We start from the raw sequence: 144,179 nt of genomic DNA on the forward strand, positions 1-144,179 counted from the left end.
TTTGCTTTACTCAGTTGCAGTCACGTGCTAGTCGGACAAAAGCGCTGTCTTTATTAGTAATTAGAATCTATATATAAACAATCGAAAAGGAAGATATTAAATCACGGACTTGATATGAAAGTCTTTGCTTAAATACAGATAGACAGAAAGAGAGATAAGAGATAACTTTTAGAATTCGATCAGCGAAAAAAACCGCACACGAATAAGGCGGCAACAATCTGGATTGCTAATAACATATTTTTGATTTGCTTTAGAATATCTTATTTTGGGGGCGTTTCTTTATGCTCCTCTTTTTGTAATGTCATGTATACATGCACATACATGCACATAACTCATAGCCGGGCGATCATTGATTGTTTTGATCATTTTAACAATCTTCAACTCTATATATATACAGAGACGTATATATATACAAGTCTCTGATATAACAGAGACATACATATTTGTCTCTGGATATATATACATGTATATAAAAAAAAAACACCTAAATTTCTTGTTTCCGTGTCATTCAACCATGGAATTTCTACCAGAGGACGTTTTATCGGCTCCATCAATCAACACCTTCAAAGAGAAACTAATAAATTCTGGAAAGACCAAAAGAAAAATATCCAACCACCATGTATACATATGTATATTTCTTCTGTTACTGGACTGTGTCTTTTCACCAAATGCAAGGCGCGCTGTACGCAGTAACAAAGGCTACCTATATAAGGCTATCGAGCAGTTATATTCAAAGAGCTACTAAAAAGGTTTTGGAAGTTTAGTTAGATGTTATATTTCAACCTTTTTATTCTTGTTAATTGTACACTGTAACTAAATTAAGACTTTACTTTGTATAAATCCTTTAACTAAGTTAAATTGTTCAAGCCAAGTTTCATTTATCGTTTGGTACTTTATATTTTGTATTGATTTATTAGTTATATATTTCACATGTTTAATTCCAGTAATTTTGTTTTCATCACATGAAAGTATATAATAAAACATTTGAAAACAATTATCATTACTTGAACATTTTTAATTTGATACATTTAATCTAAATTGAAGTTTAATTTCAGATTAGATTAAGCAGCGTATTCATAATTTCATTTTTGATGTGATATCATGCTTATTAAAACCTAATTCAGTCCATAATATATGTTGTACATATGATGCTTAAAGTCAGAAACCTGAACACATACATAATTAAACGTTGATTTATCATGTAAAGAAAGAGATTCTTTGAATGTACTGGTAACTAAGTGATCATAACAGTTCTACATTTCAAAATTTGAAGTTTATAAAAGGTATATGTTACTTGTAATATACCTTCCATCTTCCTTTACTGAAATAGTTGAAATTTCTGTACATGTACCTGTGTGCAGGTATCTAATACTTTGAATATCTAACATATAAATGGATCTGATTCCAGTACATATGTATCAGTTACAGGTAACACAGAATGAGATAACGACCTGAGGGAACAATTAATGTCATTTTTGTTATGAAATACATATACTGACAAACTTGGGGAGGGGGAGGGCAACAGTTTTAAGCTTATATAACACACTTACAAGTTCATGTATCTGGAGCTGTACTTGTCATACAACACTTGAATTATATAACACTTGTATTTGTAATTTCATAATTTTCTTCTATAAAGTTACCTGCTAACAAATATATTATATACACATGTGGATCATTTGGACCTTTAGCCAACGTTTTTTTTTGTTTTTTTTTTTTACAGTTTACGCTAACATGATTTTTGAAATATTGTTTAAAAACAAAATTTTGGGATACATTTTGATCAGCATTTAAGTGTTTCCCTAATATTGCATTAAGGAAATGATAAATTGGTCTTTACCTTAAAATGTATAAATGATAGGGATTTTACCTCTTCTTGTAATTAAAGAAAATCAGCATATAAACTATATTTATTGAATATCTTTGTGAAGAAAAACTTATATAAAAATTAGTTATTTTTTGATGATTCGCAAAACAATCCCTATAATTTTTGAAAAAAACCCATCCACAGGTAGATATGATATAAGGGTAGTGTTAGATGCGAATTACAGGTAGGTAAGGCAGAGGAGCCTGGCACAGCATGCTATAAATGGACCCCTGGGGGTAATTGGGGATTTGACAAAACTATAGCCAGGTGTTAAAACAGGCACACCTTAAGACTGATTCTCATCTGATACGCATGTATGGGTAAGGTGTTATGGAGGTCCATAAGGTGGTGGTGAGGTGGGGTTTGGGCCTAGATGGCCATGACAACAGGCATGTCCTGAGAGTACCAATTATACATACAGGTACATGTACATACATGTATAACGTGTTGTGTAGATATTATATGTCTCTTACAGAACATATAGGAGAATATACGAAACTTCTGATTCTTGATTATTTACTATGGAATGATTTCATGGTTGAATTAACAGATATTAGTGAAGTTACAATACATTGAATTTAAAAACATTTTGTCTGATAAAATAATAAATATTAGAATATATGTACATATACAGTGTACTTGAGAATTTTTTTTACAAACAGTCATTAATTAATTAACAACATATTCTGGGTGTCCGATTCCCTGTTAACTATATATAGCACAGGGACCAGCAGATCAAATGCTCATACTGGCATCATAATAAAAATGATGTCAATCATCATACATCGTATATAACACTAAATGTACTGGATTCTGGACAGCAACTCTTCCGAGAATTATAGCAAAAGTTCAATAACTTAAAGTGCTTCAAATAATACTTAAAGTGTATCAGAGAACTTGAAGTGTACCAGAGAGCTTGAAAAATACATTAAATAGCTCAAAACATACTTAAAGTAACTTGAACCACAAAATATGCCATATGCGGATAAGGTTGTGATTAAAACTCAATTTGATGAAGTTTTTGTTGTTTTAAACCCACCATCTACTTGGGGCATCTTTTGCATATATGTTGCCACAAAGGTTTCGATGGCACCTTGCAGAACATTAGCAAATGAACCTTGTCATCCACATTGGTGAACCCTTCCTCTAGCGTTATATCGGTTACTGGGTAAATATCTTTCCCCCGTTTTATCATCAATGCTGAAATGGATCATTTACGTCTTTTCCTATCGTTTCTAGTTAATAGACCCATTCCATTCCAATCGAGGCAACACGTGAGACCATGGAATAAAGTTAGTAGGAAATCATTTCTACAACTAAACCATGGCCTCTTTAATAGCCGCTCTAAGTTGGCTTACCCTGTCTCGATAATATTATTTCCTCCAAGATTCACCAATAGCAATCAAAGAGGAAACTTAACCAGTGGCCAATTAATGATTGGAGGTGTTTAATCTCCATTTCGCCTTTACACGTACCTTCATACCACAGGGACATCCGTATGCTCCCTAGGTTTAACTGTATGACCTAAGGCCTACCCGGATGTTCTTCACATAAACCGACCAACCAGACCTTTCAAAGCGTACCTAGAACATACTTGAAAGCAATATTCAGCAATTTTGTGATGAATGTTTGTGCTGAAATTCTAATAATTTTTATGTGTTTGTGACTTGCAACCGCCCATTTCCATCATCCTTCTCAGGCATTTTCTTTCTTTTCCTAGTTACCAGTCCAGTATACATTGTATATGTTGAATTTATTTTTTTAAATAACTAAAAAATGATATGAAAAAAGCATACAAATAACTGATACAAGATGCTTTTTTTTTTTTTTTTTGTAATTTATATTTTATTCAGTTAAACATATATTATCAACAAACACAAGACATCTACATTTTATGGTCATTCACACCTTTCAGCACTGATGTGTATTTCTATTATAATTTACTACGCACAAGCTTACACACACACATACACACACACACACACCCACACCCATTCTCGCCCCCCAGAGTCTGCTAAGCTACGCTATATATACCACCGTACTGACCGAGTGACATAGGAAACGAAGGGAAGTAACTCTGATGAATGAGAATGACACACCCCACGCAAACACCTTTCCCACACACATGAATGTTCTAGTACATATACATACATGTACACAATACTATACACATATACATGTTCATACGTACTACATATAGTCATATACTAACTATTGCATATGACAATGAGCACACATGCTTTACTACACATACATGTACTATTTTGATATCCATCCATTGGCATGTACACACAGCACTTACATGAAAACATATCCACATACCGCACCTACTACAACTCAAATACACCCATACAAGTGCACACATACTACACATGTTGTATATATTATTGTATACATACATATATAAGAAGATGCATATTAAACGCACATTCTGTTTCTATTATCCTGCTATTCATCCATGTACAGACAGACATACACACAGACAGACAGATACATAAACCAACACCAACTTACTTAGACAGAAAGATACAGACAGACTAAACAGAGACACAGACATATACAGAAAGACTGACAGACATACTCACAGACAGACAGATACATAGACTAACAACACCAACCTACTTAGACAAAAAGACACAGACTGACTAAACAGAGACACAGACATATACAGAAAGACTGACAGACATATACAGACAAACAGATACATAGACTAACACCAACCTACTTAGACCGAAAGACACAGACAGACTAAACAGAGACACAGACATACAGACAGTATTGACATACATAAATAGAAAGATAAATAGACAAAAAAGGGAGAGAAAGGGGATGGAAAAATCACAATATATTATCAGAGCAACAAAGCAAAATTATTGACCAGTTTAGTGTTTTAGAGCCTAGGAGACATGTCAGTTAAATATATTATGAAATGAAAGCTATAACCTAATTAATTTTTCCCATTTTAGCCATTCGTTTCTAAATCTCTCCTTATACATACCTCCTTTGCTATAAGCTACACATCTTTGTATATTAAAATAGTCCTGTATAGTACAATGTGTATTTATTAAAGCATTTAAATTTAAATCTTGATACAAGATGCTTTACCTGTTCTTAAACCGATCAAATATTATATAACATATTTTCTGAGAATTCTTTCTTGAAGAATTCAAAATCTTGGCACTCCTGTTCTGAACTATAGGTAAACCAGCTGAAAAATCAGAAAAAAATAGCTATAGAACAAAATCGTCAAATAACATATTTGCATTTTTCTCATTATTTGTAATAATTTCATTCAATAAATGAACTTACGTCTCAAATAAGATTTTTATCCATAAAAGTATAATATTGATCAATGAGACTACAGATAATTGTGTTAAAAAAGTGTTAGAAATTAACAGGCTTCGTCAAAGGTAGCACAATTTGTAAATTTATTTTCCCAACCATATTCTAAAATGATGCATTGGGACTTATTAAAGCCTGTAGCACAGGGGCTTGGCACGATTTTCCAAATGATGGTCCATATATATATGTATTATAGTAATGGACCATCATTTGGAAAATCGTGTCAAGCCCCTGTGGCCCTGTAGTTAAATAAAGCTAGACATTTCTTTTAACTTACAACAATATTACCTTCAACACTAGTAACAGTTTCAGTTAATGAGTCGTGTTCCATACCTATTCGGAGTTTCTATATCCACCATTTATTACATTATACCTAGCAATGAAATTTGTTTAGACAATTCAAGCCACTGTAAACGCTCATGTATGGCGTAACTATGGGAACTAGTGTTTGTTTTTGTTTTGTTCATACAATATCTTTTAACTAATTTAATTTTATATTATTTCTCTCCTCTATTTTTAACATGTAACCATTCGGTACTAATATTATATTAAGGAACCATGGAACCAAATGATTTCCCATAGACGATAATGTTAACGTGTACCACTGTCCTGCTTAAATGGAGTTTTCAACATTAGTCCACTAGCCATAATTTTGAAGAATGTCATCTCGGAAACCTGTAAATAGAATGATTAAAAATACTACCAATTTGAATTTTTTTTATATGGGGGCAACCATCTTGTATTGAATTTAGCACCAAAAACTCACCTAAATTTACAACAAAGGAAAAACAAACTTTTTTTCTATATATTTTACATCTACATGTATTGCCCAGCCCACACATAAAACTTTGGAAACTTCTCTCACCTAAATATTCAATCAGTAGGCCCCGGCGCATTCACCTTCCTATAATAATCTATTTTTGATTTGGTTCTGTGGTCCCTTAACGTCGTCAAGTTTATTATCCCTACACATAGAAATATTATATAAAGACAGCAAATCAGTAAATCGCTTGTGAATTTAATTACAAATTTTCAAAAACAACTCTTAAGATGCTAAATATTTGTATGGTCAATCTGTAAGGTCATCTACGCGACTACTTTACACAACTTCTCGAGGTCGACTTCTGTTTTGGTCGAGTCCATTCCATCAGGCCTTCCCATTTTGTCGATTAGTGGATCACGCGTTTGCATAAGGAGACGCCGTATACATGGTGTTATTTGCATATGATATGCCGTACATCAGATTCACACGATCCCTGTCTTAGGCCCATTTGGAATTTCCCTTTCAGACTTCTTGACATTTACCGAATTTTGGTACTGGCATTGCTGAGGGCTCTCAGAAGGGTTCCTAGAAGACAACAAATCTGGTGTTATAGTAATTGTATGATGTTGAAATAATAGTATTAACCCGTAATAGCTGGTAAAATTATGTTATTATGATATTATTATATACAAAATAATTACCTGTGTTGATTGACTACTGGGCATCACTTGCCAGTGGACTTTATGTGGTCATGATTCATAAGGTATATACGTATACATGTAGTATGAAATAACTAATTTAAAAGTTATGACATAATATATTTAAGTATTGTATTAATTGTGTAACACCAATATAACACTAGTACTCTTAGTATCTGTTGTTTTTGAACCACAGTGTAAGTATATGGTATATGTTAATGGCCACCAGCTCAAAGTATCTTCTAAATATCTAAAATTAGTTTTAATAACAATTATATAACTAGATTTGATCAAGATCAAAACACGGGATTTCCAACTAGAAAATGATCACAGACATGTTCTCATTCTGACGAACGCTTTTGTACGTTTTACCTACGAGTTCTCTTCGTTTTCTCTTCGCTTTCCTTCTTTAACCAATCTTTAAAATAACATTTTCTTTCACATACGAAGAAAATAAACCGTTTAAAATAATTTGAATTTTTCGATTTTGTATCATTTGACCTCCGTGAATCGTGTATCTCATACCTTGTATCGTGTTTACTGTACTGTGAATCGTGTATCCCGTACCTTGTATCGTGTTTACTGTACTGTGAATCGTGTATCTCGTACCTTGTTTCGTGTTTACTGTATTGTGAATCGTGTATCTCGTACCTTGTATCGTGTTTACTGTACTGTGAATCGTGTATCTCGTACCTTGTTTCGTGTTTACTGTACTGTGAATCGTGTATCTCGTACCTTGTTTCGTGTTTACTGTACTGTGAATCGTGTATCTCGTACCTTGTTTCGTGTTTACTGTACTGTGAATCGTGTATCTCGTACCTTGTATCGTGTTTACTGTACTGTGAATCCCGTCCATGTATCATGTTTCCCGTATTGTATCATGTATCCAGTAACATGTATCGTGTATCACATACCGTGTATCCTGTTGTGTGTATACCGTACATTGTACCTTGTATCGTGTTTACTGAACCGTAAATCGTGTATCTCGTACCTTGTATCGTGATCATGTTTGTCATACCGTGTATCGTGTTTACTGAACCGTATATCGTGTATCCCGTAACGTGTATTGTGTATACTGTACCGTGTATCTCGTACTAAGTACCGTGTATCTCGTATCAAGTATCGTGTATACCGTACAGTGTATCGTGTATCTAATACCATGTATCATGCATACCGTACCTTGTATCTCGTACCAAGTATTGTGTATACCGTTGATATAGGAGTAAACGGAAATTAAGTGCATTTTTGGGACAAATTTGAATTTTGGCGGGAAAACAAACATTTTTCAAAGTGCCATTTCTACGTCATTTTTTATCGCACGACCATAAAACTTGCACCGTTCGTCTTCATTAATCGTGCACTTTGTAATGCAGTCAAAAAATTAACTCATTTTGGATTTTGAATTTTTGACCTTGATTTGACCTCGCGCTAAGCCCTTGACCTTGACATATTTTCTGATAACATATCGCAGAGAAAAGTGAGCCCCGCCAATGAACTACAAGATGCATTGATTGTTTAAGGAAAAACACGAACGGACAAAGAACCTGATTCAAAAGACTTTTTTTTTTATTTAATTTTTTTGATTATTTGACCTTGAATGAAGTTCAAGGTCATTGAAAAATAACTTCTTTTGTAGCCACTAATACGCTCTATGGTTGTGCCAATTATCAGGTCTGTATGTGTTTAAATGAAGGAGCTGAAAAATTTTTAGGCATTTTTGCTCGATTTTTGAATTTTGGCGGGGAAAACTTAGAAATTTTCAAAGTGCCATATCTCCGACATTTTTTATCCGATGATCAAAAAAATTTCACATTCCGTCTCAGTGCATCATGCTCTTTCATTTACAGTGACGAAAGTTCTCAGATCGAGAAATTTTTTTTCGACATTTTCTTTAATCCATAGCGAGGTCATGACCTTGACATATTCTCTGATAAGATGGCATGGAGAAAAGTTAGCACTGTCCCTGATCTATCTTGCACACTGAACTTGAACGCAATAGAACGATTTGTTACGAAGTTATGATCGTTCAAAAAACATCCAAAAATGTTCTATTTATAGATCTGTGACCTTGACCATTGAAGTAAGTCCTGACCATGACCTACAAGATGCACTGATCGTTCAAGGAAAAAAAATGATCGGACAAAGATCCTGATTCAAAAGATTTTTTTTTAAATTTTATTTTTTGGATAATTTGACCTCGAATGAAGTTCAAGGTCAATGAAAAGTAACTTCTTTTGCAGCCACTGTTACATGCTATAATTGTGCCAAATATAAAGTCTGTACGTGTATAAATAAAGGAGCTGAATTAATTTATGGCATTTTTGACCGATTTTTGAATTTTGGCGGGAAAAACTTCGAAATTTTCAAAGTGCCATATCTCCATCATTTTTCATCCGATGTTCAAAAGATTATCACATTCCGTCTCAGTGCTTCAAACTCTTTCGTACCGTAGCGTGTATCTCGTACCAAGTATTGTGTATACCGTTCCGTGTTTCGTGTGTACTGTACCGTATAAAGTGTAGCCCACACCATGTATCGTGTTTACTGTATCGTATGTCGTGTATCCCGCAAAAATATCGTGAATCCTGTACCGTGTTTTGTGTATACCATACCGTCATCTTCGGGTTTTTTTGTTTGTTTTTTTGTTAGGTTTTTTTTTTTTTTTTGATGATTTGACCTTGGAACGTTGCATAAATCTTCATAAAAGCGTTTTCTTCTATAGATGATCAAAATAAACAGATTTTAAAAGAATTTGAAATTTTTGATTTTTTGTCATTTGACCTCGGTGACCTTGAACGAAGGTCAAGGTCAATAAAAAGTAAAAAGAATTTTTAGGCATCCGTACATGCGGAGCACACGAGTGATATTTTTCCTCCGCGCAAGAAACGTTTTATCATCTTTTATCACATACCTTTATTAATTACAACTTTCCTTAATTATGGAATCCATTTGCGGTTTCAAGTGGCGTCACATCACTATGTATTATTTTCGTTTTCAATGAAGAAAAAAAATCGTCATATCGTCATCTCGTCATCTCGTCATCATTATAGTTCGTCAACTGATTAAAAGTGTAGGCCTAGTTGACAGATCTAGGCAGTTTACACTTGATCAATATTTTTGTACTGATTAACTCCCTTCTGTTTTCAAACTGAAAATGTAAGGAAAATCACAGCACTAATTGATGCGAAATCATTTATTTTCAATCGGATATATGTTAATAAATTCTCCCAGCTGTCAGTGAAAGTGTTAGGCATTTATTATGATTTAAAATACAACATCGTTTACTTCAAGCAGCAAACTTTACAAATACTGTTTAATTTAATTTGATTTAGCATTAGTTAAGCATGGATATAGGTAAAAAAATCAAATTAAACCTATATATCGATGGCATCAAACACATTCTCCATACCTAGACTATAGCTGATGGGCTGTCGTTGAGCGACTACGTCACAGCGCGTGCAATTCATTCACAAAAACAAGTGACATGTCACACCGAGTCATCGTCATCGTCAGTGATTCGTAGGATTCTACGATATTTCCTAGGAGGAGATATAACTTGAGAGGAAGATTGGGAACATATTTGATAGGAAATGTTAAATGTGCCGCCAGTAATATTTGCCCCAGAAAACATTCCCGTGGCAAGATTTTGACAATCTTCAGATGACCTTGGCATTGGATTTTTAACTGGTTCGACCGCGTTTTCATTACTGGATATTTCTCTTTGCCACTTCACTACGAGAAATTGTCGATCGGACAGACTTTGTTGACAAAGATGTTTCGCGGACATTTTGTAGAAGTTCGCACATTTCTCGTTGCTGCTGCATGGATGCCACTGCATAATATTATTCACACTGTTGACATTTTTATATTTACCATTGTATGGCACTGCCACTATATAACCCTACCAATTCAGTTGCGAGTTCACCAGCCTATGAACTGCCAACAGGAAGTGATCTCTGCTACTGGTAAGCGCGGGAAATTTGAATTTGAAAATTTCAAAACAAAAATCGCATGACAAATAAAAAATCGCAGATGGTAAATATAAGAATTGAACGGCTTTCAGTTGGAATTCATAGTCAATATGAATTCCAACTGGACAGAGGCAAATTCAACATGAAACGCTAGCGCGCTTCATGGAATTTGCCTCTGTCCAGTTGGCATTCATATTGGCTATGAATGCCAACTGAAAGCCGTTCAATGCTTAAATGACCACTCAACTGCATGATTGTTGTCGGTGCTACGCCAGAATGCAAAAGTTTTGTGCACAGAGTTTTTCGGAGGGATTGGTTGGTCTTTTTTCCAACAAGGCCGGCATTGTTTGCCATGGTTTTCATCATATCAGAAAGCTTATTTTTCCCCATTGGCTGATTTTTAAACCAACGTTTACCGTTCTCGTTGTGATTGACAGCAAGATAAAAGGGAGATTCTGCAGTGTTCATTTCGTGTGGCCTGTGTTTCGCGTAAAGTTTAAATGATTTGATTGGACATCTGGATGAATTCTCGGGATTTACAAAAAGTTTTGGATTAAATGATCTCTGGTGAGTTGAATTGCCTCCACGAGTTTTTGTTGATCTTTCATTAAATTCCAAATATTCTTGGCCGTTTTCGTCAGTTTTCAGTTCAAGATCCCCCCATTTTAATTGCCTGTTTTCGTCGCACCCCCTGAACCCCAACAATTTTGTGTTATGATACCACACAGTGTTGAGTAGAGACTGCGGATTTTCTTTTACTCATTATGTAATCACGCAAGTCTGTTATCCCTGATGTGAATGAACGCTCGGGAGCAGTTGTAGATACATGATCAGACGGTGTTGTCATTGTTTGGGGGACGGGCGTTGGTGGGGGGACAGGTATAACTTGGAAGGAAGACGCAGGTAATGAGGGGTTAGATGTTTGTACGGGCTGCTGTGAAGGAACAATGTGATTTTCTTCGTCATTTACAAACCTAGCCCGAGTTTCCTCTGGCCCTGTCACCATGTCTAGCCCGAGTTTCCTCTGGCCCTGTCACCATGTCTGGTGTAGGGCCCCTACACCAGACATGGTGACAGGGCCAGAGGAAACTCAGACATGGTGACAGGGCCAGAGGAAACTCGGGCTATTACAAACCCTTCCTCGTTATCCACTTCATCAAATATAATATCATGAAGAATTTCAAAGTTAACGTCCGAAAGTTCCATGTTATGATGATAGACTATGAGCTGTCAAACAGACTCTAGCAGACGACAGATAATGTCGGGAGGACAATATTTATTTAAGAGAAATAAACGTACATTTAAAATATTCAAGTAATTGATTTTATTTGTAATTAAATGCATTTATTTAAAAAAAAAAAAGTTTTTATAATTTTTAATCAATGTTGCAAGATACAGCTTCACTTTATTTCTTCCAATGAACTTTCTATTTTTAGTTTCATGGAAAAGGGAATTCCCCTTAAAAGTAGTTCCGGCTAGTATGGTGATACAACATCTTGTATCACACATGTGTGATACAAACCGACAGAAAACATCCACCGAAATTTGTTGTATCACTATTGTAAGATTACATAGGTATGTGATAAATGTAAAGACCATGAAATTAAAACACGATCAACCAATGTGATACGTAAAGTCCTATAATACCACGACAGTATTGTACAAATGTAAAAATTTATGAATTAAATTGTATTTTAGTCGAACGCAACCTTAACTAGCTGCTCCTAAGGCACTTAGAGTTATCTGCCCTTGGCACCGGTTTCTAGCATGGCTGGCTAGCAAGTTCTCGGCGAGGACTTTTTAAATTTAAAAATCGGCAAACATCGACGAATGATGGCTACAGCAGGCGACTACAATTTGAGAGAACGATCCAACAAACTCTTAACGTTTATGCAGACGTGTGATAGAGACGATTCAGAAGGGGAAAAGGATGATGAAGTGGTTTTGAATCGAGTGACACCAATTGTTGAAAGTGTTGAAACAGTGCGTGAACAGCAGTGTGTGGGGAATTCTCAAGACGACAATTCTGAAGCGGAATTAGAAAATGAACTATCTACACTTCAGTCACAAGTCCGTAAAATGTCATTGCGACGAAAAATCGAGTCGTGTAGGCAAGAAATACACAAAGAACAATTACGTAATGAAACGGAAGGGGCGACAGCGGCAGTCGGACCACGTGGTGATGGCGTGTTCGTGAATGGAACCGGAGGACTACCACGTGGTGGTGGCGGCATGGTCTTGAATGGTGTCGGGGATCTACACGATGTCATCGGTCAACAACGACATGAACCCCGTGCAGGTACGGACCCTAATAACTTTTTACTACAAACTTTCAATCCCCCCAAAACGTGCAAACTTCGCCTCGTACATCAATATCTTTGGCAAGACCCCTTACTGTTAGCAAACGAGGAGGACATTGTCACTTTCACAAATACAGGTGTCAAAGTCAGTAAGAGATCAGAGAAAGACTACTATAAAATTAGCGTTGAGCAGTGGGGCTATGGCAACAGCAAGATACTACAGGAAATGATTGAACAAAGAGAAATAGACACAAAAGGTATTAATGACTACCTCGAGTACACAAAAACTGTAAACCGTCTTTTCTCCAAATATGTGCGAGGGAGTGTACTGCTTTTTGATCGTGAGTATCGAGAGGCACAACATAAGGAGCAGTTTCGATGGGGTACACCACAGACGAGGATCCAAGACTTCCAGCTCATTCTCAAGCCTAACAACACGACGACCCAGGTCCTACAGGGAACGGCGACAAAACGCGAGAACTCGTCACACGTACCAAGGAAACGTGGTCCATTTACTCCGGACAATCGTGAGATATGTCGTAAATTTAATGCCGGCACATGTGACTACAAAATGTGTAAACTGGCTCATGTGTGCTCAATGTGTTACGCTACACACAGTGCATCATCTCATGATCAATCAAAAAAGTGACATGTACCCCCACCCGGGGGGTTGGTACTATTACTGATAGTGGCGATAAAAAATGTACCAGCGTAAATAGTGTAAATCTTGGCAAGCCCTCCTCCCCAAAGACGATGTTGATAGAGACTTCATATTGGAGGGGGTAGCCAACGGTTTCCACATAATAGATTCTAATATGGTGGATCAGGTTCAACCAGCAGAAGTAGAAAATTATAATTCGTGTAAACAACACTCAAAATTAGTTCAAAAACAGATCAAGTGTGAAATAACAAATGGTAATTATGTAATTACTGATGAAAAGCCGGTCATTATTAGTGCTCTAGGGGCTATACCAAAATCCAAGACTAAAGTTAGACTAATTCACGATGCTAGTCGTCCCATAGACAAATGTGTAAATAGTTATGTTACCAGTGACTGTTCATGCTCTTATATGGACTTGCGCGAAGCAGCCAAGCACATAACACCTGGGTGTTATCTTGCAAAAATTGATTTGAGCTCAGCTTATAGATCAGTTAAAATCCATCCGTCTAATTATAAAGCTACTGGTTTAAAATATATTTTTGATGGCGATACGTCCCCCACTTTTATGTATGATACTAAGCTCCCTTTTGGAGCATCAAAAAGTCCTCAGATTTTTCAAACCCTGACAAGTGCCGTTTGTAGAATGCTGAAATGTAAATATGGTTTTTTAGCAATAGCATATTTAGATGATTTTTTGGTGTTTGGTAAAACATACGATGAATGTTTTAAGGCAATGGTTAAACTTGTACAGTTACTTCGTATTCTTGGTTTTGCTATTAATTGGTCAAAGTTAGAAGGCCCTACCCAAGAAATTGTTTTTTTGGGCGTATTGATCAATACTGTCTCTATGACTTTTTCGTTATCACGTGATAAACTTGTATCCTTTTACGAAATACTTATGAACTTTTCTTCGCGAAAGCGAGCAAGTCGTAAACAACTTGAGGTATTAATCGGAAAGTTAAATTGGGCTTCACAAGTGATAAATGGAGGCCGTACCTTTTTGCGTAGAATCATTAATATGAAAGACAATTTGTGCGACAACTCGCATAAAATGATTCTATCGGAGGAGTTCTTTGCAGACTTGCATTGGTGGATCGCGTTCATGTCGGTATTTAATGGAACATGTGCAATTCTAGACAATAAAACGATTACTTCGATACAGACTGACGCGTCCTCCGAGGGAGGTGGCGGTTATTATAATGGGGATTATTTCTATGTGAACTGGCAACTAGATTTACCTCCCTTGGCACAGGAACATATAAATGTGAAAGAATTCCTTGCAATCTATTTTGCATTTTGTCGTTGGGGGCCTACCCTCTGTAATAAACATGTTATTGTGTACAGTGACAATAAGTCGGCAGTTTCATGGATCAACAAAGGGACATCGAGGAACACTCTAGTTATGTACATACTACGTCTCATGTTTTGGATGTGTGCAATTAACAATGTTTCACTAAAAGCTAAATATCTTCCAGGAGTCTGTAACAATATAGCGGATGCATGCTCACGTCTCCACGAACCAGATAAACTATGCCTTTTATATTCATGGATTCCCTCGCTTAGCCTCTGTGATTTCAGTGTGTACGAACTTTCTCAGCATATGTCATTACACTTTATATCTCACAGGTGGCTCCACAGTTCGAGACTTAGAGGCAGCAGCGACACTCTACAAAGAAAAGGCGTGGGCTAAGTCGACACATTCTACATACGACACACAGTCAAGGTGCTTTCTGAACTTTTGTGATAATATCCGCCAACCCACGATTCCAGTTTCGTCCTCGGTACTGCAGATGTATGCGACATATCTTGCGAACAATCGTGGTTTCCGGTATGGTACTATTCTACAATATCTCAATATCATTGTCCATATGCACAAGATATCTGGTTTTGACGATCCTGTGGCTACTGACTATCAACTTAAACTGGTCCTTCGTGGTATTAAGCGCGATTTGGGTACCGCTCAATCCCCAGTGGCCGCCATCTCGCCGCATCAACTATTAAAAATCAAGGCGGTTTTGAACTTGAATGATTTGTCTGACCTAGTATTCTGGTGTGCTTGTTTAATCGCTTTTTACGGACTTCTACGCCCTGGGAATGTTACAGTTAAGGGATCCACATTCAACAAAGATACTGATGTTCGACGTATTGATTTGCTTCCACATGAATGGGGATTCCTATTGTGTTTGAGTAAGACAAAAACTATACAGTTCAGAGAGAAAGCAGTAGAGGTTGTATTACCAATGACAGGGAACGCTCTATGTCCCGCGTCCGCTTTGCATGCTCTGTTACGCCGTACAGGGCCTATTGACCCGCTTGGACCTCTTCTAATTCAAGAAGATGGTTCTCCATTGAGCTATAAGGCTTTTTGTGCAAAACTACAGCTTAGCTTAAAATTAGCAGGGGAGGAGAACTCTCAGATTCGTGCCCACTCTTTTCGCCGAGGTGGGGCCTCGTGGCTCGCAAAGTTAGGTTTTTCAATCGAAACCATTAAATCGATTGGCTATTGGTCAAGTGATGCTGTGTTGAGATATATCGAGTCAGACTTTTCGACAAAATTGAATGTAGCAAAACAGTTTGGTTCTTCGCTATGTTAACTTGTTAAGTCTCTATATTGACTGGTAAGGTGTTCTGAACTTTAAAAGTCTTGCGTTCAAAATGAACTATAACATTGATTTCATTATTATTATTATTATCTTTTTCCCATTCACCAACTACCTGGGCTGGGGTAAAGTTATTTTTATTTTTCTCCAATTATATCACTATTACTATCAGGTTGTATTATATACTTCTTGGTGGTTTTGTGGATTTGTATGTATCTTTTGTTTCTTTGGTTGAGATAACCTAATAAATGTATCCGCCCAGTTGGTTTGGTATTTTGTTGCTTATTACTATACATTGGTGAAGTGATGATTAAAGTAAAAATTTATGAATTAAATTGTATTTTAGTCGATAAGAGTGGTGTGTACATGCATATCTGCATTGAATAACAATTTCCCCTGACATATGATCACCCGACAGTGTTATTATCTCATTCATTCAGCAAGTATTGTCAATAATTACGGTAGTTCGATTTACACAGACCAATTGTGTGCTTTCTTCGTATGTTTGTTTACCTTTCCACCACTAAATTATTTCCATGATATGCTAATGTTTATTTCTAGCTTTTGTTCAGATAATTAAGACATGCAGAGTAATGGTTTTTATCTTCAAATGATTAGTATTTTCGCTATATCCGAAAATAGAATAAGCTCGCAAAACTCCATACCATATAAAATAATATAGGGACATTTCCAAATCATATCATAATGAATAAAACAAATTGATCCTACTAATTTTAACAACCACGCGATAATTTAAACATTGAAAACAACGATTGAAGTGCTAGTAAATTTTGATAACATACAGGTGTGGGTTTTTATTTTGGTAAAGATATGGTTTGTGCGTTAAATACACAAATGTTTATGACACATGTTTGCTATAACATCATATTTGGTTGCCAAAAAAAACCCAACAAAAAACGAAAACAAAAACAAACAAAAAAACAAACGTCTGGTGTATAGATCAAAAACAAAACCTTATGTTTGTATCAGAAGTGTATGCACGCATACATAACACACAGGTATACATAGAATGAACCGTCACGGATGAATCGCCAAGCATAAAAGTGTCGACCCACATATGAATGTAGCGTATGCGGTTTGAATGACGTTCAGTGTATATTTATAAACCAGGTGTTCCCATTCAAAACAAAACCAGGAAGTTCAAAATCGGTTATGGGTTATAATTCAGACAAGAGCGAGAGGGAGTATTTGGAATACCCACACCAGGAAGCACTTGACTGGACGGGATGCTGTAACCATGAATGGGAGCGGTTCTGGCACCTTGGGGATAACTTTGATAACAATGTACACATTATTACTAGTTTTTATTTCAACAGCAGGTAAGTTACCTTTATTTCTTTTTTTCTTATAGTGTCAATTAATGTTCAATTATAACCCATTAATTAATGTTCATACTAACGTAAATATTATTACTATCACTGTTTTAATCTTGATAATGATATTTACACGTAAAGAATATGCCTACTGTAGCTCACCTCAGTCGTAAGTGGCGACTTATTGTGCGCCCACCCCACCCTTCCGCCCCTGCAGTGTCGGGGGTGGTTTCTCCTTTATCTTCAAATCAAAGGGAATTGGACGGCCCAAGATTAAGTGTATCCCGCTGCATTTTGATCGTAGAAGGCCACTTAAAGTTGGCCCCTGACGAATCGTGGATTTTCTTCCGTTCTATTGTGAGATATTGAAGAGATCAAAATAGATCTGCTGTCCCTATTGCAACGCCCTTTAAAAGATTTTCTTTTCTTCACTGTTCTGTCTTGCTGTGCTTTGTTTTCTTACTCTGTGTCTCCTTGTCAACCGTCCTCGTATGAGAATGGCTGTTGGTGTCTCCTTGTCACCCGTCCTCGTATGACACTGGCTGTTGGTGTCTCCTTGTCACCCGTCCTCGTATGACACTGGCTGTTGGTGTCTCCATGTAACCCGTCCTCGTATGACACTGGCTGTTGGTGTCTCATTGGCGCCCGTTTTCGTATGACATCGGCTGTTATTGTCTCCTTGACACCCGTTTTCGTATGACACTGGGTGTTGCGATGAAGTTAAACCCCTAAAAACAAACAAACAAACAAACACATCTCTTTTTTTCTGAATTTTGTCACACCATTCGCATTTTCCTGTAGCAATGCTGATTCAGTACTTCACTAAATTATAACAAATATTATATTTCTTATATAACATATCTATTATATATGATATCACAGAAAGTCTATATAATAATATAACATAATAAGTGAGACATATCGTATGATAAATAAGATATTTAGTATAAATTGCTTCAGTCCTGGATCAACATTGCTCAATCACTAAATGACAACTAAGTTTGTCATATGTGTTTACTACATTATATAAATGTATGGACAAATGGAACTGTACAATTTTCGAGGCGATTCATCCTTTGTCAAGGCACTGAATGTTCAAAAATAATCCATAGACATAGAAAATGTAGTACAGTATATAATACTCGTATGTATAATCACCATAGATTGGGAACTTGATACAATGATACCATCATATCTGGTCGGTATTCGAGTAAATTGTCTTCAAGAGCATATCATATTTTTACACGGCATAATAGGTTTAAATACTGGGCTTTTAAACTTTAGCTTTTCCGTCTGTAAAATTCGATAACAATTATCAAGTTGTAATTAATCGTCTTAAACTAATTACTAAAAACTAATTATTGTAGTTCTGAAAAGACATATCATTTTAGTGAATGTGCAGACACGAAGTTTACAAAAAAATTGAAATGGATTTCTCCTCTAAACAGCTACAATATCAAAGGTTATATCACCGCTAGAGTATTCACCTGTATAACCGGGATGCTCAATATGTCCTTATATTTAATTAATGTATACATGAGTTAGCACGAATGCAATTCTTATGACAAATATCCGCATTAGCTTGCACACACCTAATGAGAAAGTTAGAAGCCTTTTATATACAAAAAAAAAAAAAAAAAAATACCTTTCAAAATAACAGGATGTATTCATTTTTCTATAGACGGAATCATGTAGGCGATAAAGCATATTCACACAGGCGTCTGAATCTAATAAGTATTTATAGAAATATTAGCCACTTCTCCTAGTATGTTGGAGTAAGGACTATTTTTTTTACAAATACTAACCAGATACAGACGAATGTGTGAATAACTTCTAATTCTTAAATCCAAATTTAAATGCTTCTTAAAACCAGAACAACAGAGAACATCGCCATTGAAACTAATATTTACAAGCATCGTATCACACAAGGAAATATAAAATTTCCCAATGAGGTCAAGATGTCGCCCATAAAACGTTCCCATGGTTTTCATCAACCATTTAATTTGAGCATGGACAGCTTCCTGCATTACGAAGAGCTATGACAAAATTTGATATATTGCTCCCATGCAACTTTACCGAAATAAAATGCTTCTCCTTAGTATATTTTAATATGTTTTCTCCGTGTATCGCCATCCCCAAGTACGATAATAAGATGTTTGCGATGTTAGAGTTGATCTATTATGACCATCATAAAACTTATTACACCTATTTCCGTTTGAGTACATATAGCTTAATTTTTTACACCAGACAATCAATAACTTCATACAGCCATGGATATTGGCCATGATAAAATATACACGAAACCTCTTTTTCTGAATATAGTTTATTCTCTGTTCCTCCATTATAGGGTCGTGGTAAAATGAAATTTCCTGCTAAATGTGAGGTTGAGACACACAGTTGGTTTGAACACCATTTAAATATATTAGATACATGTATTTTTGAAACTGCTGATGTTGCAGAAAATATTTTCAATTACGTAGATAATAACAAGTAGATCTGTTCTAACCACAGGCGCTTGCATAGAAAATATGATTTTCATTTTTTTTTTATTTGACAGCGGTATGTGTAATCTGTTAAGCTCAAGGCCGGAAACTCCGCCACGAGCGAAACGGCACCCCATCTCACTTCAATCGACTAAAAAACACATTTATTCAAACTGACACGGTGCACACTATATGCCACCGTCATCAGGAAACATTCATCTTTAACCTACCGTGTCACTCAATACGAATTGTTACATCCAAAACACAATAATCCGTGAAAACATCGCCGAATTCCTCACTCAGAACGCCACTTTTTAAACGGCTCCCTCAGCCTGTCCAGATTCTTCATTTACATACGGGGTTGAACGGTCATGTGATTATATAATCGACTGTCACCAGGTGCACTTTTTGGGGTCATCTCAGCATACTTTATTTTACAGGTGCATGCACAGGACGTCGTTTGCGATATCACGGACTAATAAGATAAACTGTTTTAATGCCATGCAGTGATGAGATCGTCCTTTCCTTTTCTTCAACTGCATCATTTCGGTAGTTGTTGAACTTCGTTTTGAAAACGAAAGATTGCATTTAACGGTGCTCAGTAACTTGTTCAAGACAGGGCCGGGGCATTATACGTATACCATGAACTACAAAGTGTAGCAGTATCAGTTGAACTTTTTCGAAGTTAAAATTTGGATGGGGGTAATAGCTGATAATGTTTGATATTTTGTTTTTTATTGAACTTGCCATCTATTTAGGGTTATGTCTATCTTCAATTAAAAAAATGGACCACTACATGACTAGTTAAAAATATATAGACACACACACAATATCGGTAAGAATAAGAGGTTATTCTGGGTATTCTGGCGTTAGCCCTTAATAATATAAAATTCTGGCGTTGACACAAAATAACTACTACTACCCCTCAACTATTCTCTTTTCTTTTTCATTTAAATCCAGTTTCTTTATTCTGTAAACACTTCAGCCAGCTTGATCATTTTCAGAGTAACGTTGGATGTTTACACCTGACTCAATTAATCAGATAATTCATCAATAACTTAAATATTATATATGCGATGTAAAGTGGAATTGCATAGATAATCAGTATTACGAAGAATACTTTACAATGCGTTAAACTCTTTGACATTGTCACTGGCGGATTTAAAGAACTTTATAAAGACCTAAATAGTTACCATATTCCAATAATCTCAATCAATCATTGTTTAGCTTTACCGGATAAACAGAGCATTGTCCACAACATACTTCTCAATTTCCTTAGAACAATAGATTTGTACAACAGAATATAACAACACAAATTGTTTCACATAAACATAATGTATATAGGTAACATCCCCAGGATACCCAGGGAGACTGTACCAGGGGGGATTACTACTTATCCCTCCATTGATTGGTACATACTGAGACTCCAGGAGGTCTGGGGTCTCCTCCTCTGTGCCCCAACCCCAGACTGTCGGACATCACGTACTCAGTCCTATGTGTATTTTACAGTCGCGTCCTCATTGCTGGGGCACTTAACTAACATCCTAAGTGAGCACTGTTCTATCGCATGAACCTAGTATACAACAAACACCATACACCACACAAGTATGTAAAGTCCTATGTGTATTTTACAGTCGCGTCCTCATTGCTGGGGCACTTAACTAACATCCTAAGTGAGCACTGTTCTATCGCATGAACCCAACATACAACAAACACCATACACCACACATGTATGTAAAGTCCTATGTGTATTTTACAGTCGCGTCCTAATTGCTGGGGCACTTAACTAACATCCTAAGTGAGCACTGTCTTATCACATAAACCTAGCATACAACAAACATTCGCAATAGGAAAACACTCTAGGAACAGAAACCCATCACCACCCACAAACACAATACACATACACGTCCCAACCAAACCCCCCAGGGATATAGGACCCCGCCCCAGCCCTCATCCTTGTTCTTCTTACTACCCTCCGACTAACTAGACCCTCCAAACACCTACCCAAAACCAGAGACCTATATACTAGGGACTCGCAACAACCGCTTTTCTCGCATAGTCACGACCTCACCTATTGTTCTCATAACCGGAGGTATATTTAGCACGAGATCTAGCGAGACCAAGCGCTGCGGCTGCGCAATAGGTGGATATCGGAGTTGTTTATATTAGTGACATGTGCCGTGCCAAGAGATGGCGACGACTGTCTGTGCATATGTGTCACCGCGTTTGGCCGAGATAACTTCATACTGGCGATAGTTATACCTATGCACTGTAATGTATATCGGCAGATATGAACAACGATATTTAAGTAGTGTCTAACCGAAAAAAGCACCATTTTTCCGTTAAAGATTTATATAGAAACGTATGGAAAATGTCGTCCGATTTTCTGCCATTAGACGATGATCTAAATTTAGATGTATAGAGAAATATACTGACGACGATTCTTATATTTTCGATAGTGATACTGACTTCAGTCAGTGCTTCCCTAATTATACCGGACTCTTATAAGGGGAAATATAATCACCTGTGTTATTTTCTTTGTATCTAAATACACTTTATTAATGACAACTGTCCAAGTATTGAATTACAGATGCTTGATCTTTTCTTGCTAATGTATACCGACGAAATGGCTTTATTTGTTAACTGCCCAGAAGATTTACAAATTGTGTTGGATTCTTTATATGCATATACCATAAAATGGAATCTGGAGGTCAATGTTGATATAACTCAAATCATGGTGTTTAGAAATTGTGGACAAATAAGAAATAATGAGCCATGGAAATAAAATAATGAATAATAATGACAATATAGAAATTGTTGACAGTTTTAAATACTTGGGTATGCTGTTCAACTACAATGGGAAGTTTTACAAAACACAAAAACATTTTGCAGAACAAGGCAGAAAAGCTTTATTTTCTCTGACAACTTCTCTTAGAAATCATTGCTTGAATGTAGAAACTTATTGTTCTATTTTTGATTCGTATGTAAATAGTATTTTACGTTATGCATCGGAAATAAGGGGATTTCATAAAGCACCGGATGTCGAAAGCGTACATTAGAAATTCTGTAAAAAAAATACTTAACTTAATAAGGTGCCTAAATCAACTTGCAATGACTTCGTTTACTGTGAATTGGGTAGATTACCATAAACTATTATGAGAAAATTAAGAGTGTTCAAATATTGGTGAAACAGTCGGATAATCTGGTATTGAAAACATGTCTTGATGAAATGGTAAATGAGAATGACGTGTGGATATGTGACATTAAGAATGAATAAGCCGCTTTAGGTATTGAGTACATGTTTTATTCTAATTCACCAGTAGACTATGCTTTTAAAAGCATTGAGCAGAGATTGACCGATGTTACAAAACAAAACATGTTAACAGATATCTAGTTCGTCGAAAGGTAGATTATATATCGATATCTGATAGATAGCCACTGTGTACAGTTTTAAACCTATAGAAACTAAATATAAATGTATGTTTAGCATCCTCACACAAATTAAATATAGAAATAGGTAGACATAATAATATTACCCAAAGAAATAGAACCTGTAACAATTGTGATTTGTGTGACATCGAGGATGAGTTTCATTTTATTTTGATATGTCCATTATATACAGGTCTGAGGGTAAAATGTATAAAACAATATTACCACAAAAGACATTCTGTTTTTAAATTAATCCAACTATTATCTGTTAATAATGTTAGAGTTGTCAAATTTAGGTTAATATCTATACTTGGCTTGCAAAAGACAAAATTTATTAGTGTAGATAATTTTATATTGAACAGTTTTCATGTAACACTCTCCTGTACACATCTGTAGTTGTTTAATGTTATATATTGAGTATCTTATATACCTATAGGCCTTAGAGCTCATCTGCACCCACCACTAGACCAGTGATTCGTTGATTTATTTCACCAGCAGTTTTACAGTATAAAAACCACCATTAAAACTATGCCTTTTATCTTTTTTTGGAGATATTTCTTGTTTATTAGACAAATGCTATAGCAAAAGTCTTAAGTAAAATGAAACAAAAAAACACTGTCATGTTTGATGATTGATAATATTTTATTATTTAGTATTGAAAACTTTGATAGTGCTTAGGTCATGTACCCATGGTAGATCTTTTCTTCTTTGGCCTTTTAAAAAAAAAAGTTTAATAAGTATTGATACATTATGGTATAGAATAGGCAGAGAAGCTTCTATAAGATTTAAATTTGAAACATTCAAATTTCAAATACCCTGCAGTAAATTCATATACCCCAAATGTTGATTAAACAGATTCGTAAATTCAAAATTAACCTAAAAACATATATATCTAAATATGAATGGACCCATTTAAGTTTAATTAGGGAATGAGGACACACCTGAGGGATTTTTGTCTTCCAGAGTACAGGTAAATATTTAGATTGTATACTGCACAGCATGCCTTTAGTGAACTCTAGTATTTTGGGGAGATGGACATGGCCAGCCTCAGGACAGGTGTTGACAATGAGACACACCTGTTGATTCATGTATATCTCAAAGGTAATAAAGGTGTGGTCAATGTCCCTATGGTTTGGATGGAGTGGGGGAGCCCAGGTGATCACCATGACAATATTTTTTTCTGTAGACCCAGAAGTACAGGTACATACAGGTATATACTCTACATATATTCTGAATGGAGTTTATTAGGAGATGCCCCATGACCAGGTGTTAATGTTTTTTATCAAAGGTGAGGTGTGATCAATGCCCCAAAGGTTGGGGGGGGGGGGGGGGGGGGGGTATATATATCGGTCATAATGGTGAAAAAATATATATATAACCTTTTGATTTTATTAATTTCCCACACAATACAATAAAATATATACCGCAGTATTTAATGTTTTGCTATGTGCAAAAGATATCATAGCTATTATATTCCAACACACTCATTCCTCGATCAATCCCTGCAATTCTGTATCAAATATCTGTTTTGAAACACTAAATAATTTACAAAAAGTATGATATTTAATTTAATTTACATTAGACTGATTTATGCTTTTTTCAATTAGTTTCAATTAATGCATTTCTTTCAATAATGGCTTTATTATTCATGAGATCAATGTTAACAGAAGTCATGATTATACTATATAAAATTCTACAGATTATAGCTATCAAATCACTAATCTAATTATAAATATGATATTTAAGACAATGAATTACACAACAAATTTGACTAAACGCGATACAGTAACTATCGAGCAACAATTATTTGAAAACCATTTTGAAATTGGTCAATAAATAAAAAAGGAGTTAATTATATAAACTGAAACCATGTAGCACTGTCCTTAACACCAGCCATTCACAGTATAACCATAATTTGTTTTGTTTACTTATTTTCACTGGGCAATAACTAAATATTCACAATGAATTACACAACAAATTTGACTAAACGCGATACAGTAACTATTGAGCAACAATTATTTGAAAACCATTTTGAAATTGGTCAATAAATAAAAAAGGAGTTAATTAGATAAACTGAAACCATGTAGCAGTGTCCTTAACACCAGCCATTCACAGTATAACCATAATTTGTTTTGTTTACTTATTTTCACTGGGCAATAACTAAATATTCACAGTGAATTACACAACAAATTTGACTAAACGCGATACAGTAACTATCGAGCAACAATTATTTGAAAACCATTTTGAAATTGGTCAATAAATAAAAAAGGAGTTAATTAGATAAACTGAAACCATGTAGCAGTGTCCTTAACACCAGCCATTCACAGTATAACCATAATTTGTTTTGTTTACCTATTTTCACTGGGCAATAACTAAATATTCACAATGAATTACACAACAAATTTGACTAAACGCGATACAGTAACTATCGAGCAACAATTATTTGAAAACCATTTTGAAATTGGTCAATAAATAAAAAAGGTGTTTAACAAGTAAACTAAAACCATGTAGCATCGTCTTTAACACCAGACATAAGCTAACCAGCGTGGTAATCGCCGTGAAAAGAACGGTCACATGTGCAGTCTTCCGAACATAAAGTACGACGGAATACGTTTGAAACACCAGTTTACATAAAAATAATTGCACTTACGTTTGATTCCCGTGATTTGTTATCGGACAATAGTCTTCTATGAGCTGTCATAAAGCTGACCGTGTTTCAGGCGTACCTTCAATATGGCGTCTAAACAGTAGGAGCAGCAATGCACTATGGGATAAATTACCCGAACTTCCGCTCGGCGGTGACGTTTGGTAAGCCAAAGAGCTTGTTGCGAATCCCTAGTATATAGGTCTCTGCCAAAACACATATACCAAATTGTTCCCAGCACCATTCGGCCTGCAACAAGCCCTGCTAACATGTTTTGTATCATAATCACCCCGCATCCATCACTACTTCTTCCCCACCACAGTACTAAATCCACACTCTACGTATCACAACTATATAGTAAAACGTCGGAATGTGTACAGACTAGTAATGTCGGAACTGTGTGGCTCTAAAGAAAGTATGGACATTTGGCAAAGAGGACAGTGCATATTATGGCAGACATCGAAGGAAGCTTACAAGCGAGGACACCAAAAATAAGTCACCAGCACTTAAAACTAACCACTAACCACTAACCATTAACACCTAGTCCGTCGGATGGGACTTAAAACGATGCCCCGTGTAAGAATGTCCAACTTGCACGATAAAGATCCCTCTGCGGTCTTTCGTTGAAGAGTAGGTGTGATAACGCCGGCCCAGAGGATAGTTTTTTTTTAGGCCAATATTTTATTTTTCATATCATTTAATAGGTATTAATTAGACGGACGTCAAAAACTTCGATAAACAAAATTTATATATAGGGTAGGGTCGTCTCTCTTCTCCAATCTTCTTCGATAGGGTAGGCGTAACTGCTACTAAACAGTGCCAGGTTAGGATTCATTCGGACTCAGGGAGTCGTCTCAAAAATTACCCATAAGTTCTCCAACCGACTCCCTTCTCTTCTTTCCCAATCTCTCCTTTTACTCCATACTGTACCCAATCTACTCAATTTCCTATCTGTTCTCGTCAGCTGAAAGGCCGTAAGGCCGTAATAGCAGACGTAAAACCCATAAATAAATAAATAAAATGTAAGCTCACATACGCAGGTACAAGTTTTAAATGTATAATGATATAAATTGAATAAGTACTAATCAATGTCGGATACAAGAAGATTTATTGAAGTCGTATATGTTAAAAACAAAGAACAACAGCTATGTAGAGCTATTTCTACGACTAAACATAAGTAAAAGGGTTGAATATATGTCTCATGGAAAAAAAGCGAAAATGTTTTTTTTTTCTTTAATTAAAGCAACGCTTCTTGTTGTTAACTTGTTTGTTTTAACAGTACTAGTCTTACAAATTCGCTAATTATCGTAGGCTTAACTCGTATAACGAATTTTTTATCAACTTTTATTCCCGTTCGTTTTATTTATATAACGAACTACTTGTATAACGAATTCAATTTCAAGGTCCCTTGGAGTTCGTTATAAACAAGTTTTACTGTAGTCTAAGAAGTAGACAACAGTACCTTTCATCGATTGAGTGTTTGAAAGGAGAAAGAAAATGAAAAAAAAAATGTCACCATCTGTTCCGCTTTGTACGATAACATAATGTAACACTCGTGCCAAATTGGGGGAAAATCGTATAATTTGATATGGAATATCATACGAATATTGTCGTATCCTATGAATTTAAAAACTCGTTAAAACTATTTACAATGTATACTAAATATTAAGATATCTCCATACCTACCATTCAATTTGGGACAAAGCTGGTAAGTAAACTAAATGATATACACTTCACTTTCTACATGATAAAGGAAAATCTTAATTTTTTTTTTTTTTATTTCCCACGGAATTTTAGAAACAAACATTTTTTTTTTTTTTATTTGCATGCGTCTTCTTAATATTACATACCCTGTATGTATTGTAAATATAAACTAATTATGATATATTATAATGTGCATGTTCAAGTATACATAGTAGTTACTAAATTATATCACATTGCAGGAATGTTATATTGGTTCACATGCAACACTTTGTTGTATTATTTTACAATATAAGAGCTGATTCGATTTTCCTCAGTAGTTATTGGCTAAAACATGTTCAAGTGAAGTTTAACATTTTCATACATTAACCTGATGTTTCTATTTTTAGAGACACCGAGTTGATAGTGGGTTTATAACGTCATAATTATTGTGACGCCACAATGCCCATAATTCAAATTTCCTGATATCAAGATAAACACATGCAAAATGCAATTTACCCTTACCCCAAAATAAGTTTCATATCTAATATAAAAATTACGAACACTTGATTCGGTCATTATGATATCATATCGACCTCACCAAATGTCCATTATCAATAACGATAGGATATAAAATTGATCTACATTGTATTTGAATATCCTAAATATTACTTGATTCTCTTTGGTATGATCTAAAAAAGATTAGCTGCACAATTAGGTTTTTCTCTAATATGCTATACATTATATAACTAAGGGAACTCATGTCATATCATTTCAAAGCAAAGCACATGCGTGTGGATTTGGCAATGCTAAACTGATATGGCTTCATAACTAAAATGTATCTTGGACAAACAATAGCAAATCCAGTGACATTCTAAATCGTCATTCCTCTGATGCAATTAAATAGAAGATCAATTTTTGTATGTATATTTTATGGCTAACCATGGACATTGCTGTTACCGTCTATCTTATTAAGCTGTTTGTAAATTTCAACAAAAACATGCGGAAAATGCAGGCGGTAAGAATTAGCTAATTTATTTTACTTATATTGTAACAGGAGTTACCATGTGTCTATAGCACACAATAGCAGCATTTCTTTGTCTGAATTTGATTTTATGTTTATATGAACATTGATTTTATTAACCATAAATAAACATCGCGGTTGTGAATAATATCACACGAATTTGATATGGGAAATTATTTTCAAACATCAAAAATGCTCTTATTATTAGAAACTATTTTGAACTCTGATCATAAGGAAGACTTTTTTTCTTTTGTGTGTGTGTTGAGGGGGGGGGGGGGGGGGGGGGGGGGGGGGGGGGGGGGTTTTCAATCGCTGTGTTCAAAGTAAAATATGCATATTTCTGAAAAAGGCCAATAGTTTAACTATTTGCATTCAAAACATCCTTCTTATTACGGATATATGTCTTCATAGTACGAAATAGGAACATTTAGATTTAAATGCCCCCTTCTGTCATATTTGTGTGATATGATTCACAGCCGTCATTTGTATTGGAGGTCAAAACAAAACAAGTCTTTATACCTACTTAATGTTAGATATGGCCAAAAATGTGTTATGTAGACACTAGTGAGATATATGTTTAGGTTTGGTCATTAATGTGACTTTTACTTATTTCCTGCTTCATCCTACCACTCAGTAACTCTACAGAAGAAACTGATAGCATCCACAGCAAATTATTGATGCTTGACAAACACTTCGGCTAACCACAAATGTATATGAATAGCTTTCTTTTTGTAGATGGTTGTTCATTTTTGAAATTCAACATTATATTCACATATATACATGACCCTTAATGTATGCAAATATGCTTCCTTGTCGAGGAATATAAAATGTATTGTATAAATAGACATTTAAGGTACTCTATAATATCATATCAATGCATGTTCAACCAATTTCAGGAGCGATAACATTGAACGGATCGTCTGAATACGCTACTCCGGGGAATAGATTTGACTTAATATGTAATGTTCCAGAAGAGGCAACAACTGTCACCTTTTACAAAGACCCTAGTCAGAATGTAGGGAGTGTAGTCGTATCAAATGCTACCTGCTATTTTCGAAATGATACTACAAATACGACCACTTTATGTTCCGAGAATACATGCTCATGTCGACCATGGAATGGTACAAGCCTTGGAACTAGGTTCGAGTTGGTAATATTGCCAACGGCGGAGGATCGGAACTCATCTTGGTCCTGTAGTCGATATCTTCCAGGGTCGAACAACTTGACATCTGAAATATACATTCTTCCTGTAGCAAGTAAGTATAGTCTAAGCTATTATACACATATAGGATCAAATGCATATCGGTTTTTTTTCTCCAACATCATTAATATATGATAGTCTTCGGCATGACAGAATAAATGCTCCAAATAATGTGTTAATGCATTAACTGACTTGACTCGGCAGTTAAGAGGTACATGTAACAGACATTTAATGCTGACCGAAATTGTAGACTGATGATTTTGTCATATCCTACGAAATAAGGTTAAGATTTTCTCCAAATGTTCTTTGCAAATGTATAAGCTCTATTCCCTAGTAATAGACATCTGAAAATAGTATAATTTTAAATATATTGACTGCACAACAGGATGATATCAAAAGATATTACCTCGACACACACTGCATGTAATGCTACAAACAACCGTACAGTATATGATTAGCTGTTGAGATCTTGATCTCGATTTTAGTGAGTAAACTAGCTTCCAAAACTGCAGCAAAAATTAATTTCAATGCATAATCACAGAGCATCACCATGCAATGATGTTGGATAACAAAACACTTTAATTACTTCTAAGGAAACTATTAACCATTATAAGTATGCTTGAACATTTAAATATGAACTGTTTACAATAAAGAAACAATAAAAAACAAAAAAACAAAAAAAAATAACAAAAAAAACTTGCCGTTTTGTTTTATCGCAACATTCGATCAGGAAGTTATTCCCTATATACTGCTAGTAGTAAACTCTCAATATCAATTTTCAAGATTTATCGTTGAATTTCATTTTATGATTTAGTTATAAAGAATACCTTTAGTTGATCTATTATGACCACCATGAAACGTTTCCTCATATGTGTTTGAATATAAACAGGTCAAATGCTATTACACCAGACAATTTGAAATTTCATATTCTACAGTCATGGACATTGGCCATCATAAAATCTACACGAAACCCCTCTTCGTGAATATAGTTTCTCTATGTACCTCAATTATAGGTCGTTGTTAAATAACAAACGGTGATAACTTTCGGTTATTTCCTGCTAAATTTAGGGTTTCCTCATTGTATTCACATGAGACACTTTGAAAGGAGTTATCAAGGTAGCTAATGATAACGCACAAATACTAAAACAAATCTAAACAAGAAAACAAAGACAAAACAAAAAACAAAATTGGAAAATTTACAAAATGTACAAATAATGTACCAGGTCGAAAATGAAAGACAGTTAAAAAAAAAACAGACAAAAAATAGAAAATATTGATAAATGTCTGTTTTTTGAAATATAAATCAAACTGTCATTGTGACATTATGTCATATCATGATGTCGGTCACTGTTGGATTATGGAATACATCCTTCGAATCAAATGTATTTTACAGAAGGTCCCGTTGCGCCTTTATCCCTGAGCCCCTCAGATATCAGTTACACAAGGACTGAGGACGAAGCGTTACCGACCATCACCTGTATTGCCGACTGTACACCTACGTGTTCATTTGTCTGGACAAAGCCGGATAATACCAACTTTACCGAGTCCCCTATTCTATCACTGGGACAACTGGACAGGTCCGAAACTGGGATTTATACGTGTACATCACGTAATATATATGGCACTGTCTCAATATCAATCATCATCACTGTTCAATGTAAGTATGCAATTGGAACGGGCATCGTCGGAGACCCACGGTTGATTGCAGTACGCTATGTTAACCTTATCATAATGATGTGATAAGTGTACCATATTGTAGTGCAATCAACCATGGGTCTCCGACGATCTAGGACGATTAGATGTAATGAAATTCCCATGAAAGATCCTACACTCCAGCAAAGCATAGTTATCAATTGAAAAAAATATTTGGTTGTTTTAATAAAATGATTAAACCTATTCAATCTGTTAACGTAGATAAATAAGCAATTGCGCCAAGAAGCAACTCTAACATGCCCTGCCTGTATTTCATGCATTTAACAATCTGTCTTTATAAGTGATTATCTCATTAGGACGCTGTTTAATGAATTTTTATTTGTTAATGTTTATTTTATGCATTTCTATAGTACAGTGGTCTTCATTCGAGTCGATATAGGTTTTGTCCCGATTACCAATATTCATCAATTTTGAAATAGAAATAAGTTTTTGTTATGATGTCGGTATTCTTTTAATGAAAACCCCCCCCCCCCAAAAAAAAACCAACCACTCAAGCCCTGTCTAGCTATTTGCCAACTTGAATAATCTTACAAAATATAAAATAAATTGTCAAGTTATACAGAAATGCAATGTAATTTAACTACATGTAATATTGACTGGTAATTTGCATCCTGTTTATTGTAGATGGTCCGGGTTCTTCTATTTCACTAAATCCTCCAAATGTTGTCTACGAGAAGAATGAGGGAGACATATTACAGTCTATCACTTGTTCAGCCAACTGTTCACCTAGCTGTTCTTTTGTCTGGACAAAGCCGGACAGATCAAACTTCACTGTTTCACCTGTTTTGTCCCTGGGAGAACTGAACCGGTCAGAACACGGACATTACACATGCTATGCAAGGAATGACATCGGATTTGCCTCAGCGATGGCAAACGTTAAAGTACAATGTAAGAATACTTTAACCACCCACCAAGACGACAAGGGAATAGTAAATACTAATAAAATACAATGTGTTCAAACGTATATTTATATCATATTTCTCAAAATAGAAAATTACAACTTGAAAAAGATGTATAATGTTACTTGAACTTACACGTGTACAGTAAAAGTTCATTATTTACCTTATTAATTGATGTAATATTTTATTCTTCTACACTTTTCGTTTAATCTGTTTAGATGGACCAAGCAACAGCGTAGCAACCTCGACCTCTAACATCGACAAGATTGAGAACCAGACAATTCCGGATATCACATGCACTGCCGATTGCAGACCGCCATGTGTATTTTCTTGGTCCAGAGATAGAGATAGAGATCCGTATTCCAACCCACTGTCGCTGTTATTAGCCAAGAGAGAAGATAGTGGAAATTACACGTGTACAGCCTCAAACATTGTTCATCAGTCAACTAAAGGGTGGTCACTGACCGTTAGATGTGAGTTGTGGTACAAAGGTGTATTACCATGTGAAATTACTTATCTGATGTTTTTGTATAACGTCACATGGATAGGCCAATGAAATGAGCTTCAGAAAAAATATTTCATCGTGCCATTTTATATTTAAATTACGATGCCGCGAATGATGTTTAAGAAACTTACATTACAAGAACACCTCGTTCTATTTCATTTTTCATTTATCTTTGTGTAAAATTTTCCTTTGTATTTATGCTATCAATGTTTCGTCGATTTTAAATTACTCTGACGGTATTCTGATGTATTTTTATATCATAGTGTATGATAAGAATTTCTGCTTATTACAAAATGAATTAAAAACCTTGTTTAGCTCATTCTTATATATTTTAAATCCCAACAGTAAATTTCCATTATAACGACCTATATGTATATTCCTCTGGATCCTTGGGATTCGTTGTAAAAAGTTTTACTGTAGTAATGATAATATCCCAATTCACCTTTGAAATACTAAATACTAAAAAAACTTTTGTCTCAAGCATTTCAATTCCGAGTTGCACAATGTTACCGTTTCAATGTGAGACGCATATCGTATTTTCCAGATAATCCGCGGATTGTGAATCTGAAGTATACACAAGGTAATGCTGATATCATCGAGAATTCATCAAAATCAATGACATGCGCAGTAGAGAGTTTTCCGCACTCGAGTATTACGTGGTACTATAAACGTAATAATACACAGCTAAAAACCAACTCAAACGTTCTGGAGAGCACATATAACCTAGTGTCTGCCAACTGTCTGGATACAGGATTATACACTTGTTCCGCAAGCAACAGCGTCTCAAACACACCAACTACAATGGATTTACCCATAAATGTTTTGTGTAAGTTACTTGCAACATGTAGAAACACAGATTCTCTAATATGCATGTACAGTTAATGTTGATTTGACGTTTCAAACAACTCTTGTGAACTCTTACAGTATGATTGATTGTATTATACAATGGGTCCAATGCAAATACGTGTACCTTGTTTACTGTTTCACAGTCACTTGATTGAATGTCAATCATTTTAATCAGTGTTTTTCCATAAGTTCATGAGTAATCAATGAACTCTTATCGAAACTAAAGAAAAGTGTGGTTGTAAAAACACTTTGTTGCATAGAAAATAGAATTATGACGAGAAGCGTAATGATCACAATTTTTCTATTTGTCTCCAACCTATAATTCTTAAACATAAACTCGGCCACATTATCACGATACCTGGTTATCGAGAGATACAGTTCGAGGAAAGCATTATCTCATAATGGAATATTCTATTTCCCCCCGATCTATACGGCGGTTGTAGAAGTAAAACATTGCGTCCACGGTATACCTACTCCGCTTATCCAGGATATACAGATACCATTGTTTAAATGATTTTAAAGTATATTTGTCATTTCCGTAATACGTATTTATTCTTTCATTAACTTATAAACTCTGTCAAATTAATTAATGCTATCATATTCTTTTTTCAGGTAAACCTAGGATGGATACAAGGGTTACCAATATTGTTAAAATAGGAGTTAGTCTATCAAAAGACTTAATAATAACTGCATCATTCATGTCCAATCCGGAGCCAACCTTTTCCTGGCTATTTCACCAAAACGTTGCTACGGACGTTGTACATGGGAAAGATAGAGTTTCCATACGTAATTCATTCAATTCAACTAGTCTTTCTGCAGTTTCCACGCTAACAAGATCTAGAATGGAGGAGAGATGGCTCGGAAGTTATATAGTTACGGTTTTCAATAGCCAGGGGTCTGTAACACAGGTATACACGATTGTAGCGCAAGGTTTGTATTTATTCGTATTTACATATATATTGTATATACCCCTTATTCCAGCTATTCCATACATTTACACAGAGAGACACAAAGTCCGACCACAAAGTCATGAATGGTAGAACGTATATAACACAGCCACTATGACATTTAAGAGCGTGACTTTTCAATGACTTCACTGTCACATTCTTCAGCCTAATGACCAATGTAAAGCGCACTAGCACAGGTTGTGTCTGAGATAATAATACACTCGACTGTTTAGCGTGTTTCATCTCTATCATGGTATTACTAACACTAATTGTGTTATATAACTTCTATCATATTTAGATTACTACTATGAAGAAAATATTCCAGAATACAAGCCTTAATTGTTATATACAATGCATACCAATGGAAATATATCTATGTATATATACTGTGGAATAAATAAAACAAACTTACTGCTAGGTTACATTGTTAAATTCTTGTCAAAATGTTGAAATGAAAACATGATTGTCTAAGACCATTATGACTTAATGAGGAAAGATATTTTAAATCGTAACAAAGGAGAGCGGACAAGCTTGATATATTTTCTACATGAGAAAATATCCACTACTTAACCGTATAATTGATGTACTTTTTGTTTGTTCTAGATAACTGTTATGTTTAACATTAATTTCATTTTCTCGTATTATTTGTGATGCTGTTGGAAATCTACATCTTATCGTATTTCCAGGTAAACCAGATCCTCCTTATCAAGGCAAAGTTGAATGTTCTGACTCCTATAGAGCCATGTTAAGTTGGACGTCAAGCTTTAATGGTGGTTCAGAGCAGAAATTTGTTGTAGGAATGAAAGGCATTCAGCAGGATAGTTTTATTATCAACATGAATGAAAAATATGATGACCCTGGTCGAAATGAAACTGCCAACGCAGAAATTTCTGGTCTCTCGCCCGATCGACTATATATTTTCAATGTCGTTGCGATTAACGAATATGGCAATTCAACTCTTCTGGAAGAAGTTAATTGTACGACTATTAGTGAGTATATTCATTGGCCGACTATGTAATGCAATTAGAGTTGACAGATAAATCCACCAGAATCCTTTAATCTGTTCGGATAGAACCCCATGTATCTTATATCCCATATCAGAACTAAGACTACAACTTTCACAGCAATGGTCATCGCATTCAATAGTTTTACAATAAATGACTTTTTTCATGAACTCACACTGCGCTGTTTGCAGATAACCCTCGACACTGCAGGTGTAACGTTTGTTTTCGCTCTCTGCACCCCTTGAGTATATCATTACAGCATCGCAAGCTTAGTCACTTCAACAGTTTTATCGTTTGACAGTAAAAACATCGAGGTCAACATATACCATAAATAGTATGGCTTAGAACTTGGTTGTGCCTCCTCTGCAGTCTTGAACTGAAATACACCAGCTTAGTGATTAATCATATTTGTTCCCTTTAACACGCTTCATCCGGGACCATAAGAGTAAATGACATAAGATTGTTTTTCCTTTTTTTTAATTAATTTCTGACAGATATCACATCACACGATTTCACAGCGATATGCCTTCGATTTTGCAAGGATATATTCCAAGGGAGCAGCGAGCACCGAATTATTTGTATATTCTGGGCCAATCTACAAAAAAACTGTTTAGAAAACATACATGGTTATCAAATGATATGACGTTTAATGAAGATGCAGAGAAATCTATATGCATATATATATACTGTGAACGTTGTTAATATTCCAGGGATTCATGGTTATCACAGTCATAGCAAGCAATTACACTTTGTAGCTACCACTTTGTAATACACTTTGTGTAATTATGCCTTATAAAGATATTTTGCAGGAAAAATTTCTAAACATTTATTAATTATTTATTTTCGCGCCAGATATAATGGCTGCGAATGTAGCAATATTGAATCCTCCCCCGTTAAAAGAATAAGTGTAAATATACACCATTTCAAATGAACTTATATATACAAAGATTAGTATAGAATGTGATATAGATATATATAAAAGTTTTTTTTTCTTACTTTGCCTCTTCTATTCAAAGGGTTTTCGTTCAGTTTTTTTCCTCAATTTTTAATTTTATTATTTTTGTACATCTTTGAAAGGTTTCTGTTTCCCGTGAAATACATATCGATCCGAATGAAAGTTATGTTGTTCCGAAACATTTCTTTTTATTATGAAACATATCCTAAGGGTGGTGATATACAAAAGTCTATACATTACTCATAATACGTATGTGTTGATTTTATTATCCCTAGGAGTTCCCGTCAGCGATGTTTCTATTAATGGAGGAATTATTGCAGCTGTCGTTGTTTCTCTCCTTGTCATCATCGCTTTAGGCGCGATCGCTTTTTTCATATTCAGGGGGAAGATTTTTGCATTGTTCAACAAAGGTAAATCAAATATTTGAAACTGTTATTTCTTAACATTGTCTTGTTTGAGCATGTTCTGTTAGGTGCACCATAATTTTCATCGCATGATGAACCTTTGTGACTTACATTGTACTATCTTTACTAAGTTTACATCATAGCAACATAATCAAGTTGGGCTGTCAGAGGTTACCAGTCAATGACTCATCCCGCTATTAATCGAATATTGATCATGTTGACCTATTATAGACAAATAAACAGATAAACAAATAATGAATAAATAAATAAATTAAATTAAAATTAATTTTTGCTATAGTGATGCATATGATATAAAGGAACGAAAAACAATTGATTAGCTAGTCATAATTATTCACTCATTTCTATCTTGCAGGGCGTGATACGGAGTTGCCAAGCTCTGGAAGTAGGTACGTCTGTAATCTGTTTTGTGCTTGAGAATTGAATTCTGGTTATGACCAATTATCAGACGAAGTATTGAAAAAAAAATCCATTATCCTGAGTGATTGTTTCTGTATGGTGGTCGTATGTCGCCATGGATAGTGCACACATCATATAGCACTATGACCGGGTTTCGATTTCCGTATGGGCGTGAATGGTATGGACTTTATTTCCGATAAATTGGGTTTTCTTCCTGTATTACCTTTATCATCTCCTTCACTACCCCATCAAGACTACACGTGCTTTTCCATACGGGCCCATGTAGGCATATCATAGCCGATAATAATAATTAAAAACAATAAGTTATCTCGGACATGTTTTTAAAATATATTTTCAAAACTAAATTCCCGAAAAATGTGTTATGACGAAAAACTGAATTAAGCAGAAAAAATATATTGGATTTTCCGATGAATGTACAACAAATACAAGATATCAACACCTTTCGAAAAAAGAGAGAGTTATATATAGTTCATCCAGTACTTTTCTGTAATGCTAAGGCCTAAAGTGATTATAGGAAGATAAATAAGACAAAAGGAAATATATATACATGTATATAACATAATTTTCTTAATATAATTATCATCTTTTAATGAATGAGGTGTAGCAAAAGATCAATACATTAAATAAGTTTCATATTTTCAATATTGGAAAAAGTACATGAATGATAAATCTTATTGGTTGACATGGAATTCTGATATGCATGTAATGATTCACTCTGCGCATACGATTAAACATGCAGGCCGCTTTTTTCAGGGTTAATGGATGTTCCGATATAAATGCAGACATAGAAACGGATACAAAGACGTACGATCAAGTGAACTTTGGTACACGAGGTAAATGTGCTGTTGAAATAAAATCAATTATACCGAGCAAATGTAGATTATTTAAAAAAACTTTCTCTAAATATATTTATGCAAACAGGGAAACTTCCTTCACGTGAAATTTACGTTTTCACAAAATACATTTCCTGTGAATTAAGCTTTTTGCCCTTTTCATGTGAAATTCACGTGAAAATTTTCATGTAAATTCACGTTAATTTCACGTAAATTTCACGTGAAGAATTTCGCCTATATCACCTATCATCATATACAAAATATGACTACAAAATCAATCAGCAATCTCCTGATACTGTGATTTGCATGAATAGGAACGATGATTTAATGAGATCACATTATTCAAAGATACGGTATTCAAAACTAAATTAATTGTGTATTGATGGATATGACCATTTGCATGTTATGTTAATTCAATAACGTTGATATTGGATCAACAATCATTATAATTCGTTGAAATGAAGTCGAGTGAATTTCCTTTCAAATGTATTTTATTTATTATGTTTAAACAGAAAATCCGCCAAACGAGGCAGCTCAGGACAAGTGAGTGATAATTCAATAAAATGAGTAATTCATTTCCTCAGTATAGTCATAGCATGATAATATCCTAATGACGTGTACAGTGTGCATAAGCAATTAATTATATAATTGTCATGTTAGTATTACTGTAAAGCACTTATATTTCGCGTGGGATTTATTTTTGCGCAAAACGCGATGAGATTCAAACACGAATTCAACTCCTGAAGATGACGACCAAGCTACCGGTTACCGATATACGAATATTGCACAGTCCCTGGCTGTAAAAGCTCATCAACCGCAAATTAAAAACTAATTTCTAGATCAGCGTTCGCGAAAGCATATACGAATTCTAAGTGATTTACAGTATAGTTCACGACCAACAACATTTTCACGGTTATGAGCTAGATTTAAGTCCCCAGTGTTACAACTACAAGCGTATGTGTTTAGTCTTGTATAGGTGCGGTTTTAAGTTGTCATATTGTGCTACTCTAGGTGTATGTTGCGTGAGGATTAGTATCATACTTTTCCATTGCACATCTACTGAGACTATATCGACAGGGGTATGATAATGATAAAACAAATGATAACACATATGCATAATTTAAAATGTTTACGGTAGTTCCTCCTTAAATTCTGATTGTCGAGTATTTATTTAAATTAAGTATAAAACATGTTTCAAAAGAAGCTCCGTCGTAAAATCTGATGGTCAAATATTTATCTAAACTGAGTTTAAAACATGTTTCAAAAGAACTATGCCTATTTGCCAACAGTACTTACGTCGCATTAACACAGGATCGAGATAAGCCGAACCTCTACGATGATTTACAGCGCAGAAAAGGTAGGATTGCTGGTTTATTGTTAAATACACAGACACATGCAGATGCACAGAGTTTATTCTGACTGTATTTCCTCTGCTATCATCGTAATTGCAAAGTAAAAGTTACTATTGTACATGAAGTTGGTTTAAAATGATCAATTTCTGAAAATGCGATTACGGATAGTTATACAGTTACATAGAGAACATATATCCACATTGTGAATTGAATGTTTAAGTGATAAGTTTGATTATATCAACATTGTGAATTGAATGTGTTAGGGATAATTTTGATTATATCCTCATTGTGAATTTGTTAGGGATAATTTTGACTATATTCACATTGTGAATTGAATTTGTTAGAGACAGGTTTGATTATATCGACATTTTGAATGGAGTGTGTTATGGATAGGTTTGATTATCAACATTGTGATTTGAATGTGTTTGGATAGGTTTGATTATATTCGCATTATGGATTTAATTTGTTAGGAATAAGATTTCACCGATACATATACAAATTAACAAAAATAGTTTCATCGTTTGCTTATTTACAGACAATCATTGTATTTTCTAAATAAATATATATATACTTATCAAACTATTAATGGTTAAATGTCTATCATCGGTGTATTATACGACTCATTACTGGATTTAGGGTTTCACCAATTTTAACAATATAAATACAATGTCAATCTGTATGAGTTCTTTGCTATTGTTTAGATATAATATTAACCGATCTTGAAAGAAAGGCGACAGGGTTTGCTCTATGTAATATAACATTACCTTCTTTGATATTTCTTTATTTCTAATATTATAACTTTTGTCATAACTTTTTAACATTAATTCCCGATAATATACTTTTAAACTATCTGTGACGTATCAATACAAGTTTCATATTAAATGATATCTAGAATATCAGTTTATTATGAGTTTGATAATTAAATGTAAAATATATATTCCATACATCTTTGAATTTTCGGATTGTTATGCAAATATATTCGCAATTTAATTATGAAATTGATATTGGTACAATGGACATTTCGGATATTTATCTTATTTTTTGCATTATTGCATTACTTTTAAAGTACCTCACGTTTGAAATAATGTGAAAGCCGAATGTTCAGCTATAATATAAAGCTTATAAGGATACATTTGTATTTGTTTATGAATTCATTTAGCTCCATGTGCGCAGGCGGAATATGCTAGCGTAAAACGGTAAGTATACCAGACCCTTACAAGCAATACTATGATATATTTGTAGAGCGGTTGATGACGACTTGTTTTATTCCATCCTGCTTTTGCTATTCTAACGTATATTATTTATTCAGCGGAAATACTTTCTAACTCTTATCTACCAAACTTACCTCTCAAAACTACGAATAACGCGAAATGACATCAGGTGTGATGAAGAAGCCCAAATCTTGCAAATTGGGACAATTTGTAAATTACAATAACTCAATTTTCTTCCGTTGATTGATATGTTGTGGGCCTCGTATCGAAGAAGGTACTCAATGATGTTCTTTTTAAGTCTTACTATTCTCTGACTGTACAGGGCCGTGTACCGAATGACTGGTCTTATTTGGTTAGTTTATATCGACGAGGTAGCACTATAAGATAAACAAGACAAGTGGCTTTTGCAAAATAAACAAAATCGGTTAGGGTTAGGGTGAAAGAGTCTGTCATTGACATTCACGATTGTAGTTTTAGATTGATTGAGAATTCGCCTTATTTACCTGATCTCGCTCCATCAGACTTTCGTCTATTTCCAAAACTAAAAAAAAAAAGCTATTTTAGGAACCCTACTCCTAATTACCCTAACATGCAGTGGATGACTTTCTGAACAGCAGCCAAGAAAAGGAGTTCTATAAAGTGGCATTGAGGCCCTTAAACACCGCTGGCGAAAGTGTACACTTAACCAAACTTCCAAGTGGTCACTTTTATATTTTGTATCTAATCTATTCTACGACATTGTCTTCTCTGGGTACATTGCGTATAAAACATTGCAACAGCGTTGCAAGTTTTCGGGTGGTTGTACGGATTTTATCCTTTCGTGTTCTGCCAACCGTGACTTTCGCGCCTTTTCCTGTTATCACTATGTACTGCACGTGTGCCTGTATCCAGATATCGTTTTATTACTCGTGTCGCCTCTCTGTGTATCGGTATTTCAAAAAAAACACTTAAGATGGGAAGTCTGACCACCGATGAAAGAGGCAGAGCACTTGAAATGTTAACAGCTGGCAGTTTTTTTGAGACAGGCAAGTACATGCTATGATGAGAGATACAATTTAATTCATATTACTCACACAATCTAAAACGATTCATGCTTAATGTTGTAACAGGTTGCCTGAATGTTAAACAGATCACTTTTGGCCATTCAGAAGCACTGGAGAAAGTACCAACAAACTGGCTCAGTTATTGACCATAGACGCCAACCAAGAGGAAGAGTTACGTCCGCTCGTCAGGGAAGAAATATAAGACGATGTCATCTCAGAGCAATATTTACCACAGCTATGGAGACAGAAAGAACTACGCATGGATCACATCGAAGACCTGTTACTGCTCAAACCATTAGAAATCGGTTAAAGAAGGCATTTGTCATGTTGTCGTCCTAGGGTAGGCCCTGTTTTTACTCAAAGACATCGTATTGTTCGCATAGCTTTGGCAAGGTGTCATCTGCGATTCAAAAGAGCAGACTGGGTCAATGTTCTTTTTGTTGACGAGGTTAAAGTCTTCTCCAAGCTGCTGATGGCCGCAAAAGAGGGTACAGAAGAAAAAGTGAGTGGATGATGCCAACTGCGTTATTCAGAGGGACAACGTTGGAAGTGATTATTTGGGGAGATATGTCCATGCATGCAAAGACGCAGGTTGTTCGGATTAGAGGAAATTTAACGACGGCTTCGTATCAAACATATGTCTTACAACCAGTTGCAGGTCAGCATATCAGGGGCAACTGCGTTGTGATTCTAGCCCAGGACAATGCACATTGCCAGGCCGCAAGGGCCTCCCACCAAATGTTAACCAACAACAACATCCTTTGCCAGCTCGAAGTCCGGATTGGTAATCCCATTGGACATGTTTGGGACCTCTTGAATATGAAAGTGAAGGCAACACGCCATCAACAGAATCTTGGTCAGCCGGAGCAAAACGTAGTAAATGAATGGAATAGAATTCTACAAAACCCCATACAGAATTTCATTTTATCAATCAGACAACGATGCCAAGCTGTTATCAATGCACGTGGAGGCCATTCACGATACTGATTGAGACTGTGACTTTCACTTTTGGGGATGACGGTCTTGCAGCTGCCATATCGGCTTCAATCAGTTGAATACATTGAAACAATTTGATACCTTACTTCATGATATATGAATTATTAAATTTATGATTTACAAAATAAATCTGATTGTTCATTATCATTTTATGAATAAAAGAGTTAGTGACCACTTAGAACTTTTGTTAAGTGTATAGGTACTGAAGGAGATAATGTTGAAAAATAATACAATATGTCCGGCAAAATCCGTTAATATGAGGTTCACAACTTATCAATCAGCCCTTAACTTATCAATCAGCCCTTGTACTTTGTAACAGGAATATACTGCAATATTTTGTGTTTTGTCTCAAATGATAATTTTGCTGCTTATTGTCAATAAAACATATTGAATGTTTATTTCGGAAATACAATTGTTGTGGAATGTCTTTTCAAAAAAAACTTTAATTTTAAAGAAGAGAAATGGCAAACTAGATGTACATGTACCTATTTACATTTACAGAGGGGATGATGCGAACCCAAAACATGAAAGACAATCACATTTATACATGAACGTGAAAATCAAAAACCCAAAGCAAGGTAAGTTGTCACCATCGTACTAACAAAATTTAAACAAATGCCTCCATTGAAGAGTCCTATTTTGGTATATGGATGAGGGGATATCATGTTACTCTCCCTCATATACACAATAAGACGCTTCTAACACTCTAACGTGCACACTGACGTTAGCGATTATACTGTGGACTGAAGCGGTCAGGGGTCACTAAAATGTATGAACTGTCGAAACATTGTATCAATATGTTCAGAAGTACAGTTATGTTATACGAAAGCCGCTATTTTCATTGAGAATCATATAAAAATGCGACATTCACATTAAATTTGTTTCTGGTGCAGGATGGAAATTATCAATACCAGACTACACGTACAGAAAAATATACATATATACTTTGTTTGTGGTTTCTGGCAATTCAACACTTAAACGATATTTGAAACGACCGTGTTTAACAAGAAGCTACTACGCGAAACTAACGCATTATATAAGAAGTGTCGGCTACTTTTGAAGATTATTGACATGAGGCACGACAGTTTAGTGAGATTGTAATTTGAGCTTGGCCTATATCCCTAGCTGTTGTTCTAGGCAAGAAGGTTATCGGATATATACGAATTATCAACGGGAGAAAATGATATTTCTCGAGGCCGAAGTTCATCGTATTCACATGAAAACATCGATAACTGCTTTATTATGTGACAAAACTGCAACATTTTCATATTACAGGATGATTCTCATTACCTGTAATAGGATTGATTAGACCATAGTGATCGACTGGAGAAAAGTTCAAAATGACAAAAAATAAGACAAAATTAGCAATATTTACAACTGTTGTTACAACTTCAGTCTACTAAACTCCGGGAACACATTTTCGACGTGACGGATTGCGGGAAAGTCCCTTGTTACTATATTTGGGTACGAATTCAATAATGATCATATCGGCCTGTAGCGCGGATTCTGGGTTGATATAATATTTGAGCAAAGTGAGAATGTTTAGAATTGGCCAAACTGGAAAGGGGAAAAATCACAGTCATATAATAAAACGCAAAAGTCACGCGATATAACGCGTTAGTTCCGCGATATAACTCGACAACAATATCATTTTCTTTTACGAAAATGGTCTCAACCGGCTTTCGTAATGTTATGTGTATAAAGGATTTTATATTAGTTTTCAATGTCAATGTCCTGTGTCTTTTGTACAATTTGTACAGTTCTCAGACTCATTTGCCTATATATAAGCGGTAAAAGAAACAATACAATGAATATTAATTGATAAACTGACGCGAATTTGATGTCAAATTTTAATTTTACAGAGCTAGATGTATACAATCTGTCTGGAATTAATCCTTAGTAACTGACCTCACTAGCCCCCAATGGCAATCACGACAGTAGAATTCGGGATTAGTTGTCATTTCCTGTTCCTTTCTTGTCTAGCCTTCCTTATAGCTAATTGGTCCGCTTTTTGTTATCCTGGACATTGTTGTAACAAGTATGAATAGATTTCGGTTTCTTTTTATCGAAAGGCGACCGTGTGTATTAGAGACATACTGCCTGGTTAATATTCTAATTAAAAAGTCATAAGATGAAGCATATCAATCAGTGATTATGCCAAAAAATGAATGTCGAAAGCAAAATTGACACTTGCACGTGAAAGATTCTTAGATTATTCGTCACCAATGACTTTAAACAAGCATATTTTAGCGGTAATTTTCATTTCAGCGTTAGATTTTGCGCTGGAAGAATTCGGAAAATGTATGATAACACTAATTTTAGTTTATTCTACATTGATTTATATGACAATCATTGTTGGTGCGCTATTTTATCATTCCGCTAATCTGTTTTTATTTGGTTTTGAGCAAACATTTGAGTGCGTCAAAGTAAATAGTTTGCAGTAGCTCTTCCGGATTTTGAAAATGTTGTTATCTGAAACGGATCATGGACTTAGTTTTTCAATATTGTACACTTCAGACATAAGCATCGCACACGCTATTCTAACCTGCGTAAACGACGTAACAACATTCCAGACATTTGTTTTGATATTAACTAGTGAATTGATATCATAAGGACGAAAAATTCTATCGTTAGGCATGCTTAAGCCATCTAATTTGGGTTAAACAAATTATATTGTTCTGTGAACTATGTATTTTTGTTTGTGAAAAGTTATCCGTTTTTGTTACTGACACCTTATTTAGTAGTTTTAAGAATCCAAATATTTAATCAATTGATTTTTTTTTATCATTGGATGAAAGAAGTATTTAAATATGAAACGAATCATCCTTTGAATAACACGTATTGTATGTTTTTTTCTCTTGTCTGAAAAGAACATAAGAAATCATATATTTTGACGCATCACATAAAAAAACCCATAGGTATTCTATTTAAGTCTGTGACGTCATAATACTGTACCTTGTGATGTCATATTCGATGACAAATGGAGAGACAAATGAAATATGCAACTATTACGCTGTATAACAGCCCATGCATCTTCCAAAACCAATAACTTGAATCAATAAAGGTATTTAAACCAAATATATATATATATAAAAAAAACATAGAAAAATTTAGTAAGTTATTTCAAACTCGTTTTGCTTATTAAATATTTGATACTTTTGTTTATCTTATTTACAGATACGGACCCAACCTATATTAATAGTCATGTTTTGGAAATGAAAAAACGGAAAAGGAAAAAAAAGAAAAGTTGAATGAAAAAACTTAAATCGGACGTATATTTTCTCTTTTGCAGAAATGTGTTATCTAATTGCAAAACGTGTTTTATATATTAAGTTTAGGATGTCAACACATTTAAAATACGTTATTCAGAAACAACTTCCAAAACGACAATTTGTCATTGTGGTGAGGAACCATAGTGGTACATGTATTGATATATTTCTATACCGTGTGTACCATTTGTTGGTACACTGTATTGATATATTTCTATACCGTATATACCAATTGTTGGTGTTAATTGGATACATTTCCATAACGTTCATGTAGGTACTATCTATTGATGTTAATTAGATATATTTTTATACCTGTCTGTACCATCTTTAGTTTTGATAAGATACATTTCAATTTGTGGTTGTTAATTAGATATATCTTTATACTTGTCTGTGCCATTTTATGTCTTTTTTATAAGCTGTCGATATACTGTACATGTCGTGGCATTGGTAAGATACAAGTCATAGTAATTGTCTATAAATTATAGAGCTGTGTTCTTTAGCTGTGTATAATTATACCGATAAATGACAGAGTGTGAAGTGTTATAGAAAGATACCATAAATGTAGTGTAATAGGGATTAAGTTATATACAGTATACCTGTACACAAAGTCTACCTTTAGTCCGCAGGATTATCTGGTATTATTTTGTTAATACTGGTTCAGTCACTTGAAAACAACGCATCCAATGTCGCGACCAGAGGTGATCTTGGATGGAACTCTACTGTTGTCAAGCTAAACCTCGAAGTATGTAGACTCTGGTTAAGGCTCGCGGGTACAACAGAGGACCGTATGGTTAAACGGCTCCACGAGTGGTCTAAAACCAGGACAGGAAGCTGGGATAAACGTGTTGAAAAACTTTTTAATGAACACAATCTTAATGAATTCTTAGCGCCTAGCCCTATTCCGAGTTACTGTATGAATTTAGCTAAATGTGTATTCAAAACAAAGGACGAAAACAAGTGGTATCATGAACTATGGAATGATATAGGGAAAACTAATGGAAATAAGTTGCGTACTTACCGTACATTTAAATCTGTTTTTACCCCAGAATCATATATATATACTGTTGTAAATTTTAAGCATAGGCAAACGTTAGCCAAGTTCCGTTGTGGTAATTTGAAATTGAAAATAGAGACAGGCCGGTATTCTCGTCCTCCCTTAGCATTACATGAGAGGAAATGTATTTTATGTCAGTCAGGATTAGTAGAAGACGAGCGCCATTTTTTAATTGACTGTGAGTTTTATTCAGATATTAGGCGAATTTTATTTAGTGAAGATAGCAATTATTGTCCAAACTTTTTAGAATTAAACCCATATGAACAATTTCATTATCTTATGACAAGTGATGATCTTCAGCCTATTATAGCTTCATCACTCTATCTGATGTATCGCAGAAGATCCTGCTTTACCTATATTAAAACAGAACTTTTAACTATATTGTGTCTCATAAGTCAAATTGGCTGGATGTCAATATAATTTTAATGCAACTTGTAAAGTTTTTATGACTTCTACTGTATTTTATATATCTGTAATATTGACATGTGACACGTTAATAAAATATTTTGTATTGTATTGTATTGTAACTTTGCATATAATAAATACTTTGTGCAAGCCGTTGGGCGATATCTTGGCGTGTAAGTGCTCGATTTCGCATTGACCGAGATTATTTTATATTGACTTAATCAAACATGTCATTATCTATTTCATACAATTACGATTAGAAATATTTATGATTTACATTTTGATAAAATCTATTTATACATGCACACACGGTAATGTCTCTTTCATCCTTCATGCATATTCCTCGGGGATTATCGTGTTAAAGCGAAAGTGAAAGCGACCCTGCAATATCACGGATGTTTGTCGCTTCATGAATACATTTGCATTTAGTTAAATGGTGTTTTTATGATTTATCATGGGTCAGATTATGATGTCTGATCGATGATGTTATGATTTATATTTTGAACAGATCACGATGACTTATTGGTGATATTATGATTTATCATGGGTCATATTAAGTTAACTAATTGGTGAGGTTATGATTTACAAAAAAATGTACCTAAGATCCAATTATGGTGACTAATTGGTGATGTTATGAATTATCATGATCAGACTATGATAAATAATTTGTGATGGTGATGCAAGTAGAATGAATGTGAATATATATATATATATATAATGAGGTGTGCAAGCCCTACTGTGAGAGGACATATATGTACATATACATGTAATATAGAATAAACATGTTGTGTCTGAATAAAAAGAAATCAATAAAGAAAATAATAATAATAATTGTTGTTATGAATTATCTGTTATTGTTAACAACAATGGTTTTCTGACGTTTTGATAATAGGGACATGACTTAAATTCGACAGATCCATACTATATATTTACAGCATGGCCAAATGTTATACATGTATAGGTTTGGTTTGTTTTTGTTTAACATCAAAAAGGTTATGATTTAAGAAAAAAAAAAAGTTCCTAGGATCAAAATATGATGACTGATTGGTGATGTTATGAATTATCATGATCAGACTATGATAAATAATTGGTGATGGTGATGCAAGTAGAATGAATGCGAAAAAAAACCCAGCCAGGGTCATTTAAGGACGTGCCAAGTTTTGGAGGTGGAGGAAAGCCGGAGTACCCGGAGAAACACCACCGGCCTACGGTCAGTACCTGGCACACTGTCCCACGTAGGTTTCGAACTCGTAACCGAGAGGGCTAGTGTTAAAGTATCGGAACACCTTAACCACTCGGCCACCGCGGTCCCCTATGTTATAAAGGTAATATATTACCAGGAAGTAGGTCCAATACAGTGAAATGTTTAAAAATTAAATCAAAGGATTTTAAGAAAATCTTCGATTCTTTTATAAGTTATGGTTTTGCAAGTTCTAAAATCTCTGTTTTGCGTTTACCACAAATAATGATGAATGAATTAAGTTATACTGAATCATTTTTGAACTTTAGAGATTGCCAATGGAAAAACATTAAAAATAATTAATATGTTTAAATTCATCTTATAAGTACAAAATATTAGAAATAGTAGCAAATTATGAAGAGGCATTTCTAAAATGCGGGGGTTCTAAATATCCCACGACATCCTAGACGGGAGGAATTACGCCTGGGGATATATGTCCATCTGTTACTGACAGAGTACTTTTGAAAGGTGTTTAACATCCTCGTAACAATCAGAGTCATGTGAAGACGTGTGTCAGGAAGGCTGCAACAGAGGAAATGATAGATAGAGGGAAACGGATGGTCGTTTCGGGTACAACATATCTGGTATAGGTCTTCTCAGGGTCATCACAATTAGTCACTTCGTTCGTCATGTCGTGGGATACAGCGGGCATATTCCCCGCGCTCCATCGTATGGAAAATAGATGTAGTATGTATAAAACTGTATATCATACAGCTGTTCTGTCCTTGACTCGTCAGTGATGCTGGGGGCATCATACAACTGCTTCGTCCTTCTAGAACTCGTCAGTGGTGTCAGCGAGTTGCAGAGAGGATTTCAGTAGCTAGAAAACAATGAAAATGGACCTTATCAAACGTTTAAATATCCTACTTCATAGATAAACCTGCCTACTACAAGGACTATACACACACAGGGTTTAAGGCAAAGGGAAATTTTCACTAATCAAGTAATTATGCTAATCACCTTTTGAATTGCATGAGCTCAGGTGCGTGATGTTTCCTATTTCTAATCAAACTGGTTTACAATTAAATCGTAAGATAAAAACCAATGATAATGAGGAATAAATTTCCACATAAATGAATGTAATATGACACACAGGGAAATACGACATGTGGATGTAAATATGGTATTCGTTATATTGTTATATCATTTCCTTCTTCCTTATTTTGTGTTTGAGGATGGAGAGATTATAATAAGAGACATAACAGGACCACGCCTCTCGTTCACAACCATGTATGACAGTTCCACAGGGGTTTGACACGTTCCTAAGACCCCGAATGAAACATCAATCCTTTAGTGATCTAGAGGTCATACCCTTGGCGGAATTTTCATTTAGTTATATTTCTGATCGAAAGGTATTCAACCACTTAAAAAGTTTCTTCAGATAAAAAAAAATGCACTTTTTTCTTGAACTTGTTAAGGTGTGATTTCCGCATGAGATTAAAAATATCTTTTTAAGAACATCGTTGGTTGGATTTCCAAAATGGGTAATATTTACACTCTGATTTAATGAAAGAAGCGTGTTGGGCCTTGTTCCGGGATTCCTGCATTTTAATACATCCTGTATGCAAAACGAACAAAGTTGGGGTCTCCAGCAATATTAAATTAACATAATGTCATTTGACGTCAAATTTTGTCTGACCTCAAATTTGCTTTTGTATTAAATATCCCTGAAAGTTACAGAAGTCAATCATTGTAATATGTATCAATACTGTTATTGCTGTTTTCAGAAAACTCCATTTCTCCATTAAATCTATTATCAGACAATCTTTGATATTATATATATATTTTTTAAATTTTTTAACATCATTGATTCTTTAAACTAGCGCCATTTTTCAAATCTACCTACCTAGTTATAAGTAATTTACAACTTAAATTATGAAATTTGCAACAAATCTTTATTGTTGTAAATATACTTGATAATTAACCAGCTCCTAACAAGTTTACACCTGTATATACAGGGTATATCTTAAATTTTAAATCATAGTAAACATACCATATTAATTCATCAATAATATACATAACTGCATCTAAAACCCTTGAACAGAAAACAAAAAATTAACATCTCAGCATCTGTAACATATTCCATAATTCCGTAATCCTGACCAGAAGACTAGTTTATATATTACTGTATAATTGTTACAAAAGTCACCAATTCATCATCATTTGCAATCATAATTAATGTGTAATATTCCTAAAATAAAATTCACATCAGAAAATATTTTCTTTCATACAACACAGGTTTAATTAGAGTCCATTTTTGGTAAGGAAAGACATTCTTTTCTTTAACCTGGGTAGGGAAAAAAAGCTTATACATGTATATATGTGCAATAATGGCACTCAAAATAGCTTAGCATTTTATGTAGTGTAACCACATCGCAAATTAATTATGTCTTCAATTTTGATAAACATTTCAAGGACATTGATGATAGTTTGATGAAAGGGTTTCACAACTCTTTACAATTTATCACTTTTTTAAAAGTATGTGAGAAAAATAATCAAAAATGGGTCAGAACTGTGAATAGGGATATCTCAACCTTTGCATTAGTGTTTGGCTGGCCAGCATAAGCATGGACTCTTGTGACCTTGAATGAAAGTCAAGGTCATCCATTTGAACAAATTTGGTGGCCCTTCATCCCAGTATGCTACAGGCCCAATATTATGTCTTTGGGCCTTTCAGTTATCAAGAAGTCGTTCAAAGATTTTAGCATATTTGACTTCTGTGATCTTGAATGAAGGTCAAGGTCATCCATTTGAACAAACTTGGTAGCCCTTATCCCAGCATGTTACAGGCCCAGTATAAGGTCTCTGGGCCTTGTGGTTATCAAGAAGAAGTCGTTCAAAGATTTTAGCATATTTGACCCCTGTGACCTTGAATGAAGGTCAAGGTCATCCATTTGAACAAACTTAGTAGCCCTTTATCGCATCATGCTACAGACCCAATATCAGGTCTCTGGGCCTGTTGGTAATTGAGAAGAAGTTGAAAATGTAAATTGTTAACAACGTACGCTGCCGGACAAAAGGCGATCACAATAGGTCAACTGAGACTTTGTCTCAGGTGACCTAAAAAAATGATTTACTCAAATGTGGTAGATAGCCCGCTATCTCAAGCCTAAGGGATATATAGAATATAAAATAAAGCGAATGATTGTGCCATGTTCATGATACACTAAAAAGAAGGCATCGCATAAGTGATTTTTAAGTTTTTTTTTATTTTTCCAAACAATGAGAAAACACAAAAACTTATAAAGCTCCCCCTCAAAGTAACCTAGCCTTGCTTTGTTCATTTTTTAATCTAAGGCGTTCCCTTAGTCCTTTTGAATGATCTGGTAACACTATTCCATGTTGTTCCTTTATTTGTCTCTCCTTTTCATCATGGTAATCAAGTCTCTTTCGAATCAGCTCTTTCACCATCTCAACAGAGTCTTTATTTTTCGCTGACATTTTCAAAATACCGTCAAACTTTATAAGATGCTCCGGATGAAATTTTGGATCCACTGTACTGAGGGATTCTGGAACAACAAGACAACCTATCAACGATCATAACTAATCTCCTCTGCATGAACAATATATGTGATTACAATATTTGGCATCATTTAACTTTCTGACATCTACCAAAAGGAGGACCTACACAGGATACTTCTTCACCATGTAAACTTGGCCCCAGGTTCAATATCTAGTAGAGGCAGTGATTTAAATTTAATCGGTCATGGGCTCTCTTACCCATTTATCTCTGCTAGGGATTGTACAGGGACCTCTGGCGTACTAGTCTTACCCTCAAACTGTTGAGCTCTCTGTAGCTGAGCAGTATATTGCGTCTAGTATTTACCAGGGGTACAACCATGTAATTAACCGTGGAACTGCTTTACTGAGGTATGTTTACTCATTATAATGACACGGCTCTAGAAAACATAAGCATGCACTAGCTAAATTTGCAGGCAAACATCATATTTTCAGCAAAGCTTTGTCATATATATAATGGCAGTTCAATGCTTTATATTTTCATTTCCAATGCCAGCCTTTTCTCTGTATATCATTGATTTTATTTCAATTTTAAATTTCACATGATTATACATAAATGACAGTTTGATTCTTTTAAATAAGTAGAACAGCCCTAAATGACCCTAGTTGTCGATGGGCCGTAAAACATAAACAAACAAGGTAGAACAGCCATTTTGATGGCGAACTGTCAGCCGCTCCAAAAATAGCTGCAACAATGATGTTTTAAGTGGGCATGAAATGAATGGCGTTCACATTCCTTTAAATCACACATGCTAATTAACCATTTGAAGTCTTTTATATATTTACCTGGAAGGTGTTTCACTTTCATTACAACATCTTTCGTCTTTTCCATGTCACTGTCGAGGTCAATTTTATTAAGTGCTAAAATAGCAGGCTTATCTAGAACTTCCCTGTTGTACAATTCCAGCTCCTGTGAGAGAAATAAAGGATGAGATAGTTATCACCATGGTAACAAAATATCACCATGGGGACATTATACTCGAGGGCAACCATTATACATTCAATCAATGTTTTGTACATGTAGGTTGTTAACCAAAACAATTTTTGTAGCCTGTCATCCCAGCATGCTATTTATAATCCAATAAGATAATCCTGGAACTCTTGGTTATTGAAAAAAAAAACAATTGTCTCATGTGACCTTCAAAGTAAGTCAAGGTTATTGACAGGTGAGCTAATAGTGAACACCTGTTTCATACAGGTGGTGTTTCTGTGTGGGTGACAGTGTAAGTCCTGTAAGTCTTATATACAGAGCACTTATAGATATACCATATCTGTGCAATGCTTCACCTTATTCAACAGGAGTATGGTCTCAAATGCCGTTCTGTGACTGTATCTTGAGTGGAGCTGGAAGCCATTAATGTCAATGATAAACAGGAGAAGTTTGGTCCTCTCTATGTGCTTGAGAAATTTGTGTCCCATGCCTTTATTTATATGGGCACCCTCGATCAGGCCAGGCAAGTCTGCCACAGTAATCTGTGGGGAAATGTAAACATTTTATTACAAAACTGAGACTTCCATCTCTTGTTAGATTACGAATCAACTTTAAGTTAAGATTTATTTTCATTTTCAAATTTAAAAAGTCATTAAAAAGATTTTTTTTTGGTGTGTTATAAAAGATCTTTCAATTGATCACTAATGTTAAATGTTACAATACCAACAATTATTAATTGATAACAAATTAATCTTCTCCAAACTGAAAACCATTTACACTAGTAGAGGGCTTATTTGAGGATAAATATGGTACTTAACTTTTACACTTGGGGAGCTCGAGGGGCTTATTAGAGGATAGATGTGGTACAAAACTTTTACACTTGGGGAGCTCGAGGGGCTTATTAGAGGATAGATGTGGTACAAAACTTTTACATTTTGTGAGGAGGCTTTTTTGAGGATAAAGAAGGTACTTAACTTTTACACATGGGAGGGGGCTTATTTAAGAATTACATGTAATACTGTACTAAACTTTTACACTCGGGGAGGGGGGCTTATATATTTGAAGAAAATTTTTAGGATAAATACAGGGTTGAACATTTACACTTGGGGAAAGGGCTTATTTGACGATAAATACATGGTACATAAAACATGTGAGAAATTAAAAATTTGATTTGTATTAACATTCACTTGGAAGTTGAGATAAAAAGACACCTTTTATCACAAATTTACAGTGAACTATCATCATACATGTAGTTACTTCATATGAAAATAATTTCATGATCATAAATCAACTACAAAAAGGTTCTTAAATGCTTTGTAAAATCTTTGTGAAAACTGAAAACAAATCAATGCTATTGTGCCTAATTAATCATACCTAAATACTGTAATCATACCTAAATACTGTAAATATATACTCAAATTTTAACATAAAACCAAACGTAAACAGATTTTGTGTAATGATGAATAAGCACACCAAAATACTTGCCGTAAAAAAATAGTAGTCAGCGGAATCATAATTTATAGCGCAACATGAAAATTGTTAAGATAATATATCTACTTTTTTGTTTATTTTTTTGCAGCTCACAGGGGAGAGGTGGCATCTTTTTTCTTTAAATTAATTTCTGCACTATGTTTCAATTACATATATTTAAAAAAAGATGTAAATACGTTTTTTTAAGATCAAAATCAATTAGAGAATGAAGAATTTCTAACTGATTCACATACCTGTCTCATATCTGGGTAATGCATGGTTCCGACATAAGGTTGTATTGTTGTAACTGCAATTCAATATTGAAATATTGAATATTAGCAAAACAATCTAGCTGATAATTTTGAGTCATGTCATCGGAAGAAAATTTCATCCTTTAAATGTTTTTACTATTAAGACTTCAATGACTGATGCTTGTTGAAAGTCAGAAGTCAGCCTGCCCAGATCGATCAATTATAAATCTGAAAGAATTTCATGTCAATTGTTCATGTCAAATGTTCATCTACGTACAGGGGTATGCAGCGATCTTTGGAGATGTTCGAGACAAAGCAGCCAAGGTTGTAGATTTACCCGCATTTGGAAATCTGAATGGTTGAAAATATTTGTATAATGTATAACATGATTAATATTGATGAGTAAGAGCTTTGTGACTGACTTATTGTTATAGAATAAAGAGGAAGAATTAATTATTAAAGAAAAAAATCCAAGTTACAGCTGTATATCTATAAAATGTAGAAATTTATTAGCTTTTGTGAAAAATACATATATCGGTAAGTCTTAATTAGACATTAGAATTATGACATGATAGACAATACATAACAAAGCAATATGAACAATTGTACATGTGCATTGTACTCTTTTGACATCTGTAACTATGAATTTCATGAAGATAATGATTAAGCCGGCATGATCCATCACAGATTTAATGACTAGCTCAATCTGCCTTTCCCCTACTGGTACAGGGGAGACAACTATCATAAAAAATATACACTTTCCCTTCCAACAGTATCTACATTAATTTTATAAATTATTCGTAATATTTGCTAGAAAACTCTAACATGCAGGTATTTGCATACAATTTACACGGTACAAATATAGTATTACATAGAAATGTATACATGTATGTACAATATGTACTAAAAATATAGTAGGTGCATTAACTATTCAATAAAATTTTGATGGAATGAAATAGATTCAATAAATACACTTTTAGAAATAGATTTCTTTTTATTTCCATTTTGGTAATTTTGAACTCTAGTGAATATTATATCTAAAGGAAACCTTACCCCACTAGGGCAACATCCGCAATGAGTTTTAGGTCAAGAACAATTGTATGTGCCTCCCCTCTCTGACCAAGGAAGTTAGTTTGTTCTATGCCTCCTTTTCCACCTTCTGCTACTACAACTTCCTGACCATCCTCATCCAGATCAGCTAAAGAAAACACAAAGATATGTCTAATATAACAATTTTTTATTTAAGGGTAAATGATACATGTACTTTTTTGTCTCCTTTTAGAAAGGGTTCTCTGTGAAGGAAACATGAAACTTGGTTAAAATATGAACTTGGTTAAAATACAATTAACAGGTCAAAGGGAATAGACTTTAACTTTCTCCATTTGGGTTTATATTTCCATAAGCTGTATGGATAGACAACTGCAACAATTATGTACAGTCAATTCACAATTTGATATGGACACTAAAAATAGCATTACCAATTTCTGTGCCATCCGGGTTTTTGACCGAAACTCCGACAGGCACCTCTATACAAACATCTTCACCACGGTTTCCAAGGATCCAATGTCTCCTGCATTTAACAACGGAAAAAGATTTTCATGGAGAATTGAAGTTTCTCATTTTTTTCATCCTAATGGTCTTAACCTATATGGAATATGTAAATTAAATAAACAGGAAACATAATGATACTTTCAAATTCACAAAGTGGTTATGTGTTTTGAAGTGAACATAACTAAATCTAGTAGAATATATCAGGAGTGGCAGATCCAACATCAGGGAAGGCAGTTTTTGTGTGGTTCAGTGATGCCCAGTTGATGGTTTCCACAAGGAATACAAGAGTCTGGATGTAGAGTTGAGTAATCAGAGGCAAAAGATTATCATAACAACGTCTAGCTGGGTTTCCTGGCAATAATCCAAATGTTAACTAATGACACTAAGGCATTTACGTTGTAATGGTCATCTTTTACTTCTGGTAATGGAGTCTAGTGTTGAGAGTAAGCAGCACCAGGGCAGGCAATTTTGACTAATATCGGAGTTAAGACTTAACAAGTTTGACATGTAGATTAAAGGTGGCCATCACTCATGTACATGTATGTACCTGTAAGTGCTGAATGGTTGAGCTTGTATCCGAGAATCCCACACATCAACCAAACTAAGATGGCTATGGCAACCACAGGCCATTTCATGTCCAAAACAATGTATTTAGTGGACAAAGTACCGGTATGTGTATAGTTGTTTGTGGATTGTCAATTGTTGTAACAGACAAAGCCCAAGACGGAAATGAAGCAGTAAAATAATGGATAGATCAGAGGCTAATTAACATTTTCAATATTGTTTTGATTTATAACCTGTTCAATTTACACACACTGCGGAACAGGCATTTATGAGATGCTTTTTGATAATGATCACTATCTTGATCAGATTGAATTTGAATGCTTCTAATAAGAGATATGGTCATAATACTTATATTTAATAATTATTGATACATTGTACATGTAAGTCTATATGGTCTCTAATTTGTCAAGACAAAAACAGAAGCATTGATTCATGTAGAAAAAATACAAAAGTAGAAAAGAAAAGAAGAAACTGAAATGAAGAAGGGAATGGTCTAGAAAAGAAAAGACAATTGAAAAAGGTTGCTCTCTGCAATATACACCAAGTAAAAAATTTAGCCTAGTGCACAGGGGCTTGGCACGATTTTCCAAATGATAGTCCATATATATATGTAGATACTATATACATATATATATAGACTATCATTTGGAAAATCGTGCCAAGCCCCTGTGGCCTAGTGGTAGGATTCTTGCATTATAGGTATTTTTTATTACTCCTTCATTATATTATAGGCCTAATGAGTTATTATAACCCACAGTCCATTCTTCCAGTATAGAAATATATTGTAGCATATACTTGCAAGCAGAAGGAAGAGGTTTGCTCCACAGCAGAGCACACTAATTTTATCTTGCATTTTTGTTACAATACTGTCAACATCAAAACTGCATACCTGCTATCTTGCCCAACTTCTGCAGTAAAACGCTTCTTCGGATTGTTTTCAAAGACAGTTTTCAGGTTTAGAATATCCTTATTTGCTTTGACGTAAACACAGCCTCCGTCTCCACCAGATCCACCATACTTCTGGAAACCCTGCCCTCCTGAACCTCCCCTCACGTGTACACGTAGGGAATCTATAAAGGTGTATTTTCTTGGCTTCTACAAAAGAATATAATACACAGTATTGACATGTAAATTGTGAATTTTTTTTTTCAGACATCTACATAATGTAGAAGTCATCACTCCTTGCTTTACAAAGTACACAATTATTTTACCAGAGCCATGTTCAGAAAACAGATCACTCACAACTGACAGCAGGCAATCACATCTGAATAAGCATGTGTACCTCAGCATATCAACAAGAATATAGGAAAGCAAGTAGTGTGCCTCTCATGGGTATTGAACTCATCACAAACCTCAGCTTACTGATCTATTGCTCTACTGACCAAGGAGTATCTCCCCTAGCACAAAGATAAAAAGCAACCATATCACTCAATGTATTACTATATACAATTAAAACCTACTCCCCCCTTTCAAAATAATATGAACTTTTTGGAATTCTTACATATTATTCAGAGGAGTTTAACAATCTATAAGAATATATAATAACCTGTAAAAAGATACCCTGTATAATACAAATACTTGTATATGGATTATTGGTGATGTCAAGATGATCCATTTGTAATAAAAAATCAGTTGGTAACCCTTCTGCTTTATGACGATCAATTGAAAAAAAAATTGTTCAGCGATTAATACAACAAAACTTTATTTTTTGTTATTTAAAATAGTATTCTATATTCTTGTAAAAGTAGAGAGTATAAATATAAGGTCGCCTTACTATCTATCTCTAGAGGGACTTTAGTCTAGTGGTAGGATGTTTCCCTTTAGAGCGAGAGGTTGCTATGCCAGGTACACGTACAGGTAGGGTATTTTTCATTACTATACTTCCTATTACAGATTCGGTTCAGTTGACCACTCCAAGTGATAGCTATAGGAGATTGAGAGGCTTCTTTAGAGCTTAAGAATCTTGGTTGTGGTTGTCTTCGAGGGCAAAGACTTTGTGAATGAGGGATTACTACTCAATCAATGTAAAATGTAAAGAGAGTATGAGGTCACCTTACTATATCAGACAAGGCCTAGTGTAGCAATGACAGGCATACACAAGTTATGGCACTTTCCCATTCTGCCCTGTGTTAAATAGGTCAATATTGAATTCCATGTTTACCAGCTATAATTGTCGTTCTTTCTATTTTCACTACACAGTAATCACAATAAAGTATGTTCTACTTGTCTTTCATATGATTATTACGTTTATCGATGTTTTCTTCAGCAAAAACGCCTTAATTCATAGCCTCCCACAGCGTAAATATGGCATCATTGCTGCCATTTTGGTAGTCATGTGATAGCAATAGAGGCCTAAAATATATAAAGACACGTGTTAATTGGAATCAATTGTGTGTTTTGACTAATAGGAATGCAAAGCAATATCTAACCATGTGGTAAACCAGAATAGAAAATAGTTTGGCTACTGAAACTGGAGCGGAGAGACGAGGTACCGATAAAATCGTTAATATTTCCTTACTTACCCTTTGTGACACCCCCTTGACAGTGATATTATGAAACCTAGGGCACTTTTCTTTTAGAAAACATAACTTTCAAAACTTCAGAATGAAGCGCAACCGTGCGCAGGGTCAAAGAAGATGAGTATTCCACACTGAAATGTAATTCGCCATGATTTTCGAAGGGGGGGGGGGGGGGTAACTCTAATCTAGTAGCCGAAGTTTACTACTTATGAAATATAAAAACGTACGGTAGGCCTATTAATCTAGCGTTGTTACACGAAAAAGTGGTCAATTTGAGTGGTGATCACTAGTTTATATGGATGGTTATAATATAACATTATGTTCTTTAATTTAAATGCAGATTCAGACTGCACTTGACTCATTTTTTTCACAAAGAAATCAATTTGATAATCAAATATATTTCCATTTTCATACAGAAAAACGAGAAATTTCTTAATTTGGGAACACCAGACTTATGCCAGTAGGCATTTGACAAATTTCAACGGCGTCATTCGATCATGAAATTTTTTGTCCGCGAAACTTCGTACTTGATGAACATTTTATTTACCCTACTGTATAAAGTGAGTGTTTTCAAATTAAGAGACAATGGAACTTTTTGATATTATATTGACTTGAACTATAACAATAAACACATCTTCCTGAAGATAGTTGCATTATTTTTTGAAGAAATAGGAAAGTATCCTTTGATGGCAGAATCCAGTTGTTTTCCCTACATTTCAAAGTGCCATAACTCTGTCCATTTTGAAGGTAGAGTCTTCATTTTTGCACCACTTAACTATATTTGTAAAGACCTTTCCAACAATGTATAACATGAAATGTTTCCTATAATTTAAAAAAATGGCCTGTTATTGCTACCTAGTGGTAATTTTCCTTTACCTATAGTGGCCGTATGACGTTTGCCTTGAGAGCGACAGGTCGCTAGTTCGAGCCAAAGCGCGGGTAGGGTATTGGTTGTTTGGATACGGAAAATGTCTTAGAGGTAGCTCTATTTGTTTTAACACACGACACATAGAAATTGTAAATACTGTATTTTGTAGAGCATTATGGATTTCTGAAATCCTGTACTGTAAATCATGTTCATAAAATAAACTTACGGTATTTTTAGGTGCTGTCTTTGATGAATAACTTCGCACTGCCAAAAAGCAAATTCTCTTCGCTGTATTCATCATTATGTACTTTCTTTATGAATCTGTCATGTTTCCTATCACATTTTCCTGTTAGGGCGCAGACATATTGAATTGACTTTATCACCTTCTAGACAGAAGAGGTAATACCCAATCACGTGACAGTTCAGTCAAAATGGCGAGTGCATCCAACATGGAAGAGACAGTTGATGGTGCGACGGTTCTGGCGAGGGCTCTTAAAGCCCAGGTAACTTTGTGAATTATTTTAGTATAATGCATCAGGTTTTAAAAAATATGTATACTCCTGAATAACAGACTGTCATTTAGGATAAACGTTTTACATGCACAGCATACTTGTAGTATACATGTATGCACGGGGTAGGCGCGGACCTTCAGTGACTGTCAGATGGAAAAATGGACATTCCCGAGTATGAATCGTCCCACGACTACACATCTTATAGGACGGGTCATACTCGGGAGTGTCCAGGCTAATTTTTCATCTGGCATTCTTTTTTGTGACGTACATGTACATGTAGGTCAGCCCCGTGTCCATAAATTGTGACATGTCCCACATTTTGACACCGCTACTTAGGCCAAGGAAAAAAAATGTTGTGTTTCCCCTTTCGTCTCTCAAAAAATTAGGGTAGGTAGGTAGGGATTTTTTTTTTTTTTTATCTTTTTTTTTTAAATAAATAATCAAATGTTCATATTTGAATATTTATATATGCTGTATATATCATTTCAATATCATTATATTTCAGTGTTTGATCATTCTTCTACCTAACTTCATTTTGAAATGCAATGTATTGGGAGATGAAAATGATATTAAAAGTATATCAAACTTTATTTGCAGTGTTTGTTATCTCTTTTCAGATAATCTCAAATAGGAGCATCATATTAATAGTCAGAACAGTAAAACCATGTCATTATAAACGCAGTTTATTGAGAGTTTCCACTCTTCGATTTTTTTCCGTTTGGACGATAACATGGAGGCTGTTCATGTTCGAGACATTCTAGACACACGGGCAGAACAGTTTTATATTGTTTCTTTAATTCCTGATCAACCTCCCTCCCCAATATAACACAATCACCTTTTACAATTTTTTCGTGATATCTATAAAATATATCTCCACATAGCGTTGTTTGTGGCAGTGATGTCATAATTCGCTTTTCGTCCATGTGTTTACATTTTTTTATCGTCAGTGCCAAAACAGAGCCCCGTTCGATTTGCACTCTTCTAAGAAGAGAAGCCTTCTAAGAAGATCGTATCCCGTTATATGTAAATCGAGTAAACCGGGAGAATAAAACAAAAAAATAAGCAAGTTTTTAAGTTTTCTCAAACACGATGACACAAACATGTACATGTATGTGTTATAAATCCTTCTCTAGTGAAACTCATCACTCGCACACTTAAAACATGGTCGCCGCCATCTTGGAAGATAAATCTTCCAGCTTTGAGACGGAAGAGTAGAAGATCTTCCAGAAGCAGAAGAGCTTCAAATCGAGTGACCGGAAGATATCTTCTAGAATCAGAAGAGTGCAAATCGAACGGGGCTCCGACGACGGCGTGCAAAAAGCCGCCATGCTTTTTGAACATCGAGGTCATCAATACGCTTTAAAACCAGTGCCCGTCATATACAAGCGTTTATAAGACTTGGGTGTGTATAATAATAAAACGGAAAACGGGCTAAATTTACGAAAATTTCCGGATTTTCAGTATTTCAAACAAAAAAAAATTAGGGTCGGTGGCCTAAAATTAGGGTCGGTCGGGAAAGGGGAAACACAACATTTTTTTTTCTAGGCCTTATCAGAATGCTAAGTAGCATATCACGATCTTATTTATCTAAACTTTACACTTTTGCCTATTTTTTTTTACCCTTTTCATTTTTCTACATATTCATAAAAACCTTAACAATATTGCTACTGTACTGATTCTAATTCTACTCCTGTCTGGTGATATACATACAAACCCAGGACCAGCGGCTAGCTCATCCTCATCTAATACATCTGACACCGAATCGTTTTCTCACCCTGACAATTCACTTCATATAATGCATTTGAATATACGCAGTGTTAGAAATAAAATTGATTTCCTTGATAGCTTTACTGATGACATTAATATCTTGTGTTTAACAGAGACACATTTAGATCCTTCAGTCCCTGATTCTGACCTTTCACTTGCAAACTTCACAACCATATTCAGAAAAGATAGGAACGCTTTTGGTGGTGGAATAATGATCTACACAACTAATGAAGTGCTACCCAAACGCAGATTTGACCTTGAAGCCCAAAATGATGAAATAATGTGGATTGAATTTCAAATTGACAATAATAAATATCTCCTTTGTGTACTTTACAAACCCCCCTGGCAACATTCAAATTCAGGCATCTGGACAAGACTCAAACACTCCCTTGATCTAGCTTTTAATTACACTCCACATGTTCTACTGACAGGCGATACTAACACTGATCTACTACTAGGTAATAACAACGATCTTAGCATACTTACCCAACTATATAATCTAACTAACATTGTCACCAGCCCAACACGGGTAACTAATACAAGTCAATCCCTAATCGACCCATTTTTCACTAGTGACTCTATCAGAACCGATCTATCCATGGTTATACCTGTTTTAGAAACCATAAGTGATCATAGAGCAGTTCTTGTCTCTATATCATCCCCTTTGCTCAAACAAAATTCTTTTAAGCGAAAAATTTGGCTTTTTAACAGAGCAGTTATTCTGAACCTTAAAACTGAAGTTGCTCACGTAAACTGGAATAACCTTTTTTCCAATGTTGAAAATGTAAGTGAAAAAACTGATATCTTTACTAATACCCTTACTAGAATTTTGGAAAAGCATATTCCTAAAAAAACTATTACTGTGAATAAAAATGACAAGCCATGGATGAACGGAGATCTACGAAAGGCAATAAAGCGTAGAAACAGACTAAGGAAACACTTTATAAGAGTTAAGTCACCACAATCTGAAATTAAATTCAAACGTGCAAGAAACAAAGTAAGTAACATGCTCAAACACGCTAAGGCTCTTTTCTACGAGAATATTGATGGACAAATAAATGATAAGTCAGCTAACCCTAGAACTTATTGGAAACTAATGCGCATGCTGCTGAAAGGTAATACAATCTCTGATCTTCCTCCTTTGCTAAATCCAACAACTAACTGCCTTACTTCAGACAACTTTGAAAAATCAAATATTCTTAACAACTTTTTTCAATCTGTTTCTAACCTGGACAACTCCGATGATGATACACCCTACTTTGAAACCCAGACTGACACATCCCTTTCCGAAATAATTATAACTGAACAAGAAGTGTCTGATACTATCAATACTCTAGATACTAACAAAGCCGCTGGTCCCGACGGTATTAGCCATAAGATGTTAAAAATACTTACCCCGGAAATAGTTGCGCCGCTTACTCTTATATTCAAAGAATCTCTTCGTACTTCTGTATTTCCCGAATCATGGAAGCTTGCCTATGTCACTCCCATTTTCAAAAAAGGTGAACCTGAACTTGCTAATAACTATAGACCCATCTCACTTCTTAGCTGTCTTGGAAAACTATTTGAACGCATTGTCCACAAGCACATCTACAACTATCTTTTTAGTAATGAACTTATCTATAACTTACAGTCTGGCTTCCTACCTAACCACTCTACTACTCACCAACTAATCAAATTATATCACAACATACTTCTTGCCCTGGAGAATCATGAATATACTGCTATTGTTTTTTGTGACTTTTCTAAAGCTTTCGACAGAGTTTGGCATAAGGGTCTCTTAATAAAACTAGAAAAATATGGGATAAAAGACAAACTTCTGGATTGGATAAAAAATTACTTAACAAACAGGCGTCAATCAGTTGTACTGCAAAATTCTATTTCTTCACAATTATCCATAAAAGCTGGAGTTCCTCAGGGATCAGTATTAGGGCCACTTCTCTTCCTGGTTTATATTAATGATATCTCCAACACACTACTTTCTGTTACAAGACTATTTGCCGACGACACCGCACTAACACACTCTTCCAAAAATTTACTCGATGTTGAACAGGTAATAAACTTTGACATGGAACAAATGAATCTCTGGTCGAAAAAATGGTTAATGACTTTCAATCCCACTAAAACGGAAATAATCATGATTTCTAATACCGCAATTCCTTCTAACCCTAAATTTCTTATCGATAACACGCCGATCCCTATTGTAACCAGTCACAAACATCTAGGTGTAGTCCTTAACAGTGGCGGTACATGGAATACCCATATCGAAGACATTATAAACAGAACCATAAAATACAAAGCAACTTTACGAAAATTAAAATACATTTTAAAAAGGAAAAATTTAGAAAAAATATACCTTGTTTTTATTAGACCACTTTTTGAGTATGCCTCTGAAGTATGGGACAACTGTAATGCCACTTTAACTAACAAACTTGAGAATATGCAGTTCGAAGCTGGTCGAATCATAACCGGTTTACCTATCTTTACTAAGAAAGAGTTTATATATAGTGAACTAGGGTGGCAGTCATTAGCTGATAGACGGAAAAATAGAAAATTGTGTATGTTTTATAATATTCGTAATGATAACTCTCCTTCTTTCCTAAAGTCCCTACTCCCACACACAGTGTCTAACTATACTAACTACAACCTAAGAAACAGAGATGACTATCAAAATCCTTACTATAGACTGCAAATTACAAAATCATCTTTTATCCCAAACACAACTAATTCTTGGAACAACCTACCAACTGAAGCAAAATCATCGCAATCCATCAGACAATTTAAGACCTTTCTAACTCACCAAGATACTAATCCACCACAAATTCAACAATTCCTTGAATATGGTTCAAGAAAAGCCAATATTTTACATTGTCAATTACGTAATCGCTGTAGTCCTTTAAAGCACGACCTTCATAAAGCCCATCTTTCAGAAAACGCTATCTGTGACTGTGGACACTATTGCGAAAATTCTTCCCACTTCTTCCTACACTGTAAAAACCACGAACAGTCCCGTAACAAAATGATTGATTCCTTGAACTGGTATAACAGAATTACCGTAGAACATCTTTTGTCTGGGGACCCAAATCTAGACACTAACCATAATATTCTTATCTGTAGGTCTGTACAAACGTTTATTCTAGATTCCAAAAGATTCAACATATAGTATCTACTTGCTTGTTTCTACTAATAAGATATCTACCATTTGTATCAAAAGCCGGGTTGTTAGTGCTATTCTTATGTTTCTTCCTTTCTTTTTTCTCCTTACTGTTTTCTCCCTTTTCAATTATTTTTTTTTTAATAAATCTAAACCTCTTTTTCGAACACCATAAGTATATCATAAGTATCCTAAAGTATCATTTAAATCATATTATTTTATCATGAAATTACATATATAGACTGCATCGTGTTTCAGTGGTCCTGCCGGCGAAGTAAGGTTAAGTAATTAGGTATTCCATGGAGTGATCAAAGATGGACAACGTCAGACTGGAGAAAGCTTCTAAGCACAGGATGTGACGAACTCTTAGAAAGTAGAAGGATCGGAGTGTATGAACAGTAGTGTTTTACTTGCGCCGTCAGGGCCACTGAAACCCCTTGCATGTATAAACGATAAACACTATATCATACTTGGTGTTCACAATCTATTTCGCTGCTTTACATTTTCCAACCTTTTGTTTAAAAAAAGTTTAATAATTATGTCACGTGAAACATTGTAGATACACATTTGTTACGGAAAGGACGTTGGTAAGTTGCATAACTTTTGTCCAATCCATTTGCCATTAGGCAATAAAATTGATTTAAACTAAACTAATGCTTGTTTCTGACCCACTGCTGATATCGAAAAAAAAAAAACCCGGAACAAACAAAACGAAAACAAACAAAAACAAAACAAAAATGAATATTTGACACTTATGTTTAAGTGTTGTTGAATGCCACATAATCTATGGCCATAAAATGAATGATAGGAAAAAAAATCAGCACATAGATGAACAGATAAAAAAAAAAACCTGTGAAAGTAACGTGTCAGTGTGACTATGCTAACACTGGGATGAGTAGAGGCGGACAGGTTGATCCAGGTGTCCTGATGAAGCCCAATGTTCAGACCATACAAATAAAGACAAGGAAAGCAGGCCCTACAATTTTTTATTTTGTTGCGATAGATGACACATACCCCTTTTAGACTCTTTTAGACTATATCCACTAATTGATTTAATGAAAAGATTAAAAATTAATTCAAATAGAACCAAATTTATTTCATTATCAAATTATCAATATTTGCAAAAAATTCCGATTGTTTTGTTAACATATTTTACAAAAACAAATAAAACCTGTGTGTTAATTCTAACAAATATGGACTGAAATACACTGTTAAAGCCTACAATTTATTTACAGGGTGTGGAGTACATGTTTGGCATAGTTGGAATTCCTGTCATCGAGATCGCTGGTGCAGCACAAAAAGAGGGAATCAAATATATAGGCATGAGAAATGAACAAGCGGTAATTTGTTACCTAATTGACATTTTCCATTAGTTAATCCTTGGAAAGTCTCTTCACCACTTTCCCAATCTCTACCCCTACTTAAGCCCCCTCATTCAACCAAAACATTTCTACATGTACAATTTATGTTTAAAATTTTAATTGTTCATATATCTAGTTCAAGAATGGCTTTCTTCATCAAATGCAGTCATATTTGAAAGTTGTAATGTATCAATTGGTTGTACAAACATTACACAATGCGCATGCTCTTTTTTTTTCCAGGTAGCTAGAAGCTGAATGTTTATATAGAAAGCTTAGCACATTTGGTTGTTTGGTCCTGAAACAAATGGTAAAATGCTTTACCTAAATTCCTCATAGATGAAGTTAATTCATAAAGATTATTCATCCCAGGTCTTTTTGAAGAGTGGAATATTGCAAATTGGATATATAAGCATATTACTTTTTTGTGAATTTGAATAACATATTTAGAGACAGTTTGTATACCTACCAGCCCTATCTTTTTTTAGTAATTTATGCAAAAGTGAAGGAACATAATTATGAAGTAATATGAAAATTTTATAGGCCTCCCCTGCCCAACCATGTGGGTTTGCTCCATCAGGTACTGCTCCAGCTTCTTCCTGAGTTTAAAACCCATCCTGCACATTGATTCAGGCCTCCAATAGTGATTAGTATATAGCCTATCATTTTTTGTAAAATATATCAACTGATATCTTTTGTCATCATCATTTGATATTTTTCTTTTCTTTTTCTTTTGCAGGCTTCCTATGGTGCTTCTATCATTGGGTATATGACAGGAAAGTAAGTTAAACAAATTTGAATTATCTCCCCTTGTTGAGAGTCCCATAAGCCCAACTTGATTTGCACTCTTCTCGGAAGAGAAGCTTTCTCAGAAGATTGTGTTATATGTAAATTGAGTAAACCGGAAGAACATAACCCAAACCAAACAAGTATTTTAAGTTTTCTCAAACACTATGACACAAACATATGCATGTACGTGTCATAAATCCTTCTCTAGTGAAACTCATCTCTGGCACACTTAAACATGGTTGCTGCCATATTGGAAGATAAATCTTCCAGCTTCGAGACGGAAGAGGTAGAAGATCTTCCAGAAGCAGAAGAGCTACAAATCGAGTGACCAGAAGTTATATTCTAGAAGGAGAAGAGTGCAAATCAAGTGGGGCTATGGGGATAATCTGATATTTTGATTGCTCCAGTCTATCAGATTGTCAACTCTCTTTATCTTGATTTCTGTTTGGCCAATTCCTCTCAGATTTCATTTACTGCTTCTTCTCAGAATGGCTTGTATTACTCTCCCTCTCCAGAGGTCAAAGGTCAATGTTACTTTTAATCATTTTTTTCACAAATGTTTGTTCAACAGTACTGTTCTTTCCAACCTTAACAAAAAATATCATAATTAACATCTGGCACTCACTATGAAATCATATAAAAGTTAAAACAAGATGAACTACAGTATGTTATAATTATGGTATAACAAAAAATGACCTGCCCTATCTGCGGCTCGACTACCCACCAGATCGCTCATTAAGTTTACATCTTACCATTTAGGCTAAAGGGCAATTCCCACTTGCCTCAGCTAGTAAGTGGCCTGTACTCTCTACTTCTGGAGATCAATGTACTTGTTTATATGTACAGTTTGATTGCTTCAGTTTAATGTTAACATTAGAAATAAATACTTATTTTTTATAAATTAAATATATTTCATTGTCAAAAAAAGAGACAAAGGGATATCGATTGAGCATAAATTATTACAGCTTATGAAATGCCTTCTCACTACATACATTAAAGAAATTTAACATACAATGAACCTAGACAATATTAATTGATTATTCAATGTACATGTTAAAATTGAAGTCATTTTGAACAAAATCCTTTACTGGACGTAATGATGCATAAGTATTGAAAATGTTTTGTTATTCAACAGTAAAATTTTCTCAAAGTTTCAATAAATAACAATGCATTGAATTAAAAGGAAGAAAGCTCTGCATGCAGATACATGGTCATTGGAAAATTGATGTTATATTTTTGCAATAAATACTATGCTGTAAAAATCATAATATATGTTCAGAATCTTATATGGGTATACCTTGGACACAGCCTTTCAGTGTACATGTAGTCAAGCCTATACATTTACAGTCCAAAAGTGACCCTTTGACTTTATATATTTGCAGGCCTGCAGTTTGTCTGGTCGTGTCTGGACCGGGGTTGGTGCATGCTTTGGCAGGACTGTCAAACGCCAAGGAAAACTGCTGGTTAGTATTAAAATGATCCACTAAATCCCTTAAAAGAATTTACAAGATACTTAACAAAAGTTGTGATTTTTTAGAAAGATGAGCCACTACATGTAGCTATTGTATGACATTAGGTATCGTCCAGTAAACATTATAGTACAATGTAGTATTTTTGAGCACAGTTCATCATATAGTTTCCATCCTGTCAGTCCATAGTGTTAAATTTAAGGCCCAATACATGTTAAGGGGTCAAAATATTTACATGCAAAATTTTCCTGGTTGAGACAAAAGTGTTGCACTTGAGGGTCCATATTTAACAAAATAATTAAATTGGAGGCATCAGTCCAAAACTGGATACTTGATAGGGGTAGTATGGAAGCCAAGCTTATGTCAATTGCATTTCCATAGCCCTTTCTATATGTTTTGTCACTTTCCTCTGATAGAAATTTTAACAGATTTAAATAGCTGCCTTGAAGCATTGATCTTTTTCTGTAATTTAAAAAAAAATCCATTAGTCTTGATTTAAAAACAAATTAAAAACAACCCCACACAGCTTGTACATGTCATAATGGAGTAAACATTTTTGTTTTAAGGCCAGTAATTGTGATTGGTGGATCTAGTGAACAAGACCAGGAAGCTATGGGAGCCTTCCAGGAGTTACCTCAGGTACAGTATAACCATGGTTACCAATTGATGTAGAACTATTTTTTACTGATATTTTTTTTATTTGATTACAATTAAAACAATGTAATGAATTTAGTTATTCTGCATAATCCAAAACACTGCTTCTCAAAGATTTTTTGTTGTGATATTTAAAACCACATACTCCCAAATAACCTTAAATTCTAGTTGCACACATGTATTAATGGCAATCCAAGATGCTCATTCACACTCTCCTAACATTAAAATGACCACTGGCCTGGACACTTGACCGGGGGAGTCCTTGAGACATCAGTGTATAAAAATAATTCGCCACATTTACTTTTATCTGGAGATTTGTCATGGAGCCGAGAACGAGTGCCACTGCACATGAACTACACTCATGGAATCTTGTTTACATATCAAGTTTACGTGATCTTTGCCTAATAATGCTTTCATTAAATCATATTATTCACGTAATATCTAAACAAAGGAAACAAACATACATCTAAATACTTCATTTTAAAATGTAACAATATGCATACAATAAAACATTGATAAAATTTTAGATGGGTGAAGTTGACAATGTTCAAAAGCTAACCAGCAATCTAATAGACATGTGGAAAAATCAGAATTCGAGTCTATTTCCTTTTCTTCTCTCACTAACTTCCAACGAGTCATTTTCTTTTCTAAGGAAATACTCAGGTTTTGTGTATTCCAGTCTGTTACATTTCTTTTTGGCAGAATCTGTCTGTTTTTTTGCATAAGGCTCACGCATTCGGCGTTCCACCACTTTGTATAGACTGATATAACCTGCCCGTTGCATTATAGGACTATTTCGCATAGAAACTTGGTATGTTGGACCCAGTTATTAATTTTTGGAATTTCCCGTATACTTTCAAAATACACATTTTCCTCCAGTTTTCTATGTGGCTTTAATGTGATGTGAATCGTTAAGAAAATTAGTTGATGTAAAAAATGGGCAGGTTTAAAGGGAGATTACTCCTACACAACTTATAAAGGGAGATTACTCCTACACAACTTATAAAGGGAGATTACTCCTACACAACTTATAAAGGGAGATTACTCCTACACAACGTATAAAGGGAGATTACTCCTACACAACTTATAAAGGGAGATTACTCCTACACAACTTATAAAGGGAGATTACTCCTACACAACTTATAAAGGGAGATTACTCCTACACAACTTACAGGATGAGGATTTATTGATTCAGGCCTATAAGCAGTCTCTGTCATGGCTTTTCTGAAAACAATTAACATCAAAACAACTCAAGTTCAACAAGCCCTGTCATTCGCACAGTGATAAAAAGAAATGGTTCAGGTAATGGATAAAGGTTATCTTACACAATAAGTTTCAGCTATCCTGATTTACTAGTCCTATTTGTCTTACCATTTCAGTCAAATTTTCAACAATTCTAAAGTGGCTTGGTACTGTACTGTTGATATTTTGTGCATTTCACTTTCTTACAGTGATAGAATTTGACCATTTTGAATCACTGCAGAGAAAATCAATGTATAAATGCTTTGTCAGTACCATAGTGGAATAGACTTTCCATACACATTGTATTCTAGTCTTGTTGTATATTTGTGTAAAAAAAACATTGATTTCACAGGTGGAAGCTGCAAGACCATATTGCAAGTTTTCTGCAAGACCCAACAGTATAGAAAGAATCCCCTTCTTTGTGGAAAAGGTAAGTATTCTACCCTTGTCATTATCTTGGTCATAGGTACATTTTCAATTAATGTTAAGTTCAGTGAAACCTGTATAATCCAATACCCTGGGGTTTACCATGTGGTCAGATTAGACAGAATGTCAAAATATTTCTGTTTTATTTTGTATTTTGGTCGTAAGAACTTGGAATGTGATTAATTAGACAGGTGTTGAAAAATGCTGAGATCAGATAAGACAGGTCTTGAACTGTTCCTGAAGCTGTTATTTCTTCTGTTTATGTGTATTGTATCGGTGCCTAATGTCTTAATTATTCACCTTTTCAATGCTTATTCTTTTAGTTTAGTAAAACTTTAGCTTGAAAATTAAAAAATTCATAGTGGCCAAGACCCAAACCACTATTTCACACAAAATCTTAAAAGTGATTTCAGCTTCATGCTTTATTTGATAAAATAATAAAAAAAAAAAAAAAAAAAAAAACACAAAAGAATAATGAATCGGCTTCTTTAATCATCTGTTCCAGGCCTACCGCCAGAGTATATATGGCAGACCTGGAGCTTGTTACCTCGACATTGCTGGCAACATGGTGAACGCTACAGTAAATGAAAAGGATGTATGGTAAGTAACCTCACAAATCGGTCGTCTTGTTTAAAAGAAATTGACATATGGTAAATATTGTTAATTATGTATAAAAAGAAAAGGAAATAAAAGTTGTCACATGTCTGAAGCTTGGTTTCAATGAAATGTGCTCTTTTTCTGTGTTTAAAGTAGCTGACATGCTGATATGTAAAAAAGAAAATATATGATAGAAACCAAGTCCAGATATTATTTTTCAATCTTGATAATACTGTATTTTGAACAGGTGCTGTATAAATAAGGTGTCCTTATGAAAATGATTTAATGAACTTATTAAAATAACTCTTTATAATTTATAATTAGTTAGATATTTGCTGGTAGGGTATTTTCCCCTTCTATCTTTGATATCAAATAACTTTAAACATTTAAATCAATTCATTGCTGACCACAAGGCAATATGTTGAAAATTGTCACTATAAAGATACTGCAGCTCTCAGGAAATTGCAATCATCAAAATGTTTGCTTCAGGTCCTCGATTGTCTGTCCCTCTCCTCCAAAGAGTCTTGCTGATCCAGACAGTATAAAGCTTGCTGCAGACTTACTGTACTATGCTGAGAAACCTTTGGTTGTAGTGGGCAAAGGTTAGTCATTGTATAAACAAGTACATTACCAGTGTGTCTGGTAGTCTGATGATCTCTGATGACCTCCCATGACATTGGAAGTCTGATGACCTTCCGATGACACCTGATGACCTTGATGATCTCCAATGTCATCTGATGACCTTTGATGACTACCCATGACACCTGATTGACTTTTATGACCCCATGTGGCCTAATAGATCTGATGTCCTTTTATGACCTTCCATGACCTCGGATTGCTTTTGGTGACCTCCCATGCCCCAAAGTGGGTTTTGATGACCTCTTTCGACACCCAATGAAATAGCCATTATAATGACTTATGTTGACTTTTACTTACAAATAATGATAATGATCTTTATTTCCCTGTGCTGATCTGTACTAATCTTTATTGACATATGGTGACCTATAATGACCTTTATTTCACCATTAGCATCCTATGGTGGCCTGGATACTAAAATTGTATTGTGATAGAGAGCCTTGTTCAGTCTTGTGATAGTATTTGCTGACTTATAAGGTGCTAACTTTTTACAAGTTTTACGAACCTTTTCGGACTTTGCTGACCTTTGCTGACCTCATTTGAACTAATCTGACCTCTTATGACCTTTCCTGATCTCTGAATTATCTCTGTTATAAAGGTGCATCCTATGCTCATGCTGAGGAAGCTGTACAGGAGTTGGTGATAGGTGGACAACTCCCTTTCCTGCCGACTCCAATGGGTAAAGGGGTCATACCAGATGACCATGATCTTTGTGTAGCTCCTGCAAGGTCAAGGTTAGTGTATTAAGAAATAGATACATACAAAAGCATTGATATAGTAAAATCTTTGAACCATTAATTGACAACTCCACACTTGTTGCACTTCACAATGTTGATGGTGTTAAAGTCATTTCAACACAAAATATTTTATTTGACATCCCTTTCGTTTATGTACCATATCTATCCTCAAATAAGCCCCCTCCCCTTGTGTAAAAGTTTATTACCACATGTATCCCCAAACCAGCTAGCCCACTCCCCAAGTGTAAAAGTTGAGTATCAATATTTGGGAAGGGCCATTTGTAAACCACTTTAACATACTACTTTTGAATTGATGACTTTTACAAAATACAGAAGGGATATATTTTTGGTCAGGGGCCTATTTTTGGATAAATATGGATATGTTACATAGGTGGTATTTTATTTATTAGAAACACATTCTTATCTCTTGAGATATTCAGTTAGAACAAGATTTAAAAAATTCATTATATGCAGCAAAATTAAATGTCAATACTAAATATGATATTTGAAAATTCATACAAAAAAAAAAATTATTTTATGGAACCAACTAAAAATGGTAGTTTACTGTTTCAATGCTACAGCAGTACTCGGACATAGTTCATGATTCATTCTGTGAGGTTGTAATTACCATTATGTGGAGCCAACTGTAATGTGTTATTATGTTAATATGTACTAATTGAGATTCAACTCTGAATAGAGGTACATGTAATTAGTGGGATGTTTATTCTCTATCATTTTCCAGAGCTTTGCAAGAGGCTGATGTTATCCTTCTTCTTGGCGCTCGTCTAAACTGGATGTTACATTTCGGGATGCCACCAAGATTTCATCCAAAAGTTAAAATCATTCAGGTTGACGTCTGTCATGAGGAAATGAACAACAACATCAAGGCTGCCGCCACGCTCGTCGGCAGTCTAGACACCGTAGTGAACCAGGTAAGTGGCCATGCTAATTAGTTAATTGGCAGTCTAATCATGAGAGCAAACTGAATAAGCGGGAGCAGTTTAGACACACTAGTGAACCATATAAGTTGACAGTCATGATATGAGAGCAAACTGAATAAATGGCCATTCTTATTATCCAACGTATAGACACTAGTACTGTAGTGCATCAAGTTAGCAGCCATATGCTATTGAATTGGCAGTCCATGCAGACACTGTTGTAATTACACAGGTAAGAATATCCATGCTTACTTACAGTTTTGATACTGTGGTAAACCAGGAAAGTGTCCACAGTTGCTAGTCGGCAGTCAATGACTCACAGAGTATGGATAAAATTGGTTTGGGGCAGTTATTGAGCTGTCCTATATGAAACAGTTGTCAGGATACTTTCCAAGTGTTAATGGAAGATTTGTACCAGGTTTATCAAGTACTTAACCCTTGTATTTTGAAGTTTTAATTGATATTACTTTGTAATTGATATAAAATTACATGTTTAATATAAACTCTTTTATTTTCAGTTAAATGAGGAAATTGCTAGACGTCCAGGTAAATTTGCTTTCAGCAAGGCTGCCCCGTGGTGGAAAACTTTGAAAGGAAAAATTCAACAGAATCAACAAAGTGTACAGGTAAGAGATAATACCTAACTTTTTTGATATGTGTTTGGTCTTCTTGACAGCATTTTGTATACATGTAGAAGAGTGCATGATAGTTCAATTTAAATTACTGCCTCTGCTAGGTATTGAACCCGGGACCTCTGGCTTACTAGTCTTGCGCTCAACCGATCAAGCTAAAGAGAAGATCTCTCTCAGCTAGCCGAGCGATACATTGTGGCTAGTATTTATCAGGGTTACATACTCCCCCTCCAGGAAAGAACTCGTCCTCCAGTTTTCCAGGGGTAACAGTGATGCTTTCGCAAGCAGCGATAAGTATCCTTAGCTTCCCAGGTCCCTACATGGGGGCCAATGTAACAGAGCACATGCAGAATTAATTAAATTTAAATCACTGCCCCCGCTAGGGATCAAACCCGGTGTAGCATGGTATTTTGAATCATGGTGAAATGACCCCTGGGTCAAAATACCATTATAGTGAAATGACCCCCAGAATGTTTAATGGAGAAATAATGAAATAGGTAAATGAGGCCACCAAAAAAGTCCTACATTGTAGAACACAATTAAGCTCTTAATTATATCTATGATAAGAAATGATGAATAATATTTGGGAGATATCTTTTATTTTCTCTCTTCTGTAGAAAATGATGTCCGACAAGTCTGTTCCTCTGAATTTCTATGCTGCATATGAGGATGTAAGTATGAATATTAGACAATTAATCCTACAGCCGGCATTTTCTGTAATTTTTTGTTTATTTTTAGTGCAACAATACAAAAATTTATTGATCTTTATCAAATGTTCTGTTGAGAGCTGACCTGCTATAAATAAGAAAAAGAAATCACAAAAGTAATGTTTTCATGTGTTGAATTTCCTCAGAAAGTTTCTGCGTAATATGTTTGTAATTTGTACATTTATTGTGTTTTAGGGTTAATTACTTAATATTCTAATTGTATATGAAATTTGGAACAAATGAGTACAATGTATATGTATTATGAACTCAAAAGGTTAAAAGTTCAAAAAACTTTTTGGTGGAAACTGATTTTATATACGTAGATCTCAATATCAGTAAAATTGACTAAATAATTATATATATATCAAATGTACTAAATTAATTAATGTCATTAAAAGTACTCAAAATTTTCTGATCATTTTTGCAGATCCAGAAGCTGCTGCCAAAAGATTGTATCATTGTTAGTGAGGGTTCGTCCACCATGGACATCAGTAGGACTATGATCCCAAACTACCTCCCAAGACACAGGTAAACTGTTTACAGTGTTTTGTCTGTGTATTTTCTTGTGCCATATCCTCTGTCCCCATATCCTCTGTCCCCATATATCCTCTGTCCCCATATATCCTCTGTCCCCATATCCTCTGTCCCCGTATCCTCTGTCCCCATATCCTCTGTCCTCATATCCTCTGTCCCCATATCCTGTGTCTCCATATCCTCTATCCTCTGTCCCCGTATCCTCTGTCCCCATATCCTCTGTCCCCATATCCTCTGTCCTCATATCCTCTGTCCCCATATCCTGTGTCTCCATATCCTCTATCCTCTGTCCCTGTATCCTCTGTCCCCATATCCTCTGTCCCCATATCCTCTGTCCCCATATATCCTCTGTCCCCATATCCTCTGTCCCCATATCCTCTGTCCTCATATCCTCTGTCCCCATATCCTGTGTCTCCATATCCTCTATCCTCTGTCCCCGTATCCTCTGTCCCCATATCCTCTGTCCCCATATCCTCTGTCCCCATATATCCTCTGTCCCCATATCCTCTGTCCTCATATCCTCTGTCCTCATATCCTCTGTCCCCATATCCTCTGTCCCCATATCCTCTGTCCCCATATCCTCTGTCCCCATATCCTCTGTCCTCATATCCTCTGTCCCCATATCCTCTGTCCCCATATCCTCTGTCCCCATATCCTCTGTCCTCATATCCTCTGTCCTCATATCCTCTGTCCCCATATCCTCTGTCCCCATATCCTCTGTCCTCATATCCTCTGTCCCCATATCCTCTTTCCCCTATCTGGTTGAACACTTTAATCAATTTTAGGCCACTTTTATGGTTTTGTGGAAATTAAAGACTGAAATATAAAATATGTGTACTTTATTATCATGATGAAAATTTTATTGCATTAAATTGCAAATTCAGTGGTGTCCTTTATTGAGCGTATCAATATAACCTTCTTGATTGATTGCACATCTCAACAGATATTGAAACTATCCAATATTTACACAGAGGCATGTATTTTAAGGGAGATATCAGCCTCAAACTTCCTATGATGAATAACATTGCCCCAAACTGTCAAATATTCTACCTTATAGACATTTTTCAGCTTATATCCTTTATGTGCAACATCCTGGATCATTATAATTAAACAAATCCAAATGTAAATATAAGTAAAACAAAACTTGTTAATATTTGTGATAAAGGCTGGATGCTGGAACCTACGGTACAATGGGTGTCGGTCTAGGCTTTGCTGTGGCTGCTGCTATTTGGTGTAGAGATCACGCTCCGGAAAAACGAGTTGTCTGCATACAAGGAGATAGTGCATTTGGATTCTCAGGAATGGAAATAGAAACTCTCTGCAGGTAAGCCATTTTTTTATGTCCCTGCTATTTCATCGTAGGGGGTTAGTAAGTGTTACCCTATTTGGCCGTCAATCTATCCCAATTTCATTTTGACTCGTTTACTTTTTAACAAATACAGATATAGGCCTGTAACTTGGTACATTTGTATGTACATTTATAAAGTTGTATAAGGAAATTATGTTTGTTAAGTTATGATTTTGTTAAATAAATTTGGTCTGTTTAATTTTTCAAGAGAATCATGTACAGCCATTTAACTTTAATAAAAATGCCCTACACCGTTGAGAATTGACAATAAAGAAAAAAAAAAAAAGGAAAAAGTAAACATTGTTAGGTTTTGTCAATATTCTGTCAGCCTTTATTTATACATATTTAAACATGTATATGTATATATAAGCATAAGTATTTCAAAAACTCCATGCACAAGAGACTTTATCATCTCTGGGGCATTCTGTGAATCTTAACTATTTTCAGTGACCGGACATCTTTAAAGTATGATTGAGTGGCAGGAGAACAAAAAGACTGTGGAAAACCTCTTAATGTTAACTTTATGATTATAGATATAAACTACCAGTGATCATCATTATTATGAACAACAATGGGATTGGTTTTGGTTTGGATGACGACACTTGGCAGTCTCTAACTGAGGATTCTGACCTCACTCTGACGTAAGTACATATAAGCTATATGTTGTTACTTTTCATGGCCTTCCCACCAAAAGGTTAGAAGCATGCATTATCAAGTTCATCCCCTTGTCTGTCCATCTTTCAATCTGTCTTTTGGTCCATCTTTCTGTCCATCCATTTTATGCTGATAATTTGCATTAAAGCTCTTGCTTTCTGTTTCCATCTAAATAAATGCTTTGCAGTCTACCTGTATAAATATATTATTCAAATTTCAAATTCTATCGTGATTTTGACTCGGACAACGTGTCCATATATAATATCCATATCATGACAATGACATGTTTGATAACAGAAGTTTGTGTGCTCATGCATGTGGGGATCATTAAAGTCAGATTCCTTTTTATTCTGATGGCAATATTAACAACTTTTGGTTATAATTATCTCCCTTGTTTGTAGCTCTCCACCCACGTCACTCATGGCCACAGCGCATTATGAGAAGATGATTGCAGCATTCGGAGGAACTGGATACTTTGCGCGTACCCCAGAGGAGATAAGTAAATGTGTCGGTGCTGCCATGAGTAAACAGGAAGTTTCCATTGTAAACGTCATGATCAACCCCATGTCCTTAAAGAAACCTCAGGTACAGTCAATGTGCAATTTAACTATTAATGAAGTTATCAAATTCTTACATTTCCTCCCCTTAGCTTGCTACTAGCATGATTGCAATGCGAGTCAAAATTAAATTTCCTTATGTACATTTCTTACATGAAACTTAAAAAAAAAATCTATATCAATGGCAATATTATCAGGAGTTTAAGGGACTTTCTTGTTTAATGTATAGGGCCATAGGGCCGTGGTGGCTGAGTGGTTAAGGTGTACCGACACTTTATCACTAGCCCTCCACCACTGGGTTGCGAGTTCGAAACCTACGTGGGGCAGTTGCCAGGTACTTACCGTAGGCCGGAGGTTTTTCTCCGGGTACTCCGGCTTTCCTCCACCTCCAAAACCTTGCATGTCCTTAAATGACCCTGGCTGTTAATAGGACGTTAAACAAAAACAAACAAACCAAATGTTTAATGTATAAGTTTAATGATGTTAATGGAAAGTTTTAATGAATTTTTAATAGGTTCATTAACTTGGTAATAACAACAACACTTGTTATAATGAGATTATATATTTTGTTTCAGGATTTCTTCTGGCTGACAAAGTCCAAGATATAATGAAATGATTTTTCCGGCCATACACTAACATTTTTATTGTTATATGTCATTATCTGTATATATGATACGGGTAAACAATGTAATAAGCTCCCAGACATTCATTAGTGTAAGAAATATGGATTTGTCTTCAAAAACAATCAACATTATTTAATTTGGAACTTTTTAATTACGTAGGAGTAGCATTCTATTAATGTCTACTCAATTTTATACAAACCTTTGTCTCAAAAAATGTACATATACATGTATATTGTTTTTATATACAAATGGTACATGGATGTAATAATGTAATTATAATGAGCACTGATATAAACAAATTTGAAATGAAAAAGCCACCTGAACAGATTGTTGTATATGTTTTATTTATCTTTTATAAAAAAATAAATTTAAGACAATTAAAAAACAAAATGTTAATTGATATATACATATTATACTTGTAATAAGCAGTTATGCATGCAGGAACCTGTGGTGTGTTTCAGTTTGTGATGGTATTTACACAGTGAGGATTAGAATGAATTGTTTATAAAAATTAAAAGACTCCAAATGTTAGTCATTGTGTTTGCTAGATTGTTACTTACTTTATGTAAATTTAGTTATGTATCATCAAAATTGTTCTTTTCTGTGTAATTATAATGTAAAAAGATAATAGATGATACAGCATAGTTATGGAAATTGCGATTACGTTAACATTAAGATTGAAAATTTAGAATTAACAAACTTACATCAAAGTGTTTATTAATTATCGGATTCCTGTTAATTAGGGAAGTAACCAAGATAAATCCTTGGATTTGCAATTGTATTTGAATCCTTTTTTATATGAAACATATTATTTAATAGGAAAATTCCCCATTTTCCATCATTATGCCACGGCCTATGCACTGTAAATGTCTTTAAACAAGGACGTACTGTACAGCTATAGTTACCAAATCAAACTCAAGTCTGATGTTCACTATCAAGTTGTATACAGCTTTTTTAGCTTACTTTTAGAAGGTTTTCAAACTTTTGTTGAATTTTTCTTATCATATATGTAAATATAAACTTTATTTAGTTTACCTTGATTGCAAAATAAGTCATACCAACTAATATTGATCAAGCTAGTTTGTCTTGATTGAAGTTTGGGAGGGGTCTTAATGTGGGAGGAAAACGGAGAAACAAAGTGAAAGGCAAATTTTAATGTGTTACCACTATGCCCTGCGTACACCCAAACTTTCGAATAGAAATAAGATTTTATTTTATTTTTTGTGAAGCTTGACCAATCTTGTCACAAACGTTCTTATTTAATGAATGTTTTGTGTTCAATAAGTGTGAGTGTGGTTGTGTGCATTTTTGGTACTATATGGTATGGGAGTGTATTTGAAATGATTGGAAACAAATTTATTGAAAGTAACTGTGATATTTTATATGAAACACAAAATTTACTTGAGAATCATTGTGTAATATATACTAATTGATCATCATAGGATATATTAGCAATTATAACACAAGATATCAGAAATTGTGAGTATGATTATTACGCTTGTATATTTAAGAAATAATTAACGATGATTCGTGTATTGTTGCAGGATATACAACGAGGACGAGGATATTTTGCAATTAATTAATAACGAAGGCCGCAGGCCTGAGTTATTAATTAAAATTGCAAGATATCCGAGTCCGAGTTGTATATCCTGCAACAATACATGAGTCAAAGTTGATTATTTCTACTCTACCATGTACTGTTTAGTTCTGAGATCGACCTCTTTCTAATAGAAAAACAGCAAGGAAACCCCGAGAAAACCTTGTAATTTATTTCTTGAGTATTGCATTATTTGTTGATGAAATATACAGGCAATACAGTACTACGATCAAGAGCATCTACATTTGTATCATATGCCATTGATTTTGAAAAAAAAAAAAAAAAAGGATAAAAAAAAGAAAAAGAAAAAGGAGGGGGCCTCCGTAGGATTCGAACTCGCGTCGTGATAAAAAATTATTGAAAGACTAACCCATTAGCCCACTCGGCTATAGTAACCTTTTATAAAACGGGTGAATATTAGGTATATAAAATTGTAACAGCTGTGACCCACGAGCGTGTATTATTGGCACGAGTGTGGGTTATTGGAAAATAATACATGGTTTTAAACCAATCAAAACTGGCGTTGCATAGCAAACATGGTAGAATACATTGTAATAAGTGATATGATGTAAGTAAATATTAATTGTGTGCTAAGAAATAATTATGTAATATGAATAAACTTATTCTATTAATTATATAATGTATAAAGGAATTGTACATGTACGTGATATCATATGTATAAATGATTATCATAACTTGATATATGAAGATTTACTATGTCGTACATATGATGTCACGCCTGGATGATCTCAGTTGACGTTATATAGATGTTTTTATTCAGAAATTGCACTCGAACATAAATTGTTGATTGTTGAATAAAATGACGTAATTCATAAACTGCATTTAATTTTTTCATTCTGCAAACTTACGTGTTTTAAAAGAGTGTGACAATTTCATGTGAATTTTGAAATTACGAACTAAGAGAAATCATTGAAAGGTATGATATATAAAGATAAAGGGATTCAGGTTGATTTCGTGTTATAGGATTATTAGCCGACCTAATATTCAAATCACCCATCATATGTAGTCTGTAATCCATAAAGTCTTCTTATTTATGTTTTTAAGATGTATAACATGTATACAGTATGTGTTCGCGACTGCTCTTTCCTATAGAATTTTCATTATTCAAGATGTCTGCCTGTCAGTCATTTTGTTTTCCAGATATGTCTCGATACGGAACACACACAAATAACCTAAACAAATCATTTTATATTTGTATGGAATATGAGCAATATGCACTAAAGATTAAATCAACAATTAGAATCTTGAAATGCCAAAATCACACATGGCTTCTGTCCTCCATATTATTCTTCCTATCCAACGAAAAATAAGCATACGTTGTAACTAGACAAGAAATTGTGCAAAAAATACAATTCTGAAAGGTTCTCTCATTAGCAGGCTTTGAGAGAAAATTGTGTATACATGTGTATAAAAATGATAGAAGAAAAGATAAAAAAAATACCTTATATTTTTTCTTTAGGATATGTCTCGATACTGGACAAAAAAAAAAAAAAAAGAAATTACGTCGAAAAGCAATAATGTTTGTCAATAAATAATTTACATATATATATATAAATTGGTATGGTTTTGAAAATTGCTTGAATTCATAAAACAATCTGATCAAGTAAACTATATAGATATTATAAATGCAATTTGTGAAACCATACCAATTAATATATTTTAATTACTTATTGACAAACATTTGCGAGACGAGCTATGCTGTTCTCCAACAGCACTTGTTAGATATCTCATATGCCTTTCATTTTTAGATATCTCGTATGGTTTTCATTTTAGATATCTCATATGCTTTCCGTTTTTAGATATCTCATGCCTTTCATTTTTAGATAACTCATATGCCTTTCATTTTTAGATATCTCATATGCCTTTCATTTTTAGATATCTCATATGCCTTTCATTTTTAGATATCTCGTATGGTTTTCAATTTAGATATCTCGTATGCTTTCCGTTTTTAGATATCTCATATGCCTTTCATTTTTAGATATCTCATATGCCTTTCATTTTTAGATATCTCATATGCCTTTCATTTTTAGATATCTCGTATGGTTTTCATTTTAGATATCTCATATGCTTTCCGTTTTTAGATATCTCATATGCCTTTCATATTTAGATATCTCATATGCCTTTCATTTTTAGATATCTCATATGCCTTTCATTTTTAGATATCTCGTATGGTTTTCATTTTAGATATCTCATATGCCTTTCATTTTTAGATATCTCATATGCTTTCCGTTTTTAGATATCTCATATGCCTTTCATTTTTAGATATCTCTTAGACCTTTCATTTTCAGATATCTCATATACGTTTCATTTTTAGATGCATTGTATGATATATAGAAAATTTAATATAAAAAATATCTCACAATCAATATAATATACCAGTATAGACAATTAATATAATATACCAGCTATACTGTTATAGAATATGTAATATATCCTGCATGGTTATGTAAGTGTTACTAATGAGAACTTATATATCGTTATGTAAGATACGGTGTATTATTTTCGTCTTGTCTGGATAGCTGTAAATAGTACTCATTTTACATGTATATAAGTTTTTGTGAATGAGTGAAATCTTAAATGGGCCGTGAAAAGAAACACATGTTTGACCATTGGTGCTTAGCACGTTTATAAGTTCAAGACCGATTATAGACTAATATATAGAGAATCGGTCTTGGACGTATAAACGTGCTAAGCACCTATGGTTTGACGATCTGATATCAAACTAAACCTTTGCAAGAAACTGATAAGAACAAGCCCTTCAGTGGAATCTCCTAAAATGGACATTGTCATACTGGTATTGGGACTTACAGTTGTAGGCATTAACTCGGCACATGTTCTAGATAATCGCATTACCAACTCTACATTGATTACGACTCCAAGACCGACATGTTGGTGGAACGGAACGGAATATAATCATGGCGATCATTTCCCTCGAGATAAGTCCTGCCCAACACACGCTTCATGCGAATGTCGATCGGGACAAGTTTCTTGTGTGTATCCTGACTGCCCTGCCGAATACATTGCCTGTGTTGACCCTGTCACTCCCCCTTGTGGCTGTGCCCATTGTCCAAATGGTAAGGACATGGTGTATACCATATCTAACTTCATTTTCGTGAATACTAATATATGTCATGTTTATTTTAGTGTTGCTAGTGATGTAATGTCCTGACGTAACTAGCCGAGCGGTATATTGTTGCTAGAATTTCCAAGGGTCACATAGATATACATATCTCATAATTATATTTTACTAATAAACAGAGGAAGACTCAATCAATTCGGTGTCCTGTAGATAGGGTGCTAGAATGGTACCTGTTAACACCGTTGCAAGACGGTGACTTATTTTGGGATCTATTCTCCTCTCTCTAAGCAGTTTTCGTCTTCTGAATGTCTCCCTCGACATTGATTCGCCTTTAGTTGAGCGTTTGACTGTGAAAAAGTTATAGTCACTCTCCCCTTGGCCGAGAGAAACCAAAGTCTATCAAATTGATACGATTGGTATTCCAGTGCGATTACACTGTAAAAACGTCCGTTAAGGGACACCTAAACAGCAGCTCCAATCAAAACTGATATTGTTTAACAGAATTAACATGATGGACTTTTAGTATGATACAAGGACTTTTAGTATGTATCATGACAAACCGTGGGACTTGCTGTTGACATGTTATTTGTTAAGCTGTTTGTAAATTTCAACAAAACATACAAAAATGCATGTTTCAGGAGGACATAATTAGCTCATTCGTATCACATATATTACACAAACTTGCCATGTCGGTTTGCTCACTAGTGTCTAAACCACAGAATAGGAGCATTGGTTTGACCAGATTTGACTTTATTATGTATTTAAACACTGATTTTATTTTGACCTTGAAATGCAAATAGCGGTTGTGAATGATATCACACAAATACGGCATATAAGGAGGTATTTCAAACATCAAAAATGCTCTTATTAGACAATATAAAGATTTCTAGAAATGGCAGGAAGGCTGCGTTTTGCAAAAAATGTTCAACCGTTGAGTTTGGGGTAAAATATGCATATTTCTGAAAAGGCCACAAACTCACCAGTTCAACAATTTGACTTAAAAACGGTCGTCTTACTATGATCAGATGTCTTAAAAGTATGATATAGGAGCATTTTTATAGAATAAAATGCCTTTCGATATGCCATATTTGTGTAATATTATTCACAGCCGCTATTTGCATTTCAAGGTCAAAACAAAATAAGCGTTTATACGTACATAAAGTAAAATCCGGTCAAACAAATGCTCCTACCCTGCTATATTTTTCAGGTTTGGATATTTACATGACTTAGAATTATTCCATGCTACATTTTACCACAGAGCTTCCCTATTGAAGAAACTGATAGCATCTACAACCAATCATTGACGATTGTAAGAAGTTACATGTCAAAACAAACATTTTGGTATATTACATGACTATTTTTGTGCAAATCGACCCTTAAGGGCACCCATGCTATTGGGTTGAAAGGGCGTAAACCAAGCTACAATGTAAACTCAAGTTGATAAACATTGATCTTGTTCTTGATTACTCCAACGTGTTTTAGTAGTAAACTTATTTTAGATTTTTTTCGCGTTGACAACATTCTGCTAAATTGCTATTTCTGTATGCTGTTGTCTACGCTGTAGAACTGGGTACGCCGATCGCCAATTCATCTATTTGGATTCAGACATGAACATGAAATGCATTTTAGGGGCAATCTAATTTTAGCGTTTTCACGTAAACACATTCTAATAAATTGCAGTTTATGCATGCTGTTGTCTACGCCAAATACTGTGGATATGCCGATTGCCAATTTATCCTTGCGTATAATATGTCCAAATTAAATAATATGCTAAAATTAGAGAACGCTAGAATTAGCAAGTTAGAAGTATATGTTCAATAGATTTTCCTTTTCAGGACCAAACTGTGGGTACGGTAATTTAACCATTCCGCTTGACGGGGATTATAAAGTGGATGAAAATACCACCTGCAACTGTTTGGGTGCCGCAGGTGGACCCGCAACATGCAAAATAAAGGGCACGTGTGAATATATGGGAAAGCTACATTCTTCGGAGGTATTCCGTCCAAATGATTGTGACTGGTGTAGATGTGATCTGGTAACAGGCAATGTTAACTGTTTCGGCTGGGAATGTATGTCACAGCCGATTTCGTGTGTAGATGCTGTGGTTCACAACTGCTGTCCAAAGTGTCCAAATGGTAAGTCGTTGTGGGTTTAATTTCACTTGTTAAAAAGATACATTTTGTAGTTATGAGTGTAATCTCATTCGGATGTCGTTTATAAAGGTAAATCGCATTTCTAGAGGTCAAAGATTGTTCAAAAGTCATGCATGTAGTATCGTGTAAATGAGCTTCATAAAATTTCATTGGTTATGAAAACAAATTTAGGATACTTTTTATCAAAAGTCTTACATCTTGACAAACGGAGACAGTCATTTTGTTGTGCCATTCCTAATTCATGATTCTCGTCATTGCCAAAATTATGACATCACATTCGATTTCTGACTGGCACAGCCAATAAAAGTTACACTACTGAGATATATGCAAAATTATATGGGTGAATTCACAGATCTTCAATAAAAACTCAGAATTGGATACAAATTATGAATTAAACTGCATCATGCAATCCTTTTGTCCTTCCAGGACTGGCCATTGGTGCATGCTAATGGCCTGAACTAAGTGCCTTTGAATATATTGAAAGATATTTCCTAATATGGAAGGTGCAACTGACCGATTATGCGATAAATCACACAATGGGATTTCCTCAGAATTCCAAGCCTTTGTGTACAGAATATTCCGAAACGTGTCATTTAAGTGATTTGTTAGGTGGCATGTAAGTTAAGGAAAAACTCGGGGACTAGTCCGTCATTATTGCCTAACACCTGTAATGTCAAATAATGTACAAATGACACACACGAACTATTTACACATTTTAATACAATCTTCGAGTAAAACACAAAGAAATTATAAAGCAACTGATACCGCGTTTACCTGTAAACATATTGTAAAATCATTATTGACATTTGAATGTTCTGGAAGTGTATATTGATTCACGGGGATAAATTGTGTTCTCTTACCCTGGATAGGGGTATCGACATATACAACCAGGGCGAAGACAAGCTGCACGTGCTCCTGCTCAACAATTACATTTCGTCACGTCACCAATACCATGACGTAACGTCGACAGTTCAATCACGTCACGTCAACATCGCCTTGCATTAATGTAACGTCCATATTAGATAAGAGAAAAATAATCATTCACCCCATGGGAGGACGATTCTATTATTCTTACTTTCTTCACGTGGTTGTCCATTGGTTCATAGGGATGGGAACACTCTATCTCACATGGGGTAGATTAAGCTAGCTGGCACTCGTTGTGACGCTTCTCACAATAGCGCAACGTCATCATTTTATGTATCGTAACATTATCGCCAATTGATAACGTCATAAATTCCGACGCACATTTCACGAGACATGCATTGATGATGGGACGATGAAAATGTATCACATTTACTGACAGGAATTTAGTTATCTTTTTAAGTATGTGAGAATAAAATTAAACATATCTATATATCCGTGAAATAGGACATCTTAACCCTCGTGTAAGATTTTGCAAGCCTTGCCAGTGATGACCACCAACACTTTTACACTCGGGTTAACGTTGAGGTATTCTTGTCAACGAAACAAACCCATGCAAGCTTATACTACTCTCTCCATCAACTGCGGAGTAAAATCTTGCTTTGTTATTGCTGTCTAACATTCAGTAAAATATCTATGATTCAAACTTCGTTGATTCGAATTTCTCGCTATATCGAACTACTGCTTGGTCCCGAATGTCTCACTATATAACGCTACTAACGAACCTATAGATGATTCGAATTTTTATAAATCGAACTTTTACTCATACAATGATTCCAGTTGTTCATTTAATGTTGATATTACTACGTAATACATATATAATCCTATATCTTCCTACACTGACTGTGGTATAGTTATTGGTTTAGACTATGAAAATGATGACTGAACTTGTTATTTAAGCGTGTAGAACTTCGACAAAACAATTATTTATTTTTTTTTATAATTTTCAAAATAAATTTATAATTACATCAACAGGACCAAACTGTCGTTTGGGAAACAAGATCATTCCTGCAAACCAGGATTACAATGATGGCTACCGAATCTGTCGATGTCCTCTATTACCGAGCCACGACATGCATTTTGGAAATGGCGGTCCCGAGGCAATTTGTGAATTTGATTAAAATACCACCGCCCACTCCTGGAATGCTAACTCCTGGATACCCTGCTCCGACTCATCCTTAGCCGTGGACGGAGAACTGAGACTTGGTTTTCAATAAATCTTTCTAATCCTTAATGCTTTGCCCTTGATATTTTAATTCAGTTTTCTAACTTTTTGATTTGTGACCAATCGCTAAGCTGATGAATTTTCTCTGAGGACTACAAAGAAGCGACTATCAAGGTGAAATAAGATAAACGGTGACTGATCAACTGTCGATTTGAACCTATAACCCGTAGAGTATCGAAGATATCGACTAGAGTGTACTTTTTATTTACACTATTTTGGAAGTCGATACCTCTTTCTGATATGAAACATCAGTTTTGCTCAAGAACATGCTTCCAAAACATATCTACTCTAATTTCAAGGTATTTAAATCAGAGGAGGCATTATAGCTTAAGACGTTTAACTAATACAGAATGGGTAAAATCAAAGCACCTGGTAAGATGCGCGAAAAGGTATCATTCGATTAGTCTATTGTTTTATGATCTCCGAGAAGAGTTATTAGTTTGATATTCAGTAAATAATTTGTATGATTTTATACATATCAAAAGTTACACACTTCATACAGTTACCACCCTATGAGCTACTCTTTTTATATCTATCAATCTGTAATGGATAAATACCGCAAGGCATAATGAAGACATTGTATCCTTTTCGGCCTCCTATTGTGTATGTAATGTTCAGTTGTATTCGCTTTCGTCTTGAGGACGCAATGATCATTATTTCTATTTGTCTATGTTAATTTGATTTACAGTTTTATACTGTGGTTGTTGTTTCTTGATTTTGTTGACAAGTAGTGTACCTGGTGTTGTATCATCTTAAATTCAGGAAATAAGGTATTTGCAGTTATCCAAATATTGTTTGTACTTATTGTAACTCTTGTTAATAGGTAGTTGTTTGAAAATACACAATTTTTCATTATTCGTGCACTTACACTCGTCCTTTTACTAATACATGAACCCAAAAACACGTGGAAGTAGAAATTTAAATATGGATTAAGATTATCTAGTTATAGGCATTGTAAATTCATCACTTCAGCTTCTCTTCTAGGACTCGGAATAGCGGCAAAAATATAATATAAACATATTGTGGAAATTGTATTTCTTCTTTAAATTCAAAAAAAAAAAAAAAAAAAATTAAAAATTAAGAAATAATGATATACTGTCTCCTATCCTCATTTTTGTATGCATTGCATTTGTTAAACAGTGAATGCGATCATAGAATAGAACTTATGGAGGTTTTTTGTTCTTGAATAAACATTATATATCGTTTCTTATTTTATGCATCCATGGTCTTGTCACAACACACAAAATCTTCAAAATAATATGTTCTCTGAATGTCCACTTTTAATATATTGATTTAAACATATTTTTATTGTCTTTAAGCAACGGGATTGGGCACAAGTTGTACAACGTATTCAAAGCCCTCTCCCTGTGACAAAACATTTTTATATATACAATACAATTCAAGACGGCATAAAATAATATAACGTGTATATAATTATACACTCTCATGCAATTTTGCAACCTATTTACACAATGAGAGAGAGAGAGAGAGAGAGAGAGAGAGAGAGAGAGAGAGTTATTCATTTGATTGAGGGTTATGTACTTTCATTTTTTTGTTTTTTTTTTTATTATTTTATTATGCTGTGCAGTTACACAGGTCACTATTCAGAACTCACATTTTGTACTAATGTTCATAAATCCAATCCATGGTTAGCGTTCACCTGGTCATTCCTTTCTCTCTTTCAATATTCGTCTCCCTGGTGCCTTCGGCATCATAGTTGACCCAGCACAGCATTTAAAATAAATTCTACACGATGGTATTTTGCAAATTTTCAAGATATAAAGGAAATGCGGGGGGGTGGGGGGGGGGGGGGGGGGGGGGGGGGGGTGTTATAAAATCTATCAGAATCCTGGATGAATTGCTGAGTGTGGATAAAAACCTGTTCGTTTTCCTGAACAGACATACATGTATTTAAATCTCCAAAAAGAAGTAGGTTGACAGATAGAGGATTGTATGCAGACAGTTTTCTGAAGAGTGTCGTTCTCTGTTCAGCATAAGTAATGCAGTCGAAAAAGAAATGATAGTTGTCTTCAATTGGGGAGCCACAGTGGCACATCTGGTCATCAACTATATTGGCTCTGAATAAATGACCCTTCAGTATACTGGCACGATTTCTTAATCTAGTGTGTAATATATTATTTCTTCGTTTCCCATAGAAATAAAAGGTAGGTACCTGGGACAGTTCTTTATTACGTATCTCATTTTTAAAAATAGAAATAGAGACGCTATGTCGAATATTAAGCGACAGCTGGTTCCATAGTCTTATTGTAGAAGGAAAAAAGGATAGATTGGATGATTCTAGTCTATTATTTGGTAAGCCATAATATTCTGCATTACGGAGATTGTGTCGAGAGTTATTTGCAACAGGATTAGGAAGAAGGGCATTAAGAGATCGTCTCTGAGCTAAAGGTTCCCAACCCGTTTCAATGTAAAGTGATTGTCTACTGGTATAGGAAGGTAGACCAGTGACAATGCGACCGGTTTCGAGTTGTAATTTTTCTAATCTATCTGCATCCGATAATGTGCAACCATCCCAGAGCTCGCAACAATATTCTAAGATTGGAAGGATGAAGGATCTATAAATTCTATCTAGCGTTTTTCGCGACAGAATGTATTTTAGTTTTCGAAGGGCACCTAGTTGTTTAGATACAGATTTACATATGTGTTCTATATGAGAACTCCACTTACCATTTGAGTCGATGTATACTCCAAGATGCTTATGACAACTGACAAATTCAATATTGACACCATTAAAACTTACATCGATTATATGATCCAATTCAGTATTAGAGAAAAGCAAAGCATCTGTTTTTGAAGGATTAAATTTAACCAACCAATTGTCAGCCCAAGATTGAATTTTTAACAGATCATTATTAATGTTTTGTTCAATCAGATGTTGGGATTTATCAGAGTACAAAAGAGATGTATCATCCGCAAAAAGTTTGGACAGACTGTCTAAATTATCGGTAATATCATTAATAAAAATAATAAATAAGAGTGGACCAAGGAACGAGCCTTGAGGTACACCAGCATTAGTATATTTTACCGAAGATTTACTATTTCCAAAAAATAATATCTGACACATAGTTAATCAACCAGGCTAACAATTTGCCTGATATACCATAACTCATTAGTTTCACTTCCAGACCCCTATGCCACACTCTGTCGAATGCCTTAGAAATGTCACAAAAGACTAGACAGGTAGGTCGGTTTTTTTTTCTAAATTTTCACATATATTGTGGTAAATTTCTATAAGCTGATGAACAGTAGAATGACCTGGTTGGAAACCCGACTGGTACTGATATATAAGAGAATTATCTAACAAATAGTTGTGCAAGTATTTAGCTACAACCCTTTCAAAAACTTTACCGATTGTACAAAGTAGTGCAATCGGTCTATAGTTTGAGGGATCTTGCTTATCTCCCTTTTTAAAGATTGGCATAACTAGTGCATGTTTCCATTGAGTGGGGAAAGATCCAGTTTCCAAAGAGACTCGAAAGATTAAAGCCAAAGGGTAGGCAACAGAATTAGCCGTATTTTTAAGCATAATATGACTTATGGTATCATTACCTACAGCTTTACCACTTTTTAATGTCTTAAGAATGTCAATAATATCATTAATGTTGAAAGGTATGTTTGTGATTCTGGAGTCTGTTCTCGGTTCTACAATAGGTACGTCTGTGTTACTATCGTCTAAAGTTGATATGGAAACAAAATAGTCGTTTAATATATTTGCCTTTATGTCATCGTCCATTTCTATATTTCCAGTCGCGCTCCTCAATGGTGGAATGGAGTTTGATGTATCAGATGATTTAATTAATCTGCGAACAAGTTTCCAGAAATTGCGAGGATTAGCATTACTATGAGCGTCTAAGATTCCATTTATGTCCGCATAAAATGTTTCTTTTTTAAGTTTTTTAATATTATTAACTCTATTACGTTGTTTTTTAAAATTATTAAGTTGATGAGGAGTACGACTGGATTTAAAATTTTGCAGTAACCTGTCTCTTATCCTAATCTCGCGTCTCAGTTCCGAGTCAAACCATGGTTTGTCATTAGGTCTAATTGTTACTAGCTTAGAGGGGATACATTCTCTGGCTATTTCTAAATATTTATTAGTAAAAATGTTACACATATCATCCGGGATCGGGCTGGTAGAAAACAGTTCATTCCAATCGGTTTCATCAAGCTTACTATTAAAAAGTGAATAATTAGCGTCATTATAACATAAAATCGTCCGTTTGTAATTCCTAGTAATATTTGTCCCTATAGTCAATTCAACACAAGTTGCTTGGTGGTCGGAGATATCACGGTCTATATCAATAGTGTCAGCTAGAGTTTTGATACACGTGTCTGAGAGAAATATCGGGTCAAGAAGTGTATTGCACGTGTGGCCGATTCTTGTTGGTCTGTCTATTACATTACTGAAGTGGAAGTGGTTCATTATGTCCATAAGTGGATGATTATTATCTACAGAAAGAAGTTTCATCAATGGCTGTTTCTACGGAGAGACGAAAACAATTCCAGAATGCTTGTGTACAATTAGGGGGCCTATATATAGTACATAAGATATTTTTTGTTTGGAAACTGGATCTCTGTCCATACAACTTCGCCTATATGGAACTCTAAGTCAGGACGACGACGTGTGCATAGGAGACTGGAAGTGAAAACACAAATCCCCCCACCCGGGGAGCCACGGTCTTTACGATATAGGTTGTAGCCCTCTAGGAGGATATCGTCGTCTGCTATCGTTAAATCAAGGTGAGTCTCTGTGATACAGACAATACCAAAATCAGATGTTATATTTTCTAGATATGACAATTTGTTCCTCACACTACGAATATTTAAATGAAAAATAGAAATATCTTTAGAATGGCTCGTAGGGCCTGGATTTGGGTGAACGTCATTACAGCATAAAAGAAGTAATTGTATCACTAGGAAAAGCTCGAGTTATCGATAAGGCAAGATAAAATCAGTTGAACGACGTAACCTAGGTTGAATACAATATACTTTGTACACGCCATGAACCTGTTTAATAATTTCAGGAGGTTAAAATAAAAAATGAACTGTTTCCGATTTCAAGATTTCAAGATTTTATTTTTCACTCAGACACACATAATAGTGTATAACAAGAGGTCAGACATTTTTAACAGAATGGATGCATGACAGGCAAAATATAATATAATTTGAAGAGGAAATGTGGAAAAATAAGTACATTTTAACCTTTCATAAATATAATTATTAATATAATAAAGCTTACATACTGCATAATCACAATGCTGGATGATAAAGGTGTGTTATAATAACTTGACTAGTTTTCCGAGAAAGGGCACCGTGCGTGCATAGGTAAAAACATCCGATGGCCGCTCTATAAGACACTAAATCGTTACCCATTGTCATCGAATACAAACATTATAATCGAGCGACGACCAGGTCTGTAAAATACACACGTGAACACCAGCACGGACACAAACTCTGCAATCCGGGAACTAAAGAGGTCATAGGGGTCAGGGGAGAACAACAATGGAACATTTCAAGTATAGGTATGAGAAGTTAGAAGGAAGACTAGAAGTAGAGAGGTAGAACTTAGCATAGAGAAGGAGATAATAGGGACAATAAAGATCATTAGAGAGTAGATAAGAATGTTTTGAAATATTGAATTTGAACGGGTTTGTAGATAATAAGACTTATAGGGCTAAAAAGGATATTATTAAGTTGAATAACACCATGATTATATCAATATTACAAAGTTTTCTTACATGTCATCAGTTCTATATTTAAACTCTTACATACACTCCAATATTCGTAGTTCACATATGTACATGTAGGCAATTCTAATATTCAGTATATAATGCTATGTAATATATTATACTATTTACACAAGGAACTTAAACAAAATCTGTCATGGACACATAGGTGAATACATATTAGTATACCATATAACACTGTTTATAATTACGTAATTGTATAGTTGTCGTGTATATATAGATTTAACACGATAATGATTAGTCTGTATGTGAACATTTTGGAACAGACGTTGAGTTTAATGTAAAGATCGAGATTATGAGCTAAGATGATTATATAACAAGTACTTTTCGTACACTATTACTATAACTATTTTTGCATCAGAATTTAGCAATAGTGTGAATTCCCATGTGTCCATGTCGTATTGTAATCAATCAATACTTATATCTACATCATAGCTTTGGTGCATAATGGAAACATTTCCCATTATGTTTGACATCTAAGAATGAAGTAAATAATAACTTACTGATTAATGACTTGTTCATTAACAAAAATAAACAAATGTTGAATACTTGGCTATAGTAGTGAGTACGTAGATGTTTACTTTATTAGGGAAAATAAAGCACCTTATGTTGATAATGTAGTGGATGAAATATGTATCTAGTATGGCTAATAATTGGCATGTACAGGTCTACATGAGAAATCAGACACCTACTCTATATGTACCGATATATGAACATACACATACATGAAAGTTTATAAGGACTTTGGGAGTTTCGTTCCTTTTACATGAAGGTAATTTTATTTATACATAATGTGAATTAGTGAACTTTGTACAGTGTGTTATTACATTGTATAACTATACCCATAGAAAAATCATAGACTTTACCTGGATATATGCATTAATGATTCCAGATCTTACAAAAAAGAACAAAATTAAAGACTGCAGGACTACCAACAGTTATTGGTCGTCCATGTATATACATTACGAATGTGTATCAATACGTGTAGATTTTTCCATATATGGAAAGGAATGGCTATATATTTAATCTATGCATGTAAATACGTTGCTGAACTTGTTACTTATTGTAATTTTATATAGGTTATCATTTACCTTACTTGTAGATAATCGCTGTGCGCTCTTAACCATACACATTAATTTTTAATATATAATTCGACACTGTTTGAAAATAATTGACACTGCAAACTTTCTTAAAAAAGAACTATTTAAACTAATATAAAATCACAATGGTCACCAGAAGGTGACGTTTATAAAGAGGTATGGTCGTTTTGCGCCTATCCTGACCTAGGCTACGTACAGCGATAGCCTGGGCTAAAAATACAGGTAAAATATCACGTGATCCCAGTGATTCCCACACTACCAAAATAGATCGTCATGGTCCATTGGCGCGTTGTACTTAGGGAACGGATTACATGTATGTACTCAATCAATACCATATCAAATAACGTAAAACTGACATGTTTAATATGAATTTACCACTACCCATCTATGTATGCCTGTTGTCGACACTGCAGTTCATTTACATTTGACTTTTTATGATACGGGGTATATCGGTTAAGGTTTTACTCTCTCTTTTTTTTTATCAAAATTTTCTATCACAACATTTTCATCTTTATACTAAATATTTTATATAAGATATGCTTTTAATGTTAAAAATATCTTTAAAATACGATAAAGAAAAAAATATGGTATTAAGAAATATAATAAAACATGAAAAAGATACATTTTGGTGATTCGAACTCCAAACTTTTGGGTTGCTAATTATAAGCGATGGTTCTACCATATGAGCAATCTGATTAAAATACAGATCCTAATATACTATCGTCAACACGATAGTATTAGGATCTGTATTTTAATCAGATTGCCATATGAGCTATGCGGACTTATGGCATTGAGATGTTTATGTTATCAGATATAGTCAGTCTAGTTAATGCTGAATTAAAATATTTTATCAACTACGTTTTTTCAATTTTTCGGTGCCAGCGCATCGGAGGACCACTTTTTAAGAATAGGATTTTAGTTGTCTTTTGGTACATAGAATAAAATAAGACATTGTAAAAGTTGGTCTTCCGATGCGCTCTATGTCAAAAAATGATATAAATGCGGAAAGTTGCAAATAGCCCGATGATGCAACTTTATGGTCATTTAATGAAATACCCAGTGTAATGAACAAACCCATTTTTCGCAAATAAGAATATTTATATAATATAGATTTAAGGTTTGTATTCAAAAACTCAGTTTTAAACATTTATTTTTTTATTTTGAAAACGGTCACAGTTAGGTCGAAACAGGCCAATATGCGCCATACCTCTTTAACAAACCTTTTTACATTTAATCTTTTCCAGTAAAATGTACAACAGCCCTGATAAACACAGCTTGGCATTGGTCATGTTAAATAAGTAAAACAAATGCAAATCTCGCTACCAATAGTTAAAGTTAAAGGTACCGTTACCGTAAACAAAAACATATGTCGGAGTTGCCAAACTCAAACATGTTGAAACATTTTTTTCTATCTGAATGTGTAGCTAACAGACAGACAATGAAGATTGTTTCTACATGTATAACATCAAATTTAAATGAGAATTAGCCTTTTTGCCCTGTTGTACGAAACATTCTCTGGTAGATAATCCGATAATTTGTTTATTTGTCACCTGATAGGTTGATCTGTTAAGACAAACAAGATACTTAAAAATATTACATGGAAGGATCTTGCAGCGACCATTACCTCAGACAATTAAATTTAGCTTCCGCTTTGTGGTTTGTTCCCTCTTCCGTGGCTGTAAATTTCAGTTCAGTGTATCCGAAGTGTATTGCTACAACGATCCTCCGGTCTTTACCTTTGGTCGTGTCCGGCATTTCCACTTCTAGTTCCCCTAACTGGCGACAAGATGGATCAGAAGTATATTCTGGACATTCGTTGGTTGACTCGTACAATTCGACAGTAGATACGGTATCATAAGCGTGTGCTGGACGACATACGTGTTCCGCCTTTGTCTTTCCCATCCTAACAGTCTGACCAGCCTTCACCATTACTTGGAAAATGTCACTAGCCATTTCACATCCGTCACTGACAAAATAACTTTTCCTGGGATGTAGTTCGACATCGTATGGTACACTAACACATATCCCGTATGTCCTTGGGCTAGTTCGTTCACAGATTGCCTCTGGAGAATGTCCAAAGATCACTGCACCCTTCAGCACCGCTATGTTTGCATCAACGGGACGAATGACATTCTTTCCGGGGAAAGATAGCTCTATTTTATCCTTCATGAGGTCAGACTCGGAAAACCCACCAACCATTAAGATATTGGTGATATCGCGTAATGGTCTCTTCATGAATAGACTCTCGAGGTGTTCAACAATGGCCATCATTGGGAATTGAAAGAACTCTTTCATCAGGCCGTTAACAAGTTTAAGTTTGTCCTTCTTAACCTCAACCGTAGAAGAATATTTTTTATTCTTATTACTGCAAGTTTGCAGAAAGCTTTGTCCCACTTTGATAAAAGTGAACTCACTTTGCTTCAAATTCCTCTTCTTCATTTCAAATACTCTTTCAAGGTCAAGTTTACCGCTTTTGTTGCTCTTTACGAAGTCATCCCATGTCTTCTGCCCAACTAAATCATGTAAGAAGCTGAAGTACGCTTCATCCACAACGGTTCCACCCCATGGCCCACCTGTGGGTGGGTGTATTTCCTTCAGCTTACTGTCATTCATGACCTGATGACATGTAATGTCCACTGTACCTCCTGTAAATCAAGATGCGAATGTTAATACATGACAGTTGATTTTTTTTTCTTTTCCTTTTTCCTCTTATTGACTAGGAGATCTGAAATGTTTTACCCAGACGCAAAATGTCTTCTTTGAAAAGACTAATGCTCGCACTTCATGGTAACTAAGTACTGAATACATGTATATTGTATATATAACACTCATTAATATTTACAATTGTCATTGTTTCTTATTTAACAACGTGCGAGCAGTTCTACTTATCATTTGCATGAGTGTAGACGGTTGAGTATATATATGCATTGTAATATATATTGTGAATATAATTTTTGAGTGGTCTTTCTGAAAATAACAAGTCAGTATTTTCAAACAAAAACCTTACTTCATTTTAATATCAATGCCAAATTTTGAAATAGTAATCCATAATTACTAAGGCAGTTAAGAATTTGCTGTAATGAATAAACGATCGCGATGTTTAGTGAATGATATTGAAATGCAAAACTTGTTGTATTCGCTATCACAGAAAAAGTTTGCAGGGCTAGCTGTCTGTTGGCGGTATTGGTCAATGGCTTGATGGATGAATTTGAAGTGAATATAAGTTTGAACTCCGATCACATAAAGCAAATGTTTTATCAGTCATTTTGGATGCTGCTATTGCTGAAAAGAACAAAAAGTGATAATATTAGTACTAACTTTAAATTATGGTATGCTTATGAGATTATAAATCCATCGGAGCAATCGGTAAATTGAAAGTGATTATAACTTATCTTGTATTCAATTGGATTAATGTTGTCGTAAACCAAACAAATATATATATATATATATATACAGGTGACATATCGAATCTGCTCACCTGCTGCTGTTCATACAGTCGCGTACAATTGTTTTATAAGGTTTCTTTGATAATCAATTCCAATAATGCCTTACACACTCCTACCGATATCTGTGCTAGTGACACTAATATATGTAGCTAACGAACTTGTCAAATGGTACAATACAGCTGTATAAATCACGAAACTTCAATGTGACTTTATGATGTGAATAAATCAAAACAAACTAGCATTTTACCTCCGATATCAAGAAGGAGAAATTTTTCCCCTGGTATGAACGCTGATAAACCTCTTGAATTCTTTTCTTCTACTCTTGCCTTTACCATTATTTCTTTGCAGTATATAGCAGCAGCCTCCGGTTCTAACGCCAAATCTAACTGGTGGTCTTTTATACCCGCCTTGATATAAATACAGGAATAATTTAAATTTTTTAAAATTATCAAGATTGAATTTTCATTTGGTTGTAAAATGAAAATGAGAAAACTGCTGGAGAGTTACAGCATGAAAACATTACTTTCGAATAAATACCTATATGGATATCTTTAAAAGATTGGTTCTCGACTTTTTCGCGCTCAATTTCTGCTCACCGTTAATATATATAAATATATTAATAAAAATAAAAAGTCAAACGCAGATCTGCTGTCTCCCTAGTACTTTCGCAGCTATATCGTGCCGCTCTTCAGGGGATTATGAATTTTATTCGGTACATCATTTTATGACGTCATAGTTTGATGATGTCATAATAGTAGGGTACACACTTTATAAAACATTTATTTGTCCAGTTTAAAAGGGTTGAGACCAACAACATGATACGGTTTAAACAAACCAATCTATTAAAAACTTGTTGGAGTTTTTAATGGATTGGTTTGTTAAAACCGTATCATATAGTTGGTCTCAACCCTTTTAAACTGGACAAATAATTTTGTTTATAAATGTCTGCATTTCTTGAGTACCAATCTTGTAACTCGCTGCATGGGTAATAAAATGATTAAAAAAATACTCTAATTTATCTATATCCCGCATTAAACCGCCTACGTGGTGTTTGTCAAATCGGTAAGATACCATATCATGTAGAAAACAATTCCGTGACAAACATGATACCAAAATGGATGATTTATTGCCCCGATCGAACCACGTGACTGAAGTATAGACACGTAAACAATCTTATAGCCAGAGTTTCCTGCTTTAATTGCATTTACATTTTGTCCAAATAAAGGATTACACGGCAAATTGATATCTGTTAAATGTATATAGAGGTACATCTATGTTCTATCGCGGTTTTGTTTTTCAAGTAAACTCTAAAAGTGCATTTTTAAAACCATCTCAAGTAAACTCTATAAAGCGTATTTTTAAAACTAAGTTAACAACTTACATATTTCTCCAGGTGCCATTTTAAATCGAATGAACATGCACCGTCAATGCATAATTGTGGAATCGTTCACAATGCTTTAGACCAATACAAGTTTTTATAAATCAGAAACAATGGCAAAATCTAATCCATTTAAATTGGATTTTCCTCTTCTTTTGTACTAATAAAGGTTGTAGCATCGGGCACGGTTAAGACATACATATCATGGGTCCGTGAACTCTCGATTACTTTGGGTTCAGGAATACCAGTAACCTACAAACATGTACATGAACATATATAACGCGTAAAATACAAATCATATGTATATTTCATATGTGCGATTTAGTTAGACCAGAAAAATGTCTGGTGTATTAAGGGTGTCATTTTGTCACGTGGTTTTCTGTTTCTGTTTACTTCAAATATAGTGTGTTCTTGATCTGACACACCAAGTATGTAAGGCTGGTACCTATTTAATCCGAGATACCTTTTCTTTTCATTTCATTACTTATACTGCGAACTACCTTACATATTTGTTATCATAGTAAAGCTCAAATCTTAGGTAATCCAAGCAAAATAGAAATTATAAGATATTAACTTATCTTTAAATTTAGACGCTATGAAATATAAACTTATTTACTTTTTAAACTTCATATACAATAGTGCATATAATCATTGTCAGGTATTTCAGCGCTATACATACATGTACAAGTCGTATATGTAATAGTATTAAATAGTCCGTATCACAAAATAATCTAAATTATCGTCATTATACTACATTGTGAATTCTTCACGCTTGTATGATACATCTTAAGTCCACGTACAACATTTATTTTATGATTTGGTAATTTCCATGAAGCTGCAATGTGAAAACCATTGCTGTCCTGTATCACTACATGTACTTAAAATGTCATACCTTACTTGCGGCTTCTCGCATGAATTGTTTCGCAGCATCTGTCCAGATCGCCGGAACGGTCAATATCCAATGAACGTCATCAGGTTTCATGCCCTGGACTGCATTACCAAGAACCTCGAGACAATGGTCCTTGAGATAACGAATGGCATCACTAAAGATGTCCATAGCGGACATTGTCCTTCCTTGTTCGTCTTTGAGTTTCAGATCCCGATCTAATCGACCTGCGAGCTGAAATATGCCAATTGTATTAAGTTAAAACAAACAGATTGTAACAACGTGGTGACATACTTGAATGATATTTATTAAAACATATTTTACAGTGTAAATAAATATTTAAATTTAAAAAAAGTATGTCTACAGTAGCTGAGAAAAGATAAACACTTATTTCCCATGTTCGAAATCGAAATCGAAACACATTACGCCTGAATATTGAATATTAGTAAAGAAAAGGTTCTCAATCGAACATCGAAATGCTGTAAGGGGGCATTTTAGTCAGTGACAACAGGCAAATACAGGCCGAAGTCATTAAATATAAAGGGAGATTACTTCTCTTTGTTTAATAAAAATACATATTTCTCTAAAAAGTCTTGTTTTTTGTTTGTTTGTTTTTTGTTTGTTTATTTTTTGTTGATTTTTTTCAACAAACAAATTATTGCGCAAAAATCATTAAGGACATTGTTCACGACAGCCGGTTCATTATTTCCTGACCGTGTTGATTAAGTAACAAAATCTATGATCAATTTGACGCCACCAATCCATTATATATTTTATACTTGGTTAAGCGCTCACCCCTATAAGGAAGGCTTCAGTTTCAGTCCCCTGGCCGATACATACATTTATTACTCTTGGTTCCAAGCATTGAATTTTTATAAGAAATTCAATCAATTGTATTAAGTTAATTAATAAAGTATTTCACCTTTCTGGTAAGTTGATAGAATACTGCAATATTTAGATTCAATAAAGTTTTTATTGAACTCTTACATCATTAATGTTAATATAAAGACCGAACTTGCGTGAGATTACACACGTGAATTACTCAGGTTATCAAATCTTTGAATCGTTTACCTTTGAGGCTCCGATGTTCATTTCACGGTAAAGATTCATCTTGAATCTTCTAAAGAATCGCCAGCCATCTTCCTTTTCGTCCTCCACTAGAGTATTGTAATTTTCTTCAGCCAAAAACCCAAATGAATCGAAATTTCCATCCTTGTCAAACAAGATTGATGTTGGAGCTTTAAATAAACATATGTTCTAAAGAATTTGTACAGAGTATTGTTCATGATTTTAAAAAAAATTTGTTAGGTAACATAATTATATATTGTTTTAAGACACAACAACCCATTCTTTGCCTTTAATCAGAATAGTCAAATAAGACTTGTGATTTCTCCATGTACCCCGATTCCCTCCAACATATTCTTTTACATCTAGAAAAACACAAGGGTTAACATACACTTATCATAGTTAACTTACCCTTGTAATATATGTAGGATTACAAAAGTAAAGATCAACTTTCAATACGAATTAAGTCATGACTACAGATGTACCGAACTGTAAAATATATACATTGCGAGGTGATATCAACACACTATTAAAATAGGTAGATTTTTTATTTCGTAATTTTTACTTCCAGTCGATACACTATCATTTGAACACTCGACCGACCCTAACTCAGACCTATCGATCGATAGATAGATCGATACGTAATGGTATATTCAGTGTCTTTTCCTTGCATTGTAGTGTACCTTTGAATGTAAGCAAGCCGGACTCGCTGTCGAGCCACTGCTGGTTAGTATAAATTTTCAGTGGATCCTTGATGAATTCATGTCTGAAGGAGTAGGCGTAACCAGAATACGTAGTACCGAAATCTATGGCCGCCACGGCCAAATGAGTATCTCCAAGGCGAGCCATTATCAGCCACTAGGAAAACTACAGTGGAATGTGCTATAATAAGAAACACAATATGTTCAAAATAGTATGTTTATAACCTAATTATACAAAACATTATCTTAAAAGGGGGACATAAATATAAACGTCCTAATAGACCGAAAGTTACGTACCAAATATAGTCCGGAATGTGATAGAAATTAATTGTCATGCATTTATTCATTCATTCACTTAATATTTAAAAGATAAGAAATGAGATATCAAACTTTTGTACAGTTCGGTGTTGAATGCAAACACATAAAAGTCTTTTCCTGAATACAATCAATTATTATCTCCTTTGTCGGCGATGAAGTATCTTAGAATTTTTTTTCGCTCATATCAAGTTAGGAAAGAAATTGCCTATGTATCTCGCCGCATGTTTTGCGTCTATAAGAGATGGTGGTCGCATTGCAGAATCGGAGTAAAAAATTGTAGGTGAAAAGGACAATGAGGAACCAAAGGACTGATGTATCAAACTGCGTGCTGCTTGTTCCAACCGGATGATTATCAAATCTCCTACTTCGTTGACATGGACAGACCTAAATTGATTTCCTGTTCCTATTGTAATGTTTTTAACATTGCCTTTTATCTTGTGGACTTTTATTCTGTGCTTTATTCCTTTGTGGCTGTGTCTGTATAATCATCATGTCTTATAGGTAGACATTATCAAAATAGTTGTAATCCCTTTGTAGAGCATATTAATTGTACCTGCTGCCCCCATTGTATGACTGTAAGGTGCATCTAAATTAGGATATTTTCTCTTCATTCTAAACAACGGTCTCCTCCCTAATGTCTCCCTTGACAATGCATCAATTCTGGTCTTCAGTTGAGCGTTCGCCCCTGTGAGGAAGGCTTTGGGCTCTACCCCTGGCCAAGACATACCAGTTTCTATAGAAATGGTAGTTTCTGCTCCCGATTAGCGCTCATCATTTCGGGGATGATACAACTGGTTCGCCCGTTGTCAGTATACTGGGACCGGGTGGGGTATAAAGATCGGTGTCGTCGACAGGATTTAATTTATTCAGATTGTCTTGATTTCTTTCTGTATCATGTGAATACTTTATTATTCGAAATTGTAGGATCCTAAGTATATTTACCTGATATCTAAATATGACTACAGACAAGGTTAGACTGAATGCTTCCATAGTATGTAAATCTTTGTTATGATCCTTAGGTATTACCAATCGTAGGTAAGGTATTGCTTAATATACCTTCTGAAGTAATAAACAACCTCTATGGCAAATGTCAATAGTTCACGTTTAAAGGTCTAGTATTTCCCCGTGATATTGAGAGCAGTGTTCGGTCTAAATGCACATGCCCCCATAAATGCGTTTACCTAGGTATGTTCATGACAACCGGGTCATAGATTACAATGTACACAATACACTTTACGGTATTATACAAAACACTTCTTTCGGTTTATTTATATGTTAAATTACCTTATTATGTTATATTTTAGATTACCAATAAAACAGTAAGAATTCATGCGCCTAATTTCTAATCGTAGGTATTTTACCAAGTCGTTGATACACCTAACTTTTAACAATAATAAAACCAATACTATTCAAACTATTCTATGTAATGCGTTTAACAGGTAAATAACGAGATAACCTTTATCATTATCTGTTAAGAATTGATTGCACTCAAAATCGCGTCTAAATATTAATTAATTAATATTTATATTTCCACTCAATTCAGACTCAATGAACCTACCACAGTTAACTCGAGTCATTTTTCAATGAACTATATCAAGTCCGGCGTAGGAATACATTTGTCGACCTTGGACTATATTTTTTTAATTCCTTTTCAAAAGTGATCATATTTATATGAAATAAATTCCTTTAAAACTAATATTTGTTTTAATTCGCTATTAAGTTTGTTCACGAAAGAAATCCTAAAAGTATTAACCATATGCTTCGCAGTTCATAAAATTTGTCTCAAGACCTATTGAGGTTTATACCCCAATACACCTCAACATAACATTATTCAATCCTTAAATGTATACTCTGTATATAAAAATGAATTTTCTTATTTTGTTACGAACTACATAACGAACCTGTATGTTCAGAGATGATATCATAAGAATCGGTAAATTTAAAAGATTTGTGTCCGCAGTTTAATAAATGTTTAAAGATTCCCATAGTATTACTTACCTGCAGCTGAATGTCGTTACACATCGTTCACAGAAGATGTCAAATGAGATACAACTTTATCAACCTGGGCGCCATGCAGCTTTGATTGTATTGTTAGAAAATTGTCTTCAATAAACATCCTGGTTAGAGTTTTCTGTAGACATGTTAGCACTTGATTACTGTCCGTGGTTTTATAACGGTTACCTCCCTTCTATGACATATTGATTCTTGATTATCACTCTAAAACTGATTTGTTTCATTATTGATAATTTCTGCCATAAATATTGTAAAGACACATGCATACTAACATCACAATGACGTTACAACACATATATGACGTCAACATTGAGAAGTGACGTAGCACGAATTCGAATATTTTCTTTTCTGACGTTATGACATTCTCATAGACATGTATTATGTAATTAACTCGATACCATCAAATATAATTTATTGAACTCGTTCTATAATTTGATATGTCACTCGCCTATATGATCGAGGTATATCATAAACATTTTGTAATTGAACTGGTTATACAAAATTCCATATGACAGAGCCAATCATCACTAGTCTATCATCCTCTATTTTTACCTGGTTACCTTAAGGTCTTTCTAATTCAGCTTGCTATATATACCTAGGCCTGTTGCCGTGGTTTGAACACTGGACCTTGAAAGGCGGAAATTCACTTAAAAATATAACAGAAACGTGATTAACTTCAATACGGTACATTCAGCACTATAGTTACCTATTATCTGCTATCAGCGAGTTTCTGTTTCAGAGTTAATCATTTTCTGTTTGAAGGCAAGGAATATTTTTTGGCAAATCTTAAAATAGATAAAGAAATCAGTATTAAATAAATTATTCTCTGCATGAAATCAAATTCAGATTTGGTATAACACAAAGAAATGCATTTAGATACATTGCCTTTATTCTGTATGCAATTACATGCAACTTAAATCTTTATCAGTAGGGAACTACACGAATTGTATTGACAAAAATACAATTGTCAAAGGGATTAGACATCAGGCATTGCCTATATAAGTCTTCTCCCTAAGAACAGTGGTACAAAATACAGACATTCATTAACAGTACATACACAAAACATAACAAAACAAAAATAGTCATCTAAATTAAAATGTATTCAAGATAACTCCAATATGATTATCATACTTAAATGAGATTTAAATGGTGTAAGAAAATAAATACATAATTCAAATTTTTCATTAACATAACTTTAATAAATGATTCTATTTTTTAGTTGGTGATTATATTTTGCAAATATTTAGTGAAATGGTGCCCCCCTCCACATACAGATACAGGCCAAGGACTGTCCATTTCACATTAAGTAGGCCATCCACTGATGAGGAAGGAGACACAGCTACACAAAACAGTTTGCTACACGAATCTGTTTTTATTTGTATTAAAGGACAATTTTATTTTTTATTATGTTAGAATAGAATATTAAATGCAGAGTATTGCAATTTAATCTTATAGGAATATATTCAACAACATTCAAATAATCATTATCAAGCAAAAATGTACATTTGTCGAATTGAAACATGCAAAGAAACATTCCATTTTCACCATTCATTCCGTGAAGGGTTATCTCCCCTTGATTGTATATAAAAGGTTATCGGTCCTTGATTGGTTTGGTTTGTTTTGTTTAACGTCCTATTAACAGCCAGGGTCATTTCAGGAGGTGACATGTTTTGAAGGTGGATGAAAACCAGAGTACTCGGAGAAAAACCACCGGCCTACGGTCAGTACCTGGCATTGTCCCACGTGGGTTTCGAACTCGCAACTCACAGGTGGAGGGCCAGTGATCAAATGTCGGGACACCTTAACCACTTGGCCACCGCGGCCCTTGAATGCATACATGTATTATGTTAATCTAATTATATACATGTACATATACGATGTAGATTTGTAATGAAGTTAAATATGTTGGATATATGTTATATATATTAAATACATGTAGATACATGAGATAGATATGATGGATATATATATATAATACGGAATGTATATTATTAAGTTATAGGTATTAATTAGATTAACAACGTATTATTCATGTTTATATATATATATATATATATATATATATGGGTCAAAGAAGTAATATAAACAGTATAATCCAGATAACACTGGATCCTCACATAAATGTATGGAGGATACGAATTACTTGTAATTATTATATAGGGCAAAGAAGTAATTCAAACAGTGTGGACAATGAGGCTTGTTAAATTTTCGAGGCAATCCGCCCCTTTATCAAAACACAAAAAATACAAATACAATCACATAATATATATAAGAAGTACTGGCAATACAATAAATGAAATAAGAATAATGTTTTAGTAACTGGAGAAACAACAATGAACCCTTCGGCAAACGTGGGCCGAAGGCGGATACTAGCGTGACTGTATCATGTTCAACACTAGAACGCTATGCGACCAACGGCAGAGATATTTTGAATTTCCCCGCACGTGAAAGTATATCGAAGAGTTCAAAGACGATTCGTCCCTAAATACTGCTAGTGGACGACATTGCATTGATATCAGATTTCAGAATAAAAATGTTGCATTATCGTCTCTACAGTGATTGATTAAATATCGTGTACAAAGTCTGAAAAAACTTTTGAAAAATATCTTTTAGATAATTAGAATTATAGAGAGTGGTGTGAAAAAAACTACTACGAATATTTATCGAGACTGAGATTATAAGAAATACGAATGCCGAAGTGTCCCTACAGGAGGCTACGGGAAACAGACGGTTCGGGCCAAATCGGACCAAGATGCTGAACTGCATGATGGCGGGAGGCGACTAAATGTGAGTCTCAAAGAGCAACAATGAATTGATGCCCAAAAAAGTACAGCAATTATGAAAATTTTAACAAATTGAATAATTAACTTCATGTACATGAATTGTCAAATATAATGGTCACATGGAGAATACACCCAGAAGAGGTCCTTCAACGTTCGTTCATACCCCGAGGGTAGCAGGTTTGGAGATTGGTAATCCAGTATCTTTCTCTGGAACGACGTTTCGTTTCATTCCAGGTAGGACAGTGACGGGATATGTAGCTAGCTACTGGTATTCATAGCCGCAATGAAAATTTAAAAAAATCTATTCAATCCATATTTGTACACCACTGTCAGCATGCGAGATGTTCATATCAAATTTTAATATACATAACAAACGTTTCAAATTCTTAGCTTGTCTTTTGCAATTGATAACTTTGTTATTTTCAAAAATATATTTCATTTTGACACTATTTTTCATGTAGGTTTCATAATGTTTTATAATAGGTAGCATATTACAATTATTAGGATTATACATAGTTACAAATGGTATGATATTGGTATCCTTATTTTGAATCCTATCGGTGTGAACAGAAATTGGACCCTTTTCCTTAGCTTTCTGAATAGCAATCTGTATTACCTCAGTAGGATAATGTTTGTTCTTGAGGTACACTTTCAAGTCATTCAGTCGCTTATTTAACTTCTCCTTATCTCTAACAACTGTAATTAATTTGGATGCTAGACCATATGGAATATTCAGTTTGGTATGTCTAGCATGGTTGGAAAAAAATCCAAATAAATATGTGAATCTGTAGCTTTACTATACAAATCGGTATTTATAGTATTGTCAATAAGTTCAACAAAAATGTCCAAAAAAGGCATCCCAGTGTCATTGACTTCCATAGTATAATTTAAATCAGGATGTAAAGAATTTAGAATATCGAAAAATTCTGTAGGATCCCTATCAGACTCCCAAATTATAAAGCAATCATCAAGAAATCTCAGGAAGTTTTCTTTTATATAATTAGCAAATGTAACTCCAAATTTGTTTTCAACTGTTTTATAAAGTTTCTCTTCCAAATATCCAAGAACAAGTGTGGCATATGTAGGGGCCATTTTTGTACCCATTGCCGTACCTTTACATTGTTGATAGATGTGACCATTGAAATGAAATGTATTCTTTTCTAAAACAATTTTCAATGCATTAATAACAAACTCTTTATCAAATCTTGAACATGTGTTTCCAGGACATTTATCCAACCAATAACTTACAGCTTCTACGCCTAAATCATGCGGTATATTAGTGTAAAGACTTACAACATCAAATGAAACTAGTTTACAATGATCACTCTTAACATGGTTTGGCAAATGAGATAAAAAAAAATCTATATCTTCCCGTATAAAACTCTTAACTTCTGTGCATAGAGGCTTTAAAATGATGTCCAAAAAATGACTCAAACGCTGAGTGACATGCTCAGGACCTCCTACAATAGGTCTAAATTTAAGATCATTTGGTGATTTTAAACAAATATACTCGGATCTTTGCTCTTTAATTGCTGTAGAAATCATTTTACTTTTGTGTATTTTTGGAAGTCCATAAAAATAACTTGAACGGTAATCAAATTCTGTCAGATATTCAAGTTCTTTATCCTTAAAATTTCCATTGTGACTATTTGTCAGAGAAGAAATACATTTCCTAGTCTCTCCATCTATGTCAGATGACATTTCATGATAAAAACCCTCGTCAGACAGCATTTCTGTAATCTTATCACAATAATATTGAGCATCCATTACAACAACCATACCACCTTTATCGGCCTCCTTTATAACAATGGATCTATCTCCACTAAGATCTTCTAATGCCTTTCGTTGTTTCTATGATAATTTTTTCTTTGCGTTATTGGATGATAATGGGTATGCTTTAATAACAGAGATTGAGTCTTACAAATATGTATCATTACATTTTGGTGGATTCCATTTTGATACATTTCTAACAAGAGGGGGATCGCTGTCATTTTCTCTGCCGTCAAACTTCTCCATTAATCTCAACTTACGAGAAAATTTATGAAGATTACTTTTCAACTCTTTCATATCTGCTTTAGGCGTTAGACAAAATTTTAAGCCCTTCTTTAAAAATTCTATTTCGTCTATAGATAAATGTTTAGATGATAGATTTATTACTTTTGGAAAACCGTTAGATTTAAAATTGTCACTTACAGTTTGTTTGGTGTTTGTTTCTGTTCCATGCCTCCTCCGTCGTCTTTTGAAGAGCGATGTTCTAAAAAAGACCTCTGGCCAATGTATGTAGTGCCGTTGCGTGTAATTGGAAGTGATTTCTGACTGTTACTCGTTTTTAAACGAACATTAATGTTCGGTTATTGTGATCAAGAACTGGACTGAGAAATATAACCATATATGGTAGCCACATTCACCAATACGCCATCTACTGTCTGTTTCAATGAAATATGGCTGCCCCCATGCCATTGCCTTACGCTTCAAATAATTTACTTGCAAAAACATCTTCGTTTTATATAGTAGTTTTACCGAAAAGGTTGAAATGTATTCAGTAGGTGTTTTCAAGATGCATACGATTTGAGAAATGCATAACGCTAGCGAAATGAGAAGACTAAATGAACCTGAACTTTGCGAATAACTCCGGTCCAGGTCAATATATTTATGTAAACAACTATTGCGCAGGCGCATTCGTCTCCGGATGTTTAGAAAGTTTTGCTCTTCCGTGTTCTTTCCAAAACGGCTGACATTATAGCATAGGTCTGCAAATTTGTCCGCGATTTACTTAAATGTGTAATATATATATTCTAGAATGTTACATCATTATCAACTAGGTGTGTATTTCTATAATTTAGAGAAAGAAATATATCAATGACGGCATACGAGACGATACATTGTATCATACTATACTGTAGTTACTGTACGTGTTTGCGAGAAAGAACTGTACATATGTATAGGCTTACAATTAGGTGGCATTTGTGGTCAGGGTGACTGGTCATAGCGTTAAAATTGTCATCGATTTCCATATACCATTTTCCTTTGACGAAAATGACCCAATAAATCAAATGCAAATGATAATATCTTGCTATGTGCACGGGATTGCTTGTTGTAGGCGATACTTGGAACGTATTTACTGTTGTAAGGGAGGTAACTGCAAGATTTACGGAAATCAAAAATAAACCAATTTGATTGGTCGATTCTTCCTTCACTTTGGCATGGGGTTTACAATCGAAGTGACAGATAACTACGGCAATATTCAGATGATATCAACAATAACATTTTTGGATACGTGTGGTTGGCAGTTGTTGTCATGTTTAAAATGAACAATTATATAGCTTGTTTTTATTTCGGCAAAGACGAGAATATTTACTGAGACGGACCACACGTGAAGCAGACTTGGAAATACCGAAACGAAGAAAAATGGGGCTTAATTATAATATAAATTGGCATTATTTTCAGAGGATTGACCAAAATATATGTTCTGCAATGCCTGATTGTATCATATATAAAATATTAGAGGTTTATTTGACCGAATTTTAAATTAATTATTCATTTGCGAATCGCGGCCCGATTGTCGTTGGAGTTGAATTACCGAAATGGCCGATAGTCGACCCAAAATCGATATTTTTACGAGAATTTTTGTTTTCTTTTACCTGAAAGTATTTTGAAATAATTTGCAAAATACAGAATTCACGACCAAATTTTCGATTGCGACGAACTTCTGTGACGGTGTTAAGTTCATGTTAAGTTATATCTGATTAAAATCAGCTGTTACATGGCTACGTTTACTATGCACTACGTCTACTAGGTATTTTTTTTTAAAGACGGAAATCCGGATTATCTAAAAACAAATGCAAAAATACTTGTGATATTCACTTAATTTGATATTCATTCGTTAATTGTTATCTGTAGTTTGATAACTTCTGATATATTGTGATTGATACTCTATATAATATTGCTGTGGAACTTGTGTTATTTTTCAAACAAATTCATTTTAATAATTTGTTAATTTAGAATTTTCATCAAGTCATAATCAAGACTTGAAATTCTCACTACACCATACTTCAAACACAGAGTAATCGATGAATTGATAAACTGAAAATTTAAGTCAAGCAAATGAGTTAATATTTACCTTAAATATTTTTTCAATATACAACAAATGTTCAGATGACTATTTGTGCCATGCTGTTACAAGATTTCAGTTACAATTCTAAAATTGAATTAGTATGTAAATATATGTTATCCTGTCAATATCCACAAAGCGAGTGTAGTATACTGTACTCAAAGTCATGCCAGTAGATAGCGGTACATATACTTACTGCTTACATCTAGTGCTTACTTGTGTGAACTATTAATCAATAACAAAATGGTTCATATATTTCTATATATGACTTCACAAATTATGTGGTGTCTGAAGATCTGAATGAAGTGAATAAACGATGTATTAAATTATTTTTATGAAATATTCAAGTCACAGATCATTCTCTTTTTTAAAATATTGCTTTCAGGTAATTTTTTTTGGTAATTAAAATATGACGGCAATCAGGCCTCGAATGGCGAATGATTACAAACATTTTAAATACGTCTCGGTCAAATAAACCCCTAATATTTTACATATGATTAATTTTGACATTGGAGAACATATAATTGTGTCCATTCTCTAATATAAGCACTGGTAGAAAGTACAGAATAGAGCTTGATAAATATATAATCAAAATTACTAATTACCCCGGTAAATATAACATTTTACGTAAACCTCCCATGACTGATGGTGAACTTAAACTTGCAAATCTCCTGTGTCATTCCAATTTTGATATGTGTAAATATATACACGAACGGTATATATATAGATATAGATATGGAATGATTCACAAATTTGCATACAGTTATGGAATCTTATAACACCCCGAAAACTGTTCTCTCCACATAAAGGATGTGATTTGTGCAATTACATTGCTGAACTGTGTGTGGTTCACTATGATTGGATGGTCAACATTGGAAAGGGACAATAAATAGGGAATGTGTCATCCCATCGAATGGACTGTAACCTTTATCAGTTTGAAGTTGAAAATGAAGCTTGAAGTTTTCTTTTCCTGTTTGCTGAATTATTTGATGAAGATAGTCTTTATATGGTTGTTATTCTTTTATCACATTGTGTACAATGCTGTAATTATACCAGAAGTATATCTTCTCATATAAAGATTTATTAACATCAAATGATTCCTGAACAAAAGGAGTCAAGTTTTTTGTTTTGAAGTACCATACATGCTTGAGTACAGTTTCAATAGGATACATTCCTAATCCGGGCCTTGATTAGTAGCTCTGGTTTTGGTTTTCAGTAGTTCTTTATGTGTGTTTCATCATATTAAGTTGAAATATGCTAAACTAACGATGGAACTAGCCTAAATTTAGTGCATATTAGAAGTTGGCATCAATAAGGTCACAGAGTCCTGGCTGTATTATAACTGATGATGGCTTCCCGAAAGAAAGAAGACATATTTTATTTTCATCCATCCAAGATAGATCAATAAACTTCCAATTTCAATCAGGACCTTACAGAAATATGCATGTGTTCAATCATATCAGAACAGCTGCAAACATTTCAAATAATTTGCAATTAATTCCTAAACCAATATCAGTAAATCTATCGACTTTAAACTTATTACTGAATTTGCATTAAACAATAATGTTCGTTTACAGTACTTCCAGTACTTTGATTGTACTTGATCTCAAGATTCTGTCAGATGGTGCTGGTAGGCTACGAGAAGTGTTGGTCCCTTTGGTCGATTTCCATCCCTCTTGTCTGCTTGAAATACTCCGATGAAGTTTTGGCGGTGTTGTAATTGCTTCTGCATATGTTGATACTTGGAACCGTTTGCTGCATATATCATATATATATATATATATATATATAGGATACGTTTATTATGTTTAATGTAATAATTAATAATCGCAATGCAATGTGTATACAGGTCTAGGGTCACCGAGTACAGTAGGGAGAGAATCTGGCTTAATCCAATTACTGAATAATTACTATAAAAGTAATAATGATTCCCTAAGTTGATGTACATCAATAAAGGTCAGTAACTAGTTTAATGATCAGGTAACCGCGTTTTACTATAGCTTAATTTCGACTTGTAGGCCTTGTGATTTCCTGAGTGATAGAACAGGGAAAGAATCGCTCAAATATTATATGGTATTGCTATATTCATGATAAGCGATGACAATGATAGATAGATGACTGGGAGGGGGAGCTGATCAGGTACATTTGGAGTCACACGTGCCTTAATATTGATATGAGCAAGAGGCGTGACTATGGTAAAGCATGAATACTTATTACAGGGAATTCAGGTGTGAGAGAGAACACGAAGGGGAGAGGGAGTAGAGAGAACACGAAGGGGAGAGGGAGTAGAGAGGTACGAAGGGGAGTAGAGAGGACACGAAGGGGAGAAGAGAGGACACGAAGGGGAGAGGGAGAAGAGAAAACACGAAGGGGAGAGAGAGAAGAGAGAACACGAAGGGGAGAGGGAGAAGAGAGAACACGAAGGGGAGAGGGAGAACAGGGGGAACGAAAAGGAAAGGAGAGAGAACACGAAGGGGAGATGGAGTAGAGGGGACACGCAGGAGTGAGGGAGAAGAGAGGACACGAAGGGGAGAGGTAGAAGAGAGGACACGAATGGAAGAAGGAGAAGAGAGGACACGAAGGGGAGAGGGAGAAGAGGGAACACAAAAGGGAGGGGGGGAGTTGAGAGGACATGGAGGGGAGATGTATATATATATATATAGGATACGTTTATTATGTTTAATATAATAATTAATAATCGCAATGCAATGTGTATACAGGTCTAGGGTTACCGAGTACTGTAGGGAGAGAATTTGGCTTAATCCGATTACTGAATAATTACTATAAAAGTAATAATGATTCCCTAAGTTGATGTACATCAATAAAGGTCAGTAACTAGTTTAATGATCAGGTAACCGCGTTTTACTATAGCTTAATTTCGACTTGTAGGCCTTGTGATTTCCTGAGTGATAGAACAGGGAAAGAATCGCTCAAATATTATATGGTATTGCTATATTCATGATAAGCGATGACAATGATAGATAGATGACTGGGAGGGGGAGCTGATCGGGTACATTTGGAGTCACACGTGCCTTAATATTGATATGAGCAAGAGGCGTGACTATGGTAAAGCATGAATAATTATTACAGGGAATACAGGTGTGAGAGAGAACACGAAGGGGAGAGGGAGTAGAGAGGACACGAAGGGGAGTAGAGAGGACACGAAGGGGAGTAGAGAGGACACGAAAAGGAGAAGAGAGAACACGAAGGGGAGAGGGAGAAGAGAAAACACGAAGGGGAGAGGGGGAAGAGAGAACACGAAGGGGAGAGGGAGAAGAGAGGACACGAAGGGGAGAGGGAGAAGAGAGGACACGAAGGGGAGAGGGAGAAGAGAGGACACGAAGGGGAGAGGGAGTAGAGAGGACACGAAGGGGAGAAGAGAGGACACGAAGGGGAGAGGGAGAAGAGAGAACACGAAAGAGGAGGGAGTAGAGCGAACACGAAGGGGAGAGGCAGAAGAGAGGACACGTAGGGGTTGGAGAAAAGAGGGGATACAAAGGGAAGGAGTAGAGAGGACACGAAGGGGAGAGGGAGAAGAGAGAACACGAAGGGGAGAGGCAGTAGAGAGGACATGAAGGGGAGAGGGAGAAGGGAAAACACAAAGGGAGGAGGGAGAAGAGAGAACACGAAGGGGAGAGGGAGAAGAGTGAACACGAAGGGGAGAGGGAGAAGAGTGAACACGAAGGGGAGAGGGAGTAGAGAGAACACAAAGGGGTGAGTAAGAAGAGAGGACACCAAGGGATGAGGGAAGAAGAGAGGACACGAAGGGGAGATCGAGTAGAGGGGACACGCAGGGATGAGGGAGAAGAGAGGACACGAAGGGGAGAGGGAGAAGAGGGAACACAAAAGGGAGGGAGTTGAGAGGACATGGAGGGGAGAGGGAGAAGAGAAAACACGAAGGGGAGAGAGAGAAGAGAGAACACGAAGGGGAGAGGGAGAAGAGAGAACACGAAGGGGAGAGGGAGAACAGAGGGAACGAAAAGGAAAGGAGAGAGAACACGAAGGGGAGAGGGGGTAGAGAGGACACGAAGGGGAGAGGGAGAAGAGAGGACACGAAGGGGAGAGGTAGAAGAGAGGACACGAATGGAAGAGGGAGAAGAGGGAACACAAAAGGGAGGGAGTTGAGAGGACATGGAGGGGAGATGTATATATATATATATAGGATACGTTTATTATGTTTAATATAATAATTAATAATCGCAATGCAATGTGTATACAGGTCTAGGGTTACCGAGTACTGTAGGGAGAGAATTTGGCTTAATCCGATTACTGAATAATTACTATAAAAGTAATAATGATTCCCTAAGTTGATGTACATCAATAAAGGTCAGTAACTAGTTTAATGATCAGGTAACCGCGTTTTACTATAGCTTAATTTCGACTTGTAGGCCTTGTGATTTCCTGAGTGATAGAACAGGGAAAGAATCGCTCAAATATTATATGGTATTGCTATATTCATGATAAGCGATGACAATGATAGATAGATGACTGGGAGGGGGAGCTGATCGGGTACATTTGGAGTCACACGTGCCTTAATATTGATATGAGCAAGAGGCGTGACTATGGTAAAGCATGAATACTTATTACAGGGAATTCAGGTGTGAGAGAGAACACGAAGGGGAGAGGGAGTAGAGAGGACACGAAGGGGAGTAGAGAGGACACGAAGGGGAGTAGAGAGGACACGAAAAGGAGAAGAGAGAACACGAAGGGGAGAGGGAGAAGAGAAAACACGAAGGGGAGAGGGGGAAGAGAGAACACGAAGGGGAGAGGGAGAAGAGGGAACACGAAGGGGAGAGGGAGAAAAGAGGACACGAAGGGGAGAGGGAGAAGAGAGGACACGAAGGGGAGAGGGAGAAAAGAGGACACGAAGGGGAGAAGAGAGGACACGAAGGGGAGAGGGAGAAGAGAGAACACGAAAGAGAAGAGTAGAGCGAACACGAAGGGGAGAGGCAGAAGAGAGGACACGTAGGGGTAAGAGAAAAGAGGGGATACAAAGGGAAAGAGTAGAGAGGACACGAATGAGAGAGGGAGAAGAGAGAACACGAAGGGGAGGGGGAGTAGAGAGGACATGAAGGGGAGAGGAAAAGGGAAAACACAAAGGGAGGAGGGAGAAGAGAGAGCACGAAGGGGAGAGGGAGAAGAGTGAACACGAAGGGGAGAGGGAGAAGAGTGAACACGAAGGGGAGAGGGAGTAGAGAGAACACAAAGGGGTGAGTAAGAAGAGAGGAGATCAAGGGATGAGGGAAGAAGAGGGAACACGAAGGGGAGATCGAGTAGAGGGGACACGCAGGGATGAGGGAGAAGAGAGGACACGAAGGGGAGAGGGAGAAGAGGGAACACAAAAGGGAGGGAGTTGAGAGGACATGGAGGGGAGAGGGAGAAGGGAAAACACGAAGGGAGAAGGGAGAAGGGAGAAGAGAGAACACGAAGGGGAGAGGGAGAAGAGTGAACACGAAGGGGAGAGGGAGAAGAGTGAACACGAAGGGCTCAGTAAGAAGAGAGGACACCAAGGGATGAGGGAAGAAGAGAGGACACGAAGCGGAGAGGGAGAATAGAGAACACGAAGGGGGGAGGGAGAACAGAGGGAGCGAAAAGGAAAGGAGAGAGAACACCGAAGGGAGAGGGGAGTAGAGGGGACACGCAGCGGTGAGGGAGAAGAGAGGACACGAAGGGGAGAGGGTGAAGAGAGAACACGAAAGGGCAGGGAGTAGAGAGGACATTAAGGGGAGAGGGAGAAGGGAAAACACGAAGGGAGAAGGGAGAAGAGAGAACACGAAGGGAGAGGGAGAAGAGTGATCACGAAGGGGAGAGGGAGAATGGAGGGCAAGAAGGGGAGAGAGAGGGGAGGACACGAAGGGAGAGGGAGTAGAGAGAACACGTAGGGGAGGTAGAAAGAAAGGACACGAAGGGGAGAGGGAAAATGGAGGGCACGAATGGGAGAGAGAGAGGGGAGGACACGAAGGGAGAGGGAGTAGAGGGAACAGGTAGGGGAGGGGAAAAGAAAGGACACGAAGGGGAGAAAGAAAAGAGAGAACACGAAGGGGAGAGGGAGAAGAGAGGACACGAAGAGAAGTAGAGAGGACACGAAGGGGAGAAGAGAGGAAACGAAGGGATGAGAGAGAGGACATGACACGAAGGGAAGTAGAGAGGACACGAAGGGAAGGAGAGGAGAGGACACGAAGGGGAGAGGGAGAAGAGAGGACATAAGGGGAGAGAGATGAGAGGTCACGAAAGGAAGAAGGAGAGGAAAGGACACGAAGGGAAGTAGAGAGGACACGAAGGGAAGGAGAGGAGAGGACACGAAGGGGAGAGGGAGAAGAGAGGACATAAGGGGAGAGAGATGAGAGGTCACGAAAGGAAGAGGGAGAAGAGAGGACACGAAGGGGAGGTAGAAAGAAAGGATACGAAGGGGAGAGGGAAAATGGAGGGCACGAATGGGAGAGAGAGAGGGGAGAGTACACGAAGGGAGAGGGAGAGTAGAGGGAACAGGTAGGGGAGGGGAAAAGAAAGGATACGAAGGGGAGAAAGAAAAGAGAGAACACGAAGGGGAGAGGGAGAAGAGAGGACACGAAGTGAAGTAGAGAGGACACGAAGGGGAGAAGAGAGGACACGAAGGGGTGAGAGAGAGGACACGAAGGGGAAGAAGGAGAGGAAAGGACACGAAGGGAAGTAGAGAGGACACGAAGGGAAGGAGAGGAGAGGACACGAAGGGGAGAGGGAGAAGAGAGGACATAAGGGGAGAGAGAAGAGAGGCCACGAAAGGAAGAGGGAGAAGAGTGGACACGAAGGGGAAAGGGAGTAGAGAGGACATGAAGGGAAGTAGAGAGGACACGAAGGGGAGGAGAGAGGACACGAAGGGGTGAGAGAGAGGAGATGACCCGAAGGGGAGAAGAGAGAACACGAAGGCGGGGGGAAGTAGAGAGGACACGAAGGGAAGGAGAGGAGAGGACACGAAGGGGAGAGGGAGAAGAGAGGACATAAGGGGAGAGAGAAGAGAGGTCACGAAAGGAAGAGGGAGAAGAGAGGACACGAAGGGGAAAGGGAGTAGAGAGGACACAAAGGGAAGTAGAGAGGACACGAAGGGGAGAAGAGAGGACACGAAGGGGTGAGAGAGAGGAGATGACACGAAGGGGAGAAGAGAGAACACGAAGAGGAGGGGGAGTAGAGAGGACACGAATGGGGGAAGGGAGTAGAGAGAACACGTAGTGGAGGGGGAAAGAAAGGACACGAAGGGGAAAGGGAGAATGGAGGGCACGAAGGGGAGAGAGAGAGGGGAGGACACGAAGGGGAGAGGGAGAAGCGAGGACACGAAGGGGTGAGGGAGACGAGAGAACACGAAAAGGAAAGAGGAAAGAGAGGACACGAAGGGGAGAAGAAAGGACACCAAGGGGAGAGGGAGAAGAGAGGACACGAAGGGAAGTAGAGAGGACACGAAGGGGAGAAGACAGGACACGAAGGGGTGAGAGAGAGGACATGGCACGAAGGGGAGAAGAGAGGACACGAAGGGGTGAGAGAGAGGACATGGCACGAAGGGGAGAAGAGAGGACACGAAGGGGAGGAGGAGTAGAGAGGACACGAAGGGGGGAGGGAGTAGAGAGGACACGAAGGGAAGAAGGAGAGGAGAGGAGAGGACACGAAGGGACGGAGAGGAGAGGACACGAAGGGGAGAGGGAGAAGAGAGGACATAAGGGGAGAGGGAGAGAGAGGCCACGAAAGGAAGAGGGAGAAGAGTGGACACGAAAGGGGAAAGGGAGTAGTAGAGAGGACATGAAGGGAAGTAGAGAGGACACGAAGGGGAGGAGAGAGGACACGAAGGGGTGAGAGAGAGGAGATGACCCGAAGGGGAGAAGAGAGAACACGAAGGCGGGGGGAGTAGAGACGACACGAAGGGGGGGGGGGGGGGGGGTAGAGGGCTTACATGGGAGAGGGAGAAGATAGGACACGAGTGGGAGAAGAGAGGGCACGAAGGAGAGAAAAGAGGACACATGGTTGAGGGGGAAGAGAGGACACGAAGAGGAGAAGGAAAAGAGAGAACACGAAGAGCAAAGGGAAAAGAGAGGACAGACATGGGTTAGGGAACACGAAGGGGAGAAGAGAGGACATGCAGGGTGAGGGAGAAGAGAGAACACGAAGGGAAGAAGAAAGGACATGCAGGGATGAAGGAGAAGAGAGGACATGCAGGGTGAGGGAGAAGAGAGAATATGAAGGAAAGAAGAGAGGACATGCAGGGGAGAGGGAGAAGATAGAATATGAAGGAGAGAAGAGAGGACATGCAGGGGAGAGGGAGAAGAGAGAATATGAAGGGAAGAAGAGAGGACATGCAGGGGAGAGGGAGAAGAGAGAACACGAAGGAAAGGAGAAAGGACATGCAGGGATGAAGGAGAAGAGAGGACATGCATGGCAGAGGGAGAAGAGAGAATATGAAGGAAAGGAGAAAGGACATGCAGGGATGAAGGAGAAGAGAGGACACGCAGGGATGAGGGAGAAGAGAGAATATGAAGGAAAGAAGAGAGGACATGCATGGCAGAGGGAGAAGATAGAATATGAAGGAAAGAAGAGAGGACATGCAGGGGAGAGGGAGAAGAGAGAATATGAAGGAAAGGAGAAAGGACATGCAGGGATGAAGGAGAAGAGAGGACATGCAGGGATGAGGGAGAAGAGAGAATATGAAGGAAAGAAGAGAGGACATGCATGGCAGAGGGAGAAGAGAGAATATGAAGGAAAGAAGAGAGGACATGCAGGGGAGAGGGAGAAGAGAGAACACGAAAGGGAGAAGAGAGAACATGCAGGGTTGAGGGAGAAGAGAGGACACGCAGGGGTGAGGGAGAGGAGAGGACATACAGGGGAGAGGAAAGGACATACAGGGGAGAGGAGAGGACATACAGGGGTGAGGGAGAAGAGAGAACACGAAGGGGAGGGGAAGAAGAGGGTATATGTAGGACTGAGGGGGAGAGAACACGAAGGGGAGAGGAGAGGACATACAGGGGAGAGGGAGAAGAGAGGACACGAAAGGGGAGAGGGAGAAGAGAGGACATGCAGGGGTAAGGGGGGGGGAGAAAACAATGGTCATGGGCGACAACGTGAAATAATAAACTACTGCAAAGCACATGGTGTTGTTGTGTTACACTTATCCTGATATAGAAGATTTGTTAATCAAGCAAAAATGGTTTAGTCTGGCAATCAACAATATATAGGATAAAACGCAAGACATTAATTAAAAAATTCTGAAAATGTATCATTTATATGTATATTGTTTAATGGAAATTGACACATAAAACACAGTTTAAACTAAGATATTTTTAAATTCTGCCTCTTGTTTCAGTTTTTATATGGAGCAAACCGCATTTAAGCCATTCATAAGGGCATTTCCATTACTGCATTGCCGAAAAATACTCAAATCAGAAGATACACAGAACCCATATCTAAAATAACGATATTTGATTCATTTCATAGGAACAATTTAGAAAGAAACGTGGAAATGGTCCGTGGGAAAGAAAACATGTGTTTATCTATTATAACATTAATCTAAACTAAAGGCTGACAAGAACAAATAGTCAGTCGGTTAAAGTCTTAAAATGTACATCGTTACGCTGGTCTTGGGAGTTACAGTTTTAAGCATAACATCCGCACATACTCTTAACCGCATTGACAATTCCACTTTGACGACAAGTCCAGCACCGACATGTTGGTGGCACGGAACGGAGTATCATCATGGCGATCGCTTCCCCCGCAATAAGTCCTGTCCAACACACGCATCGTGCGAATGTCGATCGGGCCAAGTTTCCTGTGTGTATGCTGACTGTCCTGCCGAAAACCTCCCGTGTGATGACCCAGTCACTCTACCCTGCGGCTGTCCATATTGTCACCAAGGTACAAGTTTTATATATATAGGGTCTATTAAGTAACAACACCGGTATGGTCCAATAAAGGTAATATATCTTAACAAACAGAAGTTCGCACAATACGTATTACATGTACTTAAATATATACTCAGTAATAGGTCATGTATCAATAACGACAGTACAGACAAGTAACTTGTCGAATTCTAGAGGCAGTCCGTGAACATGAAACAGTTACATCATTTAGAAGATAAACAACGAACACTATCGCTATGTTTGAGGTAAGGATCCCTTCGGTCGATAATTCATTCTTCGATGACCTATTCTTATCAATTTGTGAACATCTTAGGTGGTGTACAGACGAATATCAATAAATAGCATATAATTGTTTAATGAGTAATAACGCAATTTAAAAAGATGTGATGCACCGCTATTTAGCAAATGTCTTTCTCAGCAGCTGGTACAATTCCCCCTAAAAGATACCGGCCACAACTGGTATTATTAATACATGTTAATTTTTTTGGACGAATTGAACCAACTGCGGAGATAATAATAATTTTGTACCATACCGTTGTTATTATAGGGACCACGGAACCAAATGATTTCCCATAGACGGTAATGTTAACGTTTCTCACTTTACTGCTTAAATGGAGTTTTCAACACTTGTCCATGGCCAGTAGCCATAATTTTGAAGTATGTCATCTCGGAAACCTCTAAATAGAATGATAAAAAATTCTATCAATTTGAACTTTTTTTATATGGGGGCCACCATCTTGTATTGAATTCAGCACCAAAAATTCATCTAAATTTACAACAAAATACACACTTACTTAACTCCCCCTGACAAAAACTGGCTAGCAAAAAAAAAACTTTTTTTCTATATATTTTACATCTACATGTATTGCCCAACCCACATATTAAAACTTTGGAGACATCTCTCACCTTAATATCCAATCAGTAGGCCCCGATGCATTCACCTTCCTATTAAATCCCAAACGGGGAAAACCCACAATCTATTTTTGATTTGGCCTATATGCATTTGTTTTTATTTCTTACTTACTCCACCAATGGAGGTCATTTGTATTTTTCAGAACCGAAATGTTTGTGGAAAGGAAGGGAGTACAATAATGGCGATCATTTTTATGGCAATGAGGCCTGCCCAGCATATGCATCGTGCAACTGTAATTATGGGCAAGTTATATGTGCGTATGCTGGCTGTCCTTCACAATATCTTCCTTGTGTTGACCCAGTCACTCCAGGTTGCGGCTGTGCTTATTGTCCTAATGGTAAGGACAGGTTTTTATACCAAAAACATTTCTTTCAGTCAGGTATTCGAATACTAGAAGTTAGATTGTTAATCAAATTATACCACTATATGTGAAAAATTGATACAGTTTCAGCCAAAGAGGATCCTAATAATTAATTTATCATAAAAAAATCTTTACCTCACTGATCTGCCAAAATATAATTCTAAATGCTGATATACAATATCTGCAAAACACATATTAATAAAGTACATCTAACATGAGATGTAGTGTAGATATATCCAGCAAATTGGAAATATTGTGTAGACTAGTTATTTATCAGATTATGATTTGTAAAATATTGAAATAAATCTAAGGGATGTTTTATAACTTTTGAAATAAATCAATTATTGCATTTGACACAGACAAATTCTTCCTCTACAGGACCAAATTGTTATTTGGGGAACAAGATAATTACTGGATACCTATCTGATGGTAACCGATCCTGTCGATGCATGTTTCCGAGTCCCCAGGCATATTGCGATCCACCCGCTCCTTTAGCGCCTCCTACTATGACGCCTGTCATTGGATAACAAATCCCGATTTATCCTTACCATAAAACAGTTTTTTTTTTGTTTCAAACATATTTTATTGATAAATCAATGGGGATTAAGCAACAGGCATAGCCTATATAAGCTCTCTCCCTAGCTTCCAGTATATAATAAATGAAAATTTATAGATATTGTAAATGAATGGGGGAAAATGAAAACAAAAAACAAAAAATCAAAACTAGACAATTAGAACACATACTTTCTCATACACACAAACACACATTATACATTCACAGACATTGCATGCGTGTAATTATATAATTGTTATTGAAACTAATTTTATATATTTAGAAGATACTATGAGCTGGTGGGCATTAACATATACCATATACTTACACTGTGATTCAAAAACAACAGATACTAAGAGTACTAGTGTTATTTTGGTGTTACACAATAAATACAATACTTAAATATATTATGTCATAACTTTTAAATTAGTTATTTCATACTACTTGTATACGTATATACCTTATGAATCATGACCACATAAAGTCCACTGGCAAGTAATGCCCAGTAGTCAATCAACACAGGTAATTATTTTGTATATAATAATATCATAATAACATAATTTTACCAGCCATTACGGGTTAATACTATTATTTCAACATCATAGAATTACTATAACACCATCAACAATTTATAATAAATATACTTCTAATTATATGTTGTATGTAAACGTGTAGCATAAAACAGTAAAGTAAGACCTTCAATATATTTTGGTCATGTAACTTTAACAATTGTAATGATTTATAATCTTTAAAGATTTTAACTATTCTTTCAATTATGCAAGTGGACTTTTCAATAAATCTTTCAAACTTTTAAATTGTTTGCCTTTGATTGATGCACATATTACAGTATCTCAAGCGTTTGTCGTAAAACCGGATGCTGTCCGATTGACCTTTCCAATGATGTACTGACTTCACACATTGCCATAACAACGGTTAATTGACTCATATACATATATAATTTTCCATTAATCAGTATCATCAATACTTGTTTTGGTTTGGTTTGTTTTTGTTAAACGTCCTATTAACAGAAAGGGTCATTTAAGGACGTGCCAGGTTTTGGATGTGGAGGAAAGAAAAACCAGCGGCCTACGGCCAGTACCTGGCAACTGCCCAACGTACGTTTCGAAACCCAGAGGTGGAGGGCTAGTGATAAAGTGTTGGGACACCTTAACCACTCGACCACCGCGGTTCCATCAATACAGACCAGCTGTTATCAAAAAAAGGAATGATGACCACATGTCATTGTTATTTCAAATCATAGCCATCGTAACCTAGATATTGTTGTATGGTACCGATAGTAAATGAAATTAGTTACATTTTTATATCATTTAATCTAGATAACAATTGATGCAGTTAATGTAACTTGATATATTACATTATGCAAGTTAACGATGACTTCGGGTAAATATTTTTTTATGACAAGGTTTGCAGTTTGAAATAAACATATTTTTTTCTGATTTTTAATTCATATCTGATTATGAATTTATTAACTATTAATTGGTTTATGCTTTTGTATTGTAAATTTATGCACAACTTTAATCACGCTTATATATTGTGTTTTTCTTCCTTTCATGAATTCAGCAAACTTCCTGATAAGGACAAACCATTACAAATATGGATATGCTTTGTTGTCTTTACCAACTTTACGAAGCTTCAAAATTTGTCAAAAGCCTCTTAAATGCACAAAAGCTCTATGATTCTGATTGTTTCCTACATTCTGGAAGATTAACAACAATACGCTATATACTTCAAGACAAGAAACAAAACAAGCGATGTAATGATATCCACACACACATTTTAAAAGACTGCGTTATTAATACATATAGTTGTCATGAAATTAAAACATAAAATTGACAACAGCTGTAACAATGTGATTATCCTTATTTCAGACAATCAAAACTGGCTTCCACTTTGTTATTAGTGCCCTTTTCAGTGGCTGTGACTTTCAGTTCTGTGAATCCGAAGTGCAATGCCACAATAATGTGTCGATTTTTCCCTCGCTTTGTATCAGGCATTTGCACATGTAATTCCCCTAACCTGTGACAAGTTTGTTCATAAGTATATTTTGGACAAATTGACGTGGATTCGTAGACTTCCACAGTTGATACAGTATCTTTGGCATGTGCTGGGCGACATTCGTGTTCCACTGTCGTCTTTCCCATTATTACAGACTGACCAACCTTCACCATTATTTTGAAAATGTCGCTGACCATTTCACGTCCTTCATTAATAAAGTAAGTTGACCGAGAATGTTCGTTTTCGTTATACGGTATACTGACACATATCCCGTAAGTCCTTGGGCTCGCCCGCTCACAGATGGCCTCGGGTGAATGTCCAAACATCACTGCACCCTTCAGCACCGCCATATTGGCCTCAACAGGACGGATAACATTCTTTCTTGGGAAAGATGACTCTATTTTTTCCATTATGAGATCTGAATCGGAAAACCCTCCAACCAGTAAGATTGTCGAAACACGAACCATTGATTTCTTCATAAAAAGACGCTCGACATGCTCAACAATGTCATTCATTGGGCCTTGAAACAACTCAATCATCTGACTGTTTTGAATTTTAGTTTTTCCTTTCTAACCTCAACTGAAGAAGAATATTTAGATTTCATTCCGGAAAGCGTCTTTCCTAGAGTGCATTTACGCACAGTCTTGTAGCTCTGCAAGAAGACTTGCACCCTACTCTTATAATAGTACAATCATCCTGATTGACATTTCTTTTTTTAATTTCAAACATTCTTTCATGTTCGAGTATTTCAGCATGATTGTTATCAGTGAAGTCTTTCCAGGCCTCCTGCCCAACTAAATCCTGTAAGAAGCTGAAGTATGCTTCGTCCACAACGGTTCCGCCCCATGGCCCACCTGTGGGTGGATGTATTTCCTTCAGAGTACTGTCATCCATGACCTGATGACATGTAATGTCCACTGTACCGCCTATAGAACAAAATATGACATTATACTTTTAACACGCCATTACGCTACACAAGATCACTCTAATCGATTAATATTTTGCCGAGAAACATAGCACCCCGACAACCCATATAAAGTAAAAGATTTGTGAATCTAAGCATCGTTGAAGGCGCTGCAACCTGTCTGCATGCATAATTTTTCATTTTTGATATTTCAATACGTGATACAGGTATACTGCTGTCGAAATTACCACTTAGGTTGATATAGGCTATTCTCATGTTTCTGGATCGTCATCATGGGTAAATGACATGAAAGTCAACATATTTGATGTTTTTTTTCATATACCTCGCGCTTTTCTGGTTTCTTTCTTGGTTCACATTTTAAGATCATATCATTGGATGGGTTCTAAATTCATTATATTGAGAATTGATGTTGTTGTCGCCTACCCGTGAAACATTATCATAATTCATTTTCCAGGGTATCTGCATATTTTATATATTTATTGCTTTGCTATTCGGTATTGTCAATATCAGTATTTTGTTGTCGGTCTTGTGATTTTTCACATTTCATTTGTGTACGTTTGTGAAATCTTTAGATAAACTAGGTTTTACCTCCAATATCCAGAAGAAGGAACTGCTCTCCGGGAGTAAAAGCGGATAAGCCTCTGGAACTCCCTCCCTCTTTTGTTGCCTTCACCGTTATTTCCTTACAGTAGATAGCAGCAGCTTCCGGTTCTAATGCCAGTGTCAACTGATTGTTATCAATGTCTGCCTAAAATAATAGAAATTAATTAATTAATTAGATAACATGTGTTATTGACAGAGACGATACATTGCCTCTAACAGAGTATCTATCAGATAATTAAGATTCTAGGGGAAATTAGCTTAAAGTTAAAATGGATGGCAAATAAAGGTATGGCATGATATTCAAATATCACTAATGTTAGTATATGTAACGGAGAACAATGCTTTTCTTTAGAATCATCTGAGCTGTATGAAATACTTCATGCTATATATTGGAATCTAGTATTAATTATCGCAATAAATTGGACCATTAATGTGTTCTGGATGACGAGTGTAGAGGATATAGATTCATTTGGTAACACTTTTTTTTGTGTGTGTTTAGTGCAAATGTGATCATATATGGATTTGATATTATATGTCATTTTGATTGAATCGTTATATGGCGCATTATCACCACCTACTCAGAAGTTATCCGTTATTGAAAATTCGTTCTCATAAACAGGTTGTATCAGAATGACGAATACTTTGCAAAATACTTTTTGGGTGGAAAACAGCATCATTTGTCGTATATTTGCACACAGATTTGAAGATGAAAACGTTTAATAATATAATTCTGTACAACAAGCGGTTTTCCAGCACAGACAATGCATTTGCTTGCATTTGCCATTGATGGGAATCTTAAAGACCTCGTCAGTAATTAGCAAAATGCAGTATGGATACATCTAACCATAATAAATATTTTCGCATAAAATGCCAAACCTGTTTTGCGGCTTCTCGCATGAATTGTTTCGCTGCATCTGACCAAATTGCTGGAACGGTCAAAATCCAATGGACGTCGTTAGGAGTTATGCCAGACACAGCATTAGATAAAACCGACATGAAATGGTCTTTAAGAAAACGAATGGCAGCACTAAAAATATCCATGGCAGACATACTCCGACCCTGTGCGTCTTTGAGTTTCAGACCCCGACCCAATCGTCTGACAGGACGTGCAAACTGAAATATAAATAAAGAAAACGGGAATTAATGATAATAAAATTACATTCGTTGTGAAAATATCAATGCAATATGTTATTCCCCCGTAACGTTTAATTCGCCCCAGTGCTACAGCCATATCTATCTTTAATTCTTTCCAACTGGATTTGTCGTCGACTGAATAGTAAATAATGATACGGGGCATACTATGCAAATAATATTCATTGTGAAAATATCCGTTCAGATTATTTCATTTGTCTGGTAAAGTCTTTTACTGGCTGTCGGAGCAACATTTATTATTTTTCTTTAATCTTTTACACCAATTGGTTTCAAAGTCATACAATAAAAGATAGATGTGTGTGCCTAATAGAATATCAGTTAAAGATGTTTTAGCGTAGGTAAACGCGAACAAAGCAGTAACGTACTACAATAACCTAAGATATTGCTACGGGTATTTAAGGACATGGACAACATCTTATCAGGAGACCTAACCAGCATTCTATAGCAATATTACTAAGTATTATTCATTATATTATCTAAATTAAAATGCATATTCATTGAAATTTCGAAAAATGTGGCATTGTTCGCCATTTTGATATGTATGTGATCATTTTATGACAAGTGCAGCCGTGTTCCTAAAATCTTTACCAGGGGAAACATCTATAAAGTTCAGTGGCACCCAGTGCTAGACAAACATGAAAACACACACGAACGGGACTCAAAACGATTTCACGATTTTTAGAATATATGTACATTCTCATGTATAGGTACAAAATATGTACAGGTTACACGTGTGATATCTTGGTTATATACGAGGAATTACTTTCAGTTTGCATATATATAACATTAGGATCAGTATTGTGTACCTCAGACTCTTCAGTTTTCATTTCTCGATAAAGACTCATCTTGAATCTTCTAAAGAATCGCCAACCATCTTCCTTTTCATCTTCCACTAGATCATTGTAATCTGATTCAGCCGCAAACCCAAATGATCTGAATTTTCCAACCTTGTCGAACAAGATCGATGTTGGAGCTACATATATACGAAATATAAATTCAAATTCTTAAGACTCCTTTCATTAAATAAAGATGCTATATATATTGAATATAAAACATGATAAGGAATATATAAATTAGAAGATTTCAAATATCAATTACAAGATATTGAACATTAACTGCAAAATATAGTAACATCTATATCATTGACAGGGGGGGAAAAGAAATCACAAGATTTTAAGATACATAACACGAACTTTGCAAATCATATAATTTGCAATATTGCCACGTTTGATATATAGTCTCATTCTCAGTGTTTTAAGGCGTACCTTTGTATGAAGCAAAATTTGATTCTTTATCTCTCCACTGCTGGTTTGTGTAAATTTTCAATGGATCTTTGATGAAATCATCCCTGAAAGAGTACGCATAACCAGAATACGTGGTACCGAAGTCTATGGCCGCAACGACCAAATGCTCCCCTTCTCGCCGAGCCATTTTCAGGGAATAAGGAGCTGGAGTATTCAGAAAAAATGTCCTGTAATATGAAAACGTTTACAGGTGAATTGAAATAATAAGATATGTTTTCCCCTTTAATGTCACTTTTTAACATGACTGCAAATGTATTAAAACTGACATAAGTGACATGATATATGACACACGTTTTTTAGTTATTTAAATGTTGGATAGTGTTATCACAAACATATGAGCATTTAAATCCAGAGGTCAAGTACTTCCCTGGGATATTGATCGCAATATCTTATCAACGTCCCAGTGGGAAATGTGCTATGTACATTCTCCTGTGTAGGTACAAAAATGTATATACGATGAATTACTTTCAGTTTGCATATATATAGCATAAGTATCATTAGTTCATGGAATAATATCAATAATAACCCACAGATAACAATTATAGAGAAGATACATATTTGACATTATTAAACATTATTTAAACACACTTTCAACAGTATGAAATCAATACCGAAAAATCTACTTTCGTTTACTATATAGATCACAGAGGAGTAATTATTTTAGGTGAGTCAGCTAACATGAAAAAAATACTTTTGATTATGAATATGAATGTTATTTCAAAATGGGTATGAATACATAATTATTATCAAGGGGAAACTTTTTACGAAATATGTATAGGTTGATATTAACTGTTACATGTCCATGTACTTTTCAGATCTATAACGAAGGGTACAATGTTTATAACGATGATCCTTGTCACTGACAATCATTTAAAGATTAACATACCTTCTTATTAGCTTCAAACACACTAGTCGCGTAAGACATCCTTTTTCTTGTATCAGACTCTATGCGTTCAGGTTTCGGTCCTGTGTATCCATTCTTAAACATCCGGGTTGTGACTGTGCCATACATAAACACGAGTGTGCTCTATGATTTGATTTGTTTAACAGTTATCGCCCTTTGATTACAAAATTACCTTTGGAAAGAGCGGGCTAAAGTTAGCAGTGGATGCGTTATTCAGACAACGAAGCCGATGCCAGCATCGGATTTTGGATGAAGTTTTTTTATGTTCAAATGATATTTTTCTTTTAAAATATTATAGGAGATTCAAATAATGAATCTGCCGTCAAATGTCTTCTTCTTCTCGTATTCTGTTAAATAAACGCGATTTATGGAATTTTTTATATAAATCGAGTATTGTTATGGTCTTCTCATTGTTCAAAACATAAAAATTAATCCGAAAATTTCACAGAATACATGGAACTACATTTTGCTTCGTGGCTGCTATGATGGTTACTACATATAAGATCGTGCCAAAAACTGTGTTATAACACTTTTCCGCGAAAACGGTTGTTCACTTTGCGGTGTCACTCCAATGTAAAAACAAGAAAAATATGTTTTATTATAATTATTATACAATGCTTTAAAGGGACTAAATGGCTAGATTTCCACTTAAATAATATATAAAAAAGGGTATACGATTTAAAATGATGTAAAAAGTTATGTACTTTATGTTAATTATACATTTCAAAAGTGTCCATAACAATTTGTTAAAATTTAATGAAAAAAAAATAAAATAAATATGATCAACCTAGTAGCTATTTCATATTATTATTTTTCGATGTGTGTAAACAAATACCTATGCGTACCTATGCGCATGCGCGATGCGGGAAATTGGAAACATCATAACAAAGATGGCGAACACCCGATCTAAGTGGAAGGGTTCTGAATCAGTTTTAACCGAGAGCACGAAGAAACGAAGAATCGAGAACGTGATTTTAACTTCACAAAGACGAACACGTATCTTAGAGACAGAGCAAGCAGATGGCATCAGTTAAATAAGACCGAAGGGATTAAAACAGACCCTCCTTTGGCCAAGCTAATGCCTTGAACAGGTTAGTTGACAGCACTGGACTTCGATGTTTCGTAGATCAACTGTCGTGTACGCCCAGATGATGACTTGATAGTACTTGTTGGTACATAATTATCATAAATGGTAACAACTGATATCGAGATTAAGCTTAAGAAAGGTCACGTAGTGTTAACACGGCATGAATCGCTTGGTATTGGCCTCCACAATTCAGAAATGGGCATACAAATCGAAGGGGGCGCCCAAGAGGGGATTTTGACATTTTGTCAAATTAATCGTATTATACCAGAAAGTAAACTTGATGACTTTATGCTGCCTGTATATTACACATTGAGTTTACATTGTGTTATTAATATTCCGTTGTACAGTTTTGAAAGCAAGCCTGAGATCTACATGTAGAGCGTCTGGTCATAAAGAAACTGAAGCCATCCAGCCACTACGGACGACACAATTACTAGTCGCTCTTAGGTATGTTTCATAGTAAATTAATTACTACGTAATCCTAGAGGCCATTAATTAGCAAATATTTATATAAATCATTAGCATTTGGATGCGAAGGAAGAACATTATTTATTTATTGAGTCGTACAATTAGAAAGTCGTGGAATAGTTTCTGTCGATGCTTATTTAACATTCAAAATTCTCATAATTATACAACACAAGTCATGTATCACTGTAAACTGTTATTACGTTGATTTGCATATTGATATAGATATATGTACGTATATAGGCGTCAAGTTTGATTACATGTTCTGGTCTATGTAGTATATGACATCTTGTAATCAGTTTAAAAACATAACCAATTCCTATATTGGTTTGTAATCAGATACCACCAACCGATCAATTTTCGATAACATTTTTTTTTTCTAATTAAAGAGGCTTGCCCGCAGAGAGATCAGAAAAATTGGCTAATAGAAAAAGATTTTTTACACATGACAGATTGTTGGAATTGTTGAGTTTTTCATTTTATTTTCCTTATAAAACGCTGAAAAGTGATATTAAAACCTCATTTTTTAAATATTATTTATTTAATCGCAACCCGCAATAAGTCCCCGCTATAAAGTGGAGTCTAATTTGATTGACATATCAAAGAAACAAGCACATGCACAGTGCCGCACAGTGATAACTTCAAAGGCAGCGGCGATTTACAAAGAAGATTTGCCGTTATATTTCATACATTTCCCTCTCAGGTTGAGTTTTAAAACGTCTTTTAAATACATATTCTGTAATTGTTTTCAAGAAATAAGGTTGGAAAGCCTCTAATTTTGTCACATAGAAACATGTACTGAAGTTTATTTAGTGATCGGAGATGTGCCGTTTATCGGTCCGTCTGCGGGTAAGCCTCTTTAAAATGAATGGATTTGAAATATTGTTTTTGTTTAGCAGCTACGTGTCAATAAGAGATTTTTTGTAATTAATATTTTGAATCTGAAAAAGTGAATCAATCAGTTTTGACCACTATAATTCATGCATGAGCTGCATGCATGTGTAGCGGGACTGGACTGGGTCGATCATCAGTGACCAGGTAGCTCAATTGGTAGAGCATCCGACTGGTGTTCGGAGGTCCGGGTTGGAACCCCGGTCTGGCCGCTTACGTTACATTTTCTCCTCTCCTGTTAAACATGTATACATCCTCTACTGTTAACACTCGTTGAAAATTGCTGAATTCCTAGTGTATTTGGTAAGATATTGTGCAATATTGGGAATTGAAAAAACTTCTGGAGTATCAATTTTGTGAATTTAGTAAAATTTTTTTTTTTTTTTTGCATTATATATTGATACTGATTGTTTCACCAAATTAATGTAATAACACCATAATTAGTAAAGTTATTTCCCATCTTTATGTGCTTCATTTATTTGACGTCTTCGATACCACATTATGATGTCACATATACAATATCATGCCTTAAGATGGTATTAGGCCTGAAAACAATAGCGAAACACAATATATGTTGTCTTGAATTTACATTTTTCAACTATTGATACTGGTATACTTATTTAAGACCCAGCAGAAGCCTTGATTGTGTGTAGAGGCCTTGAATGTGTGTTGAGAAAATGTTGACAGGCAAATTATTTGATGAAAAATCAGACAAAATATCCTGAAGAGCCATCTTTGCATGATAAAAAATGACTGCTATGTTTCAATATAAGGCATGATTATGATATTGCCAATTTTGCACATTTTGTTGGTTTGTGTAACTGGAAATTACATTGATTTTGTGTAAGAAAATATCTTTTTTTCTTCTTATAGATATCACAGGATTTATAACACAAAAGTTCTCGGAGGACAATAGTGCCGTACAAGGTGGAAAGGACATACCAACACATCCAGGGACTCATCAATCTGATAGTGGCCAACAGAATAACGGATAGAACTGGAATATCTAAACCAAAACCCTTGCATTAAATAGATCCCAGAAGATTCAAACTCCTAGCCCATGTTCCTCCACCATCTACTGCCCAAATGGTTTAGGAGAAGAAATCCCAATTAAGATGAATTGGAGTAATTGAAATTTTGAGACTAATCACGTTCCAGAGACTATTACTTTTGAATATCTGTCCTTACGTTTAGTAGCTGACCTGGTCCGAAGGACCAAGGTGAGTATGCCATACTGAGGCGTCCGGCATTCGTTTGTCAACATTGTGAACACAATATTTGAATAACTTGAGTAAATATCAGAATATACCAAATGATAAAACTTTATACGCAGCCATATATCGATAAGATCTCGGACAACTTCAAAAATAGAAATTATTGGACAGTAGTTTGCAGAGTTATTGCCCTTTGTAATGGTCTTATTATTAACTTTTTTTTAGTGCACTGGTCAGAATGGAAACTCTTTTAAAAATTCTACTAGTCCTGAACAATTAAATGGATTTGATGAAATTTGGTCAGGAGAATTATGTGGCAATGTTATATGTTGCATAAATGAAGTGTCATCATCATCTGAGTGGCACCTTTCGGGGCACAATAAGAGAATTACCCAGTATAGCAAAAAAAAAGATTAAACTCATTTTTTTTTCAAGAATTACATCTAGTCCACTTGTAGTTTGAACCATTGTTGGGAGAGGTAGTTCAAAAGTAGAAAAATGTTTGAAATGTAACTTAAATTTGAGTATTTTGCCATCATTACTGAATTATCCAGGTTAGCGATGCAGGCCCTCTGGGCCTTTATATTAGTTTATTGGTATAATGTTACTATAATAGCTTAGCTGTTATCCATTCCATAAATGTCATATGATAATCAGTGCAGCCTTAATTTCAAAATTTATATAATCTCAAGAGACCAACAACATTGTCTGGTCTGAAATTTAAATGCTATAGTCAAAAATGATTATTCATAGCTGTACATGTGTGCACTATTGAAATATTCATGTTAACACTCACAAGTAATTCATAAACTCTCAAAATTCATTGATGTCAACACCCACTAGTGCTCAATAGCCTTTAATGTCAACACGCACTAGTACTCAATAGTCATGGATGACAACACTCACTAATACTCAATAGTCATTTATGTCAATACTCACTAATACTCAATTGTCATACAGTCTTTAATGTCAACACTCACTAGTACTCAATAGTCACGGATGACAACACTCACTAGTACTCGATAGTAACATATGTCAACACCAACTAATACTCAATAGTCATTTATGTCAACACTCACAAATACTCAATAGTCATGTATGTCAACACTCCATAATACTCAATAGTCATTGATGTCAACACTCAATTATCACTGATGCCAACAACTGTCATTGATGTTAAGTCACTAGTCAATGCTTACATCTGAGCAAGACAATAAATACAATAAATACAATGTGGTAAATTCTTTATTTGCATGTTTGACTTTTCTCAGTGTTTTCTATATCAAAACTATTTGTGAGACAAATTGTACTGTGCATTTACTGTTTTGTGTATTATCAACATCATAAGTCACTGTTCTGTTGATATTCTGATAAATTAGGGTTGCATCTTTATTAGGTCACCTGAGATGAAAGTATGAAGTGACCTATTCTAACTGACTTTTGTCCGTCGTCTTGCGTTGTTTGTCTTTAAACAATTTGTCAGTAAGCTTTCATGGTCAAAAGGTCAACCAAAACTGTGGATTACATAGGGACCTGAGGGGCAGGGTCAAATTGACTAAAATTTAAAAGATCTCAGCTCCCAGATATTTTTTTTATATTTATTTTATTTTTAAGACATTATCAATACATAAATACATAAAAGTCACACACACAAACGCACATCGATTCCAGTATGACTGGTTTGTTATCAACATATATAGTCTTAATATCATCTTCAATGTCATCATTACTTATATTTTTCATCATCATAGTCTCATCATCCTACTTAAACATTAAAATCATCATCGTAATACTAATCATCATCATACTAATCGTCATCATCAACATACTCATCCCCATCATCATCATCATCATAATTTATATAGGGAGATCAGCATTTGTTTTGATTTCTATTGAAATTCATTCCAACTTCATTAATATTATCAGCATGTGATGACAGCCTGGTGGCATGCACATGTTGGCCCTGACTGACCTTCTGGGCTGATGGGCGAGGCTAAAAAGGGTCAATTAAATTGAATATTTCAAAACTCAGGTGACCATTAAGGCCAATGGGCCTCTTGTTTTACATAAGCCAGTATCGTTGAAAACTGATGCATATGAAATATTGTAAATAAAACAAAAGTTTTCCATGAATTCAATAATTTATTTTGGTTTCATATCAAACTTTTTCACTGCACAGGTGTTAAAACAACTTCCTTGAAATAAGATAATTCAGCTTATGTGTATGGGCAAACAGACAAGGTGATTATGAATAAAATGCTTAAATTTTCACGTTTTCTATATTTTCTTGACCTTGACCTCTACCCATATATAGTTAGACTGCATGCTCTGCTGACTTGCCAATCAAGATGCTATTGAGGTTGACTGAAATACAAGAACATGTAACATATAAATGAACATAATTGTACATGTAGGTAAACTTGAGAATAGTCCAATTCCTCAATCCATGACTGTCATTGAGACTGTCAGCTAATCATTGAATTATTAAAACAGTATGGACATCAGTTTTGTGAATTAAATATCTCATTTATATCGATGATAAATTGATATAAATGAGATAATATATTATTGATATAAATGAGATAATCAACAGTACTCCTATCCATCTTTTACCATGTATCATTGTTATCCATTTGTTAACATACATATTTAATTATATAATTCATCAAATAACGTACAAGACTTTCAACAACATTTTAACTACAATCATTAAACAGAAGCAAAGTTAAGTGCAAAAACTACTAACTCAATGAAGGTTCCGATTTTTAATTAGGATGTCAATCTGAAAGGCCGATGGAATTCAAACAGTCGAATAAATTAAAATTTTCCTGGTAAAACTAAATTACTTTTTCTTATATCTAGACCTACAGTTTGTGTATTGCACACAGTGCAATCAATTTACAATGTCGATCTCCATTAATCAGATTTAAATCGAATTCACATTTTGGTAGGCCTAACACGTTAGTGATCGGCCTTTTTTTTTTTGTATGTTACAACAGAGACATATATTGTATAACTGTTACGTCGTCGAAGCACTTACGGTCATACAAAATAGCAATTCCAATTTGAGTTTACACTTCGATTTCTTACTTTGGGACGATATTGAATTGAATGAACACTTCAAAGATGAATAATAATAATATTTTCGTAGTTCACAAAAAACGAAACGAAGTCCCCTTTGGAGGCCCCATTGCCGAATGTCAAAATTTCACATGCTACTTCTGAGGGTTATTACGTACTTTTATCTGTTTGAGCTCTCAATCAACAATAGTGAATAACGATTGGTATTCCTAGAGACCGTATAAGCCATCCGATTGCAAAGTAATCACATGTTCTACATCCACGTGACAAATGTTTACACTTATCTCGATTCCATTTTCGTCGGGTGAAAGCGAGGATACCGAAATCATGTGACGCACTCGGCTCTCTCCGATGTAAACATTGCCAATATTTCACAAAAAGTGTCATAATTTTGTAAACAATCTAATTTCAAGTATCACAACGCTTTCCGGAAATCAAATGCATGTAGAAATTATTGAAATCTAACCATTTAGTCCCTTTAACAGACAAAATGAAAAATAGTTGTGATATGAATATAAGGAGTAAAATCTATTTTCAACATTCATAAGGTCATAACAACATTGGTTATCTGGACATATTTATTGTTAATCGCTAACGCGATTTATGGAATATGGCAAGAAGCCAATGCTAGTATTACCTCATGAATGTTAAAAAAAATTCCACCTGCTTCGTTTGCTTGACGACCCTTTTAACTACGATTTAAAGCAAAATTGTTGAAAAATTGCATGAAAGCTTTTTGCTACATTTAAAGGGGTCAATTTGGCTCTATTAATATAAACGACTTCTTCTCTGAAACCAAGCAAAGGATATCGCTCCTATTTGCCTGGTAGCATCACTATGGGGTGAGGATTCAAAATTGTACAAATGGTGGGGCTGACCCCCTGGGGGCCTGGGGGCCTGGGGGCCTGAGGGCGGGGCCAAAATGGGTCAATATACCTATATTTATATCAACGACTTCTTCTCTGAAACCAAGCAATGGATATTGCTCATATTTGCCTGGTAGCATCACTATGAGATGGGGATTCAAAATTGTACAAATGGTGAGGCTGACCCCACGGGGGCCTGAGGGGCGGGGCCAAATGTGGTCAATTGGGCTATATTGATATAAACGACTTCTCCTCTGAAACCGAGCAATGGATATTGCTCATATTTGCCTGGTAGCATCAGTATGGGGTGGGGATTCAAAATTGTACAAATGGTAAGGCTGACCCCACGGGGGCCTGAGGGGCGGGGCCAAGAAGGGTCAATTTGGCTATATTGATATGAACAACTTCTCCTCTGAAATCGAGCAATAGATATTGCTCGTATTTGACTGTGAGCATCCCTTTGGGGCCAGGATTCAAAATTGTACAAATGGTGGGGCCGACCTACCTGGGGCCTGAGGGGCGGGGCCAAAAGGGGTCAATTTGGCTAAATTGATATAAACAACTTCTTCTCTGAAACTAAGCTATGGATATCGCTCATATTTGCCTGCTTCAACCCCCGGGGTAGGGATTCAAAACTGTATAAATGACAGAGCTGACCCCCGGGGAGCTAAGAGGCGGGGCCAAAAGGGGTCATTTTGGCAGAATTGATATAAACAACTTCTTCTCTGAAACTAAGCAATAGATATATCACTCACATTTGTATGGTAGCATGGTCATGGGGTGGGGATTCAAAATTGTACAAATGTTGGGGTTGACCCCCAGGGGTCGGAGGGGCGGGGCCAAAAGGGGTCAATTTGGCTATATTAATATAAACGACTTCTTCTCTGAAACCAAGCAAAGGATATCGCTCCTATTTGCCTGGTAGCATCACTATGGGGTGAGGATTCAAAATTGTACAAATGGTGGGGCTGACCCCCTGGGGGCCTGGGGGCCTGGGGGCCTGAGGGCGGGGCCAAAATGGGTCAATATACCTATATTTATATCAACGACTTCTTCTCTGAAACCAAGCAATGGATATTGCTCATATTTGCCTGGTAGCATCACTATGAGATGGGGATTCAAAATTGTACAAATGGTGAGGCTGACCCCACGGGGGCCTGAGGGGCGGGGCCAAATGTGGTCAATTGGGCTATATTGATATAAACGACTTCTCCTCTGAAACCGAGCAATGGATATTGCTCATATTTGCCTGGTAGCATCAGTATGGGGTGGGGATTCAAAATTGTACAAATGGTAAGGCTGACCCCACGGGGGCCTGAGGGGCGGGGCCAAGAAGGGTCAATTTGGCTATATTGATATGAACAACTTCTCCTCTGAAATCGAGCAATAGATATTGCTCGTATTTGACTGTGAGCATCCCTTTGGGGCCAGGATTCAAAATTGTACAAATGGTGGGGCCGACCTACCTGGGGCCTGAGGGGCGGGGCCAAAAGGGGTCAATTTGGCTAAATTGATATAAACAACTTCTTCTCTGAAACTAAGCTATGGATATCGCTCATATTTGCCTGCTTCAACCCCCGGGGTAGGGATTCAAAACTGTATAAATGACAGAGCTGACCCCCGGGGAGCTAAGAGGCGGGGCCAAAAGGGGTCATTTTGGCAGAATTGATATAAACAACTTCTTCTCTGAAACTAAGCAATAGATATATCACTCACATTTGTATGGTAGCATGGTCATGGGGTGGGGATTCAAAATTGTACAAATGTTGGGGTTGACCCACCCCCCCCCCCCCCCCCCCCACAAATGTTGGGGTTGACCCCCCCCCCCCCCCCCCCCCAGGGGACTTAGGGGTGGGGCCAAAAGGGTCAATTTGGCTAACTTGTATTTTAATGTCACCTTGACCAAGGTGAACAAATGTAAAATGTCTTCAAAATCTGTTGATGTGGTCGATATAGTCAACAAGTTACAGAAAAACAATATCACCTTGCTTTTTTGATATTCAGAACGGTATCCGTCTTTGCCAAAAATATTTAGTGACATAAATGTAAACAAATTTCTAGATATCTTATGCACCGAGTATGGTTGGTAACAAGACTTGTGGTAGCGTCATAAAACTAACTATTGATGACTAACGTTCCTATGACCCAGATTGAACTATTTAACCCCAGGATCAAGTAGGGGGTCGGACCCTGAGGTTTAATATTTCATTTTGGGTCAAAGAAACGTGTCCAGCCCTTACGGTTACAACAAGACCTGATATCTTTCTAGTGGTGCTGGCTGTAAAACAAACAATCAAAAACAAAAACAAAAATAACAACGTATATATAGACCAAGATCGAACTACTTTACATTATGACAAACGGAAACATCTGTATACATTCTACTTTTAAGATCTGACCCCCCAACTCAAAATCTGTGTAAAATAATAAAAATAATAATTCGTCTTTTCGTTGTTGCGCCCATCAATAATTGTGTTTTTACCTTTAATTAGCTTTATTGGTTTTCGGGCCTAACCAATACCGTATGATATAGGATAGTTTTGGGTAACAACATTAGCAGTTAACCTTTGAACGTTTGTACAGTAAAAGTTACTATTTGATACATGTAGAACGCAAAAAAAAAGCGTTTAATAAATAGTAAACCTGTCACGTTAGTAAACAATACTTCTATTGAAAATGAAATACAGAAAACGATACACATTAATGAAGATAACTCTCTGAAACCTATTTCAGCATTACAAATTCATGACTTTCATAAACAAAAACAAAAATGTTGAAAATGTAAAGCACAACATGAGGCGTAAAGAAGATGCACTTTTTAATTTGCGAAAACAATACATAAGTAAAAAGATTTTACTCTACATGAAAGCAATATGTTTTCCAAGCTACATTATCTAATGGTCATTAATTTGCGAATACAATATATAAATAAGCAATTGCAACACTGTCCATAAAACATCGCGGTCCTTTGTTCTTTGTTAAATGTTCTGCCCTGGTCACGCTAACCACCGATGATCTTGTTTCCTAATTGCATTGTCTTCCACCCTTTTGCCGCTGCAAAGAAAGACATCAGTCATTATTATTACTGTGTTAAATAAATTGTACTATGTAAAATGGAACAACAGCAAACCGACGGAATTTAATGAGCGAAAAGTTCTCAAATGCAATAACAGAATAGCCTGGGTGATTAATTCTCGATCAGTTAGATTTGGTGTTAATGACCTAGAATGCTTTATAACATATCATGTTTGTGTGTAAATTTTATTCATGGTTTGGAGCTTTCAATTTTTTTCTCGTGATTAGCCCAATTCAACAATAAATAAAAGTAATAATTCAACTATATTCGTTGTATTCATATTCGTGGGTGGCATATGAAAGTCATGATTCTATTTAGTTACTGGCAGAGCTTTTAAAATCATAATCATCCAACAAAAGAGCTAAAATAAATATATATGCATGTGCTGTCTCAGCAAACTTGAGCGTTGATGTACCCCTAGTCAAGACACCGAACTGACGTCATATCAAAATAATGTGATCGACAATGTATCTACAATCAAGAGACTTATACATGCACAATTAATGGTAAATCAAAAGGCATCATGGTGCACCCATCTACAAACCACATACATTGTATTGATACAATCGACAAACGTAAGGCACCAAAATGACGTCGTAATTATGACAAGTGATCTAAAATGCATCTACAATCGACATATTAATGTGACTTATGATGAGAACGCGGGACACGAAAATTGCGTCATATTTATGACATGTGATCTAAAATCCATCTACAATCCAGAGACGCATACAGTTATTGGGGAACCCCACAAGGCGTAGCGATGATGTCATATCTATGTTAAATGTATTCCTATTCCAGATTTGTCTTGTAGTCATTGATTAACACTAGCCATATGAATAGATGAAGGACAATAACACCTGGAGTGTCACTAAATGTCAGATACCAGTTACAGTGAATATCGTGTCATAAAAAACTGAAAAGTAATTATGACAACAGTATGAGGATAAGTTAAGATACGCGAATGAAGGATGAATGTAAAGGAGGAACAAGAAGGACAAAGATGTCAGTCACGTACGTGTTAAAATTATGCAGTTGAACATAATGTACATCCCTCCAAGCTGTTGGCATGGTTGTTTGTTAATACCGACGATGCGGTACCCCTTGATGGAGTCCACTAGGTGATCAATGGCAGCCTTCTCAGTGGATGTGACGGTTGGAGCTGGTGTGCCGACGTCATTTCCTTCTGTACCGTCTTTTAAGTTCGCACCTGGGTTGTGAAAACTGTATATTTAAGCATAAAACATAAAACGAATGGCATACAAAAGTTCTTTAATTGCATTTGTACTTAATATATATTTTATATAACATAGTATCACAAATGACAAAGGAAGACAACTGACACGTGCCCTGACCGGGCCTCGAACTCACGATCTACGGCACCCAATCGCCTAGCCAGAAATGCAAACAGCTAATACCGTTGCGCCACATAGGCGTTCTTAAAAAAGGAACGTTTCAATGGCGCAGTGATGGTCGGCCCGATACCCTGATTATGATCATTGTGGAAGTCGTCTATAAGATTATATGAATACCTGAATCGCAATGTATTAACATACATGGATACGAATTGTACATATATTATAAATATTTCTCTCGGTAACAACTACGGCAGGAAATTCAAATCTATATCTTCGGATCACTAACACATAGTGTATATATTTTATATATAAATAATATCAATAGTATATCATACCAATGTATGTACTTACCCTTGTTGGTTTCATCAACATTCCTTAAATTAATTTTCCCATAGAAAGCATTATAAGAGTGGCTAATCAGTTAGTTCGGGCCCCTTACAGGGCTTCACGGGCAACATTTTGTTTTTATTATACCTCAGACTTGTATCACAGCTTCTGATTAGTGAAAACCATGTCACGTGATTAAAAACATTCGTTATGTCACCCTCTCGTGAGCCCTCCAAAATCGTTATGTCACCCTCTCGTGAGCCCCAACTCGGAACTCTCTTCCGTAACGTCTTCAAAAGTAGTCGAATCAGAGAAGTTCCGAGTATTCTGCTTGACAACAACAATGGCTGCCGGCGGACGCTATCGTCTGCCAACAGAGGAGGAATTGGCGAAATTATTGCAAGAAAAGGATTCTAAAAACACCAAAAGGGTCATCAATGTGGCCGTGGATTCCTTTAGACATTTCCTATCTGCAACAGGTAGGCCTAGACCAAAGGATTGTGAAAACTTCGACGTCCATACATT

At 35.6% G+C, this 144,179-nt stretch overlaps 10 protein-coding genes, 1 long non-coding RNA gene, 1 other non-coding gene and 1 pseudogene across 12 annotated transcripts in view; 8 read left to right on the top strand and 5 right to left on the bottom strand.

Annotated features, from left to right (window-relative positions):
* Positions 1-13,687: 13,687 nt before the first annotated feature.
* On the top strand, positions 13,688-16,466 carry LOC117343680. The gene has a single exon (XM_033906139.1). It carries the CDS (start codon positions 13,757-13,759, stop codon positions 15,290-15,292), a length of 1,536 nt encoding a protein of 511 aa, XP_033762030.1. The 5' UTR covers positions 13,688-13,756; the 3' UTR covers positions 15,293-16,466.
* A 931-nt stretch (positions 16,467-17,397) lies between these two features.
* On the top strand, positions 17,398-48,702 carry LOC117343681 (hemicentin-1-like). The gene is made up of 16 exons (XM_033906140.1): positions 17,398-17,542; positions 29,693-30,052; positions 31,391-31,654; positions 32,335-32,598; positions 32,828-33,082; positions 33,659-33,940; positions 34,573-34,890; positions 35,594-35,896; positions 37,142-37,276; positions 37,644-37,677; positions 38,462-38,541; positions 39,054-39,084; positions 39,831-39,898; positions 41,053-41,089; positions 43,645-43,721; positions 46,321-48,702. Exons 1-16 carry the CDS (start codon positions 17,461-17,463, stop codon positions 46,392-46,394), a joined length of 2,664 nt encoding a protein of 887 aa, XP_033762031.1. The 5' UTR covers positions 17,398-17,460; the 3' UTR covers positions 46,395-48,702.
* Positions 48,703-52,296: 3,594 nt separating this feature from the next.
* LOC117343706 (GTP-binding protein 10 homolog) lies at positions 52,297-61,173 on the bottom strand. The gene is made up of 9 exons (XM_033906172.1): positions 61,011-61,173; positions 58,287-58,492; positions 56,761-56,852; positions 56,336-56,480; positions 55,560-55,633; positions 55,286-55,338; positions 53,918-54,103; positions 53,417-53,540; positions 52,297-52,620 (listed from the first exon to the last, which is right to left on the bottom strand). Exons 1-9 carry the CDS (start codon positions 61,083-61,085, stop codon positions 52,367-52,369), a joined length of 1,209 nt encoding a protein of 402 aa, XP_033762063.1. The 5' UTR covers positions 61,086-61,173; the 3' UTR covers positions 52,297-52,366.
* Positions 61,174-61,187: 14 nt separating this feature from the next.
* LOC117343704 (2-hydroxyacyl-CoA lyase 1-like) lies at positions 61,188-81,703 on the top strand. The gene is made up of 17 exons (XM_033906171.1): positions 61,188-61,287; positions 67,453-67,557; positions 68,315-68,355; positions 69,747-69,827; positions 70,400-70,472; positions 72,082-72,159; positions 72,661-72,755; positions 73,242-73,354; positions 73,987-74,122; positions 74,868-75,057; positions 75,582-75,689; positions 76,313-76,366; positions 76,830-76,930; positions 78,102-78,260; positions 78,818-78,925; positions 79,340-79,523; positions 80,071-81,703. The coding sequence occupies exons 1-17, from the start codon at positions 61,216-61,218 to the stop codon at positions 80,101-80,103; spliced, it is 1,731 nt and encodes a 576-aa protein (XP_033762062.1). The 5' UTR covers positions 61,188-61,215; the 3' UTR covers positions 80,104-81,703.
* Positions 81,704-84,476: 2,773 nt separating this feature from the next.
* LOC117343144 (von Willebrand factor C domain-containing protein 2-like) lies at positions 84,477-89,123 on the top strand. The gene is made up of 3 exons (XM_033905463.1): positions 84,477-84,810; positions 86,651-86,950; positions 88,865-89,123. Exons 1-3 carry the CDS (start codon positions 84,513-84,515, stop codon positions 89,008-89,010), a joined length of 744 nt encoding a protein of 247 aa, XP_033761354.1. The 5' UTR covers positions 84,477-84,512; the 3' UTR covers positions 89,011-89,123.
* Positions 89,124-96,979: 7,856 nt separating this feature from the next.
* LOC117343372 (heat shock 70 kDa protein 12B-like) lies at positions 96,980-103,632 on the bottom strand. Its single transcript, XM_033905714.1, has 5 exons — positions 103,441-103,632; positions 102,764-102,930; positions 101,699-101,926; positions 99,676-99,835; positions 96,980-98,627 (listed from the first exon to the last, which is right to left on the bottom strand). Exons 1-5 carry the CDS (start codon positions 103,604-103,606, stop codon positions 97,603-97,605), a joined length of 1,746 nt encoding a protein of 581 aa, XP_033761605.1. The 5' UTR covers positions 103,607-103,632; the 3' UTR covers positions 96,980-97,602.
* Positions 103,633-114,873: 11,241 nt separating this feature from the next.
* Positions 114,874-116,552, bottom strand: LOC117343373 (proline-rich protein 36-like). The gene is made up of 2 exons (XM_033905715.1): positions 115,772-116,552; positions 114,874-115,067 (listed from the first exon to the last, which is right to left on the bottom strand). The coding sequence occupies exons 1-2, from the start codon at positions 116,550-116,552 to the stop codon at positions 114,874-114,876; spliced, it is 975 nt and encodes a 324-aa protein (XP_033761606.1).
* Positions 116,551-119,664, top strand: LOC117343374 (vicilin-like seed storage protein At2g18540). The gene is made up of 3 exons (XM_033905716.1): positions 116,551-116,748; positions 117,291-117,740; positions 119,530-119,664. The coding sequence occupies exons 1-3, from the start codon at positions 116,551-116,553 to the stop codon at positions 119,662-119,664; spliced, it is 783 nt and encodes a 260-aa protein (XP_033761607.1).
* Positions 119,665-121,981: 2,317 nt separating this feature from the next.
* Positions 121,982-124,547, top strand: LOC117343911. Its single transcript, XM_033906468.1, has 3 exons — positions 121,982-122,553; positions 123,614-123,808; positions 124,211-124,547. The coding sequence occupies exons 1-3, from the start codon at positions 122,395-122,397 to the stop codon at positions 124,238-124,240; spliced, it is 384 nt and encodes a 127-aa protein (XP_033762359.1). The 5' UTR covers positions 121,982-122,394; the 3' UTR covers positions 124,241-124,547.
* LOC117343910 lies at positions 124,489-131,463 on the bottom strand (annotated as a pseudogene).
* A 571-nt stretch (positions 131,464-132,034) lies between these two features.
* LOC117343939 lies at positions 132,035-137,217 on the top strand. The gene is made up of 3 exons (XR_004536103.1): positions 132,035-132,380; positions 132,724-132,823; positions 134,606-137,217. It is a non-coding gene; the product is annotated as an uncharacterized LOC117343939 (long non-coding RNA).
* Positions 133,874-133,944, top strand: Trnat-ggu. The gene has a single exon. It is a non-coding gene; the product is annotated as a tRNA-Thr (tRNA).
* A 4,481-nt stretch (positions 137,218-141,698) lies between the features above and the next one.
* Positions 141,699-144,179, bottom strand: part of LOC117343938 — a 5,145-nt gene continuing 2,664 nt past the window's right edge. Inside the window, exons 2-3 of the mRNA XM_033906507.1 lie at positions 142,988-143,179; positions 141,699-141,947 (exon numbers count right to left, since the gene is read on the bottom strand). Coding sequence (XP_033762398.1) covers positions 141,895-141,947; positions 142,988-143,179 — 245 coding nt within the window. The 3' untranslated portion in view covers positions 141,699-141,894. The remainder of the gene's footprint in view (positions 141,948-142,987; positions 143,180-144,179) is intronic.

This window comes from Pecten maximus, chromosome 15, assembly GCF_902652985.1.
Source record: "Pecten maximus chromosome 15, xPecMax1.1, whole genome shotgun sequence".
NCBI classification, from domain to species: domain Eukaryota; kingdom Metazoa; phylum Mollusca; class Bivalvia; order Pectinida; family Pectinidae; genus Pecten; species Pecten maximus.

Coding starts and splice junctions, on each gene's coding strand:
- LOC117343144 (XM_033905463.1), top strand. CDS start 84,513: ATGGACATTGTCATACTGGTATTGGGACTTACAGTTGTAGGCATTAAC. Junction 84,811..86,650: donor CTGTGCCCATTGTCCAAATG/GTAAGGACATGG, acceptor TTTCCTTTTCAG/GACCAAACTGTGGGTACGGT. Junction 86,951..88,864: donor CTGTCCAAAGTGTCCAAATG/GTAAGTCGTTGT, acceptor TTACATCAACAG/GACCAAACTGTCGTTTGGGA.
- LOC117343681 (XM_033906140.1), top strand. CDS start 17,461: ATGAATGGGAGCGGTTCTGGCACCTTGGGGATAACTTTGATAACAATG. Junction 33,941..34,572: donor TTTACCCATAAATGTTTTGT/GTAAGTTACTTG, acceptor TTCTTTTTTCAG/GTAAACCTAGGATGGATACA. Junction 38,542..39,053: donor AGTGAACTTTGGTACACGAG/GTAAATGTGCTG, acceptor ATGTTTAAACAG/AAAATCCGCCAAACGAGGCA.
- LOC117343373 (XM_033905715.1), bottom strand. CDS start 116,552: ATGTCCTCTCAACTCCCTCCCTTTTGTGTTCCCTCTTCTCCCTCTCCC. Junction 115,068..115,771: donor CTCTCACACCTGTATTCCCT/GTAATAATTATT, acceptor TTCGTGTTCTCT/CTTCTCTCTCTCCCCTTCGT.
- LOC117343374 (XM_033905716.1), top strand. CDS start 116,551: ATGGAGGGGAGAGGGAGAAGAGAAAACACGAAGGGGAGAGAGAGAAGA. Junction 116,749..117,290: donor AGAGGACACGAAGGGGAGAG/GTAGAAGAGAGG, acceptor CAGGTGTGAGAG/AGAACACGAAGGGGAGAGGG. Junction 117,741..119,529: donor GAACACGAAGGGGAGGGGGA/GTAGAGAGGACA, acceptor AGGGGAGGAGAG/AGGACACGAAGGGGTGAGAG.
- LOC117343911 (XM_033906468.1), top strand. CDS start 122,395: ATGGCGATCGCTTCCCCCGCAATAAGTCCTGTCCAACACACGCATCGT. Junction 122,554..123,613: donor CTGTCCATATTGTCACCAAG/GTACAAGTTTTA, acceptor TGTATTTTTCAG/AACCGAAATGTTTGTGGAAA. Junction 123,809..124,210: donor CTGTGCTTATTGTCCTAATG/GTAAGGACAGGT, acceptor CTTCCTCTACAG/GACCAAATTGTTATTTGGGG.
- LOC117343706 (XM_033906172.1), bottom strand. CDS start 61,085: ATGATGAATACAGCGAAGAGAATTTGCTTTTTGGCAGTGCGAAGTTAT. Junction 54,104..55,285: donor ATTACCCAGATATGAGACAG/GTATGTGAATCA, acceptor ATTTCCCCACAG/ATTACTGTGGCAGACTTGCC. Junction 53,541..53,917: donor CCATACTCCTGTTGAATAAG/GTGAAGCATTGC, acceptor TTTCTCTCACAG/GAGCTGGAATTGTACAACAG.
- LOC117343680 (XM_033906139.1), top strand. CDS start 13,757: ATGGTGGATCAGGTTCAACCAGCAGAAGTAGAAAATTATAATTCGTGT.
- LOC117343704 (XM_033906171.1), top strand. CDS start 61,216: ATGGCGAGTGCATCCAACATGGAAGAGACAGTTGATGGTGCGACGGTT. Junction 72,160..72,660: donor TCCCCTTCTTTGTGGAAAAG/GTAAGTATTCTA, acceptor CATCTGTTCCAG/GCCTACCGCCAGAGTATATA. Junction 78,926..79,339: donor GATTCTGACCTCACTCTGAC/GTAAGTACATAT, acceptor CCTTGTTTGTAG/CTCTCCACCCACGTCACTCA.
- LOC117343372 (XM_033905714.1), bottom strand. CDS start 103,606: ATGGCTCGCCTTGGAGATACTCATTTGGCCGTGGCGGCCATAGATTTC. Junction 101,927..102,763: donor TGAACATCGGAGCCTCAAAG/GTAAACGATTCA, acceptor GGCATATTTCAG/CTCGCAGGTCGATTAGATCG. Junction 99,836..101,698: donor TGCGAGAAGCCGCAAGTAAG/GTATGACATTTT, acceptor ATTTATATCAAG/GCGGGTATAAAAGACCACCA.